Source organism: Dryobates pubescens, chromosome Z (assembly GCF_014839835.1).
Source record: "Dryobates pubescens isolate bDryPub1 chromosome Z, bDryPub1.pri, whole genome shotgun sequence".
Lineage (NCBI taxonomy): Eukaryota > Metazoa > Chordata > Aves > Piciformes > Picidae > Dryobates > Dryobates pubescens.
In genome coordinates this window covers 104,889,973-105,034,151 of record NC_071657.1, presented here as the reverse complement: position 1 = coordinate 105,034,151, position 144,179 = coordinate 104,889,973, and positions in this window count along the sequence as shown.

Below are 144,179 nucleotides of genomic sequence, written 5' to 3'. Positions count from 1 at the left end.
TTCTTATGTCAGTGTGTGTCCTCTCACCTAGCTCTGATTCAGTGTGTTACCAAAAAAGAATAGAAAAAGAGCCAACATACAGCTTTTTAGCATGTTTATCTTTTCACTAAAAAGGTCTCTGTTGATGCTTCTAATATTGTCTGCTCTGTATTTTGGAATATAAGGAAAAATGCCTTCAGAAATAACAGAACTCTTTACATCAGTACAACTGGTTCTTAGAGACCTTTACATGAACTCACAAGACTAAGCTCAGACAGTCAAAGATGGAGGTTTACATCATAACTTCAGCTTCATCATTTCAGAAAAGGTGATGGACATGGTGAAAACTGACAAAAATGTCCATTTGTGATAAAATGATGAAAAACATAACTGATGTTCAGATTATCATGCATTTAATATTATTATCAGGCACTTCACATTATTAGGTACTTCATAGCACCGATGAAAAAGAGTTGCATTTGACATAGAATTTTGTACATAATGATTTAGAATGTCTAAGGTCAAATAGCTGTAAACCAGTTCCTCTCTAGATCTTGACAGATTAGGAGATATCACATAAAGAATCTTCTTCTTAACTCCATAATTTCATAATTAGATGAAGAAGTGAGTTCTAGGCATTTGAAATGCCCTAATTGAAGGTTATGTTAAATCATTTATCCTTATTTACTCAGGAAGAATAATCAGAGATTACCAAATAAGGACTTAATTAGAAGGCATCTTTAAAATACATAATTTGTATTGGGTAAAGTGAAATAGCTAGATAACATTGGGAGGCAGTTGTGTGGAATCTCATGAACGTTACATGTAGTCTATCAAATGAGTGGGTTTAATGGCATTTAGACCATTTCTTCAAACTGTGGTAGGAATTGAGATACAAAGGAGACAAATAAAGTTGTTTCTAGAAATATATATTTTTATTAATGAAGAAATCAGTGAGTTATATTTGGGCAAAAAAGAGTATTTCTGTAATTGCAATTCATTTTACGTTTCAGCACAAAACCCAGAACTAGCCTTTTAATTGTTTGGTTTTTTTTAATGACTGTGGTGTGTCACTGATGCCTTTCCTCATTTATTGAAGTTTCCTGTGATATTTAGGGGTATTGGCCGCATATCCTTAGGAGTATGCAAAAAACCAGGACTGGGACTTGCATGATGTATAAATATGTTTCTACTCTGCTCCTTCTGCATATTTCAGTCTGTTACATCCACCTGGATACTTCCCATCTGCCAAGACATGCTTGATGAGGATCCAGGTGCAGGGTTAGACTAAATGGCCACTCCTCGTGGACCTGCTAATTACTGGTCCCTAAGGTATGAAAATGCCTCAGTTGCAGCAATGTTTTCCATGGCTATCTTCTGAGCACAGGTATGAGAGGAGGTAGAGAGTACAAATATTTCTTCACAGAAAGAGCCTTAGGGAGCTCAGCACCACCTCTGACTTGCAAAATTACAGTAACTTAAGATTTTCACAGGATATGGAGAGTAAGGCCCATTTCCTTCAAACCATCTTTCACACTAAGGTGATTTTAGGTAAGAGTTTTAACATCCACCTCTCAATATACTTGGATATTCTTGTGATGGATTAAAAATAAATGTTAAAAAAAACAAAACTCAGAAATAACTCAGCTTTATTAAAAAAAATTAATTCTTCATCTGACGTAGAGTAATGAAATAGTAAGTCAGCATTAAATCTAATCTTTCATTCCTTAAAATGTTCTTGAGTTTGTATTCAGAGTAAACTTTATAAAGAAGTTCACTTTGGTTTGAATTCATTAATTCAAAGTGAGGTGAAATGAGCTAATTATCTTATTTTTACAAGACAGTAGATGAAATGCAGAAGCTGAGGGAATGTTTGCTTTGGTTTTGTACTCACTCAAGCTCAAAAAGAAAGAGGAGACTGTAAACACATCTGTTGTAAAGCATAGATATATTCCTAAAAAATCCTGCAAATTAAACTCTCTCAGTTTTATAAATTTGTGTATAATTTATAGAATTATTTTGAAAGGTTATTAATAATGTAGCCTGATTAAAAACCTGATCTTTAATGAAAATAGAAGGCAATTCTGAAAGATAGTTTCATGTGAATAAGTAAGTTCAAGCTATTCATATGTAATACTCTAGGGACTTTCTTTGACACATCTTTGCTTGCAAGAATTTTAACCATTTTACCTCTCCCAGAGAAGAATCCAGGAAATTTAGCAAAGAGTATCTGATCTTGTGCAACCTTTTAATGAAGACCGTTCTTCTTGACTGTAGCTTCTTGTTAGGAAAACATTTATTAATTAAATAATTAAATCTCAAGTTGTTAAGAAGTTGCTTTCGCATTTCCAAATCTAGAATAAGGCAAGAATGTCAGACATGTTGACTGAAAAACACACAAACAGATGAGAGGATTATTCTTCCCCTTATTCTTCCACCAGAAACCACTAGGTTTGTATTTAGCAAAATTATTTATCACATTTATCTCTCTGCAGTACTAGCTACTGATTTCTCTGTTTGCTTCTTTGTTTTGGGCATTTCACTGTAAATCAAGAATTATCTCTTTTTAACTTGGAACATCACAGTGGATACTTAGTTAATTTTGACCTATTAAACTTGTACTGTCAATCTAAGTAGAAAGATGTGTTATATTTCATTATGTGCTCTGGTGAATAAATTTTGTCTACTAGAGATCAATTTTAGTAAGTACTGTCTCCTTTTGTTCCGAAGTGCAAGTCCATCATGTGAATTGCCTGTCACCCAGTGATTCTAGAACAGTTTTATTATAATAGTGCCTTTACACTAATTTCAGAACTATTTCAAAACTTCATTATGTAAAACATTAAAAGTAGTTGAGAGTTTTTATTTATGCCCCTTGTACCTTCAGTAGATTTTGACTTTGAGATCAGAATGCCTCTGGCAGCTGTAACTGGAATACTAGAAAGGAATCAATGTCTTTTTCAGCTGTTTCCAGTGCAATGCCATTTGCTTTTGAGAACATATTTGAGAATTGAAGAACATCTGTTGCTGATGCTTCAATTTTTTATTCAACTAGGTGTCTACATTTACTGTATCATTCTTATTCTTCTATCTTTGTCAGTTTCTGCAGTTGGAAACAAGGCATTTGGGTACTTTTCTACCAGGCATAATGGTCTCTGAGTCACTGTCTGCAAATTGACACAGAAAAAAAATGTTTGAAGAGCTTATGATATTTCAGAAACTGTGGTGGATGACTTTGAAGGCTGCTCCTGTCTTTTTTTCCCCCTTTTGTTTCCTTTCTTGTCTCAGCTGTGATAGATTCCTTTCCCTTAAGGCTTTTTGATTTGGGAAGAAAAAGAACAGAATACTCAAAAAGGCATGCAGCAGATTTTAAGGATTTAATTAGTTAATTTGCTGAGAGATATTGATTAGTGATGTGTTTAAACCAGATATGGCCTCCTTATAGTACCTAAGAGAAGACATAGTCTGAGTTTTGATTACAGATTTGCAATCATCAAAAATAAATACATATCAGGCTCCGGCTTATTGGAAAGCATGGCCTTTAAGATAAAAGCTACAGGAAACAGGAAAGTAAATCAACTGAAATGGTAATTTCAGCTTTTTGCAAAACTCATATATGTTTCAAATCTTGTACAACCTGTGGGTAGACCTGCACACTCTATAGGCTTTATCTGAGGAAGAGGTGTTTGGGAAGGACAGGGCTAAATCTGGAGCTTATACTACATCCAGTGGCTGGAATAGGAGGTTGCCTCTCTGGTGTTGCTCAGTGATGGAGTGCTTTCTCATACTGGACAACCACTGGAGGTAAGTTAATGTTTTAAATGCATTCACACAGTGCTACTTGATGTACTGTATTGTGCAGTCAATCAGTTTTGAAGTGAAGTTTTAACCTGTCAGCAAAATCCTCCTTGCTATACTCAAATAAACTTAGTCAACCTTGGATCAAGGTAACTTGGGGAAGGTACATAATTTTTATGCTTCTATCATGTTTTTTCTTGTATTTATCAATTCTGTCTTACTTGGGTTCTACAGGATCTTTCTCCATATGTGAGCATATGGACAGTTCCCTTTATGTCCATAGGACTAAAACATTTACACAAATTAAAATAATTCCTATGGATTTACTTATTTTGCTCTTCTTTTGTGTCTCTTCCTTTGTGTTTGATTCAGCATTTTGCAGCACACAACGTTAAAATGACTTTTGCCTCATAGAATCAGTTATTTAATTACATAAACCCCCTCCACAGATTTCAACTTTGCACCTCAGTAAACATTAGGAGAGAAGCCCAGCTTTTTCTTATCTGTTGTGTACATCTAGACTTCTTCAAACCTCAATAACTTCTGAGAACGGCAGTCATGGTCTTTGGAGAGATGTGGTGACCAAACCACCCATTGCAACAGCATGTTCAACTAACATCAGGAACAAAAATCTTCCCAGGAGCAGCCCACGTTTCTATTTTATAATGATTGACATGCATTTTTACAAAATGCCATCAAAAATGCCTACAAAATTCTTCATGACTCAGGAGATACCAAAGCCCACTTTGAGACATCTGCATAATATCTCTTAAATTCAGGCACATTCTTTCTTCCTGTTCCTTAGTTGACTCTTCAGGCTTCAGGGAACATATTTTATTTTTAGTAATTGAGAATTTGGCTAGCTAGTGATTTGGATAATTGAGATGACTCTGTATATATTTATATTTGCAAGATACTCACAGCAATCTTTCTTCCATGACTACTTCCGTATTTTTGCCATTACTTTAGAGGCATACATCACTCTTATCTGGCAAAATGACAGCTTTGAATCCTTCTGAGGCTTTGTTGAATGAAAGGTTGTTATTCTTGCTAGTCTGTAGAGGTTTTCCACTATTTTCTCAAATGTCCAACCAGTATTTGCCACTGTCATATTTCCTACCTTTGCAATGAACTTTATTCTTCCATGAGTCCAAAGGATAATTGTCTTAAGGGAACAGCGGCATAATGTGCAATATGAGGATTAATGCTCTGTGATTTTAGATCAAATCAGCTTCCTTTTTTTCCCATAATGTTCATGTCACCAAATATCTCTTGTAGTGTTTACCTCTTTGTTTAATAGACTAGCTTTATTGGTGGTACTTCATGAGGAACTAGCCTTTACCTCTTCAAAGGTTGCTTGATTGTTATGCAGTATCTTTCACAGTTGTGCTCTGTAATCTACTGTGATATTTGCCATCTGACAGAAAAATCAAATGTATCTATTTTAAATATGCAGAAGTCCAATATGTCTTCCTTATGGTAGACAATCTTCTGTTCTTATTTTCTCACAAGAAGACATGTTTTAGTACAAAAGAAATCCTGTTTGAGGCTAGAAGAGTAGCTTTTAAATTTTTATTTATTATGCAAAAGCCTTTAATTTGTCATGGGTACCTTTTAAATAGTGCTCAAAACACAAATACACATAAAGATGTTTCTTGCAGTTTATCAGGAAGTAACCAACAATTTAGATCTTGCAGGCTTGTTTATAAGTGCTTCTGAAAACTAAGATGAGAATTCATTCACTAGATGCCCTATGTTTATAATATCAAGCCCCAAACTGAGCCACACTCTTCCTGAAGCAATCACCCTTTCCATCCACTCTTCTGTCCAGGGCATAACACTTCACAAGGTTAACCCTGTGCTAGTCATGTATATGAAGGAAACTTGGTAAGACTTACACGATGTTTCAAATGGCAGAGCTGAAGCACAGGAACTTGCTCTCATTTCTATGACTATTCTAGTGGCCAAACCTACGGCACAGATATGAGGACACAAAGCAGAATTAGGAAAAATATATTTACCTTAATGACACAGATAAGACCAGTGAGTTTAACTTTACTAAACTATTGGAAAAGACTTCTGTAACAGAAGGAAACATTACTGTCCTTACATATCAAGCTTCAAATATATTTTGACTTGCATACACTGATGTTTTTTTCCTACATTTTTGTGAAAGTGGAGAGGAAATGAATGAAGAAGCTATGTCTGTGCATCTCTTGACAATAGTAAAATATCTACGGGATTTAGTGGGATCACCATCTATATTCTATTATTTAATTTAATTTTGCCTTTTTAACACTTTCTAGTACCTTTAATTTGGAAAAAAATGATCATGTGTTCTGTGTGTTCCCAAGGCCTCTTCCAGTCTCATGACATGCAGTGACATTCTCATTCAGTTCTAGATAGTTCTTTTGACTACACAGTTGTCTAGACTTCCAGGGTTCACATGTCAAGCTAAAATCTCATCATTGTTCATCTTAGCTTTGTAGCCTCCCACTTTCTGTATTCCTGTGGTTGAATTCATGTGTCTGATTCTACAGCAACAATGACATTTTACTGATACCTCTGGGAAAGTGCCTTATGTGTGCCTTTGGTAGGAGAAATCATTTAAGAAATAAATGGCTGCAGCTCATAGATTTTTATGAATGTCAGAATTTGTTTGGATTATATGCACAAAGTAAATACAGGCATTTTGTATGTGTACTCTATTCCAAGACATGTAAATTTAATAAGGCAAAAAAATTAGCTTAATTTTACTTATAAACATTTCTGCATCTTTGTATGGTTGAGTGATCAGGAAGGTTCTGTTGAGGCTTATATAGTTATGATGGAGCTTTTTTAAGCTTGCTGTTCTCTCAAAGTGTTGTTTGATACCAGTTTTAGTTTACTTCTTGCATTTAGGATGGATAAATATTACCACTGGCATTAGATAACACTACAGATTCTTACTTGTAACACTAGAAAATAATAATATTAAATACACTTGAATCTAATGTCTACTGCACTAGTCAGACAATTATAGACTTACTGTATGAACTTGTTTGGTTTCTACTTTAGGATATTCAGTTTTCACAAAAATCCAGTGTTATTAACGGTGACTGTTAAAAAAGGCAATTTATGTTGCAAATGAAATAAACACTCCCAATCAAATAAGTGCAACTGAGGCAGCAAAAGGCTTGGTTTTCCTTTAAAAGGTATCATTAGCCTAATATTTTTTGCTGATATAACTTATGGGACATAACCAAGTGCAGTCTTCAAAAAAAAAAAAAAAAAAGAAGAATCTATTACATTTCTGCATATATAAAATATTACTAAAGACTAGAATTATGAGAAGGAAAGGAGTCATAACACCCAATTTCAGACAGCAGGAGTTAACTATCAAGTGTGAAGCAGTCACTCTAGACTTACTTTGTAAGGTAATTAATTTTACTTATCATTAAGGCTTATGATGAGATGACCTTTAGGAAGTGCTTACTTCTTGCCATGGAGTACAAAAAGGAGTCTAGTTTGACTGAATGCCATTTAGTTAGGGCAGATGAATCTTACTCTCTTAGCAGTAGAAGATACCAATGACTTCAAAACTAGTCTTTATTTAAATAAAATTATATAAGCTAAAGAAGAAAAATACTTTAAATGGTGAAAAATCAGATCTTCTGAATGAGAGAAAATGAATGCTTGAAAAGTGTTCTCTCCCTAGACTCTGTGTTCTTACAAGATGGTTTGTTTCCTCCAGAACTGACAATTCATCAGTTTAAGTGCTTCCTGACACATTTGTGGCTCTGTGGGAAAGATTCTTTCCAGCTGTGCTGGGTTGAGGACATGTTCCCTCCGAATTCAGTCTCTCTGCTACTTGCAGGAATCTCACACTCACTACATGAGCTGTGGGCACGCTGCTACATTTCTGCTTGCCTCATCCTCCACTGCAGGTAAGTCTCCAGGCTGAGCATATATAGATGTTTGTTGGAAAACCATAATCCCCTGTCCCTGAATTTGTTGTGGTTTTTTTTTAAAAGTGGTCTAACCTGGCCTGGACTGCAATAGCTACAGGAATTAGTTGGCTTTCCCCTCTGCTGTCCAGCTGCAGCCTTTTACCCCAGGTAACAACCTAGGGACTTAGACACAGCAAATTGTGAAATGTTGTCCTTTAAATTCCTACCACAAAATGGTCTCAAAGAGGTTCACCTACAAGATTTTTAGAGAATTTTCTATCTCCATCTTTCCATTTCAAACTTTACACTGTCCCATGGCACAATTTTGATCATTATGGCTAGCTCAGATAAATTAACTAGGTTTTGTCATCACATCAGAAATTGAGGAGAGAGCTGCACAGACTGAAACTACAACTGTTTGTTACATTTATGTTGCTGGGATGTGTGTTGGAAAGAAAACAGGATGTACTCAGAGTTTTGGGAATTTCAGAACTAAAATGCCCATTGTGAACCATACTTTATAAGGTTTATGTCCTAATCACAACACTTATATTTTTCCTTCTGCAATGCCTCAAACTGCTAAGTACTGAAATGCCTGAGTCCTGCCTTCCTTCCTGGGGGTCATACTGCATTATTTCAGGAGATAAATCATATTCTGAAGTACCTAACTGATCTCTCTCTCCAGTAGCAAGCACAACAGTCAGAAAAGATGAGTTTAATTCCCCAAGTTCTTGTGTCGGTGCCTCAATTCATTAAGCAAGTTTATTAGAGACAAACTATAGGACCTCCTTCTTTTTAAAAGAAATTCTCTGTTTAAAAGGGAAAATAGTGAGCTGTTTCAACTCTTTGACAAAACAACTGCAGGTGTTAGTCCTAAATATCAACTTACATGGTGGATCGATTTTCTCTCCTTACTCTCCCACTGTACAACCCTCCTAAGAACTTGACAGTATGTGGAGTATTCATTTGTGGGCCCTGATTCCAGAAATTCTTGTCAAAGTCAGTATTTTTCACTGGATCTAACACTGACAATTTGTCAACATTGCATCTTGTGTTACCTCTATCAAGCCTCTGCCTGTTTTGGTTTGCTCTTTATGTGTTTGAGATGGAACAGATGTAGCAGATGATTCAGCTTCTCTCTTGGCTGTGCTCTTAATGTATTAGTTTTGTTTTAAATGAGTGTGCAACATTTTAACAACTTCTTTGGGAAGATTATTTAAAATCAGATGTATTTTATGGTTAGGAAGACAGAATAGGTAAAATTTTTGTTTCCACTTTTGTACAGGAACTAATTGTATGCTACTCATGATTTTCCTGATAATGCCAGTTCATATGAAAGTAGGCACATCCCCTGATAATTTTGCTTTACTTTGTTTATCCCTTGAAACTGCAGGGATTATGCAGCAGTAAATTAATTTATCAGAATTTTACATTCATTTAGTTACAGGAGGCATTGGCTTTTCACTGCTTCAAACAAGCAAGGGAACAAGTATGCTGTTTATCACACAAAACATAATCCTGTTTAACACTTGAATGGCCCTTGCATCAGATCCTGTATTTCATCTTTGTGCAGGTATAAGAACCCCACCTTAGCAAGGGAAATTGAGGAACAGCTTATGGAGCTGCTTTTATTTTTCCTTACTATTCTTTTTTTCCCCCTTGTGACAAGCTAGCTTTCTTCTCTTCATTTTATGCTTAAAAAGAAAATTCAAATGTGTCAGCATAATGTCAGACTGTCAGTACAGACTGACAGTGAAGCTCATTTTAGAAGTGTTAAATTCATGACTATAGTGAAAATAACAATTATGTAGAAAGCAGCAATACAACCAGCACTGTAAGCTTGAAGAAATAGCACTGCACACATAAAACAATCAGAGTACTTACACCAGAAAAAAATAAATAAATGAGGTTTTCCAGGTGGCTTGGTGTCTTCTTCAACCGCAGAGACTGATTTTCGTAGACAGAAAGAGGTATTTTACTGTGAAATGTGTTCAAATTTTAATGTAACAATGGTACATTTCACCTGGAGCAAATATGTGAAAATGTCATTCAGGACCACACTTGACAGTTACTTTCCAAGCAGAACATGATGCACTTTTTGTATGTGAACTTTCTGTAAGCTATAAATTACGCTTCCTTTTATTCTTACAATGAGAACTAAATAAACAACTATGTGCAGTAAGAAATCATTTCAAAAGGACAGTAAAATTATCCTTAGTGGAAAATATTTTAACAATGTTTTTTGCTCTCAATTTTCTGATAACATAGACAGATTGGTATTTTTTTTTCTGCAAAAATTCATTGAAAAGAAGAAAAATTATGAGCAGACTGCTTTATACAGCTGTTTATACAGCTCGCATGTGATCACTTACCCAATAGGTTCCAGTCTCTTTTTGGTAGTGCCCTGTGACAGGACAAGGGGCAACAGACACAAACTGGACAAAAGTAAATTTCAGCTCTACATTTGAAAAATCTTTACTGTTAGGGTGACAGAGCACTGGAACCGGCTGCCCAGAGAGGTTGTGGTGTCTCCTTCCCTACAGACTTTCAAAACCCTCCTGGATGCATTCCTGTGTGACCTGCCCTAGGTGATTCCGCTCTGGCAGGGGTATCGAACCCTATCTCCAGAGGTCTCTTCCAACCTTTACCATTCTATGATTCTGTGAACTGTGTCTGGGGTTGCCATTAAGCCTGCAGCCAACCAAATGGAAAAAAAAACCCAAACCCACACACAACAAAACACCAACACTCCAAACCCCAAAACTGGAATCAGGAACCAGAAACAGGAATTCCCTCATGCTACAATCTGAACTACAAACCCCATGACACTTTGCTTCAGTAGCACATTTCATTTTAAAGCTGGCATGGCATTAGTGTGGTATCAAATACTCAATAGCAGATCCAAGGGAATCCATAACAGTAACTAACCAAGCAACCATGCACAGAGTATCTATTGAGCATCTGAGATCAACCATACAGATAGGAAGCCAGCCTTGAATTTTACAGACACTGCTCTTTTGCTGAGATGTGGAAGGAGCTGGTACTAGTTTATACAGTTCACGACACAAAATTTAGGTTTATTCCTTTTACGCTATATTTAAATTCAGTATACATAGATGCTTATTTTTTCAGCCTTATATATTTCACCTCTGTAACTGTGTGTTATAACATTTAGAGTAATGGAAAGGCCTAAATTCTGTTGTGCAATGGCAAGCTGAAGTAATTTTCCCACAGCAGTTTGACTCAATTTAGTTACCGATTAGCTGTAAGATAAGAAAGCTATCTTACACCAGACGCCAGCATTTCTGGATGATTTCCACATTTATAGGAATATATGCTGTTCTCCAAATGTGAAGAGTAAGGAGCCAGTTACTCATCAAGGTCTCATTTCTTGTTACTGCAAATGATCTTTTGCCATGTGATAGTTCTATATCCATCACATAAATCCTGAAAATTTTACAGCAGGTTGCCACTTCTTTGTCATTTTCTTATTTTCCTCACAACTGAAGCACATAATACATCTGGAATATGTTCTAACCATGCATAGGACTATGTGGTAGAAATATTACATGCAGAGTGTTTAACGGTGTAAATTGTTAATCTTTTATTTTGCTAGTTTGACTGAAGGCACTAACCACTAATAAGTATTCAATACTCATAGCAAATATATCCAAACCTCCGATTATTCCATCTGCTTAAAACTACTGTATATAATTGTAGTATCTGGAATTCCACTGCTACCTCTGTTCCATTGACAAGCTGATTTTCTCTTAATCCCTGGAGACTGCATGGTATTAAGAAGACTTTAGTGATGAATAACAACTTTATTAAGCCTACTAACTTAGGAACAGGATTGTGTATCTCCTTAATGGAGGTCTTTATATTAAACAGCCAACCAGATGGAAATTTCTGTATATCAATCCTGTAATTCTAATGAATCCAAAAATCATTGCAAGGATTAGGAATAAAAACCAAACAGAACCATAAAGCAAAACTTGGAAAGTTGCACATGAGTTATGAAGAGGTACAGCAGCAGCAAATGTATACATGGGTGTTAGGAGGATGCTGTCAGCCCTGCTCCATCTGAAGCAGCTCTGTCCTCCTTTGTTCTCCCTGCAGTGTTACTAGCTGCTACTGTCCTGGCATGGCTAAATCCCATTCTCAGACATTCGTATAAGGGCATGAATAATATTCCTCTTTGACAAGTTTGCCTGACAAGAGCAACCACTTTTCTTTGGGGGTCTGGGATAAAATGACCCCACAGCCTTGCCTTGCTGGCTGGTTGGGGTAGTGAGGCCCTGACTTGTGGATCCCTGTCTAAATTTATTAAGATAATTTATCTCTTTCAAAACAAAAGGCAATAATACTTTACTGAGGTTCTGAGGTTATGAGACCATAGCCTTGAATTAAGGGGAAATTTTCAGAGATAGGCCTATCAAAAGGAGATTCCAGATGATGAACATCAACCTTCTAGATGATTTGATATTCCCTGTGCTTTGAAAGTACACAAGCACATATTATTTCTCTACTTCCAGTGTGAATCTTTTTACATTTTCAAAATTATCTGTTTCTGTATTCTAGGGCAGTAGATGGGTCACACAAGCTGAAGAAAAATTTTCTGACATCTGAAGGAACTGTCTGATATTCCTAAGAAGGTAACCCATAGGAACATGACAGCAATTGATTTTAGGTATTTCATTATTTGATGCTATCCATGACACCTCACATCTGCAATTTCCCATTTAAATTTTTAAACAAGTTTAATCTCGGAGAAAGCTTTATTCAAGCTTTATTATGCTTGGAATGATCAATGTGCGCTGCTTTTAGATGATCAGCGTGCACTCTTTTCCCTGAATAATGTAATACAATTTGTTTTCATATATTTCTGCCTCACAGTCTATTCCAATAAGGCATTTTCAGAAACATAAACCAGTATCTCTTACTGTACTTTGCACATGTTCTTTAATAAGATCTGGGCATGTCTCTGTGGGAACTGTCTTTGTTTTGTTTTATTTTATCAGCACATTCTGACTTTTACTCAGCAAGCCTGTTGCAAAATTCTTTAAAGACTGATATCTATAACACTGAAGTCTTGGCAGTTGCCTCACACTTCTGCATATTTTTAAGTGACCAGGCTGCTGGTTCAACAATATCTGCCCTATGAAAGATGTAAATGAAGTGCAATAATACCAGAAGTCATTGCTACTCTGCACTTTTCAGCATCACAGGGTGTGATAATGTTGATGCTTGGAATTCTACCTTCCTAATTTTATCACTGTCAGAACACAAAATATTACTTTGGTTGAAACAGGAGCTTTGATTTTTCAAATTATTAGTTGCCTTTCATGAAACTCATCCTAATTGCTGTTCTTAAAGGTGCTGATCCTTGAGTATTTAAAAAAAATTCTTTAGAATATAAACAGAAATGAAGCATGGTAGTTAAAATCCTCTTCCAGCCCTTTCATACATTCTTCTCTAAAGTGATGTTTTATATTCATAATACATTAAAAATTAAATGCTGAAACTGTATTCAAAAGCATTTTCAAAAGGCTTTCACTTTTCACCTGTAATTGAGTCATCAATATTAGCAACCAGCTATGAAACTAATTTGGCTTATTTTGTTACTCATCCTCACATCTTAATTATTGATTAACACTTTCACCAACAGTAAAAGGTTCCCTTTGAAATGTAATTACTGCATTGTAACACTTCCCTGTGTCTGTCTCCAAAATTATCTGTGTTACCCAGTTCCTTTCTAATTAAAAATATTGGTTTAAATTTGCAGCTGGACAAGTAGGCAAATATGTGAAGCCTAAGATATTCATATATATTAAAGGATTATCTGTAATAGACAAGGTGATCAAACATCATGATGTGGTCTGTTTCTCCAGAAAATGAACTCGGTAGCCAAATGAATGTTTCGTGGCTTTTGCCACCTGCTTACCATCCTCCATCATCTGTATACGCCTTGCAAAGATCATGTTTCTTTTATTAAATCCCAGTGTCACTAGGAAACCATAAAATTAACGTGTCTTTTGTGTATGTGTGTGTGCTAGGAAAACTCAGTACATTATGCTAAATCTATCATATGATGAAAATATATTAATGCATACATGAAGCGTGTTATATATGGTAAAATGTTAATATGTCATACTATTATGATATATCATAGAATGCATCAGTTTGTCTAGAGATCTACTTTTAGTCTTGAAGAAGATTGTCTCCTGTATGTTGAGTTTGAAGAGACATGATACAAAATGTTTGTGTTTTTAACAAGCTTGAGTGGTTATTGTTTAGCAGTTAGAATGCTCTACACAATCCTGTCCACCGCCCAATAAACAAGAGACACAGGCTTTGGTTAGAGCTGAGTCAGTAATGAAGCCCAGAAGATATGTTAGAAAGCACCTAAGACAGTATAGATCAAGAGTAAATCTAGCCTGTGTTATGAACAACATATTCAGTAATGAATGAGGAGGAAGGGTGGTAAGACAGCAACTGGAGAGCACATGTATTGGCAAGGGCTTTTTGTAGCCAGTGATATTAAGGTGTGCTTGTATGGTAATGGTAGAAGAGAAAAAGGTTAAAAAGCAAGTTAGGAAATGAGTAAGTCTGTATGTAAGCACTCAAAGAATGCAGTCACTGAGGCAGGCTGAGATGTCAGGGAATGCACAGCTGTAATGATGGGAAGTGCTGTTGCAAGGGACCTGGTGCTGGACAGGCAAAGTAGTTTGGGTGGGTTTTTGTGGGGTTTTGTTTGTTTATTTGTTTTGGATTTTTACTTCATTTTCCCCCCTACAAAACTGTATTTTAACTGTCTACTTATTTACATTGCTCTTCATTATTCTCCCTTTACAAAAATAATCAATAACCACTGACAGAAATAGTTTTGGGATAATAAATATGTAGGAAGTGTTTGTCTTAATCAGAAAATGTTCTGCTTTCCTCAGAGCAGTTATTATTTTTCACTCTATGCATCTTCTTTTTCTTTCTACCTTAACATCTGCAAATTACTTAATATGTAGACTTCATTTGTTCTTCAGCTCTACTAAAACTAGTCTAATTAGCATCTTCATTTTTAAGGATTGACCAACCATTTCCATTTTATTGCAATGGTATTTCAGTTTTTTGCAAGACAGAGAGGCAGTTGTCGGAAAACTAATTTTAGGTCCAGTTCCTTTTGAGAAGTAAGAAGTCAGCAAAGAATTATGAAACTCAACCAAAGTTCTTAAACTGATGCTTATTGTCCTTTCTTTGTAGTCACTGTCACAAATGTAGTCCTTTTCTCTCTCAGTTTATTTCCTCAAACTTAAGGCATCTTTCTTTTTAAAATTCTGTATGCTTTTTGATCTAAAGACCCCTGAATTTTCTCTCTATTTATAATCCTCTTCAGGATTTTCATGGGGTATTGAATTCTTATTCATAATTTGGCCATCACCATTCTGAATTCTTGTATCTGGCAGAGAGGATCACTAATGATTTCATCAGGTCTCCAGAATGCACACTACTGTTGAGTTCTGCTGATTTCAAAGTTTGCTATTTAAGTTTTGTGCGCAACATCATTTCTGTCACAGATTTTTTCCGTCTTTCTTTTCAGTGAGTGTCACCAGATCTGAGGTGGAAGGCTGTGTTTTATCTGCATGAAGACATTGCAACAGTATTTTTTAAATTTTATTATTTTTCAGGGGAGGGTTGGGGGGAGGCTTTGCTTGGACATTTTTCTTTGTGGTACTGGGTACTATGAGTGTTATAAAATCAGCTTAGTGCTCCAAAGAGTCTCCTGCCTTCACTCGTAGACCAATAATGCAGCTGCTGTATCCTTAAGGCTGCCTCAGTTTATGATTACCAGGCAGATGAGGAACACAGAATTCTTGGCAGTAATGTTATTTGCTCTTCTGGCTGCAGTATTATACAAAGATCCATTCAGAGGGAAGCTAAGAGTTTATGTTTGCCTTTGGAAGTAGATGTGTGGAATTTAAAAGGAGAAGAACGGAAAAAATATTAAGCAAAGCAAATGTAAACATTTTCCAAATACCACTTTCAGGTCCTAAAAATGAAAAATGCCTTTTCTATGAGCTTGTGTTGTCCTTTCCTTCAAAGAGTGGTCTATTTGGCGCTCAGTTTCTTTAAAATATATCATTTTAATTTTGTTATAAAAAATAGTTGCAGTGATAAACATTCAGCAATCAATAGTTATTAATAATATTAGGTGCTTTATAGATATTTGTGATGCAAATTATGAAATTCAAAGTACATGTGTAATCAATCACACACTTGTTGAATTGTTTGTTCTCAGCTATTTTCCATGGCTATTGCTGATAGGAATCTTCTGAAGGATGATTAATATGCTCTAAGAGATCATTCTAAAGCCACAAGATTTGCAGCTGCACACTTGCCAAAAAAAAAAGACTTCTGCTCTGTAGTGCATGTAATCAAGCATCCAGCTGTTGAAAAATGTTATAAAATAATGAAGTATAATTGGAGAAATTTTAAGCAGGATTTCTGCTCTGTCTCATAGCAGCTGATACCAGTAGAAAAGCCTAGTAAACAAAAAGTGGCACTGCTTTTTCTACATGCGAGTTAACAAGAAATTGATATACACATACCCCTAAGAAAAGGGAAAGTCAACACAGTGGCTGAAGTAAATATAAGTGGGAAAATGATCATCAGAACTATTGACTGTGAATAAACCACCAGAAGCACAAGGAAACAATGGAAGAAGTAATTTCCCATGACATTACCTGCTAAGCAATAGGTTACCAATAGCAACCCTTCCAGAGGATAATGGGGCATTTACTTGGATGCATAGTGAGTAATGACAAATGAAGTACAGCTCCAAATTGATTCTTTTAAAAAAACTCTTTATACTTTTTTTAAGAGGCAATAATAGCATAGATTTACATCTCTGCTGGTGTAAATCAGTGTATCTTCAAGGAATCCACCAGTGCAGTGTTCACATTAATGTGGTGAGAATCTAAGCCAAAGGAAGGAAGCTGAAATTCAAAGAGCAAATCCTTAGTCATACATACAGTATAATAAACACCAAATACACATTACCTTATTGTTCCAGAAGTCTTTGTGTGACTAAGAAAGTACCAGCATATGGAGAAGGTAACTGTAAGCCCTTCACTTGAGTGGCATACAAAACAATATATGCTTGGAGTAGGAGAAAGGATGGAAGGATTGACTGTGTCAACGAATATATTTCATGTAATTGCACCACATTAAGTGTTGATAAGATATGTATATATATAAAATTCCTTCTTCCTAAAATGGGTGCACTCCATCTTCAATGTATTTATAATTTTTTGCTACTTCAGTTAGAAAGCTATCCCAGCATTGCACTTTTGCAGATATTGGATGAAAACCTTTCATTTAATTATGTATTTCTTCATGGCTATTATAGTTACATGCATTATACCAATGGGAATGGTTCCCATTGAACTTAGATGATACAAAAATGCTGCCTGAGTCCCTGTAATTTGGTTTGATAATTATTTCTTTTTCTAACAATATTAGAAAGGACTGTGAGATAACTGGTCACATGTAACTAGCAGAAGAACACTCTCAGGCAAAATCTGAAGAGAATGGTGCATATAATAGTTTTTAGATGTATTTTATTACGTCTTGATTTGACACAATTCCAGTATCTTTGTTTATATCCGTATCATCTGTACATCCAGCTATGTTTCAAGAGGACGACTTCACCTTTCTTCTTAAAACAAGGTTAGTAGAATGGAGCAGTGCTGCTGCTTCTGTTAAAGGCAAAATCCAGGGCTGGTATATATCTAGTCTTCCGCATTACTTATAAGCACCGCTTTTGCTTTGCAGTCGGACATATTGCTGACAGAATACTATTACTTTTTTACAATTCTTTAGCGGTTTCTAATTCCTGATGGCCATGTAAGTAAGAATGGGATTTATATAATTACTATAATTTCTTCCTGCTAGCCCTTTCCAGATTTTTCCAAATATCTCAAAAGCAGTTTAGCGGTTTTAGAAATTGTGCTCTGAAGACAAATTTCTAGCAAAAGATTAATTTGCTTCTCTCAAATTTTCCTGACTTTCTTAGCCTACACCTTCTGTGGAAAACAGAGATTCAGTGCATTGAATCATAACAGACAGTTTAACTTCAACTTGTATTTAATAATCTTGTGCTCTTCCACAGGAACTCTTATTCCTGATATTGTAATACTTCTTTGAATCATAGCAAGAATGAATGAATGAATGTGGCACATTTCTGAACCTGAAGTATCCATAACAGTCATGCTCAAACGATCATACTTAAGGCTATGCTTTGCACAGTGTAACTGTTTTAAAGTAAATGTTGCACATTCTGTGTGGCAGAGGCCTTGAAAATAATAAAACATGGCATTTTTGTCATATTTGAAAGGATAACATTAATCTTACTTAACTTTGAAGCACATGTTTTTGTTGTTATAAGCATAATACAAAGCCTTTCTCAGTGAGGATTTGTATTTGTGAGCAGTCACTTGGTACCTAGTCTAGCAAATATACACAAACACAGAATAAAAATCTGAATAGACTGAAAGTTGGTAGCTAAAAACCATTTTCTTAGGGACCTGATTTTATTATCTTATTTGGGTTTTCCTATTAATTTTCTAACATTTGGGGTTTGTTGGTTGGTTGGTTTTGGTGTGTTTGTTTAATTTATATTTGTTTGTTTGTTTTGTTTGCTTTTGGATTGGCTGGTTGTCTTATTTGTTGTGCACATTTTTTTATATTCTATTTTTTTTTGGGAAGGAGTTACTCTGAACTTATTTTGTGTTTTAAAGATACAGTTTACAGGGGCAGAGTGACATCTGTGTGTAGAAATAAGGTATAACTGAGATGTTGCTGGCTTTGATTGTTGCTAATGTTAATTCTTTCACAATAGTAAATTATTCAGTGCAACTAGCATCTTCTGTAGTGAAAACCAAGAGATTTTGTTGATCATGACCCATCTAATGTGAGGTAGAGCCAAGAGTAAGTACCCTTAGAGTGGAATTCCTTTCACCTTACTTTTCCTATATGCTATTCAGACATCTAATCAAAAGTAGCTCTATTGACTCTCTCCAAAATCATTGGAGACAGAGGTACTCATAAAGTAGATTCATCTTATCTAGATCAAAAAGTTACCTTAGAGTAAGATGATTTGTTCTCTAGAGGTGTCTAGCTCACTCTATTTATTGTAGAAATATCAAGATCACTTTTTTCCTAGGCTAGACACATTGCTTTCAGATGTCAACATTTGGAGAAATTAATCCTACCCCTATACCTTATTGCATGTTAGAAATCAAGATTCAGGAATCTGTTTCAGGCAGTCTGGAAACTTGGATAGACATCTTCTGTGTTCAAAGGTTTCAGCACAGTCAGAAGAGTTAAGGACAGCAGGATGGCCCACATGTATGAAGACAGCTGTGGTATGGAGTCAGTATAAATTAATTTGTCTCAAGTGAAACTTTGTGAAAGAAGAGCTATTAGACTTTCTCGAAAACAGGGATTCTTTTTCAAGAACATATAAAAATACATTCTTTCTTTACTTTTCAAATAAAAAAGGAATTTCAATCACTTCAACAGGATTATATTTCTTAAGTGAAAACATGTGCATAACTTACTGGAACTTAAGACCAGGATTAGACCATGAAAGAATACACTCCTGTGAATATTGCAAGCTCATTACAATCTCAGCTTAGTTAAAAAGTCTAATTACATTCTTACCCTCACATGTAGCTGTTATAGGCATATTCTATAGCACTGAAGGTCATTAACATTCCTGGTCTTGTTAGTGCCTTTTTATAATGTCTTATTGGATTTCTGCTCTATTTCTCCATATGTATAAGATATATTTTCTGTTTAGCCACACAAAGTGACAGAATGGTATGGCTTGGAAGCGACCTCTGGAGATCACCTAATACAACCCCCTTGCCAAAGCAGGTTTGCCTTCATCAAGTTGCCCAGGAACATGCCCAGATGCATTTTGAAAGTCTCCAGAGAAAGACACTCCACAAACTCATTGGGCAGCCTGTTCCCATGATCTGTTACTGTCACAATGAAGAACCTTCTCCATAAGTTCAAGTGAAACCTCCTGTGTTCTAGTCTGTGCTCACTGTCCTATCACTGGCCACTGCTGAAAAGAGCCCAGCCCCATCCTCAGGAGTTCCACTCTATAGTGTTTATTTGCATTGATAAAATCCACTCCAATCTTCTCTTTTCCATACTAAAGAGCCCCGGGTCTCTCAGCCTCTTGTTGTAAGTGAGATGCTCCAGTCACATAATCATATTTGTGGCCTTCCACTGAATACTTATAATTTCCTGTTGTGAACTGGGAAGCCCAGAACAGGACACAATACTTCAAGTGCAGCCTCACCAGGGCAGAGTAGAGTGACCTCCCTCAATCTGCTGGCCACACCTTCTTGATGCAGTCCAGAATACCATTAGCTTTCTTGGCCATAGGAACATTGCTGGTTCATGGTGAACTTGTTATCCACCAGGACTCTCAGGTCCTTCTCCACAGAGGTGCTTTCCAGCAGGTCAACCCCCAGCTTGTAATGAGGCATGGAGTTATTTCCCACCAGGTGCTCTGTCATTCAGTGAGTTCTCAATTCACCTTACTGTCCACTCATCTAGCCCATACTTCCTAAGCTTACCTATGATGATGTTATGGGAGACAATTTCAAAAGCTTTGCTGAAATCTAGGAGGACAACATTTACCACTCACCCCTCATCTTTCCAGATGGTCACACCATCACAGAAGGCTATCAGGTTGGTCAAGCATGATTTCCCCTTTGTGAATCCATGCTGACAACTCATGATGATTTTCTTTTCTTCCACACTTGTAGAGATGATGTCCAGAATGAGCCTTTCCATCACCTTTCCAGGGACGGAGATGAGGCTGACTGGTCTGTATTTTTCTGGGTCCTCCTTTTCTGTATCCTGTCACCAGGGTGCTCATCTCATTCATCACGGTATGCACTAACATGTTTTAACTTTGGTATATCCTGAGAAGAAAAATGCCAATGACAAAACACTGCATGAAAAACTAAACTAGAAGTGCTAGTTTTAAAGTACACAATTACATAGTAGTTGTGTTGATGTACCATGCATACGGTAGCTAAGGGAAAGGTCTGAGAAAGGATACTCCTGGTGGTCTCATGCACCTAAATGTTTGCTTTGGTGGTGTAAATTTGCTCTTAGTGTAGTCAGCTCCAAACTGGAAGCCAGGTAAACACAGCTGTCTCTCTGCAGACTTCTTGGCTCAGGATGAGTGTTTTTCTTCTAACTTAAAATTGGTTCATTTTTGTTGCATCTACAGAAAGGCTAATGTGATTTTTTTTTCTTTTATTTTTTATTGTATGCAAAGTGTTACTGGGAAGCTATTACCACCACCTTAAAAAAATACTGTATTGCAGTTATTGCCAACTAGTTTATCACAGTTGGTGACTACACTTCTAACCAAATGTAAGCATCTACATTGAAGACATACATGCCCTAAATCATCTATAGAATGTTCATGCCATTCAAAAATCACAGGGTAACTAGTGCAGATGAACATGTAAGTAATGCAGATATCCAACATTATTTCAGATGAGTTCCACTCTAAGGCATTAAATAAGACCTATCAGATATTATTGCAAAACAAATTCTACTTGATTATGTTATATCTTACAAATGCTGTAAGAGTATTTTTAGCTGTTACTCATCAGCAAGAACACTTCATCATTGAAATCATTCCTAGCTAAATACTGCGAAAGTCACATTGGATTATGGCTTTTTCTGTTCTTTATCATTCTTGCTCACAACAAGTAATAGTGAAGGTCAAGTTTCCTACTAGTGTACTGTAGCTCATTGCTCTTTCTCAGGAATTATTCTGATAATTTATGTGTGTGAGAGATGTAAATTTCTGGTACGTTTAAAATTTGGATACTTGATGTTAAGGAAGGCACTACACAGCCTTAATTTTGCTCTCCTTTCCTTGTGTGGCTACAAGAAAACTAAGTATTTCCCTTGTAGGTCAGGGAGATGATATCATTTTGTCTAAAACACATGTTTCTGGAGTTGAAATTCTTTCTGATTTCAGAATCCTTTGGGGAACTTTTCTGGATCCTCTCTGTTAGCAGCATAGACTTACTGCCAATTTGTCCTAGATGTCTAAAGTGCTAGAACTCAAAAGTCCCATGGAATAGCTTCCCCAGATGAGAAGCTGATGGACAAAATATTGTCTGGGTTCTACACCTGTATGGTATGGCAACAGCAGAGGTGGTCATGCAATGTACACAACACATGCCTGACACCAGCTCTGCTCATCTGTCCTGTTCTCAGATCCATCTCATGCATTCAGCATGATTGGAACGGAATGAATCCTCCCAGCTCTCTGAGCCACTTCTTCCACAGTTTTCTTCCAGAAGCTTTCAAAATTCTGAACTAATAACAGCATGGTATGTCTCCTTGCTTCTAATATGCTTGCATACAAAGATATCTATCACTTATGAAGTCTCTCATTAAGTTTGAAGACCAAAATGCACTGATAATCTGAGAAAAGCTTTCAAGTTACTATTTTCAGTCTTTCCATTCTGGACAATGTTTGGTTTTTGCATTTTTGGTTGGTTTGTTTTAGTTTTGTTGGTTTTTTATTTCTTTTTCCCTGTGGTTTAAACTTTCATTACAATCAAGTGTCACTAGCCCTTACAGCTGAAAAATATCTTTGAAAAGGAAAATTGAGTACTGCTTATACATGTCTGCCTATGTCTATAGAAGATATGGGGCAACAGTATTTACTAGGAATTGTGTCTATTTAGCTGAGATACTGTAAAATGATGAGCACAATACCTTCAGTTTCAAGATTATCATCTGTTATTTGGTCATGTGTGACATGTTAAAAACATGCTTAGTGTACAGATATGCACAAATCAGCTTGAGTGGCATTTTATTTTTTTCCACAAGTGAATAGATCAAGAATCTCATTTTATGTATATAGGACCACCAACTGTTTATTCTGTATGACGTCTCGCTTCAAAGTTAGGTCAGGAGGATTCACTCATTGGGTTAATCCTCACTGGCAAAAAAAGACAATATTCTCCTATACTTTTAAGGACATTTGCATCCAAATACTCATTTACATTTCTCCATGGTTTGTCTTTTGATAAGGAAAAAGCTATGTCAGAGACTGATAACTTTTATTATGATCTTTGGGTCTTGTTTGTGTTTCATTTATTTCTTAGCTTAGTCTCCTAGATATCTCAAACTCTGTGAATTTCCCCAGCGTTTAGTTCCATTATTAAATGTTAAATGTACTGTGAAGCTGAAATTTGGTTCTTTTTAGCTTAAACAGGTGGTAAGTTTACTCCTTGAGGTCACTGTCTTTTCAAAAATAAATATTAAAGGCCTACTTTTCAACTGAGTTTTACACAAATTTGATTTATGATTAAATCATTAAAAGTTGCCATTAAACATATTTTCCCTGTATTTTATCCATCACACTGTGTTTGTTCTTAAATTACTCATATAGCAAAAAGTCAAGTGTGTAGTTAACTTTCAGGCTCAAACTCAACTTTATTTCATTAATCTTATAATTTCCTCTTAGGTAACTTTGTGAGAGAATATGATTTTCAATGGAAATGGTTCACTTCTTTTTCTACAGAGAAAAAAAATCTGAAATTAGTGACACAGAGATATAAAAACCCTACAAGACTATAAAAATAGGACCACTGCAAAATATAAGATAATAGTATTGTGTGAAACGGCGGCTATAAAAAAGCAATACTCCCTGTATTACCCAGGTACACATTCTTACAAAAGCATCCAACACAAACTGCAGGCCAAATAACTTGATTCCATTTGCTCATTTTATAGAAAATGCACCATAAAATATCCCGTATCTGCTGGAAGGCCAGCATTGCAGACCACAGAATCACAGAATCAACCAGGATGGAAAAGACCTCAGAGATCATCAAGCCCCTATCACTTAGCACCACGTGGCATATAATAAACCATGGCTTCAAGTGCCACATCCAGTCTTTTTGAACACCTCCAGGAACAGGGACTCCACCACCTCCCTGGGCAGCACATTACAATGGCAAATTACTCTTTCTGGGAAGAACTTTCTCCTCACCTTGAGCCTAAACTTCCCCGGGCACAGCTTGAGACTATGTCCTCTTGTTCTGGTGCTGGTTGCCTGGGAGAAGAGACCAACCCCCACCTGGCTACAGCCTCCTTTCAGGTAGTTGTAGACAGCAATAAGGTCTCCCTTGAGCCTCCTCTTCTCCAGGCTAAACAATCCCAGCTCCCTCAGCCTCTCATATGGCTTATGTTCGAGACCTCTCATCAACCTCATTGCCCTTCTCTGGACACATTCAAGAGTCTCAATGTCCTTCTTAAATTGAGGAGCCCAGAACTGGACACAGTACTCAAGGTGTGACCTAACCAGTATGGAGTATAGGGGAAGAATTACTTCCCTGCTCCTGCTGGCCATACTATTTCTGAAGCACACCAGGATGCCATTGGCCTTTTTGGCCACCTGGGCACACAGCTGGCTCACGTTCAGCCAGCTGTCAATCAGTGCTCCCAGTTCCTTTTCTGCCTGGCTGCTCTCCAGCCACTCTGACCCCAGCCTGTAGCGTTGCATGGGATTGTTGTGGCCAAAGTGCAGCACCCGGCACTTGGACTTGTTGAATGCCATCCTGTTGGACTCTGCCCATCTGTCCAGGCTGTCAAGGTCCCTCTGCAGAGCCCTTCTACCCTGTAATAGATTGACATCTGCCCCCAACTTGTGATTTTCTCCACATCCAGACCATCAATAAAGACCATGAGTAATCCAGGAAGCTTCTGGAATGATAAATGAAACTGATGAGGAGAATATAGAAGTAATGATTAAAGGAGAAGGACTTAAACATGTCCCTTGTGCAGAAGGTGAGGACTTTATTCAGCCATTGGTTAAAATGATGCTGGACAATCTTCAGGAATGGAATGATGAATCTGTTAAAGTACATCAGTTGGATGCTGTTATTCCTATGCCTCAACTTCCACTCATTGCCCCTTGTCCTGTTAATGGGCATCACCAAGAAGAGCCTGGCTCCAGTCTGTTGGCACTCACCCTTTGCATATTTAGAGACACTAATGAGATCACCTCATAGTCTCCTTTTCTCCAAGCTGGAGACCCAGCTCCCTCAGTCTCTCCTCATAAGGGAGATGATCCACTCCCTTAATCATTTTTGTGGCTCTGTGCTGGACTCTCTCATACAGTTCCCTGTCCTTCTTGAACTGAGGGGCCCAAAACTGGACACAATATTCCAGATGTGGCCTCACCACAGCAGAGTAGAGAGGGAGGAGAACCTCTCTTGACCTACTGACCACACCCCTTCTAATACAATCCAGGATACCACTGGCCACCTTGCCCACAAGAGCATGTTGCTGGCTCATGATCAACCTTCCATCCACTAGGACCCCCATGTCCTTTTCCCCTTCACTGCTCTCCAACAGGTCAGTCCCCAACAATTAGCAAAATTGTTGACAGTGCTTTCTTCCTTCATCCAGGTTGTTCATTAATATGTTGAGTAATACTGGTCCCAGTAATCCTGAGGGACTCCACTAGATACAACCCTCTAGCTAGATTTCATCTGATTGACCACAACTCCCTGACTTCTTTCCAGTTCACAATTCAGCTCACTACCTGTTTATCCAGACCTGATTTTCTAGACCACGTTTCCTCAGTATAGCTGCAAGGATGCTGTGGGAGATGGAATTAAATGCTTTACTGAAATCAGGATAAACCACATCCACTGCTCTACCATCATTTATCCACCTGGTTATGTCTTCATAAAAGGCTATCAGGTTGGACAAACCTGAGCTCCCCTTGGTAAAACCATGTTGACTGCTCATAATGACCCTCTTGTCCTTGATATGCCTTAAGGACAGCACCAAGGACAAGTTGCTCCGTTACCTTTTCAGGGATGGAAGTGAGGCTGACTGGTTTGTAGTTACCTGCGTCCTCCTTACCCTTTTTGAAGACTGGAGTGACATTTGCCTTCCTCCACTTCCCATGCACCTCTCCTGTCCCCTTGTAAATGGTCTCTACCTAGCTACTAAGTGCTATGCTGATGTGTTGTTTTCTCAGAAGGATAAAGTAAGCTTGGAAACTTGTCTCTGTGTGATAGCAGGATTTTGTCTGTCATCACATTTTAATTACTCTGACATGTTTATTAAAAAATTGCTTTTTGTGGTTAAATGTTTCCATTCTTATTCTTCCAGCCTCCTACAGTTATACTTTAATAATGCATTCTTACAATGAATATCCAAGTTATTTTGTCACATATACCATAGAAATGTTTTAAAGAGCATTGCCACATTCATCTCAGTTTGTGAATTTGAGTGTTCATCTAAGTTTGAAAAAAATAGTAGTGTAATGAAGCATCTGGTGTAGGGATAAGCTAATTGTCTTCCTGCCCTTTGCTGTCTATGGAAAGAGATGACTATTTCCTATTTTAGACACTTGAGTGGGATGACATGCTTTCAGGAAGCTCCTAGGACTTTACATAGATTATACAATGATATTAGACCTATATACTAGATACCTAACTTTTAAGTGTTTAAGGAATTGCAGGTCAGTGAGGACAGCGGAAAAACCTATTCTTGAACCTTGTTGAATGTTTTGCTCTTGTTCATGCCGTTTCTCTTTCCCTAGGGGAAGTTTAGGCTTAATCTCAGAAAGTTCTTCACAGGAAGAGTTATTACCAATTGGAATGTGCTGCCCAGGGAGGTGGTGGGGTCACCTCCCTACAGGTGTTTGGGAAAAGAGTGGATGAGGCAGTTCGTGCTATTGTCTAGTTGATTAGTTAGTGTTGGGTGATTGTTTGGACATGATGGTCCTCGAGGTCTCTCCAACTTGGTTGATTCTGTGATTCTGTAATTGGATATTTGTGGTTTCACTTTGCACATGGAGTACATAGCATAAATAATATTACTGGGTTAGAAAGCCACCAACTAAAATTTGAAATGCTAAATCTAGTGCAAAATCTATTATATATGGCCCTGTTTCACTAGTTTTGACAAGTGATTGTTATAATTTGAACTTTCTGTCTGCTGTGCTTGGAAAATAGATTAATTTTTCCTGTAAAGGTTATCATATTCTGCTAAATTCAAGCACTTTAGGGAAATATTTTCTAATCATTATGCTAGCTGCACTAAAAATGGCCTTTGACTATATGTACTGCATGCCTTTGTTTGCATGTTGGAAAATTTGTACTTTATTAGACATGTTACTATTCCCCATTCTTGCCACCAGACTTGCATCTATTAATTATATATTAAAAGCCAATAATCACACAGACTGTTTGAATCTGTGAGGTGGAAAATATATTCCTCCTTTCTTGCCTAAGATAAGAAATCTCAGAATCACAGAAATGATCCCTGATTACCACAGCTTTACTGGTTTGTCCTCCAAAACAGAAAGATCTTGAAAAAATTTAGTCACAAGAGAAATAAGGAGCAGGGAAGTTAGTCAGTTTTGATTTGTGTTTGAAAATTCAGCATTTTTACCTGCAGACTCGTGTGTTCCTATATCCACAAAGTAAGCACCAAGAGCTTGCCATATGCATGTATCCTGATCAAGGTCACAAAATTTATTTTCTCCTTGGCACCACTCTTTCTTACGATGGAAAAAATACTCAGTGGAAGTTTATTAAATTGCCTCTTTCAAAAACCTATCTGACAATAAAGACAAAACTTCCTGTGACATCTGGGCATAGCTTATACTTTGATAACTTAGAATCATAGAATCATAGAATCATAGAATCAGTCAGGGTTGGAAGGGACCACAAGGATCATCTTGTTCCAACCCCCCTGCCATGGGCAGGGACACCCCACACTAGATCAGGCTGGCCAGCGCCTCATCCAGCCTGGTCTTGAACACCTCCAGGGATGGGTCCTCAACCAGCCCTCTGGACAACCCATTCCAGGGCTTCACCACTCTCATGGTGAAGAATTTCTTCCTCACGTCCAGTCTGAATCTCCCCACCTCCAGCTTCATTCCATTCCCCCTAGTCCTATCACTACCTGATCTCTTAAGTCCCTCCACAGCCTTCTTATAGGGAAATTCATTGTTAATTCATATTTTGAATATTTTATTAAAAAAAAAAATCCTCAAAAGTCCTGTTTCCTTCAGATGCATGCAAATTGTCACATCTCCCAAAGCTGATTTTTCAAGTCCAGCAATCAAAGTTGCACGCAGAGATGCATAATATATAACATAGCTAATTTACTTTTTAAAAATTTGATTTCATATATTTTTTTATTCCCAACCATACTAATTTAAGATTGAGAAGAATTATGTGTGGCCAGATTTACAGATTCTTATGAACAGGCATAAAATCTTTGCTTGACAATTCTTTGCTTATGTCAGCTTATTCTCTTATATTGTTTTAGTAACAAAGAGGGAGGAGTAATTGAAGTTTCACAGCAAATTTTACTTACAAGTACTACTGATTTGCTGATTGTAGCCAATGCTGATATGCTGCATTGAAGTTTGGGTTCATTGGAGAGGTGTATTGTAGCAGAAAATTTCTTCTCAATAGTGTCACTCAATGCAGACAGCGCAGAGGTAACACTTTTGCTCTGGACTGCCAGTGAAAAAAATGAATGCATGTGAGTGCATTCAGTACATGTTCACAAGGAACACATAAAGACAAAAATTTGCTGCTGAAGGGAGAAGAGGGGAAAAAGAAAAATAATTTGTATCTTCAGAGGAATTTTCTGGTTAATTAGAGAAGTTTTAACAGGGATCTTTAGCTGGACTTGCCTATCAGTCAGACTTCATAACAGATTAAAATTGTGCCCCCTGAGTGAAATGTCTTCCTAAAAATGAATCTTTTAAAAGAGATGAGAATAGCAAAGTTGAAGTAATCTGGTTAATATATTTTTATGTATTTCTGTATATTAACATTTATTTTTTTTTACTTTTTCTTTTTCAGCAAGTATGCTAGAAGAAAGAAATGGTTTTCAGCCTATTTGTCAGTTCAGGTGCAGTGTATCAATAAAGAAGCAGGAAAAGTGCAGCCAGTACAGAAATGATTTATTGATACTTTAGGCTTGTTAAATCGAGTTAATGCCAATGCAATTAACTTCTGGATCAAATTGGTCCACTGCAAAGCAAAAGCTGATAGAATGGCTTTAAAACAACATCCCAAACAAAATGAGAGCACCAGTGAATGTTCTGTCTATGAGGAAGAACCAGCTAGCTCTGTAAATCTGCACCTCTTCCAGTAAAATAGTTTATTTTGAAGGAAACTATTCAAACACTGGGCCTTTGAGCAGCAGACTGATCAAATAGTTTTAGAGCTGTATAGAGTAAAGGAAGATGGGATAACAAGACAGAACACAGACATTAGTAATAAGACAAAGTTGAAAGAAACACTACTGCAGGATCAGCAAATGGCCAGGGTACAAGAGGTCAGCTTCACTTGCAAAATATTAGATGTTAATTACATTGATTGGATGAAATTCTGCCAGGAAAGTGAATAAATTCTTAATAACTTACTCAATTATATAATGCCATTATAAATTAGCAAAGAAGTTTGTTAACATGTTCAGACTACTTCTTAAAAGTGCAAGTTACATAAATAAACTGAAAGAGGTTAAAATTAACACAAAAAAAAATTGAACTGTGAAAATATGCTATAAAGGCAGATAACAAATGAAACCCTCAAGTTTTAAATAACAGTTCAAATAAATCTGCATGTGTAAAACATCATATCAGATATTGAAAAGCTACTTGTTTTTTGTTTGTTTGCTTCATTTCATCATGATAATGTAACAGAAATCAATTTCAGTCATGTAAGTGGCAGGACACACACTTTTGGTAATTTCCATGTATTGCTTGTCCTTTAATGCCCATGGCCAGTGGTAACTGCCTTGTACACTTGAAGCTGTAGTATCAGTGATGTAAAAGATCTCTATGATACTGCAGAGTTTCCACACTGAAGGGAGAGCACAGGAAAAAGATCATGAATCAACTTCTCCAGTCCCCACAACAGAAGGCACAGTGGAGTCTGGCGGTGCAGGCTACAGGACTGTATTTCCTGTAACAGTAGCACTAAAATATATTAGTTTGTGCTAAACAGTTGGATGACTGTATCCCACAGGTCAGTAATCAGGATGGCCTGAAGTTGTGTAAAGAAATATTTCATGCTTTCAAACCTTTGAACTTCATCTGCTGTGGAGCTTCCCGAGTTACATTGTACAGATTTGGAAGAATTCTTTGGAGGCAGGGAATTATGGATAAAGAAATAGCAAAAGGATATGAAAAACTGTAACATTTTTATAACACCTCACATGTCTTAAAAGGAATGCTAAAATTTCCCCAGAAAGTGGAGATAGAAGAAAGAGAAAAGGGAAAGTCAGATTTTAACAGAAAGTTTTGGAGTAAAAAGAAACAAATTTTGTTGATTGTTTTGGGTTTGTTAGTTCGAATTCTGTAGAGAAACAAAACCATTATTTTGATCTTGTCTGGTAAAATCTCACACATGTGCCAGTGAAAAATATTGTTGACTGAGGAAGATAGAGGTCTGGCAATATGATCAGACTTACTTTCCTTCTGCCTGACTACTACCCTGAGAGAGTTTCAAAATGAGTGTGAATTTTGAAGCACCAGCACAGATTTAGGTAAAATATAAAAATGAGAAAGGAAGGAAAGCAGGACACAGAGTTCACGTTGCTGTTGGTTTCATTGTTTTTGTGTGTGTGTTTTTTTTTTAAGTGCAGCCACACCTTATTACAGTGATTCCTAAGTGAAGTGAATGGGAAAACCCAAAAAGAGCACAGAAAGGGAGGGCTCAGACACTTGTTGACAGGAAAAGGGAGCCCTGACAGAGAGGAATACAGAGGATGGAGGGATATGCTGAATCACTCAAGAGGGAAAAGACAGGGATAAGGTTGAAAGGATTGCCTGAAAGAGAGGGAGAAGAGCAAATGTTGTATAGGAATTAGTGAAGAAAGAAAAAAAAGGAAAACAATTTGATGCTCAAGAGTAGGAAAGTCTGAAACCTGCTACAGTACTTGAGTCATAGCTTCTAATCTCTAAATAATATATTGCAGTAATTTGGAAAATTGGGCCAAAATAATTTACCTCACATTAATAATTTCAAGAAGGTCAAGGTTTTACAACCTGACAGTGAAAAATTCTTCCAGTGTTTCCATTTTCCTTGATGACATCAAATCCTATTCAAAGTACAAAGAAGATAAAGATGTTGATGGCACTTTCAATTATAAGCTTCTTTCTTTAATGCAACAGTACTTCCCAGCTCACCAGATTAATTTCTCTGTGACAGGACCATGAGTCAGGCCGAACTCTGGACTGTATCCTTCTAGAGCTTCTTGTTCCCCCAGGTATCTCAAAATATCAAAAGCCTTTTTAACTCAGAATGCCTGATTTTAAATAAAACCCAGTAGCATATTGTGGTGAGTTGAAATTTCCCCCCAACAAAAAATTGCTAGACCAGCTCAGTTGAAAGCAAATGAAGCTTTATTGACAAGCACAACTACAATCCAGAAATTTGAAATACAATGACTATATACAAAACGTACAATATTTACAATTTATAAACAACACAAGAACTCCCCTGGACAAAACCAGGGGGCTACCAACAGCTTCCCCCTCCCTGCTACCTTCCCCCCTGTACAAGGTAAAAGAGAGAAGAGCAGAGAGTAGCTGCTAGTACTTAACCACAACCACAGTCAAGGTGAGCAAGCCAGCAGAAGCAGCAGGCAGAGCGAAGGAAGCCAAACCAGAGAAGTTAGTTTATACACCTGGCTTTATGTTAGATATCAGACCAATGGGATAATTTAGACAGTATTATTATTTTTCTTTTGCATCCAATGCTGATTTATTTACAGTCTACTACTTTCTGTTCAACATCTGTGGAAAATTTTCTAGACACAGCCTAAAACTACCACACATATGTGTATATTTAATTTGGGAATATCTAAAGCAATGAGAGAAGAACTAATGATAATTCTACAATTTTTTTTTACAGCTCTCTCCATTCTCACTGTGTTGTCTCATAATCTGAGTGTAAACAAACTCAGAGCCTCTGCACCCCCAGGAAAATGCCTCTGCCTGATGTCAGCCCTGCCTGCTCCTGTCCTTTCAGTGCTCAGGTGGTGTTGCAGGCTCCAGCCTGACCTGACTCCCCTATGCCACAAATGTGCTGAGATTGCACTTCAAATTGGCTAAGCATGACGGTGAACATACAGGTTTTAATCTCTATTAATATGTGTGTCAGCAAGTCAGAGTTCGTTCTGCATCCCATTTTCTCATTGCATGCGCTCTGTATGCATAGTAGCAGAACGGACCCTAGGTAGTTAGAGAAAGCTCCATTTGTGTTGAGGATAATGTATGCTTTATTAGTCTAAACACAAGAACACAAAGAGTACAGCTACCATTACAAAACACGGAGTCTGAGGTGCAGGTACTGGCATGTTTTGGCATGCTCTAAAACATTTTCTTTGCCTCTCAGTTTAGACATAACCAATAAATCCTTAATTTTTCTGGGAACAGATATTAACAAGAATAATTTTTACACCCATTAGTAATTCATGCAATTTTGCTGATAACCATGAGGCTGCCTGTGCAAAATTTAATCTATTTAATTTAAAGGATTGCCTAGTACAGTCTCTCTAATATGTCAAGAGATAAAAACCCACACAAACTAAGAAATACACTTCACAGAACTGCTGAGTGCTCTTTTATTTGATGTCCACAAGCCAGCTAAAGACCTATCTTGTCTTTAAGTAATAAGGAAGCATTTAAGTGTCTACATGCTGTATGAATACTAAAAGAAATTTGCATTCCTGGAAGATTAAAGTTTGTATCTTGAGACCCTGTTGTGAAAACTAATTAAATTATGGTAGCTTAACATAAGAAGATAATATTTTCATCATGACAAAATAATCCAACTTAAGTATGTAAATAATTTGTTGTTTGTTGTTGTTTGTAGTTTATTTTTTTCTGTGGTTATTTGAATGCACCTAGTGCAGCAACATATCTCCTTTAGTCCTATATCTATAAATTGTCCATCCATCTCCTCTGCAGTTTTCTACTGATATATATTCAGGTAATTTATCTTTAAGCCTTCTGAAAGGTAGATTTTAAATGAAACAGATAATTCATGCTACTGATTGCTTATTTCTCTTCCTGCTTTCGTGTTAGAGAAATGCTGTGTTAGGGTAAAGCTGCAATGAATATTATTTGAGAAATTATAAGCTAAACTCAGCTCAGTGTAAATGAAAGAAAAATGAAATAAGTCTTGTACTGCAAAAGGAAAACCCCTAGGGAGTCAATTCTAGTTCTTGACCACAACACAACTGTGAGATCAGGGTCTTCACACCTCACTACTCCGAAAACTGATAACTGCTCTTGGAAAAATGTGCTTATTCTCAATGCCTAGTTTAAATGATACACCTTCTGTGACAGATGCCTGGCTTGTAACTTAGGATATACAGCCTCCTGGCAATTAACTTTGCTGCAACATTAGTAGTACACATATAGGATGGAACTATTCTGACACACCAGATCTTGCATGTTCCTGTTGAATAACTACCAACATGTAATCAGCAATGATTAGAAATCCAGGATATTTCTCAATGATTATGCTTCATAAAAGATTAACTATTTGAATAATAAATGTGTGATAAACAGCATTATGTTTGTTCCACCTACTTATTAAACCATTTCCATCATTGTGTAGAATATGGATTGGAACATGTCATTGGCAATTCTCATTCCTATTCTACATGTCCTTCTCAGATTACTAAATGAATAGTTATTAAACCAATAATTTGAAACATGAAATAGTAAAAGTGTGTCAATATGCAACTATTAATGGATCTATTTCCATGATTAAACCTTTAATTGCAAGTTGTTTTGGGGCTGAATCTGTGTTATTTTGTGCATTTGCATTACACCAGAATAATGGGCACCAGCCATTGGCTTTGGTATCAGGTTTTAGTGCAAAATAATAGCAATGAACAATTCTATAATGCTTTTGCTAAACTGCCAGCTGTTAACCATTTTTCAGAACATGAATCCATTGGTTATATAATTTAGAAAGTATCTGTACCTGCTCTTTAATCTAGCACCTCTTGGTGTGCTAGTATCAAGACTATAGGAAGGACACCATGGTTCTTTGAGGAACACCCCGTAACCTTCTGTTATATAATCTAGAAACACGTTCACTTTTTCACGGTTGCATGGCATTGTTGGCTTAGATATTCTGTAACTGATTAATAGATCCAGTTACTTTTCCTTCTTTGTTGTTTCCAAGTGAGAAGCTCCTGGATTATAGAAGAAATTCTCATTATTACTCCCTGCATGAATGACCTTTACTTTCTGCAGTTAAATTTCATCCACATTTCTGTTATTCTAGTCTTTAATGTCATGAAGTCCTTCCATTACAACAATCTGATCTTTCTCATGCTCACAGTGCTGCCAGTTTTGTACCACTAAGTGAAATACTTTCGTATTTTTCTTTTGGAGGCTATTAATAAAACTAAAAAATGGGTTTGACTAGTTTTTCAGTGTCTACTTGGAGTTCCACCTTCTTTTTGAACATTTCTGTATTTATCAATTTTGCTGTTCTTATTCTAGTTGTGGTAGACTCCACACCGACTTTCTGCTGGATCTGTTATAATGGCAGTTGTGTTAGTCCTTACAAGAACCTCCCAGTCAGAGAAAAGTGCCTCTCATATTAAAGCTGTATTCTGAATGATTTCTCCTGTCTGATAACTATGCTGCCTTCTATTCCTTGTAGTGTTTTTGTTTATATTTTGGCAGTTTCTCATAGCTATCTCCGTGATCTCTTATGGGAATAACAGTTTCCCTCTTCTGTCATTTTATCTCTTTTCCCAGGATGTTTCTTCTCATTGCTGCCCAGTGCAGCATAGCTGTTCCTTTACCACCTAGTTAATACTTCTGCCACATCTCTTAGTTGTTCTTTCTTTTATTTTATTGATCTGCCATTCAGCTTCTGTTGTTCTATAAATGCAGGTCATCAGTTCTTTATGCTGCCTTCTCTCTTTCGTTTTTCTTGACATTCCTGTCTGAACTTTGTTCTGTTTTCCAAGTACCTGTCCAGTCTTCCTTTCTTCTCCCATGAGCTCCATTGGGAAAATTTCACAGAAACCCTGGGTCTATCAGTCATTAGTTCAGAGAGAATGCTCTTGTCTGCAGAGGAGTTACTGTAACAGTTCATTGTTACTTGCTGTCTGATTAACAATGTTTGCCCTTCTTACCTTGCCTTTACAGAAAATCATAGGTGGGTTAAAATTGCTTTATACAGTTTGGGGAGTTTGGGGGGGTTGTTGTGTTGGGTTTTGTGTGTGCTTTGGTGGAGGGTTTTTGGTTTTTTTTGGGGTGTGGTGGTTGGTTTTTTTTGCTCATCTGTTGGTCTCACTGGTGCATAATCTCCATGTTACAGTAAGACTTTTTGTTGTTGTTGTTGGATTTGGTTTTGTTTTGTGTGGGAGTTTACAGTCTCAACAAGAGAAGGGACGAAAAGATTGAATTAAACAGAAGAGGTAAGTATATATATATTTTTTAAGAAAACATTTGTTGTTTCTCTTCTGATCTCAATCAAAACATTCCATATACTTGCATTTGCCTCCTATTTACCAGCGGAGGTATCCTAGCAAATACTTGCTGTTGAATGGTTTTTCCATGTGTCAGATGCAATCCTTGACAGAAGATTGGAGAAGACTGCAGTAAAAAGTAAATCATTTGAGACAAGGTGAAGTGTGTGCCTTGTTTCTGTAACGCATTTTACTGTCCTTTTCTCCCAGACCATGAAGTGTAATCCAGCAAATCTAACTGCTGAAAAAAGGCAAAATACTCTCCTCCCTCTAATATACTTCTAATGCCTTGTTCTATGAGAGCTCTTCGTAGTGCTTTAATTTGACAACTACATTTTTTCAGTAAAGAATTTGAAAGTAAGAGACAGAAGTTGAAAAAATGTGGTTTCTCAGTTTAGGCTCATAATAAGATATTAATAAAACAGGCATTAATTCTATGATGCTGTCCAAAAGTGCCTGTGGCTTTGTAATACACATCTTTATAGTTATTTAAATGAAGGAAAAATTGCAAAGAAAGTGTACGCATAAGCACACACTACACATGCTATTCACACTGAAAGCCTGGTTTTCATATGCAATTGGACACAAGGTAATTAGACCATCTAAACTACAATTCTTTGCTATCATATCCAGAAAAGTAAAAGGCTTGTCTTTCTTATTTTGTCACTAGGAATCTATTTCAAATGGATTAGTGACTTCTTTTCAGCTAAATGTGTTAAATTCTTCAAAAGCTCTTTTGGTGTCTGGTAGCTGAATTACACTTCCTGAAAAAATTTGAGTGCAACTACATTGTTAGATAAATATTATGAAGATAAGTACCAAACTCTTTGATTATTTCCTAAGTTTTCTGCTGTATAACACATAACCCAGGAGGGATTTTTATGCTTCTATTACAAAAGCCTAAGTTTCAAATAGCTTTGTGAGTTCAATTCTGTTTCTGCACACTTTGAAGATGTAATACAATCAAGACACTTTGAGATGAATTTTAAGAGTTATGCATGAAAAATAATCACGTACAGTTTGATCACAAATAAAGGGCGTTTTGTGTGTATTTCCTGCAGACTACTTTGAAAGTTTATCTTTTAAGAAGTTCATAAGCTGCAGCAAAGAAGGGTTTTAAGGGTCAGACAGGAGTTCAAAAAACCTTTTTGAATCGTCTATGTAACGTGTTCATTTTAAATTGCTGTAGGCGTGACTCAAAGCCTGACAAAGTTAACGAAAGTGTTTCTCTTCAGTAAATTTGGGCTCACATTCTTAGATCATGAGCCAAAAAGACACCTTCATTTTCTAAGAGAAAGAAGATATATGTTTGAAAAATTTGGATTCTCTTTTTTTTTTCTTTTCCCAAAATAATTAAGATAGTTGAAATAGAATATCTTAGCTGAGTTGGACATCAAAATAATTTATTAGCAGAAAGATTGTAGTTGGATGTATGTGAGTTTGTTATGTATTAACACTTAATTCAAATATCTCTATTAACCATAATATTTTGTAAGATATTACTTGATAATGACATTTCTTAAAATTAAACAAAGATAAGAATCAGGAATCATAGAGTCCAACCCTGACATTGCTGCATTATTTTATGACATAAAGTCATAAAGAAGTACTATAAAGAGTTATTTCCAAGGCTCAAACTGACTATATTTCTTAATTATTTTTTTCCCATAGGTGGCATAAACAAGAGGCACTGTGGTAACAAAATTTCTGCTAAAATTTTGCAAAATTATATAGCATTTACAGTTTTCAAATCACATTGTATAGGGATAATGATGGCTGTTATAGGACCACTGAGAAATATAATGAAATATGATACTCCATGGTTTTCTTCTAAGACATTCTTATTCTATTTACTTTCTATTACGGTATGGTATTTGTTTACTTTTTCTAAGTCTGTAAGTGGTATTATGTTTGGAGTGCTCATGTCACACCAGTGAACTGGGACTGACATACAATAGTGCAGAAACAGTGGCAGTTTTACCATGCTTTGAATAGACAAATGTTGTAACTAGAATTAATGGAAATGTTCAAACAGTTCAAAAGAGTTCGGCAGAAACTGTGGAAAGTTGTTCAACCAACTAGAAGTATTGATGCCTGCAAATGACATCAAAGCTTGAAGGAAGTTAGCCTAGTTGAAAAGTGAGTAGAATAATTTATGCTGCAGAATTTATTCTACAAATTTAGCTAGAGCAGCCTGGATTACTGATTGCAGATACTTTCCCCTGTGAATTGATCTCTTCCTGATGTGAATTGCTCATGAACTGATTTTCAGTTGATTAATTATAAATGTTGTGGGAATGGGAAAAGAACAGCCTCCACACCACTTAACTTTAGGCAACTAACTTAAGTGCCTAAGACAGCAGGCTAATCTTCTAAGTTTCTTATATACTCAGTGGAAAAAAAGACAGACTCTTCCACGGGGAGAATTTAAAGAGAGTTTTCAGGATTCTGCTCTGATTTGCAGTGCTTTAATTTTTCTTTACAGGTTCAAGAATATTCTAACTTGGTTTTGTCACTTGAAATGGATAACTTCCCTTAGCACTATGAATCCATGCTTAAAGAAATTCAAAACAGTCTAGTTTGGTTTGAACTCACTGGGCCAAAAATTTCACTTGAGAACAGTAAACATAATAGGTGCATTTGGCAAGACTGTTTTTACTGCTAGAAGGTAATAAGTAGATATGTCAGAAGGGTACAGCTGGAGCAGAGGCCATGTTCTGAAATCCTGCTAGTAATATAGAATCACAAAATGGTTTTGGTTGGAAGGGACCTTTAAAGGCTACAAAATCACAGAACACTAGGTATTGGAAGTGACCTTCAGAGAACACTGAGTCCAACTGCCCTGCCAAAGAATGATCACCTAGGGCAGGCTCCACAGGAACGCATCCAGGTGGGTTTTGAAAGTCTCCAGAAAAGAAAACTCCACAACATCTCTGAGCAGCCTGTTCCAGTGTTCACTGTAAAGAATTGTCTCCTTGTGTTGAGGTGGAACCTCCTGTGTTCTAGCTTGTACCTGTTGTTCCTTGTTCTATCAGTGGGCACCACCAAAAAGAGACTATCAGATTCATCTAGACACCCAGCCCTCTGATATTTACAGACATTGATAAGATCCCCTCTCAGTCTTCTCTTCTCAAGACTATAGAGCCCCAGGTCTTGCAATCTTTCTGCCTAGGAGAGATGTTCCAGTCCTGAACTCATCCTCATTGATCTCCATTGGACTGTCTTGAGGAGATTCCTGTCACTCTTGAATTGTAGAAGCAAAAAATGGATAGAGTATTCCAGGTGTAGTCTCAACAGGGCAGAGTAGAAGAAGAGGAGAACACCCCTAGACCTGCTGGACATACTTTTCATAATCATAGAATCACAGAATCAATAAGGTTGGAAAAGACCTCAAAGATCATTAAGTCCAACCTGTCACCCAAGACCTCATGAGTACTAAACCATGGCACCAAGTGCCACATCCAATCCCCTCTTGAACACCTCCAGGGATGGTGACTCCACCACCTCCCTGGGCAGCACATTCCAATGGCTAACAACTCTTTCTGTGAAGAACTTTCTCCTTACCTTGAGCCTAAACTTCCCCTGGTGCAGCTTGAGACTGTGTTCTCTTGTTCTGGCGCTGGTTGCCTGGGAGAAGAGACCAACACCATTCTACCTGTCTACAACCTCCCTTCAGGTAGTTGTAGACAGCAATAAGGTCTCCCCTGAGCCTCCTCTTCTCCAGGCTAAACAATCCCAGCTGCCTCAGCCTCTCCTCATAGGGCTTGTGCTCAAGGCCTCTCACCAGCCTTGTTGCCCTTCTCTGGACATGTTCGAGAGTCTCAGTGTCCTTCTTAAATTGAGTGGCCCAGAACTGGACCCAAGGTGTGGCCTAGTCAGTGATGAGTATAGGGGCACAATGACTTCCCTACTCCTGCTGGCCACACTATTCCTGATGCAGGCCAGGATGCCATTGGCCGTCTTGGCCACCTGGGCACACAGCTGGCTCACGTTCAGCCAGCTGTTAGTCAGTACCCCCAGGTCCCTTTCTGCCTCGCAGTTGTCCAGCCACTCTGACCCAAGCCTGTGGGACTGCATGGGGTTGTTGTGGCTGAAGTGCAGCACCCGGCACTTGGACTTGTTAAATGCCATCATGTTGGCCTCTGCCCATCTGTCCAGTCTGTCCAGGTCCCTCTGCAGAGCCCTTCTGCCCTCTAACCAATCAACACCTACCCCTAGCTTAGTGTCATCTGCAAGTTTACTGATGATGGACTCAATGCCCTCATCCAGATCATCAATGAAGATATTAAACAGGATGGAGCCCAGCACTGATCCCTGGGGCACACCACTAGTGACTGGCTGCCAGCTGGGTGTGGCACCATTCACCACCACTCTCTGGGCTCTGCCCTCCAGCCAGTTCCTAACCCAGCACAGAGTGCTGCTGTCCAAGCCACGAGCTGACAGCTTAGCCAGCAGTTTGCTGTGGGGGATGGTGTCAAAGGCCTTGCTGAAGTCCAGGTAGACTACATCATCAGCCTGCCCCACATCCACCAGCTGGGTCACCTGATCATAGGAGATCAGGTTGGTGAAGCAGGACTTGCTCTTCCTAAATCCACATTGGCTGACCCTTGGCCATCCTTCAGGTGAACAGTGATTGCCCCTAGGATGATCTGCTCCATACTTTTCCCTGACACTGAGGTCAGGCTGACTGGCCTGTAGTTTCCAGGTTCCTCCATCCGACCCTTCTTGTGGATGGGCATCACATTGGCCAGTTTCCAGTCATTTGGGACCTCTCCAGCGAGCCAGGACTGGTGGAAAATGATGGAGAGTGGCTTGGCCAGCTCATCTGCCATCTCTCTCAGCACCCTAGGATGGATCCCATCTGGTCCCACGGACTTGTGAGTATCCAAGTGGCTCAGCATGTCCCAAACTAATTCCTCATGGATTTCAGGGGCATTACACATTGCTCCCTGACCCCATTTACCAGTTATCCTGAAGTCCTCCTGCCTTACTGTTGAAAATCGAGGCAAAGAAGGTATTTAGAACCTCAGCCTTTATTTACAATGTTCCCCTCCAGGTCCAATAAGGAGTGGAGGTTCTTCTTGCCCCTCCTTTGAGCATTAATGTGTTTATAAAAATGCTTTTTATTGTCTTTCACAGAAGTGGCCAACTTAAGTTCTAACTGGGTTAATGCACCCAAGGATGCTGTTGGCCCTCTTGGCCACAAGAACACATTGCTGTCCCATGGGTAACTTGCTGTCCACCAGGACTCCAAGGTCTTTCCATGGCTTTCCACCAAGATGACGTCTCCCCTGCAGTGAACAGGGACATCTTCAATGTGATCAGGTTGCCCAGAGCCCTGTCCAATCTGATCTTGAGTGTTCCCAGGGATGGGGCATCTACTATGTCACTGGGCAATCTCTTCTGGTGTTTCACCACCCTCATTGTAAAAAATGTCTTCCTTACCTTGAGTCTAAATCTATTCTCTTTTATTTTAAAACCTTGTTCTGTCAGAAAAGGCTCTGTTAAAAAGATTGTCCATGTCTTTCATACAAGCCCCATTTAAGAATTGAAAGACAGCAAAAAAATCTCCCTGGAACCTTCTCTTTTCCTTCTCTTCTTCCCCCTACCTGACACACCCCAAACAAAGGACTGAGACTTGCTAGGTGATGATGCCCTCAGACATTAGCTGGTGCCTCTGGACCCAGAGGTCCTTTTGTTGCTTGGAGAACTTGGAGAGCCCACTGACTACCTGAGAACATGACCACAGGACAACTTGCAAGGTATAAATGAAGTGCTGCTATAGAGAGAGGGGATTCTGTCCAGACAGAAGCAGATTGGCAGTCAGATCTTCTTGCCTTAGAACAGGATGTTGCCTGAGGAGTTCTTACCATGGTGAGATATTCCTTTTCTGTGTGCACATTTTGCTTTATCTCACCAAATAGTTTAATTAGTTGTGCAACAGTATTTTCCCAGATGGCACACAAATCTGTAGGTTTATTGTGTCAGAAGGAGAGCAGATTAATTACAATAAATCCACAGTTTTCAGGTGGCTGTTGCTGTCTGTTTGTGGGTGCCTCTGTGACAACATGTTAGCATATCAAAGCAAAAGTTTTGACAGTAGTGTTGATAATTAGTCAGCTTTTGTAGAAATATTTGACAAGTTATGCCATGACCGATGGCAAAACCTAATAGCTTGCTGGACACACCAGGGGTAAGTATGTTATCAGGATAGAAAATGTGCTAAAATGACCTCTGATAGCTATACAGACAATGTTCTAGATATGAGTAACTGTGAAGTAATTACTCCTTATTTGGCCACACATACATCTGTCCTTTGGGCAGCTTTCCTTTCTTAGTGTGAAGAATTGAAAAACAGAAAAACAAAGGTAGTGTAGAGCTGCCTTTTGCTTGCTCTGATGCTGTGCCAAAAGGAGTTGGCTAAATACATAGTTCATTGTTTCTGTTACCCATCTAGATCAGCTGATCTCTTACAGTTAATGTTTTCAATATCAATGCTTGCAACTGTGGTTTCAAAATCGGTTTTCAATTAAAAGTTGACTTACTAACTATACATGTGAACAAACAGCAACAGGGTCAGTCTATACAAATAAATCTTTATTTAAGCAAATACTTAGAAAGTCCTGTTTCAGATACTTGTCCAGATCTATAAAGAGCTGTAAAACATAGTTTCTAATAGATTTTAGCCGTTGCAGGAATTTCATGACTAAAGTGAGTTTGAGGGCTAAACATTTAACTGAGTCCTTTTTGATTGGAAGTATCCAAAGAACTTCAATTTAGAGTAGTTAAATAAGTATTTGAGGTAATCTTGGGCACATTAGCTGATTTGTTGGAGAATTTGTGCAGAGGATTAGATACAGAAGGAATAGAGGCAGTAAATGTACAAGAGAAGAAAAGAATGAGGGAAGGCAATGCAACTATGCCATAGGGTTTGAATTAAAATTCAAAACAATCTTAAAGAAAAAATACAGTCAGAAAAATAATTATATTTATTAGAAAGGCAAATTTTCATCTAGGAATAATCTGCTGCATAATTAAAGAAAGAGGAAGAAATTATTCAGAAAAAGGATTATAGTTATAGCAGTTAGCAAGCTGAACATAGGTCAGCAATGCCACTGTGTCAGGGAATATAAATTTGTAGGACATGCAAACAATAGTGTAACTGTGAAACATATGCATATCTTGAAAACAAAAATGTTTTTCATTCCTACCAGTCAGAAATAGGCATTTTCCTTAAGCTCTAAAGGAGCTTCAAGTAAAGACAAATAACTTTGCTGTCCTCCTTCCATTTCCCCATTTCTCTCTCTACTCCTCCTTTTTACTATTTCCTATGCTATTTAGATGGGTTTCCAGGATTCCAGGCAATCAAGCACTTCTTACATTCTGCCTAGCAGTCCTGCAAACCTATTATCTTTCTCACTTGTGATCTTCCAGCCTCATGGGTTGAAGTAGCAAAGTCCCTGAGGAACATGTTTTGGACCTTGCAAATTAGTTTAGATTCATTATAATAAGCCCAGATCTATGAGTTATCAGGAGCTGTGGGGCTTGATTTTACTTTTATTATGAACTGGGAAAGAAATACCTTTACACTTTTAGAGCCGAGTCTCTTAAGTCTGAGTACCATGTTCTATTTGGGATGTGGATTTTGTTCTGAACAACTCATCTGAAACAGATATTTCTCTCCGCTCCTTGAGGGATTTATTGGCAAAACTAGCCTTCTATTAACATTTTCTTAGGAGCCTGCACAGTGAGAATAGATGCTATAAATCTTAGTTGTATAAAAGCCCAAAAGCTGTAAGGTTTTACTGGACAGCAAATAGAAAATTCCAATAAGTTCAGACCTGTTTATTTTACTTGGAGTGAAAGAATATTGAGTGAAGTTTGACTGGAAATGTCCTTGAAGACAACCATTCTGCCCATCTCACACTCACCAGTTATACATCATATACTCATCTTGCACACTTCCTCTCAAATATGTGCAATCATTTTGCATGGACTTTGCAAAGTAACAGAAACAGATAGTACTAATTACTGTGTCAATGGCCTTGGTCTTGGATGTGATTAGTACTACTAATAAGAGAAATGAACAAATGTATTTATATATATTACAATCCATTATTAGCAAGTCTCTGCAATTTAAATTTGCATTACTCACCAGAATTCATGTTTCTCTACAGTCAGATCAAATTAAGATTATACAGAGACCAATTAGCTCTCCTTACCTTTGTTAGTTTTTCCTGAGTGGTCTCACTAGAATGATTACAGAAAGTTGTAGATTTACTTAAGTATGGTTGAATTTTTTATTGATAAAAGCAGAAGATATTTACCCAGACAGAGCTTGACAGTAAGAAGATGAATGGTGCCCATGGACTTGAGATCCCAAAAATATTCTTTGCTTTGTCTGTTTAAATTTTATTTCTAGTGTACATGCTATTTTCTTTCCACATTGGTCATGCATAACTCATTCTGGCTAACCTCATTTGCAACAAATATATATATATATATATTTAACAGTTACTGAGAGTTCACCACAGGTTTTTTTTCTGTTGTTGCAGCTTATTGCACTATGTTCCTAACTAATTTTGGTTCTAGATAAGAGATCAAATGTTACCACAACTACTGGCTTTATTCTAACTTCTAACAAATAAAAATCTGATTACAGTGTTTTCTGGATATAAGTCTGGTTTCTCTCCAGTGTTATATCTTATGAAAGAAGCTATTTTGTCTTAGTGTTGCCAGTTTGCTTTTCTGCATAGCTGCAGTATCATGACAGGGTTAAAAAGCCACCATATCCTGAAAACAATAATGCTGTTTCCAAAGGGAACGCAAAGGGAAAAAAAGGTATATTACATTGTAACTTAAACAATCTTAGACACCTAGGAAGCTTAAAAATCCAATAACTTAAATTGAAACCTGGAAGAAGACAAACTCTCTATACCTTTTCTTACAGGTATAAGAACAGCTACAGAATGCTTACCTACTCTTAGAGCTCTATTAACCTGTAGATTATTTGTAATTTATGCAAATAATAAAATATTGGAAAACTTATTTCATTTAACTATGACAGTAAAAATAAATGAAAATAACTTCATAGTTTTCATAGTTTTCCATCTCCTTTAAAATACTTCCAATGAAATTAGTGAAACCACAACACAGTAATTTATTTAAAAAAATGATAACTTACTCATGTAAGATGTATCTGTCATGCTGTTGTGCTTCTTCACATTAACTTTTCCTCTTTCTTGATAAGTTGCCTCTTATGCAGATACAAGGAAGACCACTGGAGGTGTGTAAGATAACTTGCAATCCCTGTATGAGCTAAGAAAATAAACTTTGGAACCCTGTTGCTGCAAGGACAAGACCTCTTATTTGGATTCTGTAAAATCTGAGTTTAATCTGAAGGTCATCAATCCTTAAGATCATCGTAATCCTTAAGGTGCATAAATCAGTTGAGTTCTCACATCCTAGCTCACTTCAAATTTCAAAGGTTTTATTTATATTAGAATTATCAAATCATAGAACATCCCAGGTTGGAAGGGACCTCAAAGGATCATCTGTCCAACCTATCTTGGGAAAAGGAGCCTAGATGAGATGATCTAGCACCCTGTCCAATTGTATTTTGAAAACCTTCAGGGACGGGAACTTAACCATGTGCCTGAGGACTTTATTCCAGTGACTGACTGTTCTTATTGTTCTTCTATCAAGAGAAAAGTTTTTGATACTTGAAATGACATCTTGAAATGGGAAGAAAAAAATAAACTGTAATAATTTCATTGTGGAGGTGTAGATCTTGGGTGTAGATCTTGGTAGATTTTAGGGTAAATGCTTATGCAAGGGCAGCATGCTGCTTTTGATCTGAACTCCACCTTATTTTCCACTGCTAACAAAGCAGTGGATAAAAAAAGTAATAAGAATAGTAATGAGAATGCCAAGCATGCTATTGGTGGAAAAATCAGTGCATTAAATTCTACCAAAAAAATTTCCAAGGCAGACCTAGGAAATTGAATGTGAACAATTCATGAAGTATGATAAATTTAACAGCAATAAAATGGCTGGTTAGGAAACTTGAAAAATGAGAACCACAAGAAAGCTTCTCAGGAAAGCAATGAAACTGTCCGCTATCAATTTGTTCACCCTTAAAGTCATCAAATCAGAAGCAGGAAATTACAGCTTTGGAAAATCTCCATCAGGAGAGCTAAACATTTGCAAAAAATCAAAGGAAATACTGCCATTGTTATAATTCACAAGCTTCACACATACCAGCTGTCAGGTCATTACTTGCCAAAAAGAGGCTTTGACAGTATGATCGTATATCTACCTGATCTGCCAAAGACATTACCTGAGGAGGAAGAAGAAGGTTTTAGAATGACACCAAGTACAATAGATCAGACATTCAAAATGAGAAATTGAACAGAAAATACTGAGAATATGAAACGGAACTACACTGCAGCTTCATAGGCTTCAATAAAGCATTTGATCGTGTATGACAAGGAATACTATGAACTGTGACGAAGACACTCAACATTAGCAAAGGAATAGTGGCAACTCTTAAAATCCTTTAGTACAGTGCAGGCAGTAAAGTCTTTGAAAGCAACACACTCAGTAAGTAGTTCCATATAACAGCTGGTATAAGAAAGTGATGTCTCCTATTGCCACATCCCTTCAACTCTTTCCTTGAACATGTTATGTCAAAGGACTCTGCAAACTTTGAAGGAGTGCTGTCAGTTAGAGGTAGTAATACAGGTAATCTATCCTTTGAAGATGATGTAGATTTGATAGGAGGAATGGGACTGAGATGTGCAAATACAATGACAAAGTTGGGTAGCACTGCAATGATGTATGGTATGGAGATGAGGACAAAAAAGAAGAAGAAAAAAAAGAGCAGAGTAATGACAATGAGGATTACTGACACTGAACAAGAAATAGACATCAAAAGCAAGAAAGTTGAATGCGGGGACTTATTCAAGTGTCTCAGTACTACTACCATGAAAGGCAGGAAACCTGAAACAGAAATACAAAGAATTGCCCTCACGCTAGCAGTGCTCACTGTCCAAAATACAACCTGGAAAGACAAGAACAACCTTAGTAGATCCAAGAGATAAAAAAAAAAACCCCACCAAAAAAATGGAAACTTCTTAGAAATATTGTGTTCTCAAGAGCATGAACAGTGTGAAATGGGTAAAACTCAAATAGCAGCAATAGAATGAAGAATCCAAGCCTTTGAATTCAGATGCATCTGCAGAATTCAATGGATACCATATACAGCGCACAGAACAGCTCTATTACAGAGAAGCAGGATCTGCAGTAATTGGATCCCATGAGCCTCTACTCACAGCTGTGGAGAAAGAGAAGTTGGAAAGGTTTGACAATGTGACTAAAGCAAAAGGCCTAGCCAACATAATTTTTGCAGGAGAAAAAAAACCAATAAAGAGAAGGAACTCTTTGTGGACAACTTGGTAAAAACACCACCAGAAGCTGGATAGGAAAATCTCTAACAGAACTTTTTGAAGCAGTTAAAACCACCTGAAATGAAAGGAGATTATAGTTGTCACCTCAGTACGACCTAGTCTGGCAGAGAAGAGGAAAGGGATTATCACTGCACAAAAATCTGTTATCAACCCTATCAGTACTGATTTTCTAGGAAGCCATGTGAGTGTTACAGTGTTTTATAAATAGATGTGGGGTTTTATTCTTTATGGCCTTTCTTCTTTCTTGTATTTAGGGCTATTTAGTAATTTCCAGAGCTGCATTCCTCTCTCTATGTGAAAGGAAACAAATAATTGCTCAGTACAATGTTGCCCCCAGGTCCGCTGTGGGCGCATAACCTTAGGAACTGCAGGCTCATGCTCAAACACCTCTGCACAGGATATACATTTATATATACAATGGACTATGCAGATCAACACAGAGACATATAGAGCACTAATGCCAACAGCACAAACACTATAGACAGCAAAGGTCTCATCTTCCTCCCCTTTCTGGCTGAAAAGGATGAAGGTCTGATAGTAGGAATATGTATATGCCCCACAAATGGCCTCATATATCCATTCTGCCCAGTAGCTGTCCCTGAAGTGCAGTCTGCACAGTTGCTGACAGCTAGACATACAAATCCCTGAGCCACAGCCCTGCTCTAGATCCTAGCACAAATGCCCACACACATACACACAAAGAGCCATCTGGAATTCCTCAGTCCCCAGGAACCACACTCTACCCTACTCCACCCCTGTGGCTCACTCTTAGAGACCCACTCACTCTCTGGCTCCCAGATCACCTCATCTACTCACTGGCTCACTTGGCTTATCTTTGCTGGGATTCATAAGGTCCTTTGCACATCTACACTTACTGCAAGAGCTGACAACAGAGACGTGTGTGTGACCCAAAGCCCCACTCCAGTTGCTGACAAAATCAGGGCTCTGCAGCTGCCAGTACCACAAACACACAGACCCTCCAGTGCATGGTCTGGCTGCAGCTGCACCCTCAGACACACACAGAGGCACATAAATGTCTTTCAGCCAGGAAAGCAGTAGAAAGATATTTAACAAGAACACAGGATGGATTGTGCTGATCAGGTACAGGACATGTCCAAACAGGGGTGCTGACCAGCAAACTGTATACATAGAACTACTCCTTCTCCCCACATTATTTTTTATTTTCTTCCCCTAAACATCCCATAGTAATTCTTGTGCAATCCACAGGTGTCCTTCCCCTGCAGCCCATAACATGTTCCATGCCCCTACGCAGTTGCCCTTCTCAGTCTGAAGGATGCTCTGATGTTGATCCACAGTGATGATGGGTTTCATAACAGACAACACAGCTAAGACTGTCCTGGAACAGCCCTGGGAAGGAAGGACCTGGACAGTGTGTCACTTCCTCTGAGACCTTAATTTGCATTTCCAACTACCATTGACCTCCTGTCTAGGTTTGTGGAGATGGGCCTGTGGTGGCTTGATGGCTTCTGTGATGATCCTGGGAGAAACAAGGGCAAGGCATTATTTGGACTGCTCCTTCTGCCTCTGTACTCCTTTGTGGGAATATAGGAGATCTTTTATCACTCAACCTAATAACTACAACTGGCTAACCATCATACTATGTTACCTTTCCTTTTGCTAAGTAAGGTAAGAGATTGTACATGTACCTAGAGATTTCTACCTTTTACTTCAGTTTAATTTTATATTTTGCTGCACAACCAACCTTTATGGATGCATCCCACAGCTGTTTCTCAATTTGTTGGAGACTGTTCTACATGCAGTTTGTGTTTTCTCATGCCTTTTCCTCTGTACTTGTATATCTAGCAGCAGTCTATCACAGCTGTATATATTGCCTCTATACTCCTCTTGTATCACAAGAACTTATATGAGAACCTTACAGTGATGTCAGTGAACAGAATCCAGGAGACAGTAGAATTGTGAATGCACATAACACAGATTGTTAGACAGAAATGTATCACCTCTGATGTTCCCAAGCTCATTCAACTGTGCAACACCATCCTCAGGTGAAGCTAATTTTCACTCTGATTCAGTGTACTGTCATGAAAACATTCAGACAAAGATAGCTGTTGCTTATAAGATCTTTCTTCCCAGCCCACTATGTATATATTCAAGTTAAGATAGGTTTTATAATAATTCCACTACACTAAGGAAAAAAAAAAGGCAGTTTTAATTAGGACACCAGTACAAGGAATATGTTTGAAATTCATACTGAATTTCTCTACCTGCTGTGCTTCATTTGAAATTTGAATGCTTTCATCTTTGTACTATGCTGCACCATTCAAACACAAGTCTTGAGGGAGTCCACCAAATTCCCCTCCTAATATTACTTTAAAATCATTAGTCCCTAAGGGCCTATCTGACATGTAAACTACACAAAATATAGTACGTTGATTTCCCCCCACCCCTTGCTTATTTGGTGAACAACTCTGATTTCTTGTGAACAAAGAGGAAATGAAAATCAACTAATTCTCAACCAAAGGTTATGGTGAGTTACCTAAATATGGAATAGTATTAAGCAGGTAAGAATGAAAGAAATCAGAGTAATGTATTCAATTTCAGCCTTATTCCTTGCTTTGAATCTGCAAAATTGAAGTGAAAATAAGATATGCCATGGACTTTCTGTGGTATTTATATGAAATCATACAGAATAGATCTGCAGTTTTTTTCTTCACAAAAGTTGAATATCTGGTGCATGTGGAGGTTATGTTAAAACTGAAGATTCTGATCCAAGTCAGGTTCTGACCTTGCAATCTTATGTTAATGATGCTTCAGCTTCAACAGAAAGACAATGGCACTATTCTTATCAGTAAATATTACTGCTGCATATAGGTATGGAACATCTTGTGGTATGCCTGCTTGGGCTGGATGAGGAGATAAAATCCTAATTACTGATGAATCCACACAATGTTTTCCTATACCTTTGATTCAAAATCAACCCAACTAAATGGGTCAGAAATCTGAAAGAGTCGATTGTTTAAAAGCAGAAGAAAGAAATCGGTGACAAGTTGTAGTAAAGATGGAAACATAAAGGGTTGAAGATGGATTCCACAGCAGAGCTGTGGGAGACAGGACCAATAATATAGCTGGTGGCAAAACATGAATCTTGGTTCATAAATCAAGCACAACTGTTGAGAAATACAGTCAACATATTTTTCCACCCTTACTGTATAACTGGGGAAAAAAAAAGAAATCTAGATCCTCTTAGAAACATTTTAATTTTATATATCCACTGACATAAAACTCCCTAGTGGAACCAATACATTGCATCCATTTCCAAAACAACAGAACTGGCACACAACCAGCCAAGTGCATAATGAGTATTGCTGTTTCCAAAGATGTGTTTTCATCTGCCTGTGTCTGGTACTGCTCTTTCTTGGGCTTCTGTGGGACTTCTCTGAACTCTGTAAATAGTGTCTACAGACTTTCCCTGAATGCTGTTTATTTCACCCATTTTAAATTTATCTGATGCAGATGCAGAAGCAGCAAAATGTTCATTCATAAATAAATAGTTCCAAGTGAATGATGCAGGAATTGCTTTAAAACAATCAAACTGAATAAAACGTTCTGTGTTTTAACCTCTCTCTCAGTGGTTTATTAAACCAGCACAGATGAGACAAATATTTTCAGTGTAACTAAGCACTGGGAATTTTTGCAGTGGTTCAGCACAAAGGATTTTAGCGCTTTGTGCTGAAATGCCTATGGGAGAAATTGAAATGTTCAGTGACTTGCAAGATCCATTTCTACCTGCATACTTTGTTGTCATAGCATTATTTAGATAGTGCATGAAAAAAAGACATGTAAAAATCTTGCTGTTTAACTGACTATGCAAGCTTTTAATTTAGAATGTTTCTCTATCTTCCTCAAACATGCTCTTTGGTCTTCCATTTATTTATGCTTCTTACTTTTTAAATCAGATCTAAAGTTAGGTAGAAGAAGCTGTGACATGAGCTTGCTAGTAATTTGCAGTTTATAAGAGCCTAGTGTCCCTCAGCTTCTTCTAAACTTGAACTACCTTTAAAAATAATGGTCCTAAACTCCCTTTTCATAAATATCCTATTGGTTTAATGGATTTTTGCTGTCTGGCATAAACTGACAAAGGTTTCTCCCTGTGAATAATGCTTTTTGAGTAGAGCTAATTTTGTATTCCCTTCCTAAAGCCTGACAGATAGACACAGTAGTTCTTAAAGTAAGATTGCATAATTGCAAGTGATGAAATTACTGGGGATTAGTCAGATACTAATCTGAAATAAGAGACTGATCTAGAGTGAGAGACCATTCCATCTTCTCTATCCACTTGAGTTAGAGAAGAAAAGATTAGTTTATCCTATTGACTACATTCATATATTCTATGAAGCATTAACAGTGAAAGCGCTTCTAGTCAGCTGCTGTGGTTTAGATTATTTACTATTCTACCAAAATGTGACAATTTGTAAACTTGTGATTTTATTCAGAGACAAGATTAAAAGGGACCTTTCCATATCAATGACATGTTCATGCCATATTTAACACTGAAAGCTTAAACTTTATGCTCCTAATTTAAAATCTGTTGCTTTGACAGGAGCACACTGGTAATACATTTACCTATTGTGAATATATAACATGAAGTTCAAAGTGGCAAAGGATCCATTTAGCTTGCAGAGTACAACATGTAGGCTGTGACTTTCTTGCTTCTATTATCAATGTTTTATAGAGGTTGAAAGCCTGCAGCATTAAAAAAATTTCAAATTTCTAACACAGATCTGCTTTTTTAATATGTTTGAGAAAACTAACTAAAGTATTTGAAAGTGGTTTTTTTTTTTTTCATAACTTTGCAATGATTTTGGGTAAGTATTAGAGGCAGAAAAGATGCAGACTTGTTTTATATATGGCTTGGATTTGTTCATGGCAGATGGAATTGCACAGAAACTTTTACGAGGTCCTGAATATGTTGCCTCCTGCTGGAGCTCTGCCTGTGGTATACCATCCTCAGAGCTTAACTGTGTAATACAGTCCTAATGGCACTCTGTAAGTGAAAATACACTTTTGGAGTGTTTCAGTGACCTTGATTGCACTAGGCAGGTGGGCTCATTTCAGAAGCACCAAAACAGCAGCTCTATAAAAGGACTGAGGTGGCCATTCCAAGTCTGTGATTTAAGTAATTTTAATTAATCTCTGTTCCAGAGCAGTACTGTTTGCTTGTCTGCCCTGCTTACATATTTTCTGCCTGCAGGTGCCAATATTTTAGCTCAACAAAGGCTAGACACTGATAGCTGAGACTATAATCAAATAAAACAAAAATTAAAATTCCCCACATCAGGTCAAAATAACCACTGATGTAAACAATTTTAATTTCTGCTCCTCTCCTTCTCCAGCCTCCCTGTTCCTCTTTGTTTGTGTCTCTGTGTGTCCCCTGTCCCCAGATATTTAACTAGTGAAACTGTTGGAGAAGATTTAAGTGATAGTCTTCCAGGCATTTCACTCCCAGGCCATCACTGCATTTATTGCATATAAACGATGTTCACGTTGCTCATGCCTGTTCCATATTGTTTAAAACTTATCTCATCATTTCCTCAGCTATCTATTCCCTCCAGTGTGCCTGGAGTTCTGATTAGCAATTTACCACAGAGTTCTGTAACAGTGAATACTCTACTGCTGCTGTTAATTAAATCTGTGTGGGTAACTATTCACTCACAAGAGACAATCATTGCAGCAAGATATTGTCAGGCCTAAGGCTTTGCACTAATAGAATCTGTACATATCCCAAAGGTGATATGTTCTGTATCTGGAGAGGATGCAGTGAGCCAGATCTTCTAACATATCCAGCTGGTGATTCAGTGAATGAATGCCAAGGGGACAAGCTTCAAAAGACAACATTCCTAAGACTGAAAGATAGGCAGAATAAGAGCAAAACAATATGGATATTTTATCATTCTGGATATAAAGTAATCTCATAACCTGAGATTCAGTCCCTGCTTCCTTTAACTTTAATTTGGGACACATGAATGACATGAAGTGCTTTAAGTTGTTAAAATTAATAATTTAGAGGAATGTCATACACAGTGAATGGTATTGTTATATCAGGAGCATAGCTGAGTTGAGGAGATGTGGAAAAAGTGGTTTATAGCACAATACTGAAGAATTTCATAAAGGAGCTTTAAATAAAATACTGTCAATTTGCCATCAGTTAGTTTCAGTGGTGACCCATAAAACATTTCACTGTCAGATAATGACAGCTTTTGCCATATTCAAGATATTTTCTAACGTGTGTCAGGAGGTTATGTGCATCACAGGAAAAATGAAACATTTTAAAGGCTACCATTGTCTTGATTAGCCCCATCACATTAACAAAGGGACAGTTGCCTCCAGCAGGCAATTGCTGTCTCACGAACTCTGAACATGAATTGCTGCAGTACAAGGCATCTGCAATAAGATCCAGTCCATTGTTAGGAGGGAATGTCTTTTGTCATGAATTAGCATTAACTGGGTTACACAGGTGGTTTAGGTACTACACAAAGCATAGCTTCTAATTGTAAGTTAAAAAACTATATTATCTTCCAGTCTACAAAATGAGTGATTAAAATTCATATTTCTTCATACAGAAGTAATTATCTTTACATATGCACATATGAATTTATAATAACTAATGAAATAAGAATTATTGTAGTGGATGAAAAAAATACTTGGTTAGAAGGCAATGGAAATGCATGTCTCAAACTTTGGAAGATGTGATTAAGTTAAACTACAGTTTTACAAGTGTACATGATGCTAGTACACATAATGTTTTATGTGTTCAGAAAACCATTTTTATTTATTTATACAAATCACCTGTGTCAATTGTTAATAGACTGTTTGTATCTTGCATAAAACCTACCTGATACATAGTTGTATACATCTGAAGAAGAGGATGACTAGATTAGCAGATATTATTACAAAATCTGGAGACATGATTTCTAGAATCAGGTGACAGCCTGGATTTGTGGTATCAAATGTCAACCTGGGATGTCCAATCCAAACTGGTCACCTGAGCCACATTAGTAACCACTTGAATAATCAACTCTAGAAGATTCGTCACACCTATTGTGGCCATTTATTTTAGGGTCGTGCTTATGTCTCTTGCTATGTGTCTGTCACTGCAGTGGTCATCAGAGCAATTCATACAGCACAATATTCATGATAAAAAAAGTGTGAGTGGTTGGCATGATTCCTCTTCCAAGCTTGACAGCTTCAGAATTTGCTTCTGTTCAGGAACTGGAAGAGCATCAACAGGTTATGGTTTTGATCACTGGAGGGAAGCAGAGATATTTCACTGGGGTGCTTTGATGCCAGGGGGTACAGCTCAGAGTGCTTCTTTTGCAAATAAAAATTGCCAAGGGGAAGTTGCTTGATATGAAGCAAAAAAAACAAAGAAGAAAAGGGTAGCTTTAATGATTTAGTAATTTAGATTTAGTATCAGGATCTTGTAAAATTGTTGCGGGTGCTAGGACCAGGACTGTGTGGGCTTTCAGGGTTGATAAGGAGTGGAGCTCAGCACTTTCTACCATGTCTATTTTCAATGTACGGACAATTTCAAAAGCACGTTGTGAAGAAACAGTGGTGGACACAGACCCTGCAGGAGATTAGGTCACAGACATTGTTTCTCTCATGTGACTTATGTGGATTCTGCTTCACAGCACACAAAAGCCAGCAAGCATAGCAATGACAGTGTGAAATGCCACTTGAAAAAGCCTGTGGATATATATTTAAGGCTCACTTCATGATACATGTCAAAAATACTCTTTTCTGGCTTATCCTATATTTTTTTTCTATGTCTATTAAATACTGCATTTACACATACTGTATCCAGACACAAAATGAGAGACTAGACAATTTAAAGACAGTCATAAACAAGTAGAAAGTGAATTGGAGGGCTTTTTTATTTTTTCTTATGTAGCAATTAATAACTAAAAAATGAGACCAAGGTTATTTACTTCCATTGTTGTTCTACAAAGTGTTCCTGGCTTTAATACATTGAGAATATATTGAGCTGGTTCAAACGAAAATTTTATCTAGAAAACATTTGTTTTACACTTCTTCTAAGAAGTGCTCTCTGTAAATTTTCACTTGGTAGGATAAACACCCAAATCACTTCTAGTGGAACATGCTGTCTGGGATTATGGGAAACTCAAACCCTGTAATCTTTGTGAGTGCTACTGAGAATGATGCAAGGAGAAATTTCTAAGATGCAACAGAAATTCTAGTGATAAATTACAACTGGAAATGACTCTGAGAATTTTGTTTACACAATGCCTGTGTTTATGCATAAGTGGCAAAGTTAATCTTTCAAGTGTGCTGAATCACATTATTTTCCTTAAAAAGCTTTTAAGTCCTGCCATCTGTAAAACCTTCAAAGGTCACACATTTCCAAGCTGGAGACTGAAACAGGCATCCCAGAGACGTTGTGGAGTCTCCTTCTTTGGAGGCTTTCAAAACCCACCTAGATGCATTCCTATGCAGCCTGCCCTACGTGATCCTGCTTTAGGAGGGGGTTAGAATTCAATGATCTCTGGAGGTCCCTTCCAATCCCTAATATTCTGTGATTCTGTGAAAGTGGACAGAGTAAAAGGAGCTATAGCTTGAGCATAATGATATAAAAAATAGTTCATGAAAACAAAAGCCAAAGATAAAATTCAGCACTTAAGTTCACGAAGATATTTTTTCAAGCCCCCCCCCAAATCTCAGTTGTTTCTCAGGTGCTGTCTGTTGCTTCCAGTGTCTCAACCTGGTTTGTAGGTATATTACAATGTACAAGTGAGAGAAGTTGGTAGTTTTTTCAGTCTATTTGTCATTGAGAAGCAAGTTTTGTTTATTATTTTTCTGTCACTCTAGCTTCCAAAGCAGGGTGACAAACTGAGCAATGAGTGAAGGATGAAAAAGAGCAACAGTATCAATTCACATTTAGCTGAAGCTTAGCCAGTAAGTCACATATATCCAAGTACAACAGCTTGTTATTTTTGCTAACATCCGTTCTTACTGTTCCACCTCAGAAACTCGCAACTCTTAATTTTAAAAGCAATTCAAGGTTTAACAATGGACCATGCTTAATGTGAGTTCAGCATTTCAGTAAGATTGTGAAAAGTAAACAGATGTGCCAAGCTGTCTATTCCATCAACAGCATCAACTGACATAGAGTTCAGTTTTATCATTCCTTAGCAATGCAAACTATTTACTTTAAGCAGGAGAGATTCTTACACATATAGCAGTACAGCCTCTCTGCTTTGTCTGTAAAACATAACTTATAAGAGTTGAGTTTCATTTTTATTATTGCTCAGAATCTGCTTATAGTAATGTGTTTCATTTTAGGAAGAATTAGTTGTCATATTCTTGAAGTCTTTATTCAATTACACCTTATATGAGTACTTCAGGATCAATAGTACATCAATGGGCTTATTTCTGAATCACAGGAATTATCATGCTAGACCACAAGCAGCTTCCTTGTATTCCAACATCCTCTAATCTGCAAGAGGTAAAGGCATAAAAAACCTAGAAGTGGACATGGAATAACGTGGCCTCTGAACAGTTTTTTCCCAGCTTTTTTGCATTCAGAAAATCCAGTACTTTTTCATTTTCTTTTGTTTTCTATTGTTACACTTACTGTGTTCTCTTTAAAAGATGACACTACTAAATGCTATACAAACTTAATTTGCTTGGACACCAGTTGAAAAAGGAACAGTTTTTTTCCTTTCCTATGTCACATCTGATTTGCTTATGTAACTGGTTAGATAGATCCATAGAATGAATTCTCATGCTATAACATCAAAGTACTTCCTATATAATTCCAGGCATTTTCTCGGTGATCTGTCAAGCAATGAGATAAAAGCCTCACTACTAATTTTTTTTTTTTTCTGCTGGTTTTGATTTGAGAACAAGAAAGACTAAGGAATTTCCATGGGATGAGTATAAACTCATTAATGCTTCACTTCCTCTTAGTGTACTCATGCTGAACTTTCAGCAGGCAGCTGAGGTGCCTAATTTAGGACAGTGCCTACCCACAGCTTTTGTGACAGGGAGAGAAAGGGAGAGAGGGGTACCTTCAAAGAGTGGTCCAGATCTCAGATGATCTGAGCTACTCTCCAGAATGATATGTTGTTTTTTTCTTGGTTACCTAGGCAGAAAGTCAAAGTAACAACAGTCATTATCAGCTGGAATAGTGAGGGAGGGTCCAAATAGAATCTACTTAATAACTGCTTCTGCAATATCTTGGTAGTCTTCCACATTCACTGATTCAGCATACATAAATCATAAACGAGAAATGTCAAAGTTACTTTTATCTGATTAAATAGTAATTTAGGGGGACAGATGGGACATGCATATCTCTTCTTACATTGTCCAGTTATCTCTAATTAAGAATTGTTTCAAAATCCATTCAACACACTGACTCAAGTAGGCAGAGAACCAAAAGGAGACAGGAAAAGAGGAATACAAGGAGCTCTAAACCAGAATGAAATGATTTTTGACCTATGATACCTAGCATTCTCCCAAACGAGAAAGTTTCTAAATGAGTCTGAAAAGGAAACATAAAGAAAGGAGACCTACTTATACGAAAAAGAGAGAGTATGTAGCTGGTAGGACATGGAAATAAACAGCAATGCGCAATAAATGTTATAATGCATGAGAGTCTGCTGGAGTCAGTGACTAGGCTGAAAGTCATGTAGCTCAGCTTGATCTTTTTCTGATTGTCCTAGTAAGGTGACAGGAAAAAAAAAAAGTAAATCAGAAAAGTTAACGTAAGCCCTAAATGTCAAAAACCCTCCAGTATTAAAACACCATTATCTGGGAGGCAGAGTGAAGCATGTAAAATTAAGAAATGCCTGAATTCAGTTTGTCAATATAATCTAAAGTGTGTCTCAATGTCCCTCACTCTTATGATAGTTCTTAAATGCACTGTGACAAATGGCCTGATGTAGCCTGCCTATATTAGGCACTTACTGAAATAGCTAAAATTCAAGTGCAGTTATTGAACGTTCTCCTGATATCCTGTCGGTAGGCAGGTAACTTTCACATCTCATTCTGCCACGGCAGGAGCCGAATGATCCCAGGAGTGGGTTGGTTCATCCTGCTGACATCAGAAAAAGAGGAAAGTGGAGGCATCTCGATTAAGTGCCACAGCAAGATAGGATGAATAATGGAAGGGATAGAACTGATTTGGTTCAGAGAGGCATCTGTCAGAATGAATGGTGCAGATTTAATGAGTAACTAATCAATATTTGGTATTCTCACTGGTGGTAAGTGAGTGAGCACATGCCATCTTTGCTGAACACATACAATTTTGCTATCCATTTAGAATAATTAATTTCCTCATTAATATTTCTGTGGGGCTTATTGCTGAAGTACCTGAATTACTCATAAGAATTAATTGGTGCACCTTCTTAACACCCTGAGCAAGATGACACATGAAGGCAAAGACTCTCAGGATATGTAAAGCTCAGCACTGTGATATCTCAGAGTTATCTACTGTGTCCACAGTGAAGTTCATATGGTTGAATTATACCCTCAGGTCAATTTACATTCAATAGAAGACAGAGAGTGTCTTTGGCTGGAACTACTATCTACCAGGACACTGATAGTTAGGAGGCCCAAAATGATCAGCTAGATTGTACAAAGACATCAATGGATATGTCTGAAATTGTCTTGTGTGGCTGCCTCAGGAATTCAAGAAGACTTCTCTGTGAAACAGCTTTTGAGTTTACAAACATAGACCATTCTCTCAGGCAGATATTCAGTGTGTTCCCCTTAAGAACTAGTGCATTCTGCATACAGAGCTGGGGAATAAAAGAATTTACCATACAGGTTATATTTTAATAGATTGCATATGGGAATGCTTGGCAGGGATCTAAGGAATCCTAAATACTTGACTCATGGAACAAGAAGAAGGAATAGTAGAAGGAATATAGACCAAAACAGCAGCATAGCTAGACACAGGGGCTTGTACTTTTTGAATCTCAAAGGATTTGATTTAAGATTGTTGTATCTTGTCTTTGCTGAGTTGGATTCCTTTGCAGGTTCTTCCCTTGAAGCCTTCTGTGCCTGTAGTCATGTCAGGTACCTAAGGAAAACAGGCTGGTTTGTCTTGCATTGCTCCTATATTCTACCTAGGAAGCATTTCAGATACCTTCTACTGCTGGAAAGGTTAAAGTTCAAAGTTGCACTACCTGCTGTTACCTGAAGAGTAAGAGCATACATGTGTGAAGCTACTGTGGGGCATCTGGCATGTTCTGACTGGCTGTTCTGCAGACAGTTACTTGCATGGTTTCATTCCTCAAATGAATAGGCAATCTTCTATGCAAAATTTTTCTTTATTACAAAGTGCATTTTCATTCCTGATTAATATCCTTCTTAAGTGATCTGGATGAGAGGATCAAGTGTACCCTGATGAAGTTTGCTAATGATAAACTGAATGGGGAAGCAGACACTTTGGAAAGGAGAACTGCCCTGCACAAACACCTGGATAGGCTGTAAGACTGGGTTAATGAGAACATTATGAAGTTCAACAAGGGCAACTGTATGGTCAACATAATCCTAAAGTGCAGCACAGGCTACATTCTACCTAGGTGAAAAACAGCTCTGCGGAAAGGGACTTGGGGGTCCTGGTAGACAGCAAGCAGCTGGGTGCTGCAGCAGCAAAGAATAGCAGCAAGATGATGGGTTTCATCAAGGGCATAACCAGCATAGATAAAGAAGTCATTATATCTCTCTACTCAGCACTTGTCAGGCCACATTTAGCATACTGTCTTCAGTTTTGGTCCTTGCTGTGGATAAAAGATGTGGACAGCCTGGAGAGGATCCCGAGAAGGGCCACAAAGATGATCAAAGAGCTGGTAAACCTGCCATATGAAGAAAGGCTGAGAGGACTGAGTGTGTTGATCCTTGAGAAAAGAAGGATTAGGGAAGACCTTACTACCGTATTCCAGTATTTAAAGGGTGACTACAAAGAAGTCGGAGGCTCCCTTTTTGCAAGGAGTCACATGGAAAAGATGAGGGGAAATGTGTCTAGGTTTCTCTTGGGGACATTCCTACTAGACAAAAGAGAACATTTTTTTCACAGTGAGAACAATCATCCATTGCAATAATCTCCCCAGGGAAGTAGTGGAGTCACCACCACTGGACAATTTGAAGATTCAGCTGAACACTGTGCTGAGCCATCTGCCTAGGCCATGCTTTTGCCAAGAAAGCTTGGACTAGATAATTTTGGCCTTCTAATCTAGTATTCCTATGATTCTATGATCTCCATGGGAGGTCAGTTTTAGACTCTGTTCACACAGTACTGTCTCACTCCCATGCACAATTTATCTCTTGCAGTGTTTTCACTTATCTACAAATATTTTCCTACCATATACCAGCTGATAGCAGGAAAGGCCTCCCAGAAAGGCTTCCTGTACTGTCTCTCAGCTTCCATTATTCTCTTGCTTGGTTTCCTCCTATTCAGTATCACATCTGACTTGTGTTTCCTCCTTCAGTTCATCAGTTCTGGAGTTTGCCTGTATATCAAAGACCACCAATATTCTTGTACCACTTTTTTCTTAGTACTTTTGATTTCTAACCTCCTTTTGATGAAAAAAAAAAAAAAAAGAAGGTAAAACAGATATCTAGTCTGTCTATGATAATGACTGTTAGTTCCTAGTACCATCACTGGAAACAATGCCCTTATTATGAGAACTATTAAAATTAAAAGTTTTACTCCTGTGCATATCCAAATCAAGTAACATTCACACTTCAGTGGTGTAACAAAATGTGAAAGAAACAGAGATACAACATTCTCAGTGTATGAACAGGGTTGAACAGGTATGAACAGGGTTGAACAGGTATGAACAGGGTTGCAGAAAGAGGACATAGAAGTTGTGACAAAGAGAACACCAAAGAAATTGCCTTCAGGGTTAAGTAAGTGGGATTATCACCTTAATCTTTTTGAGACAGATATATTGAGTTCAATGTCATGAGCTACACTTTGTAGGTCTTTGGGAAAAAAGAAAATCTGTAAGATTGAGGGTTTGGTTAACATGAAAGGTTGCTTACATCTGACCTATATAGCTATAAATTGCACAGTGATTCATAAAGCACTTCACCTCATCTCCTTAGCTGCAGTTAGTAGACATCCTCTCAAAAGATGGTTATTGAAAACATTGGGACCATGTAGAAGGAACATAAACAGTGCTAATATAAACTGGGAAGAACAGATAGAGTCATGTGAACTGTTATTAACCTGTGTACTCTGATGATAGCTATGAGTAAAGTGCTGTAACCTCTCACTTCCCACCAGTTCAATCAAATAATTTAGACTTGCGTGTGAATCTGGCCAAATAATGGACCATTTGAGCATAAAAAAATGGGCAATGTAGCCACTTACTTTTTCCTGAGACTTTCTCAGGGTGTGAATTTACTCCTGAAAGCAAATGCTTTACAATTTTTAAAGGTGTACCTAGCACTTTGGCCATTATTACAAGTACAAACACTATTAAAAGTCAACAATTTCAATTAGCTGTGATTTCTGTTAAAGAAAAAAAATGTCTAAAAGCAGCGAGTTATTTATAATGTCTAAATTAACTGCTTGACTAATGCAGATAATAAAAATGATTCTGACATTTCTGAATATATATTCCTATATTAAAGTTTCAAGGCATTTTTAAATAGGTTTTTTGGCTATCTACGATTCATGCATATTATACTCTTTATATTAATAGGATTTTAATCACAGGACTCTAGATCACTATTCTGTCTATGAAGAGTTGAACATGGATGTTTTGTTGACTTTTGTCTTTCAATGCATAGTACTAGTCTCTAAGGGCTCAAGAGAAAGTTAATCTCAAAGAGCTAATAATTTCATATGCATAAACTATTAATACTTGTCTAATAGTGTTTCATTCCAGAAAATAGTGTTATGCTAAATTATTGCAGGAATTGCTTAATACTATTTGCCTGGTTTTGCCATTACCCAGTTAACACATTATTTGACAATTATTTAATTATTCAGGAGCCATGTAATTAATGGAATACTATTATGCAAATGATATGTTTAATGAACAATGTCAGTATCCAGTGGATAGATTCTTAATGATTTAGATGGTGTGTCCAACAGTGTTTAACACCAAACAATACAGGAAATGAAAATGCCTAGTTAACTTATATTTGAGGCATTCTGGTTCTGAGTCTTTTTGAGATTGCACTTAAAAATATTTTCACAGCAATTCAAAGCCCAAGGTTTCACCTGAGAAGATCCCAAACCTCTCTTGCATTTTGCGTGATTTAAAGACTTTTGACTGTAAAGGCTCAATCGATAGTTCTCTCAAAAGCTTAATATTTTGACACCTATACAGGTTCATCCTGAAGCCAGAGACAAGACAATCAGCCCATTTGGAGTTAACAGCTCCCAAATGGCTTAAAAAAAGGAAAGCCAGGTTTGTTCACAGGCAGAAAAAGAACTGTACCACAGTGTTCTTAAGGCAGAACTGCATAACTGTCACCTTTTCAAAGAGGAAATTAATGTGGTATGTACAATCCGAAAGGAATGTCAAGTCCAGCTTGGACTGGGGTGCAACTCCTTTCTCATCTAATGTGGGAAACCATTCACAGTTCATGTGTGTGCTACTTGCAGTCACAGCAGCACAAACTCATAGTTTTCAATATTTTATAAAGTATACTCACTGCAATTTCAAAAACAGCAACCACAAACTCAACTGCTTACTAAAAGTCCTGTGATCACCTCTTTTGTTGTATTCCTGTTGAATAACCACATCTACTGGAGCAATTTTCAATATTTTTTTCTTCATAACTATTTTTTGGACTAAAATTTTCTCTATTGTTACATGATTTCTTCTCAAATCAATGTATAGTTCTGAGTTTCTTCCCTCTCCTTACTCTCCTTTTACAGCATTCCTTCCCTTTCCCTCTCCCTGCCTCCTTTCCTATATTACTCATTCCCATCAATGTACTTCTCACTTTCTTCAGTGCTTTATCATCTAACATAATGTAATGCACTCTAATCTAATCTAACATAACCTGTTTTGCTCTCCAAGAATTTCTCTTGCTATTACTACCTACTGTCATCTCTCTTTCATCTCCTTGGATGATATTAGATTATGAATTCTGTCATGCTTTAAATACTGGGAGTGAGAATCTCAGCTGGCATGAACATATCTCAAGCTGCACCAGGGGAGGTTTAGGCTGGAGGTTAGGAAGAAGTTCTACACAGAGAGAGTGATTGCCTATTAGAATGGGCTGCCCAGGGAGGTGGTGGAGTCACCATCATTGGAGGTGTTTAGGAGGAGACTTGATAGGGTGCTTGGTTGCATGGTTTAGTTGATTAGGTGGGTTGGATAATAGGTTGGATGCGATGATCTTGAAGGTCTCTTCCAACCTGGTCTGGTCTAGTCTAGTCTACATAGATGCTGCTCTCCAAAGAGAGTTAACTGATGGCTGTGAGTATGCAAAGACCAAAATGAGTTTTTCTAAAGCATTCACTGGCATGGTGTCAAGAAAATAGCTAAAAAAAGACACATATATCTACATACATTTCCTGGATAATTTTAAGGTAAAATGTGTCCTTTCTAGGTTAAATATGATGGAGCAGATGTGACAGAAAATGCATAAACTACAGTATTCTATATCTTGAAGGAACATCTTAAAATCTATCTTCTTTTTTTTCTTTAGCATACCTATAAATATAAAGAATACTGGAGAACCTTCATTGTTAACAAAAGCCTTCAGGAGATATTTAATGAGATCACCTTTTTCAATTTTTTTTTTTTTTTTCCAATTGCTTCCTAACTTTATTGAGGTTTGGCTTGCTAAGAAATTGTGTCTGAGAATATAAAAAAATAATATTACTATTTCAGTTAAAGCAATAATACAATTATTTTCTCTCAAGCTAGATAATGTGCAGAGCCAGCAGTGCTCCAAAGTGCACCCATTCTGTTACTACTTCTGCACAGAAGGCAGTAAAAGGCAGAACACTAAGCAAGGTCTGATGTAGAAGGTACGTCTGTTTCATCCAAAGACTCTGCAGTACGAATACAGTTAAACTGCTGCAGTATAGAACTGGAGGGTCTGTGAATGATGTGCTCCATCAGGCAGATTTATCGTTTTTCAGGGTGTGCTATTCTGTCCCCAAAAGGTGCTGTGAAGATTCTCAGGAAGTCCAGGTTCTATATACTTCTACAGGAAAATTCTGAAAAATGAACTTGATGTGCTCATGATGGCCTCTTTTTCTAGAACATAAATGGCTGCATTTGGTGTTACTTGTAACTTCTTGGGTACTGAAGAAATAACATCAAGGTGCATCAGTAACCACTGTCTAGATGATGATTGCAGAAAGGCCTAGTAGCTGAGCTCAGAATATTTCCAGCAGTATGGGACAAAGCCTATGGGTTGGTAGCTCACTCCTGGAATGTGGTCTAAACTAATGACATATAGATACATCCCTACTGAAATGATCTTTCATGAGAGTGTCTTTAGGTGATCTTGCTGAAGCACCAAATCATCTTGCTGTTAGCACTGTCTGCAGTGAAGAACTGATTAAAACATGCACCATTTTAAAACTGGTGACCCTTGGTTCCAAGCTGTTTAATCAATTTTCTTACATTGTTTGTGTGCTGATGATGTAGCATGTTGAAAATATGATTCATTAAGGACAGGGAAGAGTGGGAAAGGGTGGGATAGAGTTTCTTATCAGAGAACTTCCCTGGAGGAGGGATTCAAAGCCCTTGACATTTTCATGCCAGGGAATTGCCACAGCTGCAGCCTGAATGGAGAGTTTGTACAATCACAAGTATCAAGTGATTTACACAGGAATGACAGTTGCCTGCAAATGTCTGTACTCAGAAGTAGGGTGGTGATGCACAGCATGAAGGTAATGCTTGGCTCTGAATCCTAGTTTCACAGGCTCGTATTTCTCAGCAGGTGCTTAATGCTGTCAAAGAGACTGCATTTTCCTTATATTTTTCTCTTCCTAATGTCTGGCGTTCATATGCAAATAATTGTGAGTGAAAAATCTTTCAGACTGTTAATGGTAGAGTGCCACAGTTTAAAAAACTCCAGAAAACCTAAAATACCAAGCAGGGGCATATGGGAGCATTCATAGGAATTTGTTCATAGAAGCAAAACAAGGAAGTCAAACTGATTTGTTTTGAGAGAGAATACCCTGAACATCCCTGAAGAGACAATTTTTATGGTGAGTCTGAATTCAATCTAGACAGGTATCCTGTGTTTAAACATAGGTCCTGAGAAGCCTCTGCCAGAGATGCCCTAAGATTTCAGGACTCAGTCTGCTTTTATGGTGGTGGCTTTTGCCAGAAGTGTCTGCTTAGTAAGTAGGAAATTCAGGTTCCAGAGTTGCCCCAATCTCTAGCATAGTGGCCAGATGAATGGGTTACAGGCTGGTTCCTGGATCAGATGGCCTTTTATCATGGTGTCTGGTCAGCATGAAGCTAGGACTGCAGAATTCATGAGATCAAAGGCAAAAATGCAAGTAATTATGTCTGTATCTTAGAATCCAACCTAAAGGGAGAGTAATTAATTCAACAGTACTTAATTAAAAACATAGAGAATTTAGGTACTTTTTCTTGCAATTGGAAGTATGTGTTTGTATGTTTGCAATACAAAAGGTAGACAAAAAGGATGAATTTGCAACATTTAAGTACATTTCTGAATTTCCCCAAAATTTATGGTACAAATAGTTATTACATTATTGAAGCATCTCAGTTCTGTTGCAGTCAGTTTATATAACCATGAATACTCTTTGTGCTGTTCTGTTTGTACTGACATGACAAGATGAGGAGACAGGATCTTTCCGAGTTCTATTTGATTTCCTGTTGCAAAGGTAAATTGATTGCTTTTCATGTCATAATTAACACGGGGGTATTTTCCATACAAGGAACAACCATTCTTCTTTCCTGATAACTTAGAGCTGTGTTCATTTCAAGCTCCACTGCAGCAGAATATAAATGGAAAGGTACCAAGTTTACTGTCACCATGCAGCTAACATCATAATTATTAGTTCAGATAAATACAATAGAATATGCATATTTATCTAAGAGAAGTTTGCAGTACTTCCTTGGCAACTCCTTGGTTTAATTACTTCCCTATAGGCCATACGAAGAAAACTGGAATGTTAAAGTGAAATTTGTACTGTGCATCTCCATGGAGGCAAGTCAAAATACATTCTTTGAAATTACATCCTTGAAATAATTGTGTGTGGGTTTGCAGTGCTGGCTGCTGTTGTAGGACAGCAGTTTCAATGTAAGAAAACTATCAAACAGAAATATCTTAAAGTGATTTGCTAGCTATCATGGATCTGATTTTATTGCTTAGCATAAAAATATGCTACAGCTACTCAAGAGAAGAGTGCACTCTGTTTGTTTCTGTAAAGATCCCTGTAAAATTCTGTATTTTGTAGCCGTTCCTTGTGTGAAGAAACTTGCGAGTTCAGGCTCCTCATGTCCAAAATCAGACACAAATGTTTTCCTGTTCTTAAGAGTTTCTTATTGCTCTGCAGATACGAGTGCTTATGTCTACATTACTATCAGAAGAATGGAAGAGGCTTTTGAGGTATCTGAGTTCAGTTCCCTACTCCTACTGTCTACATATACCCTAAGGAGTGCCTCAGTGCCTGGCTCTTGGTATATGCTCTGGCTGAATGCCAGCACCATGCTGAGAGAAATGTAAATACACACCTCCTGTCAGCTTCTTGATTTCTTCACCCAAGAAGCTGACTGAAAAGGATTTTTAATGTGCTGTGGCTAACATTTTCAGAAGAACTGATACAAAAAAAAAAAAAAAAAAAAGCTGTGTAATTTTTGTCCTGTATATCCTAATAGCCTTTTAGAAGACAGTCAATAAATGAATACTACTGCTATCTGAATTTCTCAGCGAGTCCTGACTCATTCAAGTTCTGCATCCAGAATTACAAGTTTATTCTTTCTGTTTCTTTGCTGTTTGCATCACAGCACCTGCTATTTTTCAAAACACTAATGAAGAATTTGTCCTGATAACCTGAAGGGAAGGGAGCAACATTGGCTCTGCTTCATTTTCAAGGAACTGAGACACAGAGGAGTGAAGAACAATATTTGCTTAAAAGTCTAGATTTTATTTTAGCTTGATTGTTCAGATCATGATTCCAGCCAGTGTCAAGTGCGCCCATGAGTATGCAGCAATTCTGTGCATCTTGAAAAAGAACAGAATTACAGTCTGAACACATTCAAGTTAAGTGTATTTAGAGCACCATAGCTCTACAGGAAAAAAGTCATTGCTAGCTCATGAATTCTGAAATGATTTGCCTTGTGTTAGAGAAGAAATCCAGTAGTTATTAAAGATTGTCTTCTTCAAGGTGGCATTTAACTCATTTAACCCTGAAAACATGTAGGCTGACTATGTAAAGTAAGCAAGCTGACAGAAATGAGATCTCTCAAATTACCAAGAGTAAGAGAGAAAAGATATCTTTATTCAGAACTTGTGGCCTGCTGAAGGATTTTCAGGGAATGTCCTGTTCTGTACAACATGGTCACAGACATTTACTACCTTCAGGAGCTCAGTATATGATAAACACTGCTATTAAAGTTTTAACAGGTCCCTATATGGTATGTATGAACTGAGACTACTGTAAAGGCTCATGACTTGGTTAACCAAAAGCTATTTTTCATGTGAATGGTGAAAATCTGAACTCCATCACTTGATTTCATGTCTCTCTTACTTTATCAAAGAGAATGAGTTTAATGACAAGAAAGTTAATGTAAAAAAAATACAAAAATTTCCTCATCTCAAACTGAGAATACAGTGAAGTAGTTCTTTTAAAGCTTTCCAGCTTATTTTGGTCTAAGACAGGTACTAATTATGAAAAATCTATTTATAAAGATTAAGACAGTGAGAGAAGAAAGATGAAGCTACTGGGAAAACAGAAAAATACAGGAAAATTTGTGAAGTGCAACAATATTGTTATAGCTTTCTCTTTCTGGAGTAAAGTACTTAAGCACATCTTCTTTGACAGAATCTTCTGGGTTTATTGCCATATTTACATTAATATTTCTTATAAAAATGATACAGAAACACTGACTTCAATAATGACACATGCAATTAGTTTCTTGGAAAATAATTTCTGAGGAAACACATTTTTAGCAATCAGCTTTATGCTAAGAAAATCTTCATGGCAAAATGAAAATATTTCAAAGACAGAAACAATAGCTCTTGCCATGCTAACTGCTAGTTTTGCTAGCTGTCTCTGGTTGGCCTCTCCATTATTAAAGAAAACGTTATCTCCTAACTGAGCCTTTGCCTGAATACCATTCAGTTTAAAAACAGGAGCCAAACTCAAAGAAAATATTTACAATGAGTTGGCTTAGCTTCAGTTCTCTACGCTTAGATTTATGCTCATAATATCAGGTGTCTTTATTAGATTTGACCACCACTTATGAATGTAAGAAAACATCACAGCAAATGTGCTGTCTCTTCAGGTACCTAACAGTAAGACAACTTGCAAACTTAGTTTATAAGGCAAGGCCTAGCTAGGTTATGTATATGATGCAACCCATGAATCTAATTATGCTTTCTATAATAACAGGGGGACAATATCTTGTCTGTTTACAGTTTTCCATCCTCACAGTATTTACTATGCAAGCCTCAATTTTATATTTCGGTTTCACATTAAATAGGATATTTTTGTGCCTATATTTGTGTGTCAGGACTTCTCAACACTTCTTGTCAAGAATGACTGTGTCACTTAACCCTCCACTGGAAAGCTATGCTTAAGTCTTTTTCACATAGAGATGCAAGGGACCATCTGTCTAGTGCAAAGGTAATACTTTTTAAAAAGTGGAACTTTGAAATCACTCATCACGTAAAGGATCTTTTAGGTGTTTCCATGTAGTACTTTTTTTCATGATTGTTAAAGCTGTTGCAGAATAGAAACCATCACGACAATAAAATCTGGCCAAGAGTTGGGTCTTTTTCCACACTGCTGCCTGAATGTCACTGAAAGCCATTTACTAAAATAAAGGTTCCTGTGAGGAACTGTATTTACAATGAGAAAAAAGAAAAGGATTGAATACGTGAATTTCTGTGCCTGTCAGCATAGAGCATAAATTTCTAACATTAGTCAAATAAATTATAGTGATAAAGGGGCCTTCTAAACTGTATCAGAGACTGTACTTACAATATCCTTTTTCTAATTATTTATCCAGTTCATGTTTCAAGTGTTCTGTGACTTCCTTTGGAAAGCTGTTCCTGGTTCAAATTTTTATCTTTATTGACTTTGAAGCTTATGTAAGCGTATCCAGGATTTGTCCGATGAATTGCGCCACAGCTGTTCCTTTGTAGAGTTTTAGTTTGCAGGAGATCTTGCCTGCTTGATATTCCAATTCTTCTCTCACTGAAGTGCTGTGAAAAGCCTGCAATTAATGTCAGGAGGGATGGATATCAGGAAAGTTGATAAAATATAACTTCTACAGCATTTTGACTTTGTGGTCTCCAGCTTTTCTGAGCTTGTCACAGGGTCTCACATACACATCAGAAAGATTTTCTCTTCATCATTCCTAAAAGATGCATCCTTGAGCTTTATCATAAATTATGAGTAAAGCTGGAAAAGATAGGATTGCTAAACAAATTATGCCTCCTGATTTACAGAAGTAAACTAACAGCTAAAAGGGAGGTTGTGGTGAACTATGCTGAAGGAAACTACAGGTCTTCTAGTCTGGTGAAATTCCTCAAGGACTTGCCTTAGGTAAAATTTTATTTAATGTTTTTATTAATCTCATATAAAGTCATAAAAATGTACTAATGATAGTTGCATATGACATCACATGCAAAACAATAATTTGGTGAAGTGGATTTAAGGATATCATACAGAAAGAACCTGATATTCTTGAGAACTGGATATCCAGACAGGTGAGAAAACTTATTCAGTACAGGGCAAATCTGAAATTTCCTCTACTTTCAGAAGGTGATTAAATAGAAGCAGCAGGGGAAAAAGAAAGAACTGAGTGTATTAACTGACTACATGAAGTTTTGGAAAATAAGATTATGAAAAAGATTAGTGTTCAATGCTAGTATCACTTGAAACGCTAGATTTTTTTCAGCTAGGTGAAAACTGAAGCCACAATATATGCCTTCTTTCTTCTCCAACTGTGTTGCTTGCAGAGGTAATGACATCTATCCTATTCCCAAGTGCTAATTCCTTTCTCCTTCACACCATGATATGAGTGCCTTCTAACTCATTTTAGTCAAAGTGAGCCAGGTTGTCTTAAAGATTTTAGACTGCAGATCAAAATGAGCTATCCCAGTTTATTTTGCCAGAAATAAAACAATAATCACTTAAGCAGTTTGGCGGGCATATTCTAAGCAAGTGATAAGTTTGTCAGGGTATCATTGACAAAAAGCAGAGCATAAAATGGAATGATAACCTCTGGTTACCAATATAACTTTTAATGGCTATCATAAAAACTGTAAACTCTGCATTGTGTGTGATTAGGGTGGAAGATAAGGTGTATCCATTGCCAAAAAGTACAATGTACCAAAACACAGCTCCCTTTTCAGTTGAGGGCTATTTCTGAGAAACTGTGGAACATAAATAAAATGTTGGGAGACCTGAAGAAAAACACATTTTGTGAGTACCCATAAAAAGAAAGGAAGCCCTAAATTATAGAACTTCTAGGTTAATTTCAATTATTGGAATCATATTTGACCAAATAACCAAATCTATGTCAGAGCACCTAGAATATAACAAGGAGATAAATAAGAGATAGCACTTATTTGTCAAGAATAAATCATGTGAAACCTGTTTAATTTCTTCCCACGACAGAACTGAAGAAACTGTGAACAGGGGAAAAGAAGTAGATGCCATATACTGACTTTCATAGAGCATACGAAATTGTCTCTTGTGACATTCTCATAAACAAACTCCAGAATCATAGCCTGGAAGAAACTACCAGGTGGGTGTTAGACAGCTTTACTCACAGTACCCACAGAATCCTTGGCAATATTTCATTCTCAGAAAAAAAGAAGGAAGGGAGAGGTGGGAATATATGGGGTTCTGTCATGGATGTAGTTCTGTTCAATGTTTTTATTAACAAATTGACCTGTAATTGAATTGAAATGGGGAAAATGCTTATTAAATTTACAGATGTCATGAAACTGAGAGACATCAGAAAGATGGAGGTAAGAATAAAGTTTAAAGTGATCTTGACAAATTGGAGAAATGGCCTAAAAATTGGATGAAATACAAGGTACAGCACTTACGTGGAAATAATCTGCAATATTAAGTAAAGGAACAGCAGGCTCACAAACAGGTTTTAAGAGAGTGGTCTGGGAGTTAGAGGGGAAAACAGGATAAAGGTTTAATACCAATATTTATATGCAGCACTAGAACAAAAATATGTACCTGTTGGAGTGATTATAGTGGAGAATTACTAGGAGTATAGAGAAAAATTATCTAAGATTAAAAAATGGAAGAAATGCATGACTTATTTAAAATGCAGCAAGGACATAGAAAGAAAATTATAACTGACTTCAAGTGGTAATGTTGAAAAGAGGTTATCTACATTGTTTGTGCACAAGAGAGCAGGACAGACTATGTCTTCAGATGTAGCAAGAAAGACAGATACATATAAGGAAAAATGTCTAATGTTCATGGGATTATAACACAAGAATTCTTTGCTCAGGAAGCCTGTGAACTTCCACTCGCATCTTAAGTATAGACCATCTGCCATGAATGACACATAGATGACCTTGCCTTGAGGAGAGTCCTGACATTCTCACTAATTCTACTCACTGAACTTCTATCTAGCCCATATTTCTCACCTTTACTATGAGGCACTAAAGAAAGAAGCTACGAAAGAGTGCTGAAAGCCTTGTTGAAGTCTAGGTTCACAAGATCCACTTATCTCCTCTTGTCTACCACATCAGTCGGTTTGTTTTAGAGGGTTTTCAAGTTGATCAAACATGACCTCACTTTCATGAAGCTATGTTGTTGCAAATCACCTTGTCCTTCATGTGCTGAGGCTTTTTTCCCAGGATTAGGTGGTCCCAGACCTTTTCAGGGATCAGTGTAAGATGTCTTGCCTCTAATTCCCTGGGTTCTCCTTTTTGTCATTCTTGAAGATAGAAGGGACATTTGGTTTCCTCCAGCAATAATTCACATAATCACAGAATGTTAGGGGCTGGAAGGGACCTTGAAAGATCATCTCAACTTATTGAAAACATGCTTTTTGGGCATTTTTTTTTGTCAGGGAAATTTAGGGGAAAACATTGATCTACTAAGAGATACTTAATTACAAATGACTGAACAAATTTTTTTTACCATTTTGATTATTAATATGCAGAGTCATGACCCAATACCCACGACCAAAATATTTAGGTTTTGTTATTTAAATTACTTTATTATATGAACTTACACTAGTTAAACAGTGTACATGTTTGTAACTGAGTTTTCTACCTGGACTTGTGCAAAATGTCTGACATTGTCCTTCGTATCTCTAAACTGGAGAGACAAGGATTTGATGGATGTACCTCGTGGTGGATGAGTTGGCTGGATGAATAGAATAGAATAGAATAGAACAAAATAGAATAGAATAAACCAGGTAGGAAGAGACTTTTGAGATCATCGAGTCCAACCTATCATCCAACACTATCTAATCAACTAAACCATGCAACCAAGCACCCCATCAAGTCTCTTCTTAAACACCTCCAGTGATGGCAACTCCACCACCTCCCCAGGCAGACCATTTCAATGGGAAATCACTCTCTCTATGAAGAATTTCTTCCTAACATCCAGCCTAAACCTCCCCTGGCACAGCTTCAGACTGTGTCCTCTTGATCTGGTGCTGGTTACCTGGGAGAAGAGACCAGCCCCCACCTGTCTGCAACCTCCCTTCAGGTAGATGTAGAAAGCAATAAGGTCCCCCATGAGCCTCCTCTTCTCTAGGCTAAGCAACCCCAGCTCCCTCAGCCTCTCCTCACAGGGCTTGTGCTCTAAACCCCTCACCAGCTTTGTTGCCCTTCTCTGGACATGTTCCAGCAAGTCAACATCTTTCCTAAACTGAGGGCTACAGAACTGGACACAGTATTCAAGGTGTGGACTAACCAGTGCTGAGTACAGGGGGAGAATGTCCTCTCTGCTCCTGCTGGCCACACTATTCCTGATGCAGGCCAGGATGCCATTGGCCTTCTTGGCCACCTGGGCACACTGCTGGCTCATGTTCAGCCTACTATCAACCAGTACCCCCAGGTCCTTTTGTGCCTGGCTGCTTTCCAGCCACCCTGACCCCAGCCTGTAGCACTGCATGGGGTTATTGTGGCCAATTGCCTTATTGCTTTGTAGGGCTTATAATGAAAATCTATATGCAGGTAAGCTTAAATGAATTTGCCATGATTTTATTATAATATATTGTAATATATGGCTCTGTTTTTATTGTAGTGTTGATTCAATGCCTTTCTTGCAGTTACTAAATTAAATTTTGTTGCTTTTACCATACAAGACTAGTTCACAATAAAGCAAATACGGAATCCACTAACTGTATTACCATTGTCTTCAGTTAATTTTATCATAACGTGATCACACAGCACAATCATTCTAACACACACTGAATGAGAAAGTAGATTCTGGTGTAACACATAAATGTGCTAGTAAAAGGATTAAAATAATAATTTAACCCCACCCTAACCATCAAAAGGGCAACCCATGGAGCCTTAGCTCATTCTCATACACCTTGTAGGAAAATGAAGTTTGTAGAATTTGTGGGAGGTTAGGGGAATTAGTAGATAAAAGTCAAGGGAGTTCAGAAAAGGAAGACCCCCATCAACCAGATTTCCCCAGTGGCCATATTCTCCATACATATTGCGAAGCGTGTTTTCCAAATCACTACACATCTGTCACAAATGTACACTTGGTAGAGAAAGTACGAGTTGCATTATCAGTTAAGCTGAACACAGATGAAAGGCAAGTGTAAGCTCATAATTGATATGAAATCTGCTTTTGTTAGATGAAATTTGATTCAGTTCCCTGAAAAGTTAGGTATCTTCTAACATAGTGTTTTATTTCTAATTTTGGATTTATTGAGAACGAAAGCAATATTTTAAAACCTGGAGAAACTAATTTACATCTTACAAGCATAATAATTGTTATATGGAAAATGTTCCGTGTCACAGCATAAATGAAACTATTTAGAATACATTGGCTGATAAATAATTACTCTTCTTTGGCTCATGTATGCAAAATACTTAACCATATTTTCAAAACTTAGAAAAAATGATAACAAGTATTACAAATAGACCAGGGAATCTGCATGCACAAGCTTGTCAAGCCCACTGGAAATAAAATGTGCCCTTTCTAATGCAAAGTACAAATACAAGATTTCATGATTTGTAGAAATAGAACCCCTTCCTCTTTCTGCTGACAAAACTCAGTTTTGGAAACTCTCCTTTCATCTGAAATGAGTAGATTATTCCTTCAGGATGTGCACAGAATTCAGCTAGTTCAGTAAACTGAAATATCCCAGAATTATTGCCCAACAGTTTGATGAGATAGACATGCACACACTGAGCTGTTAATCTCCCCAGCTGCCAGTGAGAAGCCTGTTTAACTGTTACGAGCAGAACTACTTCTTCAGTGGTTTTTTTGTTCAGTACCAATATTTTTTGTTAACTTTAGTATATAGTGGAATTTCCACAGTAACACAAGTGACCACAACTTGTTCAGAAAATAGCTTCAATATTATCTAACATACTGTCACTGTGGTCTCTAGGGGAAAACAAAACAAAACAAAACAACAACCACAAAAAGGTATGGCATTATGTACTTCAACTACAGGGCACGGTCTTTTACACTCTCAGGACCATTACACACAAACACACGAACAGGCTGCTTAATCACTTTGCTTTCTGAGGATTTATCTTCTCAAAAGACTGGCAATTATAATTAAAACCCATTCAAATACTATTTGTAATTACATAATGGTACTACACTCACACCTATGCCCCCAGTAGGCCTAACATAATCTGTTGCAAACAATGTAAAGAAGAAGGAGGCTCTGAAGAGGTCTGGTAGCCACTGTGGGAACCCGAGGTAAAATTAATCTGTTTCTGTTGTCTGTATGGGGAAAACAAAGGTTGCTTTATGCAGGATTCAGGCTGCCTAGACTTCTGCTATGGGTAGATGTTTAGTGGAGAAAAGCAATCTTTTTTCCAGCAGACAGTGATGCCAAAAGTATCCCAAAGGCCTGTGATCAGGGTCCTCTTCATCTTGAGGAAGCATGACTCCCCAGTCACAGCAAAATTACAGCGTATTTTGAGGAGTAGCAGGGAAAAGAGTCCAGGTGTGTCCTGATGGAACAAGCAGGTCGTGAGTGAAGCTAAATCTGCCTGGCATCCAGTCCACAATTTTTGCTTATCCTTTCAATCTCAATTTGAAAGTTTTTGTTATTGTTGTTGCTGTTTGATTCATATATGCAGTTTTTCTATTTGGGACACATATAATACAAATATGAAAACATTTAATTTTAACTCAAAATATGATTTGCTGCTACTCTGGACCAAGAAAACAAACCTCTGCATCACCGAGACTTCACAATGTCTGCTGCTGGATACCTGCCAAAGCTTACTTTTGAAACTGCTTACTTGCAATGAATACCTTTGTATAAAGAGCTAGTAGTGAGATTAAAGTTATGTGAAAGGTCCATTTTCAAATTGTGGTTTCTCTGTGCTTTAAGGACTTCGATTTTGATCCTATATCTTATGCATCTTAGCTTCCAACTGCCTGTTATCTTCTGGACACAACTAGCTGAATATTTTTATATTAGAATTATTTCAGGCCCTATTCTTCTAATGGGCTATATAGTTACAAAAACTGGGGGGAGGGGGAAGATGTTTTCTTTTTATAAGTGAGACTGGGAGAATCCTTTCTATTTTATTCTTGTAATCATTTGTGGAAATAAAAGATTAGTTCTGTAATAAATTTCATCAGCGACTCTGTTCACAAGAATTTCACCTGTAAATAACCTAAGCTGTGAAACTTTACACTCAGAAAATTCATTAGATTCTGAAAAGAAATTGAAAATTTGACAACATCCTAAATCTACACTTTAACTGAAATTGAATTTTAATTTTGCAGTTTAGTAGAACTTGTATCACAAATTAGCCTCAGAAGCTCCAAATATGTCATTGTCTTTTGTGTCATTCTTTAACCTTAAGATATTTGAGACAATGACTTCATTACTTTTCAAATGTTGTATCCTGTCAAAAGCTCTGCTTGCATTCAGGTGGTGTTAATAGATTGTAATAGCACAAGCATCTTCTAATACCATGCATTTACTTCTGCTTCTGCTTAAGAATGAATGCAGTATTAATAGGAAAGTGTTAAAATGGAAAAACATACTGGTTTGAATGTGAAGGCAACAAAGCTCAACACTCTTGCATGATGCATCTGTACTGCATGTATTTCCTAAAGGGGATTAAATATTCACAGCATAGCCTTTAAATGTTGCCCAGATTTTGAAAATTTAAGGAGTGTTAAGCCTCACCTACAGTTCACCTTCTTTTGCTGATTCCTATTACAGTAAATGGCATTTTCACACATCTCAGTAATTTTCAAAGGTCATTTTATTGGCTTGAAATACATGCATTACAGATATACATTATGTAATCCATTTACATTTGTTCTGTAGTTAGTAACAACCCCAGTTACTTACGCTTTACTTAAAATGCATATGTATGGCATGGCAAATGATTAGACCAAGATCTTCAATTAAGCATGCATGAAGTATGGCTAATTGCCAAAGTCTATTAGGATTTTTGAAATAGCTTATTCAGTGGTGACAGTGAGATGAAAAATGGGGCAGTTACAACACCGAGAACAAAAATTATGTAATTCCTTATACATTTTCTTTTCTCTTATACAGAATCAAAATCATTAAATGCTCTGCAATTTCCAGCTACTGATTCACAGTCCTTTCATTAAAAAAATCCACTTTAAGGTATTTGGCTTAATAAATACAAAACTAGGTATTTAAAACAGAAGAATGTTAAGAAAAAGTATGTCAGTCATAGGAATATGAGGATAGTTTTTTTAAAAATAGCACTTTTTCAGTGACAGGAGAAGAGGTAATGGGTGTGCACTTGAATGTTGGAAGCTCTGTCTAAACATGAGAAGGAAGATCTTTACTTTAAGGGTAGTGGAGCACTGGAACAGGCTGTCAAGAGAGGTGGTGGAGTCCCCATCTCTGGAGTCATTCAAAACCTGCCTGGACACTGTCCTGTGCAACCTGCATAGGTAAGCCTGCTCTGGCAGGTAGTTGGACTAGATAATCTCCAGAGGTTCCTTCTAATCCTTATCATCCTGTGATTTTGTGTTAAGTCTCTAATAAAACATCAAGAGTCATGAGAATTAAAAAAACAATAGCTAACAATTGTTGCTGGGGTACTTTTTTGTTTTGAAAACTTTCCCCTGTTAGAAGCCTTGGATTTTTTTTTGTTTGCTTGTTTTTTCTTTTCTTTTTTCAGTGTTTTTTTTTTGCATTCATTGTGTATTTCACTAAAAAACCCCAGCCCCAGATACTTGATGTTATCTATCATTCATTAATGTAGTAAAATGATAGTGGGTAAAAATCTCCATAGCTTACAGTAAATTTAAGGAGATATAGGAGGAACATTAAATACTTATTCTTTCTGTAGAACATTGCAGATTGTCCATTGTGAAAATATTACTTAAGAGACAGATTTTACTTAAAAAGTTAATCTTTTGATTAATGAAAACTCTTAAGCAGAAATTTAATTTTTTTTTTCTTTTAACTTTAGTCAGTTGTTATCTAGAGGTAGGTATAAGCATATGCTCATATGCTCAAGTGTTGTACTGGTATTTTACTTGGTGTTTTTCATACTGCCACGTGTGAGGAATCACACGAGATTTCCAGATGTAGCTGACTAATTTCCAAATTGCAATAGACATCTTTTAATGGAATGTTAAGCTGGAACACTGTTTTCTTTCTTAGAGGATTGCTTGTTGCTGGCATTCTTTATTTGTATTGTACTTTTAGTAGCTTCAAAAGGCATTTGACTCCTTTTACATGTTTCCCTTGAATAAGTTTTATACGCTAGTGGAATAGAAAATGCAAAATAAGCCAGAGATTTCAAATAAATTCTAGCTGGGTTCTGAGCTTTCTTTCCTTCTTTTCATTCTGTTTTAGGGAAAAAGAAAAATAAGGGGGAAAAAAAAGAAAGAAAAAAAATGTTAAGAAAAAGAATGAAGGAAACCTGCACAAATAAAGGCACTTCTTCATGAATAATAGCTTCATACTTTTTAAGTGCCCACTGCAAAAGTTCAGAAACTAGCAATATGACAACTCTAGCTTGGACTCATTCATGTTTAATGAGAGTAACTTCAGAAGGGTCGATGAAGTGTTTGTGTAAACCCCTCAGGCAGCTCATAATTGGCTATGTTAAATGAATCTGAATATATTTTGAACGAGACAATAAATAATGCCTTGAAAAAATCTGTCTGAACTTGTGAAAAATCACAAGGCTATTTCTAGAAGTTTGTGTTCCTGTAGTATGATTACTGTAAAACCTTAGCATAATAATAATGAAAACTCACTTCTATGAACATCAGAATTCATTTAGCTGTGCTGCAAGCTGGGTGGAAGCAAACTGAGTCCTATGCATGTTTTAGGCTGTATGTTGCTTCCTGAACTGTTTGTTTTTTGTTTTTTGGGTTTTTTTTAATTATTATTTAGAAAATAGTAAAATAGTTTCAAAAAGTCACTTTCAGAGAACAATTAATCTGCCTTAGATATTAGGATATACTTCTTCACTGAAAGGGTAATCAAATATTGGAATAGTCTGTCCAGGACAGTGGTGGAGTCACCATCCCTGGAGATGTTTAAGCAATGTGTGGACCTGGCACTTAGGGACATGGTTTAGTGTTGACCCTTCAGTGCTGGGTGGAGGATTGGACCAGATGATCTTTGAGATCTCTTCCAAACTGTTTTCTGTAATTCATATGAAGGCAGGCTGAAAGAGTTGGGTTTGTTCAGTCTGAAGAGAACAGAAGGTTCTGGGGAGACCTTACAGCAGCCTTCCAGTACTTAAACGGGGCCTACAGGATAGATGGAGAGAGAATTTTAAAAGGGTATGTAGTGGTAGGACAAGTGGTAATGGCTTCACACTGGAAGAAGATAGATTAGAAATTAGAAAGAAATTATGGAGGCTCCAATCCTGGAAGTGTGCAAAGACAGGATGGATGGGGCCCTGAGCAACATGCTCTAGTTGGAAGTGTCCCTGATTATGGCAAGGGGTTGGAACTATATTATCTTTACGGTCCCTTTCAATCCAAACCATTCTAAGATTATTTGATTCTTTGATTCTGTGATTTGCTTTCCATATCTCTTAAATCTATGCCTTAGGTTTAAGAGTTAGGTTGTGATTTAGCAAATCAGTACAATTGTCTCACAAATAGAATTTTCCACACACCAGGTAAAATTAAAGTTGATTAGAAATTATTCTCAAAGTCTTCAATACTGTGTTATCGGTGGTATAGCCCTGCTCATGTACTAAATAGTTATTGTTATCCAGCATTTAGGACATAAAAGTAAACTCCTACTTACCCAATTCAATAAATCACTTGAGCTGCTGCACAACAGTTATTCTCTGATTAATGTAACTGCTGGAGCAAGGTAGATATGGATCATTAGGAACTTAATTAATTAAATAGTTATCCAGCTTTTCAGCTTGAATCAAATCTTAAAATGATTTGTGAATAAAAATATTTCAAGATAGATAGTGCATGCTTAGATCATGCTTTGAGTCTGCTGCTGTTTAGGAGTTCTGCCATTGATTTTACAAGGTGTTAATGGATGGTGGAACATCACAATCCTCTTCTGGGAGGCTCCTCTTGACCTCACTGGACTGACAGACCTGGGCTCAGTGACAGGACTTTCACAAGTAATAACCAGCTGTCATTTCTGTTCAGTTTAAGGAGAGATGTCTTAAGTTAATTTATATGTTTGCTTTATATGGTAGCATCCATAACTTCAGGCTGGGCCCAGTAAGGGGTTTATGTGATAAAGGAGCTCTTAAAAAGACACAAGCTAAATTCAGTACAATATTTAAAACAAACAACCAGAAAAATAATCTCAGCTACCTATCAAAGGCTGTATTGCTAAAGTGCTATGTGTTAATTTTGTGTTTACATTAGTCCCATATGCTTCCAATTACCTACCTTCATTTTTTTTCACAGAAGTGTGCCAATCTTAATGGTGCTAAATGGCTCAATATCAATCACTGTGGGGATTCAGAATTGATGAGTTCATTCAACTTTATTATTTGAAAGGGTTTTTTTCAGTCATTTTTTCTCAAATCAGATTGCTACTGCTGCTTTCCTTCTAAATGCACGCTAACGAGGTGCATGCTCACTTTCAGAAGTAACATAGCAATTAAACCACAAGACAGGAAAAAACAGGTCCTGACTTTAAGTTCTGCCTCTGTCTACAGTGATTAAAATCTATCATGCTGACCTTGCTATTTTGCATCATGATGAGACCTCTTTGTTACTCAACCTTTCTTTGAAGTCCTTCTTCATTCAAAGGGTAATCAAAGTTCTGATAGGTCCTGAGAGTCTGTAAGAGTGAGAGATTCTGGCTAAGTGATTAGGACAGCAGAATATCCAAGACAAACTAGTATGCATTCAGACTACTGTTGGATAGACCACATACCAAACTGTGTTTTAGGTCAACCTGTCTAATACTTCTGCTTCCCTTGGTACTGCAGTGTATCTTGGAAAAGTTATAGCAGAAGGAATGGAGAGTATGGTTTAATGGAACACTGGAGGAGTAGTATGGAGAAAGGCAATCTATGCATTGCCTTCACAGATTTACTGACACAACAAATGAAGCACTAAATGCGATATAACCTAGCTTTTAGCAAAGCTTGCAACACAGTTCCACATGCTGTTTTTGTAAACTACTTTGATAAATACATTCTGCATGAAAAGATCATCAGATGAACACACATCTTGGCTCTTACAGGAAATGTCACTTATTTACTTCCCATTCCAAAGACATTTTAGGTGAAAGCCTTTAGGAGAAACCTTTCAGGAGTCTATACCGGGTCTGGATCTATTTGGTATTTCTGTTAACAGACCATGTGGTGGAGTAAAGAACACAATGCATTTTACTGATAAGGGAAATATAGATTTTCAGGGAGAGGGATGAGAATTCAAAATAGTCTTCTTGATAATCTGAAGGAATGACTTAAAGGAAACAAGCTGAGATTCAAGATAAAGAGGTGAAATATAATGTATGGGGGGGAAAAATTAAAAGTTGAGACAAGTTTCCTAAGCATCCATCTTGCAGAAATGGATGTGGATGTTCCAATCTGACCCCAAAAGTTGACACAAATTGAGTTTTCAAGATGTATATGGTTCTAAACTGATAAAGGTTTATTCCAGACTTATGTATATTTTCTGAGAAACATACTTGAAGAAAGATATATATAAGCTGGAAAGAAATCAGAGGATAGCAACAAGTGTGATACAAAATTTGAAAATCAGTTGAAAAACTTGGTTTGTTCTTCCTGAAAAAGAAAGCCTAATGAAAGCTGTTACCTCTTCTGTGTGAACAGGTGTTATAAAATGAATACTGCAAGAGAACAATAACACCTCTTTAGGCTAAATTTTGAGGGAAGTTATAAAGTATGCAACTGAATATGAAAAAAAACCAAACCAAACCAAACAAAACAAAAAGGTGTGGCTGCCAATGGTCCCTGTCCAGGTAGAGGCCAGTGACAAGTGAATCACTACTGGGACCAGTCTTTTTTAACATCTTTGTCAGCAGCATGGACAGTGGCATTGAGTACACCCTCAGCAAGTTCACCAATGTGACCAAGATCTGTGGTGCAGCAGACATGCTGGAGGGAAGGGATCCATCCAGAGGGACCTTGACAGGCTGGAGAGGTGGGCCCCAGAAGGAACACAGGAAAAGATGAATTCTGTTAACCCTACTGAATATTTAGCTTTCTTCAAATACATGCAGAAGAAATTTGGGCTTCAGTAATTTGCTTAGCATAAGTACACTGTTGATGTATACTTTACAGTACTTATTCTTAAGCAGAAGAGGCTGTGTTTAATTGCAGAATAAGTATAAAGTACAGTAATGGTTTTGACTGCAACTTTTGGGCTGGATACTAGCACTATTTTGGCATCAGCAATTTTGGTTAACAGCCTGTAACATTAAATTGCATAACAGCATAACCATGCAAAGCTACTGTAGAACTGATGTATATTTAAATGAATATTTTGTATAGCCAGCAATGAAAGAGATTAATTACAGCATTAAGCAATAATATTTGAAAATAACTGCAAAATGAAAGTATAAATTTAAAAAAAAAATAAAAAGAGTGCTTTAACTAGCATATTGGGAGGGTAATACTTCAAAGCATGGCACATATTAAGGACAGGCTGTCTTCTTAATTGGGCCAAGTAAACAAGATCTGAGCATGGAACTAGACAGCAAGCTGCTGACAGATTTTGCTCTGTGAAAGTGCTTAATTTTAATATTATCCATGGAAGAACATAGTGCACTTGTCAGATTCTGCTGAAGTAAACCTCCACCTTCCTGTAATAATTTCAGAGTGAAGGGAAAGGGTCAAACACAGGCAGTAACAGGCCTGTTGAATAGCCCTATTCTAATCTAACAATTGACAGAGGTCCAGCATTTCAGGAAAATACCACCTATTTCTCTTTATGGTCCTTGCTGCAGGATAAAAAATACTCCTTTTGTGTAGTTTAAACCAAATCAAGATCAAAGTGCTTTATCAATTTCTAAACACAAAATTAAGAAGTGCTCAGTGAATGGCAGATTCAGGATTGGTATGGATTGCAAGTATTAACAAACACACAAGTCTTTTAATGTGCTTTTATCACTAAGTCCAAATGGCTCCAGTACATGTAAATGTACATACACACATGCAGTGCCATGGGGCACTTTGGAGGAGGTAGTGCCTCCTGGCCCAGGCAAAGCCCACAGCACCCATCCACCTGCCTGCACTGTTCCTCTTCATTACAGATTTTTGTAATTTGATGTTGCTTTTCAAACCTTTTCCGTTCTTTCAAATTATGTTGGTAATCTCCTGGTAACTGCTTTATGCATTGACTGCTTATCATTGACTTCCCCTTTAGCTTTATCGATTTGGGCCAAATGCCATCCAGAACATTTTGGGTGTGTTTATACATTAAGAACTGTTGCTGCCCAGGCCATTTTGACAAGAGTGGTCTGTAGGAGTGCCCAACAACACTGCTCTGTGCTTATTGCAGGTAAAAAGCATCACCAAAGCCTGGCTGGGCAGCAATAACTGTATATGGTCCTTTAGCCAGGCACTACATTTTAAAGAGAAATAAGCCTGAGTCATAATGCTAGGGGAGGATAAAATCTAATAAATTTTGTAGGCGATTCCTCTGCTAGCACTGAAACATTCCCCAGGGTACACTGTGCTGTATTTTCTAAGACTTTGTCCAGAACAGCTTTATATGCATCACATAGTGTACCTTCTTGCCCATAGTTTCTTGATTTTTTATATCTGGTTTGTATTCAGGTACAAATACAAAATGAACACAACATCTGTTTTCTGAAAATTCCTGGTAAAGCCTACTATTCTCAAGTGTCTCTTTGACATGAATGCACAACACAGTCCAATAGTAAAACAAATGGTATGAACAATGTTTAATCTAATGTGCAACCCTGGCATAAGATGAAGTAAAATGCCTGCTGGCAATAGACTGTTAGTACAGGGACAGCATCTGAACAAACCTGAACAGAACACCTGTGACAGTTATATATATTTCCCCAGTATGATACATGGAAAAACAATTCTAGTGCTAACATTCAGCATTATCTACCTGGAAGAAGCTGAGGAACAAATACAGAAAATAAAACCAGCAGTTGATAAGTAGAGATAAAAGCACTAAAGAAATTATGCTTCTGTTGCATGTGCAGTTCTTATATCTGTATGTACAATGGGAATAGTTTCCCAGACAGGACCACTCTGTGTGCTCTGGGCCTCCTCCATCCACTGCTTTACCTCTGGACAAACTTTTTACTCCTCATCAACTCCTCCTGCATAATGAAATGTTCTAAACTTGAGTGCTTCAAATCAGAAGAGCCTGCTCCAGCTGAAGATACAATGATCAGCTTTGCGTACAAAAGTGTCAGGGTAAGTTCAGAAAAAGGGGGAAGACCTGAGTGTGTATAATTTTGACATAGTACCTACTGGTCTGTGATGAGATTTGGTGCCCCTTGAGATTTAGGATATATTACAGAGCACAAACTATTACAAATGGAAAGTCCATCTACTTGGTATTTTTACTGCAAAGTAAATGCTTTTCCTATTTTTATTTTTTTTTCATCCATGAGTTGTGATTTCAGTTCCCTTCTCTACTAAAAAATCAGCAGGGAGTCATTGTAAATTCTGATCTGATTCATACATAAATGCTGTTTTTCTGTGTGGAAAAGAATATTCTCTGAGTATTTGCCTCAGGGTTATGTTACTAAGAAGTGAAACAAAATGAAAAGCCAGTGTAATTCTTTGCCTCTTTTTACTTTTTTCCCTTTTCTTATTTTCTTTGCACTTTCTCTAAGGAAAAAGGCTTGAAGGAAACAAATGGTTTGATTTTTAAAACTACTTCTTCTCTAACCTCTTTGACATAGGCCACTTCCTTAAAAACAAACAAACAAACAAAATACAACAACAACCAAAAAACCACCAAAACAAAGACCCCAAACAAAACAAAACAAAAACCCAGAACAGAACAACCAAACCCAAAATCCAGATGACTGATACTCAAATCCCTTCACCAAACACCAGAGGAAGGGTGCAGGTAGTGCTGCTGGAATGTCTTTTTTGACAAAACCAAAATATATTAAAACTTAGAAGTTGAACTGTCCTCTTGGACACATACCATAACCTCTTGGATATTTTGTACTTTTTCAGCATGTGGAATTTCAGGTGACGTGAGTGGAATTAATGAAGTCTCTATGAGAGGGATTTATACTGAAAACTATATATGTAAATTCTCCAGATGCTTTCAAACTCAGAAGTGAAATTCTGTTTTACAACACTAAACTTATTACACAGATTTGTGTCATACTTGGGGGAATAAAATGGGAGTAAAGTCCAGTAAATCTAAACTGCAAACAACATGAAATATTCTGCAATAGGAATGATACTGAAAATAAGATTATAACCTCATTTGGAAACCAGACAAAGAAAATCATCTAACATGACTAATATAATCCTTACTTATCTTTTATTTAAAGATTTGATACTAGTAGGCTTCCATCTGTTTTTCTCTGTTGAGAAAAACAATGCAGTTCTGCAGTCTGAAAGTGTAGGAGCCACTGTGCAGGGTCACACCAGAGGTTTGTCTAGCCCAATAGCTAGTTTGTTGAAGCAGTAACCAGAAAGATCTTATAGAAAGATTAAGGGAAAATGGAAAATACTATAAAGCAATTTTCCCTTTATATCCTATCAGTTTCTGACAATCATCAGGATTAAGAACTTCTAAGCTGTAGGTTAGGCACAAGATTCATTTTTAATAGCTCCTGATAGACTTTTCCCCCATATACCAATCTAATCCCTTTTTCAATTCAGAAAACATTTTGTGACATTCTTTTGTCTGAGCTGACCCTGTTGCCAAATAATTTCACTGGCTATGGCCAGGTTTCTGTGGCATGGGAAATAGTGAATAACCATATGACATTCTTCTTTCTTCCCGTACACAGCGATGTTCTGTCTCAGTTGCCGCTTTTCCAATGGGACGTAGTCAATTCAGTTTTTCCTATGTGAAAATATTATAAAAATATCTGTTCATGGTAATTTACCAGGTTTTCTATAGCCCTTCTAGGACAGGAAGGTTAAAAACATGTGCAGTTTTCTAGGGGTAGAATTAATCTTTCCTAGGAACTAGGCATACTTTGTTTACAAGCTAGGTGTTTAGTTGCAGCTCATCATCTGGACTCTTATCATCATCTGGACTCTTCTTTAACCCATTGAGAAATATTGACATCTCTAAAATGGTACCACTAGGATGTTTTTGGATGAGGTGACTTGCAGTATTTACTTTGAGATTCTATTATTATTATTATTATGTCACAAGTTGAGTAAACTAAATTATATCCTAGTGTACATGTACAATATACTTACATAACTGATTAATTTCTGGTTTGTTTTCTGTGGTTTTATTACTATACTTTTGCCTTGTCTTTTGATGGCTACCAAGTGTTGATCAATTTCCAACAGAATGGAAGGTGTGTTAATTTACATCATTTATTCTTGATAGGATATTGTTTTAGCAGCTGAAAAAAGGAAATGAGTGCAGTGTCAGGTATAATTATATGTCTGTAACTGCAAAATGAAAGCAAGGTTTCACTGTAGGATCCACCAGACAAACTTTATCAAAATCACTGAATGAATTCTCTACTACTTTGAGAATAATAAATAATCCTGATATTACTGTGTACATGTTTGTCTATATTCATTACAATAATTTATTCCTGTATTGAATTTTATATTAGTAGTGATTTGCTTTTGTATCCAGTTTAAACTTGTGCATTCTATAACTATGTAACTCAAAATAATAACAGCAACAAGCAAAGAAGTTGTATTCTCTCTTATATTGTTATGTCAAAATAAATATAAAATCCTTTTCAGGAAAAAGTTTTTTCTTTCCTATTAAAGATATGTTAAAGGATTTTTCATGGGGTGCTGGCCAGCAGGTGTGCAGCAGTAAGTGATTTGTTTACAGAGCAAGTGAGAAGTATCTTAGTTTTAAGGAAAGATTTCTGGAAGCGTGGAAGGACTTACTGTTCTAAACTTTTAAACTTAAACTCTGTGCTTTAGGGACACATTTCTCTTTTCTTTGCATTGATTTAAGGAAAAACATCTGAGGAGTACTGCTTTTCAGTTTTACTCTAAATGGTCTTTGGATAATATAGGACTCCATAAATTCACTCCATTCAATGATCACCTCGTCCTCTGAACTGAAATCGGTGTGTGTTTGCCATTGATTTTTATATGGAATGGATGCTTAGGATAAGAGAAGCACTCTTGCTTCTCACATATAATTTGGTTTTGGGGAGTAGAATCTTGAACAAAAATAATATATGGAATTTATGGATACTTTTGGATTAATTTGAATTATAGTCAAACTTCCAAGGGATTAAATTCTAGGTCTTAGTTCTCAGAAATTATCTTTACAAATTAATGTGATTTTATGGGCAGAAAATATTAGAGATGTACACAGCTGACATAATTTTGTTGTCAATATTGTTCTTTTAAAGGGAAAATACAAGAATGGCATTCAATATTTGTGAAACAAATGAGGGACACAAAGGAAACACAAATTTATTATGATTTTTAACAGAAAAAAATGCTTTTTAAATTTCTTATTTTCAAGTTTCTATATATAGATATTTTTTTTATTAGTCTAACCACAGTGGGCAAAAGGAGATTTTGCTTTTCATAACATTATTTCTGATAAAACTATTTCTGCTGAGTTTTCCATGTTGCAGTTGTAGAGTATTTGAGGTGAAAAAGAAAACACAACCTAAACCATTAAAAAACCTCAAAGGAAGGACTGCATGTCATGAAATGAGAAGACAGTCACTAGTTTGGGAATTTATAATGACTCAGATAAATTTTTCTCTTCTACAGGAGACTGTATTCCAGCATAGTCCTTTCTCAGAGAATATTAGTGTGTTCAACAAATGAAGGAACTAAGAAAACATGAAAAAAGTATGTTATATCTTTAGAGACAGATAAAAACCATTTCTGATCTTTAAGTATGAACTGGAGAAGAACAGATTATTCAGTCCAATCCATAAGACATTTTATGAAGTTAAAAAGCTGAAATATCCTCAAACATGACAGCATTAAGACTAAAAGCCAGGGGGATGTCAGACAGTAGCTTTTCAAAAGAAAAGACACATTGTCTTTTTAGATGAAATTATAATGAATGGAGTTTTAAAGGACTATAAAAAGTTCTGTGCAGGCTTAAGTAATGTGTCTTATGTTCGTATAATTATTGTGAGAAACTGGAATTTCCATAGCAGCTTACTTGGACAAGAGAAAACAAACAAAACAGTGCTGAAGTAAACATGAAAGAATCACTGTAGTCTATTATACTTGTCACTACCTGACAGTCCCAAGGAGGATTTATTCAACAATGACAGTCATTTGAGTTCAAGAAAGTTCTCAAGTACACTTATAGTCTTAAAAACTAGTAAGTCTTGGTCAATACTGAACAATCTCCATGTATTTACTATATAAAAACCAGTGCCACAGAGATGTGCTGCATGGGTGTCTAGATCAGTTAGAAACGTAATCTTCCTCTATCATCAACAAAAAAGTGGAGGAAACACTTCAAGACTTCAGCCTACCCAACCCACTTTAGAAGTTTACTTTAGGACATACAAAATTAATTGCATACTGCTTTATTTGATGTTACTGACTAAAGGGAGCTAACTTAGCTGCAGATATCTGTATGGTAGGTGACCATATTTAGTTAAATGAATGACACTGTGGAGCTTTTGTTCTGCACATTTATTATGCTATTACACAAAGTATTTTATTAGTTCAGGTTCCTTTTTATATTTTATTTCTCAATCTCCCAATAAACTGAAATGCTTATATGCTAATCTCATTTCTAGATGACAGTTTCATATGTTTAAGAATACAAAAGTACATTGCAATTATGCAGTTTAGCAAGGGTATATCCCAGAGAGGTTTTTAAGAGTTTTTCCCAGTAATTGCTGTGTCAGGCGTATACTTTTCATTATCTCCAGCAAATAGGGAGTGTTAAGAGAATGGACACAGGGAGAGACAGAGTGCAACCTATACTTTCCAGATCCCTTGTAAATTGTTAGTATGACTAACTGCTACCACTATTACATATGTTTCATTTAATTCAGGTCTTAATTTACCTATCTTCAGTTTCTTCCTTTTGGAGATTATTTTTTCCCTTTTCACAGTAGAGTCATGTTGCAAAACACTTGATGTACCACAGCTGCAGTTATTATTGATTGTGTCTGCAGATTTCATTGACTTTTAGTTTTGAGGAAATAAGTTCTAACTATAGAGTCATGATAAAAATTAGTTATAGGGAATTAAAAATTCTTATAATGAAAACAGAATTTGGGTTACTTGCACAGAAAGGCAAAATGCTTTAAAACTATTTTAAACTTTGATCATCATAAAATATTTCTCATGATATTAAAAGTGGAGATGATAGAGGATAAGGAAAACATGAATAGTATTTATATTTTTGTCCTGTCAGAAATGCTAATGTTAAAATTTTAATGGTTTTAGATTCAGGAATAGAACACAAATCATTCTTGCAATCAGAATAATTAAGCATTTTAATGCAACTGTGAGAAACATAAGTGGGATAAAATTATTTTCTCACATTTATTTTTTTTTAAACAAATTATTGTGTCATACCACTTATTGAAGCAATATATGGCAGACAATTGAGATATGACTAGGAACTGATAACATGCTCTTCTGTTTACTTAATCAGGAACAAAATACACTTACAAAATATTTCTAAGTGAATTCTGTATCAAATGTTGGAATGTATACACAGATAGGCATCCAACCCCCATTGCTTCCTTGGGAAAAAAACCAAACCAAACCAAACCACCTTTATGATCATAGTTGATTTAAATAGGAACTAAACTCAATACACTTATGTACACAGACACACACAGAGAAAGGACAGGAAGTAGGAATTAGGATTTCATCTGTGGTGGCCTCATCTGGTTGAGAACTGAAGCGCACCAAATGCTAGTAATTTAGGAACTAGGACTAATGTTTGTTTTTCACTTTGAGCATTGCAACAAAGGAAGAATCTGGATTTACAACCTTAAATAAAGATTAAGAAAGTTTCAGGTTTAGTAGAGTTATTAAAATAAAATATGAGTTAATACTGGATGCAGCAGAAGGAATGGCAATGTGGAAAGCATTAAAATAAAGGAAGTGATATGAATTTAAATCATCTCCTTTGCAGTTTTACCAAATGTAAGACTCTCATATACAGAAATGACATTGGCATTGCTTAAACTAAAATACTAGTCTTTAAATGAGCATAAATCAGGCACTGGTGGAAGGATGGCAACTGTTGATCAGCAGAGAGGAAGCTCATTAATTTTCACACCACTGATTTGCCAACCTGTGTCACTTTGCTTGCTTGCAGAGATTTAATAGCAGATGAAGGCAGCAGGGAGCCTCATATTACTAATGCTTCATTATTTAAATCACATTTGTGAACATAATGAAAAGTATTATCTTAAACACTTAAAATGCAGACTACAGGTGTCAGAATCAAAATACTACATTTTTCTTGTTTTTCCCTGTTTTCTTTTTTCCCTCGTGTTTGTATTTGGGTTTAAACTGACTCTACCTCTCTATTGCACCAAAACTTAAGGTTTTTCTCCTCCTCTTTAAATTACAATTTGTAGTTACTTTCCTTGTTTTATATCCTTTTATGCCCATAATGGAATTACACCAGTGTGAAACTGGAGCTAAACAATAGTTATTGAGACCCTGTCTCCTTTACAAGGATGCCATACATGGTCATGTGGTAATCTATAAATAACTATCTGTTACCAGAAAAACATACTTAATAGTGCATTGCACACCATGGCTAGCTAGGTCTTCCATCTCTACCTCTCTTGCTTTTACTGTAGTGCTTTATCATATTTCCTGTTTAAAATTCCCCAGTGCTTTAAGCCTATTTTCATGTACTTCACTTAGATAAATACAGAATCAATTCTTACTGGTTATTAATTAAAATATTGAGGGAAAGCTATGTAGTTTCAGTGCTTACTTGTCTACTTGAATTTTAAACATTTTAGTGCTAATTCTGGTGATATTCAAGGGGAGTTGTTTTATATCTTTTTGCTGACAGAGACAATTTATAATGATTAATGTACATTATTATAGGATAAGACAGATTAGGGTAAGCTTTTATTGTGGTAAGGCCAAAATAGATCGTGTACATTATAAGGGAAGAAGAGAAGTTTTGTAACATTAGTTGGTAAGGTTGAATTTAATTTCATGTCCATTTTAATAAAATTGTGTTTACACTTTTCCATGTGTAGAACACATATTAACTCTAAAGTCAAAGCACTGATAATAAATTGCTACCAGGAAAAGTTGACAGTTTAGATCACTAAATCTGCCAGATAGCAGCAGGCGATAATAATTCTGTTCTCCATATCATCTTGTACAATCCAAAGTGATATAAAATGCTGCAAAGTATAACATATCCCACTTTTATACCCTATATATGAAATTCAAAAATACAGGTGAATTGCCATTCTGGATGTTTTGAAAATTCTCCTTCAGGAACAATCTTACTCTAAATAGAAACATTCTTTATGAAAACAAAAAAGCAAGAGACAGAGAAATTCACTGGGAGTTGTTGAGACTGTTGCACTTCTTTGTCTGAGTGAAATATATGTATCTATCTATCTATCTAAAATAAATAAGTGAATTGTTATGGTTTTAACTATAGGTGGATACCAGAAGCTTGTACTGGATCTGAAAGCAAGGATACATCACTATATATGTTTATAGAGTAAAACATGAAGCCTCAGAGAACCTAATGCCAAAGCTGTCAATATACCATGAACCATTGGTGCATAGGATAATGCATTAGTGTTTTTATCTGCTTCTCCTTAAATAAAAATGATAACAAATAAAAAGATCAATTTAGCAGAATAGGAGGACAAATGCCAAAGCTAAAACATTTTGCTACTTTTCATGAGATCTGCTACTTTTAAAAATATTCATATTTGAAAGACATTAACTAAAAAAAATAATTTTCCTATTTTTATTACAGTTGATAATTTTCTCTCTTTTTCTTCCCCTTCAGAATTCCTTTGGATTAATACAAGATGTGACAGTTTGCTTTTATCATGTGCTCAATTATTAGATCATAATGTATGAAGACTCCTATTTCTCAGTCACAGAGCAGCTCAGTAATTTTTAATTCATACAAACCTGGATGCTGAAGAGGAGCAATTAGCTAGATTGTTGATTCGTATAACTGCTTACCATACTCTTTCCACTGGATAGTTTTCTGTGAAGTAGTAATAATAAAGCTATTTTGGAGAGTACAGGTATTGCATATAGCATTTTTCACTCCCCTGTGGGGCTTTCACCAATGCTGTTGCCTTGGTGTTCTCTATCTTAGCTGTGTAAGTGATCATCTTGTGATAGCTATACTTTCCCTCTTGTACATTTTGTTTAATCTTGCTAGTGAGTTACTCAGTGTATCAAATACATTTGTGATAATCTCTGAGCTGTCTAATTGTACAATATCCCATTGTTGGTGCTCATTGCTGCATTTAGCAATTCTTCTCTGTGGATTTGAACTACACAATTCAGAAATTACATGCATTATTTCTAAATATATCATCCATTTAACTATAATTTTCTGAGTCAATGCAATTATTAGTACTCTCATGAGTGAAAACTAAATGCTCCCCTAATCCTGATAAATTAACAATAAGTATTTGTTTCATAGCCTAACAGCAATGTTCTGTAGGTGGTAATGAGGATTTTTAGGGCAGTTTGAGTATTTCAAGTAGTGCTCCTGTGACCTAGTGAGTGGTAGTCTCACTGCAGGAGATGCCTTAAGCTCTTTCTGCTTTGCTTTCAAGGACAGCTCCCTTTTACAGTACTGATACATTTTCAAGGCCGCAGATACAGTTGTTATAAACTGAGATTCTCAGAGATTAACATATAGAAATTATAAATGAATGTCAAAATTAGATGTGAGCAACTCCTGTCTCCCAAATTTCTGTTCAGTCCATGACAGTGAGTCTCACTATGGTGCACTACACTTCTGAAAAGGGTTCAGTAGCAGATGTCAGGAGTTTGCTGTTAGGAGAGGAGGAAAGAAGTGTGGAAGTGTATGAGATATTTAGGAATTGACTATTAAGCTGGCAGTTGTTTTACGAAGCAATGAAGCAATGGTCGTTGTTATTGCTAGTGGATGTGTGGACTGTTTTCATGATCACTGGATAAACTGCTTTACTAGCATTTGCTGTCAGTGGACATCAAAGAGTTTGGGGCAACTAACATCATCAGGAGAGACAGGTAATGTGCACAGGCTGAGCAGTGTGTTGAGAAAACAATGGGAGAATTCCTATGAATATACTTGTCCTATTTACATTCACATCGTATGCATAAATAATATCTATCCTTGTAGATATTAACAGAAGTGAGATTAAAAGATTTTTCTCAAATAGTCTATATGCATTAAATATTTAGCAAATACTCATTTTATTTAACTAAACATTAAAAAGGAATGCATTTGATAATGAGAAGTTGCTACTCACAGTGAGTAGACAAAGGATCTGCTGACAGAGTTAGCTGTTTATTCATCTGTTCCACAGCTAAGAATATTCCTGAAACTTTAAAATGAGATGGCCTGCAACATTTTAAAAATACTACATGCAGGAATTTAAAGTCTCCATGAATGCAATGGTGGATATTTGCATCATCATAATGATTACCATGACTATAGCAATTATAACACATTTTGAGTTTTAAGGCTTTGGCCTTTTTACAGTTATGCTGGAAGCTTATGACAACCTTGCCTAACATGAGAAAGATTTCAAAGCTGTGTTTAACCTTTCAAGACTCTGTCTGAGCAATTTACTGAAATGTTTAACTTTCAGAGAGTACCCATTAAAAACACTAGTGGGGCAATGTATGCTTGCATTGATTTATCAGATCAAGGCTTAAGCAAAAATTGGGGAGGAAAAGTGGTGGAATATTTCAAACCACAGTCAAAATGTGAGTTAGCTACCTTTTTATACTTTCAAAGTACAAAATCACCACTTTGTCATATCTGATTACTTTTTTTCATTTTAAGAGAACTCAAATATAATTTACTTTGCAGTTGATATCCACATACTCAATTCAGCAGCAGATAATGAAGAGCAGCCAGCAGCATGCTTTGGTGATAGCCTTCAAACTAAAATATTGCTCAAATAGACAGAGAAAGCAGAATAAATCCTCTCAATGTAGAAAGATGAATAGGCAAGTTCACAGTTATTAAGTAGATTAATCCACTTTTTAGCAAAAGTATAATTTATAAAAATTAACTGAATGAAAATAATTTAAAAGGAAAATCAATATATTTCAGGATTACTTGTAAAGCGATTGAATAGATTTCAGCTTCTTCCAACATTAGAAGTTTGATCTATACTGATCTAAATATAGCCAAACTAAACTCACAGTCTTAATTTTCATTTTCATAGAGCCTGAAATATTTTCCTTCCCTTTATTCTTGAATTTAGTCTAGAATAGTTTCTAACATTCCTCCATTTTTATAGAAATTCTTCCTTAATATCTTAACACCGATGATTTAATTTTCTCTCATACATAGCTCAATCTTTCATTTAACCTAAACCTCATTATTTTACCCCTTTACCACTGTATCATTGTACTCATTCCTCTCATATCCATAAAAGACCTTACATAGAAAGGCATGTTAGCCTGTCCTTGTAACCACATTGCTCTCTTTCTCCATCCCTGCAGGGATTCATTGTCTGCAGATGCGTCAAGTACAGCATTTAAAGCGCCACTGCAGTTGGACACTCCATGAGGCCATGAGATTACCTGTCTCATTTCAACACCTTTATTTTCTCTTAAATGTGGTTGTTTGTTTGTTTGTTTGATTCATTCAATATTTGCTTAATCTTACTACTTTCTCTGCACTAAAGCTCATTTGGACAGGAACTGTTTCTAATAACATGCATGCATGTCTAATTCAATATGGCTCTTATCACTGCCAGAACCTCACTATTAATGGACTTTCCAGGCCTGGATAACCCATATAGTAAAGGTGTACCAGGCTACAAAGAAAAACTACATGGAAAAATGAAGTGGTCAGCAATTGTGAGTAACCAGATAGCCCCTGACAGCTGAACCACCTGCTAATGGTGTTTGGCACAACACCACCAGCAAGTCTTGTTTTGGCAAGACTTGAACTCAGCTCTGAATCTACAGGAAAATTACTTAATGGTTTAGCTGACACGTTTATCCATCAGGCTGCCATAAAACAAGTAGCAAGGAGTATTTCCAATAATTAATTGTTCCTGGAACTGCATTCTCTGGATAAGGATGATTTATGGAATGATACTGTTATGAAAGTTGGGCTGCTCTCTATTTGCTGGCTAACACAGAAAGCAGGAATATATAGCCAAGCCCTTTGTACAAGTTTTGGTTTTCTGTCAGTATAAAGACACCTCTTGTTCTAAAATATAGTGAGGGCAAGGAAAGGGACTTTGAATATTCTGGCTTTGGGCATGACAGGAAACACAAGGAGGAGAACATTTTGATGGGGTTTTTTGGCCCTATTTTGAGCTGAGCTTCTGTGCATTTGAACTTAATATTTTTCTTTTCCCTATGGCGTGTGTGGCAGCAACTCTGTATGTGCCCTAGAAAAGAAAGACAAAAAATGGATATACCTGAATAGATATCTCAAGGAAGAAGTCTCAATGCATTGGTAAGGAAATGAATATGAAGATGATAAGATGGGTATTCTCAGACTACTTTGGCTCAGAAATGGGATTCACATTATAACCAGTTGCTGGGCACTAACTTGTATGTAAGAGATTTGCTTAATTCTTCTGTGCTTAAGGCATTATAAAAGCTCCTTGGTAAAACAGATAAAAACAGAATTTGTTATCTGACAAAATTCACTTAACTATTAGCAATATCTTGGCCCTCTCTCTAGGCTGGAAATCTATTGGGACTAACTTACTGAAGCCCTATTATTGAGATATTAATCATATCAGACCTGCAGCCACATCTGTCAACTGCTCAAAATAAGTGTAACATTATTCTTTTTCACAAACAGTGCCTCCAACTTTCCAATTGTCAGATAAGAAATGAAAAGAAAGAAAAAAAAAGAAAGATGTTGCAATCATTTGGAATTCAGTTCTAACATGTTCACTCTTAAACTAGTGCATTTAACACATTGTGAACCGGCTTCACATACACCGATAGTAGGCTGCTGATTGACATCAACTGAGGAGCCCTACAGGACTCACACAAGTAACAACCAAAAATCTGCAGAAAAGTGGAAGCCTTTTGCCTCTTTGCTTTCATTTGTGAGCTGCAATTTAGCAGTTCTTGAAACTCTAACACTTATTATTTTTTATTGGCATTTTTATTTTGTACTTACCTCATAAAGTACAAATAAACTATAAAGAGGAAGACAATTAAACACTTTATAAATAAAATTGTAATGGAAAGAAAATATATAAACATAAGTAAGTTTTCCAGGTAAGAAAAATCAGTCACTTCTGGAAGTTGTTCATATACTGAAAGATTATCGACAGTTTTAGTTGGTTGTTTTGGGTTTTTGTTTGTTTGTTTGTTTGTTTGTTTTTAATTTTCATACAATTTTCTTATTTCCTAGCACAAGATAGTCTCTTTTTTTTCCCTCCAAGATGTTTCAGGAAAAAGAAAAAAAAGCTCTCAGGTCTGCAGATGAGATCAAGTCATAACATTCAGACTTAAATGATGAGTGCTCCTAAAACGCAGGAATATACTAATTCACATACATGAATATTTTATAAATGCAAAAAGATTTTACTCTCTTTGACATCTTTATAACTGTTATTATCTATCCAACAAAATTTCATAGAATGATAGAATCAAATCATAGAATCATAGAATCAGCCAGTTTGGAAAAGACCTCAGAGATCATCAAGTCCAACCTATTACCTAATACCTAGCACCTCCTGACAGCTAAACCATGGCTTCTAGTGCCATGTCCAATCCTTTTTTGAACACCTCCAGGGATGGTGACTCCACCACCTCCCTGGGCAGCACATTCTAATGACCAATTACTCTTTCTGCTAAGAACTTTCTCCTCAACTTGAGCCTAAACTTCCCCTGGCACAGCTTGAGACTATGTCCTCTTGTTCTGGTGCTGGTTTTCTGGGAGAAGAGACCAACCCCCACCTGGCTACAACCTCCTTTCAGGATGCTGCAGAGGGCAATAAGGTCTCCCCTGAGCCTCCTCTTCTGCAGGCTAAACAACCGCACCTCCCTCAGCCTCTCCTCATAGGGCTTGTACTCGAGACCTCTCCCCAGCCTCACTGCCTTTCTCTGGACACTTTCAAGTCTGAGAGAGTATAAGCAAGTCCAGTCAACTGCTTGTTGCATTCAGACAGTTGATAGAGTTTGGATTTGAACATGAGCCAGCTTCTGCTGCTGTAACTGCAAATCATATTTGTCTATGGATCACATGACTTTGTTCTGCAGTGGAGCAACAAGCAGTCATTCTAAATTGGGATATTTGGGCTTGAGCATGAACTTCAAAGTGAGATAATATGACAGCACAAGAAGACATCTGATGACAAAAATTTCTTAAGAGATATACGTTTTGCAGTTCTCTTCAAGTAATCTTGGTGGGAGCGGTAGTGTAAAAACTCAAACTCAAACAGTTCTTGTTTTTCCTCTCAAATACTAGAAAATGTATCCTAAGACAAATATAAATGAAAGATAGAATAGACAAGTTTGATATCACTTTTCAAACAGAAAATTGTGTGTCTTCCGATTGCTGTGACGTGATCATAAAAATAAAAGAGCAAAAAAAGGAATTGCTTATTAATATTTTCGTTTCCCATCTGAAAGTTTCTTACATTTCTATTGTGAATGTGGAATTTTTTCTTGGAATTTTTTTTTTTAAATGCTGTTATTGAGTAACTACACAGACATCTTCAGCATCAATGAGTTCAAAAAATATGTGTAAGAAAAGAGAACTAGAGTAACAAGGAGGAAAATTTGTTTATTCTATATTAAAAGTAGTATATGCTGAGCTTGTATTTTTCATTTCTACAGCTTAATGTATGTAGCATATAAATATATTCTCCTGTCTACAAGCAGATTGGTGTTTTGTTAATGATCTTCAGTGAACACACATGGATGCAGTGTTTCTAGAAGACAACATTTACTCCAGCTTTCCACTGAAATTTGACTGATTGTTATTGTACATGAAAAGAACGAGCCCTGTCATTCTCAGTGTTCCTAGTTTTTATATAAACAACTGCGTATTTTGTTCATGTTTTCAATTTCTATTATACCTCATAATCTGATTGTTAGAAAAAAGCGTGTATTATTTGGAGAACTATGTGCATTTATGCAAGGGAAGATAGTAATATCTGCATTATAGTAAAAGCTTGTTAATTTGCATTAATGATAGAGAGAGCTATGGTGAATCAAAGATTTTTTGCAAATTAACATTGAAGTGAATTAATAATGAAAACCAGAGGGTAGTTAATCCACAAATGTTTTAGTAGCTAATTTTAACAGTTTCAGTTTGGCTATAATTATCTATTATTTTGTTATTCTGTAGTTAATTGCGAGAAAGATATATGATATATACTATGATGTCAAAAATTATTTCTGCCTTAAGAAGTTTACAATTAAGAGGACACCTACAGAAAAAACAAACAAACAAACAAACAAACAACAAAAAAACACCATACTGGAAAACACATAGCTGAGCATTCTTCCTCTCCATCATCCACATCTCTTGATGGCTTGTTTCAACAGTATGAGTGGATCCAGAATAGGACCACAAAGATTATCAGAGGGCTGGAGCACCTCTCCTGTGAAGACAGGCTGAGAGTTGGGGCTCTTCAGCCTGGAGAAGAGAGAGCTCCAGGAAGACCTTATAGCAGCCTTCTAGTACCTGAAGGGGGCCTACAGGAAAGCTAGGAAATTATTTATTTATTCTAAAGGCGACTTATTCTAAAGGTGATAGGACAGGGGGCAATGGTTTTAGATGTAGATTAGACATTAGGCAGAAGTTCAGAAGGGTGGTGGAACAGGCTGCCCAGAGAAGTGGATGCCTCATTCCTGGAAGTGTTTAAGTTCAGGCTGAATGAGTCTTTGAGCAATGTGGTCTAGTGGGAGGTGTCCCAGCCCATGCCAGAGGTTTGGAACTAGATGATGTTTAAGATCCCTTCAAACTCCAGCCATTCTATGGTGATCATGTCCATACGCATACTGTAGAATGCAGTTCTTTTAGCCTGACAGCTACTTCAAATTTTTTATAGTAATTTTTTAAAGGAGAGACTGGAAAAAGCTGAAGGGAGGTTTGAGCAACTCATACAATGCAAAAGTATGTAGAGTACAGATCAGTGAGTTTTTGGTGTATGATGCTATCAAAATTAAACATATCAAAGAAGAACTTCCCCCATTACCTTAAACTGCAGGGAAATTTAGAGGTGGTATCCCATGATGTCTTTTAAGCACAATAATTGTAGAGAGGGGAAAGTGACAGGACTGATTTTGTTGTTATCAGTGCAAATATTATTGCCATAATTCTATAGCAAATTCTTCTTATGCTGCTTCAGCTATATTGGGCAGTGGATATTTAGTCAGGAGCTTGCTGCCCCAGAAATGACAGATACATTTTCTAGTTGTCTGCATGATGTGTCTAAACTAGAGGTGATTGAGGATTTTCTCACTTTTGGTGAAAATTCTGACCCAGATATTGTTCTGTGTCGCGGCAGGTCATGGTAGTACAGACCACACTAGCATACAAATTTAATTGTAAGCAGCCTTACTGTGCTTTCATTTTTCCAGATACTGAGGCTACCACCATTCAGCAAATGCCAGCTCTTTAATTAAACCTTCTTCTGCCTGCATGTGTATTGTCAGAGCATCTCTTGAGGTGCCCCCATAATCTGCAAAATGATCTGTTTATGGTTCATTCCTAGGCCTAGTCTCCTACTCATCTACTTTGCATACACATTAGATAAGACTCAGGCTCCTGAACTAGTTATGTCTTTCTGAGAGAAAAATCATGGAATAATTCAAGGCATAATTCACTTTGGAGTTCTGCTCCCATAGGCAGGATGGACAAGACTACTGGTGACACTCTTTCTGGAGAAACAGAAATTACTTAATTGCATCACAGTTATGAAATATTGGCAACCCTGTGTAAGGAGTTAAGTTTATCTCCCTCTAATTGCCTCAGCATTGTTTACCTTCCCAAAATTCCCACCACTGTCCCAGAGGACCACAAGCTCTGTGTTGACACTTGATCCCAGTGTAAACAGGACTCACATCCTCATGTTTGCTTTCACACTATTGTCTCAAGAGGAATCTCTTCTTATCTACAAGACTACAAACTCCATGATGACGGACAGTGGATGTTGGGACTTGGCTCAGACAAGTCTTTGTGCATCTTCTCATGGACAGGACTCTCAAAAGGTGACTGACACAGCAGTTTCCCAAGGTGTTTTCACACCAGTACCACAAGCTCTGTGACAATAGCAGCTGATAACCAGACAAGGCCACAAGTTCCACTCTCAGGAGTGTTACCATGAGACCAGAGCTGGCACAGGTAAACCACCTGCTGACACCAGCTGACACCAGCCAAATGTGTTCAACTGAATGGGACAGCATGACTACATATGGGACTGGAAAAGGTATAAAACCCCAGAGGCAACAGGGAGAGTTTGAAGCTTCCTCACCAACCAAGCAGTGAGACCTCATCTGGATCCACAGAGGAAATCTCCAACAGCTCAGACTTTGCTACTGGATCACTGGAACATCTGCTAGATCCATGGTGGTAATTACCTTTTTTGCTTTACTACCCTTTGCTTATTTCTTCATCCTTTTCTATATTTCTAACTTTTTCTCCTGCATATGTAAGCCAAATAAATTCAAATGTTTTTTCCAAATCAGCTTCTTGGTTTCATTCAGGGATCCATAAAAGAACCATCCCTTATGCAAAAAGTGGATTGAGATACCCTGTAATTGATGTAGGTGGGTTTGTGCATTGTTTCAGAAAAATATGGGCACATGTGCACCATAAAAGTCCTCAGTGTGCTTCAAGTCTGCATTATCTCAATGCCAGCTTCTATCCCAGCTAAGTTTGTTACATTGGAATGAACTGCAGTGCTCACTGAAATCTAAACTACAGTGCTGTAGATACCTCACTGCCTGGCACCATACTGGTTAGTCATGCAGCTATGGAAATGCACCCCCTCAATCAACTGTTTTGTGAGAAATATAACCCATTTCATTTGGATTTTGGCTTGTCTGTCCGGGTTTAGGAGACAGATGAACTTTTCCTGTGATTTTATAAGCATGTACTCCCACATGTAGAGGTTCTGTTGGCATAACTGGCCTTCATTTGTTTGGATGGTGGTCCCTCTTCATTGACCAGAACTGCCAGTTGGTGAATAAGGTGTCTGTGAGACTGTGCTTCAGCAGGTTCAGTTCTGCCATTCACTACACAGAAATGCTCAGGGCATTTCTGCTGTAATGCAGGAACCAGTTCAAGCAAGTCACACATTAAGGATACCAGGGACAGATTATTTAAAAAAACCCAACACAATGTCACAGCTAAGTAAGCACAATATTCATTTGGTTGAAACAGCATGGATAGGTGGTATATCTGGCTTTGCAGTATGATGGAACATTGTGGAATACGCATGCAAGTCTGCAACAGCTGGGGGGAAAAAAAGCACCTGTGAAGAAACAGTATCTGCACTAATATTGGACTTTTCTGAAAGTGGATCTGTTGAACAGCACAGATCATGGAAATGGTTAGAACACACACATGCACACACAACTGAAAAAGTGAGGGAATAATCAGAAAATGAAAAATACCTGTAATCCAGGAATGGGAATCATATATACAAATGGGTGTTTAGGCTTCAAGTGTACAGATATGAAGGGCAGAGCTTGATGGAATTTCTTCTAAGTGTTTGGTTCAAGGAACAATCTCTCCAGTAAGATGTTAGTTTTACAAAACCTTTCAAGAATCTCAGTCTCCTGTTAAATTAAATAGCAGTCAGAAAATAGAGCAGATGCAGTAAACCATTAAAAATGGAGATTCATTTGATATGGATTATTCTAGCTAAGTTAGTGTGCCACTTAATAAAAATCTTAATATAGGAACACTATAAATATGTCACTCATCATAAAGCTGCTTTAAACAAAGGGAATGTATTGACATAGCAAGATTAGTGTAGCCACTAAAATAACATACACAGTAATTCTGCTCTCTCACCCAAGAGCTGAAGAAAATGAAGTGTTACTAAGATTACAATGGCTGCAATAGCTTTTAATTTATTCATGCTCCAATGAAGTTTGATGCACATACTCCTGCCTGTGCTGCACATTCATATTAGATAACAGGAAGTATTTTAGTAATGGGGATAGATATATATGAATTTAGGACTTCCTCTCTCAATGTTATTTATATTTCAAACCTTCTCAGGTCACAACATGAAGTAATTTTAGTAATTGTTTTTCACTGCCAGCCTACTTGTTTTCTCAGTGCACTTTCATAAGTTTTTGTCTTTAATGTCTTATTTTGATTTCCTTATCCCAACACTTCAGCTCAGTTCTTTTCACCTGAGTTTCTGACATGCAACTGTTTACTTTCTTCAGAATCTCTCACTTCACTCTTCCCTGTGATTTTCTTTATCTATTATCTTTTTTCCTCATTCTCTCCAGTTCTTTTTCATTACCTTCTTTCTCTTCTCTCAGCACTTTATTGCTCTATTCTACATTTCTTTATTAAACCCCTTACCTTTTTCTCTCTTAACTCATCACCTTTTGTTTTCATTGGTTTTTCAGACTGACTTTTCTTTGTTGTGGGTTTTTGGGTTGGGTTTTTTTTGTTTGTCTGTTTGTGGTTTTTTTTCCTCATTATGTTCACTGGTTATTTTTGTTTGTTTGTTTTTAGCTTATTGGCATATTTTCAAGTGCACCACAAAGTACCTGCAGTGTTGTGTCAGTTAAAGAAACTAGTGAAAAGGAGCTAGTCTGATATGGAAACTAGTGAAAAAAACCTTGAATGATTGGCTTAACAGGGACTGCCAGATCTTCTAGATTGTGAATCTCAGACACAGGATGATTCTGTGATATAAAGATCTTATTTCTGTTCCCCTTTTTGATGACTTTTGACTATTTCAGAAGAGAAAACTTAAAGAAAATATGGGGAACTGGAAAACTGAAAAAGAGACTAAATATAAAGGATGTAATAGGAAAGTGCAGTGGTCTAGAGGAATTACTATGGGAATTACTATTGCTTCCTGACTGAGAGCAAGGTCTGGGTGTTACATGTAACAGAGGACTCTAGCTGTGAATATGAGCACAATGGTGTCTGCAAGCTCTGTGACAAAGTGGAGACATTCAATTTTCCACCTTTTTATTCTTAAGCTTCCCATAATACTGCTAAACCTTTTTTTCTTGAATACTTTCCTTCTTGCAGCTCAGTATCTGTTGGCGTTTTGTCAAAAAGGAATTATGGAAACTATTTTGGTAGATAGCAAAGTTCTGTAAAACCTGATGTGCTATTATCCACATTTTGTTATTAATAAACACTTTTGCAAGGTTTGAGCAGACCGTGCATATAGTATCTACCACACAATGCTGACTTCATAGAGTATGGCATTTCAGGAGCTAAGTGTGGCCCAATTAGTCCAGTAACTTGTTTTACAGTAGAGTCACACTGGAAATCACTATTGTAAATCCTCTGAGGGTGAGCAAGGACAAGTAAGCAGACATAATGTATTGCTATTAATCAGTAAACATTGTGATGCTAATATAACATCTCCTCAAGTAGCCTTAGTACAACATATGCTGTGTTAGTAGCAGATGTCACAAATTCTGAGACCTTACATGACATGTGCTGTCTCTAAAATAGAAAAATCACTTCCATGCGGAAAATATCTCCATATCTTAAAATGTTCTCTTCTATTGTTTAGAAAGTTTGACCACTGGTATTACATTTTACAAGGAAGTTAGTCTACAGTTCTTAAGATGTTCCCATTTTTTAAATGCCCTTTCAAATTTATTTATTTTTTCATAATTATGATCTAAACAGACAGACTGACAGGAAGAAGGATATAAGAACTGGATGTGGTAAATGACAACGTATAGAAGCTTATTGGATAAAACTGGTATGGAGACATTCCCTCTTTAAATAGTGCTGCAGATATCTGTACTGGAACACATATGTTCAATGTAAATATTTAGGTTTTGCAGATATGCTTCAAAAGTTTGTAAAAAATTAGGAAAATAGTTGCAATCATGACATGAGCTAGGAAACCTCCCATCCCTTCCACTCTGAATATTAGATAATTTAAAAGCTTAGTATGTTTAGTAAAATGAAGGTGATAAACACATGACCTTGCTCTCATATTTATCTCCTTGAAAACTTTACTTTGAATTACTGTAATACAAAACTGTCAAGAAAAATAATTGCCATGCAAAAAATGTGTCTATTTTTAGCCTGAGCAAAATGTAAGAAAGAGACTGATCACAGTTTATAAATATGCTCATAGCCAGCAAATTTCTGATACCAGATAACTTTACAGACTAGCTCAGGAATGGAAAATATAGATTTGGGTCCAGGTGAAAGAAATCCAGACAAGAAGTTAGTTTTAAAAGTTAAAAAAAATTACCCCTGTTTCTCTCTAAGGCACAAACATCACATCTAGATGACTTTACTGCCTACTCATTCACCTGAAAATAGGTTTGAATATATAAATGGAGGATATCAGTGTGATTCTAATAAAGCCATGGATACTGTGAATAATATAACCTGGAGTGAATAAGCCTCCTTAAACATACTAGTAGAATCATTTGAACTGTGGATGAAAGCAGAGGTTCTATTGCAGCAGACAGAAGAGCTTGCTCAGAGCTTCCTAGACCTGCCCAATGGATCCATTTCCTTTGGGATCTCCAATGCAATATTATGCACTTTGTATGATGGACATACAGACTGAAACACACCACCAGCAGAAAACTGCTTCTGACTACCTGAGATGCTCACTGGAAGAGTGAGCAGAACTTCAGAGTAGTGAATGTTATGCTGAACTGAATTGAGACTTTGGGCTGTCAGCAAACCAGACAATTACTGTTGGGAATTTCATAATCAGCAACACTGTCATTCATATAAAGAGAATATTCCCTTTCTTTGATTTTCTTTTCATATCTTCTTCTTTAGGCAAAAATATAGTTCATGTTTATAGGATAATGAGTGCTATTGTCTTGGCAGAATTCCTGAATATTGCTGGAGAAGAAGATATTTTAAGGAAGGAGACAATGTGTTGATGGGCTAAGCCACAGTTGGATTCACTTGCAAAAACTGGTGTCTTTAATTAAGGAAATGCATATAGGAAAACTGATCCAAGTTCTTCCTGTTACCAATATTATACATATCCTGCTCAAAGTTAGAATGTTTCCATTCAGCAATAACTGTGGAGAAATTTAATCATAATCTCGTAAATAAAAATGAGTTTTTAAGAGGAAAAAAAAAAAAAAGTAAAAATCAGAGTTTTTTTCAAAAGTTTGCTAAGGAGCTCCCCAAGTCACTGCTTTTACTTTTTAACCAGTCTTAGGATGAAAGAACAGTTAGAGAAGATTGAAAAAAAAATATGTCACTATTGATAGGCAAACCCTGAAAGATTCAAATATCAATAGGTCAGCTTCTCTGACACCACTCCTGAATGCAGTCTCCTTTTGTGTTGTGCAGGCTCCCCTTATCGAAACAGCAAAGAGTGGTGCAGCAATAACATTAATATCAATTAACTTTATTCAAGTATAGTTTATTTAAGAATTGAACTTAGAACCTATGCTGATGAAGAAAATTGCACTAGCAAAAGAATCTCCTGAGACACAGGTGGCTTTGTAGCTCTGATTCATGTTTTAAAATGGTATTATAAAAAAAATCAATGTGATGTGTGTTAAATGAAAAAAAAAAAAGAAAGAAAAGACAGGCTAGTCTTATGGCTAATGGAAAATCAAATGAAAATTTTCTTCCTCATAGGTTAATGCAGGTTATTGTTCAGTCTGGAGAAGTGGAGGCTGAGGGGATGCTGAGGGTAGACCTCATTGCTCTCTACAGCTACCTGAAAGGAGGTTGTAATGAGAGGGGGGTCAATCTCTTCTCCCTAGGAAAAGTAGTGACAGAACAAGAGAAAATGGCCTAAAATTGAGCCAGGAGAGGTTTAGATTGGATCTTAGGAAAAAAATGTTTACTGAAAGAGTTGTCAGTCATTGGAATAGACTGCCAAGGGAGGTGGTAGAGTCACTATAGATATGGCACTTTGAGGCATGGTTTAATGGCTAGGTCGCATTAGGTCAACAGTTTGATTCAATGATCTTAGAGGTCTTTTCCAACCAAAATAATTCTGTGATTCTATAATTCCATTTGTCTGACAACTGCCATTCAGTCTGTTCATCAGCATTCCAGAAAAAAAGGAAGAAAAGTATATCAGCCAGGTTTTCCCACTGTAAATTTTAGTCATGGCAACTGTTCTGACAAGCCTTGTACATTTAAACAATGCATATTTTAACATACTAAAATTCAAAGTCTTTGATCTAAGTCCAAGGAGTATACAGCATACTTTGCATGATTTTGTAACTGTTCTGGAAAAGTTAAGATCATTCAAACACTATAGAAAGACAAAATAAGCACATTCTTGCTCTGCACCCATCTCTCCTACCTTATTAAGTCATGTCAAGAATGTAGATTTCAAGTAACAGCAATATCCATTGATAATTGGTGATAACAAGAAGTCTCTTCATAAAGAAAGATAGTAGGAAACAAACACAAGCCTTATGGATCAGAAGGATTTTGTCATTCTCATTAGTCTTGAATTTCCCATCTAATTATGCATGTCCTCTTTGCTGATTTTACTGAAATGTGAGAATTATTTGTGTCTGAAGGGGTCTAGCCTCTATCTAAATAATTCTTTAAAAATCAGCTTCCACAAATCCATCACCTTCAAAGGAAGTGTTAAAATAAGATTAATAAGTTCTGAAATTGTGTTCTTTCCAGTGAGAGAGACAGAAAAAAATAAGGTCCTACCACCTACCATCTCACAGGCAAGAAATCTGCGCCAACAATTCACTCAGCACCTTCTGTGAGGTATTGAACTTCTGACTCTCTGAGACTTCCATAGGCTATTTCACAGAATCCTGAAGAGAAGCCTAGAGGGAAAACATTGTTTGTGATGTACTTAGCTAAAGAGCACCAACTGCATTTTATTAAGTAGTTTCTTTCTGCTTAAGGAATCAGTCAATGTCTTCCCATATAACCCTGTAGAATTAAAATCCAATGAATAGAATATTGCACTCCATCACAAAATATGATATTTATTAAATACACATTATAAAAAAAATAATTGCTGGATACATGCAGAGCTTGCTGTGAATACCTGAAATGCTTTTAGGTAGGATTGGATCCATTTTCTCAATTCTAGCAGAGTTTATTTGTAAAACATATCTTATTACACTGGCATAAGATATGCTGTACTGGCATCTCATCCCAGGATTTTATTGCGATGATTACAGCTTTCAGTAGTCAGGTGAAGAACTCCATAAAAGTGTTCTGAAATTGCATATTTTAAATTCCACCCCTGCCTACAACAATAAACTCAGAAGAACTTAAATTTCAATAAAATAACTGAGTATTTAATTTTCCTCTACTCTGAATCTGCTACCTTATATCTACTCTGTCAGCTATTAAATGTTCAGCCCTGTAAATCCTGCACATGATCATCAGAATGTGCAGAGACACCAAAGCATATATGACTAGAGGATGCTGCTGCCTTTGTTGTGGTAGGTACAACTTCAAGTTAGAATGCACAATCCTACTCTTTGTGTTTACAGTAAAAGGAGGGAGAGATGAAGGAGTAAAATTGGTTTAATTATGTAACTGTAAATATATTTCCAGGCCAGGACAAAGAAGACATTGCATAAACACTGGACCATTTTCTGGTACAACCAGCCACACAGAGAAGGGCTCCTCGTTGTGTTAGGACATAAAATCAATGTCTTGAAAAAGTCAGAAATGCGAACACGAAAGAGCAAGGTGTTGTATCTGCAAAGGTTACATATATCCAGTTCGGTATTTAGGATATCAGACTTGGTAATGAAAAAAAAAAAAAGGGCAAAAATCATTACCACTCAGAAGGGTGTAACAATGTGTGACAAAATAGGCTACTTAGTAAGTTTCTGTTTATGTGCTTAACAAGACAGATTTAGATGGTTCTAAAAAATTGCTCTCTGTAATAATCACTCCAATGAAGTGCTGAGAAAATCATGTTTTATCAATACTTCTGACAATAATTGGCAAAAATGAAGCAAAACTGAGGAACCCTTGTAGATATTTACAGGGCAAGATCTGTTGCACTTCAGAAACACTTTCTAGGGTATTATCTTCACAGGCCTGAACCTGTGAAAGGGGGCACGGTGATCAGCTAACTTGGACTATACTGGGGAAAAAACAAATACCAAAATACAGAATGTTTTTATTTCAAAGGGACCTTTAAAGGTCATCTAATTCAACCCCTCTGCAGTGATCAGCGACATTTTTAACTAAATCAGATTGCTCAAAGCCCTATCCAACTGGTACCTTGTATGTTTCCAGGAACAGAGTCTCTACCACCTTATCTGGGGATCCTTCTTCAGTGTTACACTGCCCTCACCATAAATGATTTCTTCCTTATTTCTAGTCTAAATCTACCCTCTTTTAGTTTAAAACCATTAACCCTTGCCCTGCCACAACAGGCTCTGTTAAAAAGATGGGTACATTAAGAAGAGTGGGGGCAGCAGGTCAAGGGAGGCTCTCCTCCCCCTCTACTCTGCCCTAGTACGACTGCATCTGCTATATCGCGTCTGGTTCAAGAGGAACAGGGTTATACTAGAGAGCATCCAATAGAGGGCTACGAGGATGACTAAGGGACTGGAACATGCGTCTTAAGAGAAAAGGCTGGGAGACCTGGGGCTGTTTAGTCTGGGAAAGAAAAGACTGATAGGGGATCTTATTAATGTTTACAAATATCTGAAGGGTGGGTGTCAAGAAGAGGGCGATAGTCTTCCGTCAATGGTATCCTGTGATAGGATGTGGGGCAACAAATACAAACAGGAACACAGAAAGTTCCACCTCAACATCACAAAAAAAATTCTTTACGTTCAGTGTGCCTGAGCACTGGAAAGGGCTGCCCAGAGAGGTTGTGGAATCTCCTCCTCTAGAGACTTTCAATACCCATCTGGATGCACTCCCGTATGACCTACCCTAGGTGATCCTGCTTTGCTAGGGTGGTTAGACTTGATGATCTTCAGAGGTCTTTTCCAACCCCTACCACTACATCATTCTATGATTGCTCCCATTCTTTCTTATAGACCCCCCCTTTATGTACTGAAAGTCCACAATAAGCTCTCTCTGGAGCCTTCTCTTCTCCAGGCCGAACAACTCCAACGTTCTCAGTCTTTACTCATAGGAAAGATGCTGCATCCCTCTGATCATTTTTCTGGTCATCCCCTGGATTGTATCTAACAAGTCTTTCCTGTGTTGAGGATTTCAGAACTAGACTAGGTGGGAGCAGAATAGAGGGACAAAATCACCTTCCTTGACCTACTTGCCATGATTCTTTTGATCCATCCCATAATACATTTTACTTTCTGGTCTATGAGTGCACATTGCCTGTTCATATCCAGCCTTTCATTAACCAGTATCCTCAAGTCCTTCTCCACAGGGCTGCTGTCAATCACATCAGCCTCCAGCCTGCCTTGATACTGGAAGTTGCCCAGACCTAAGTGTAGGCTTTCACACTTTGCCTTGTTGAACCACATGAGGTTCACACAGACCCATTTTATGAGCTTGTCCAGGTTCCTCTGGATGGCACCTCATCTCTCCAGTGTGTCAGTTCCACCATTCAGCTTGGTGTCACCTGCAAATTTGTTGAGAGTGCACTCCATCCCACTGCCTATCTCATTTACATCTTAAGTGTTATTCAGTGTTAGGATGAAACCATGATTCTTAATAGCAGAGGATCGCATCTGATTAACAGTGACAAGGTGGTTCATCTAGATCCTAGTCTGAGCTGATAGAACAAGGATTAGTCTCAGATTAATGTTATAATCACTGACATCTTGACTATTCAAAAAACAAGTATAGAGATGGTTCTCAGTCTGGTCCTATCAATTCTTTCCTGAACCTGAGAAACCTTTACTGTCAAAATTCCTTCTCTAAGGGAGTTATCAGTTTGTGTGGAAACTTCCTGAGTAGTGTAAGTACATGGCCAATGAGACGGCAAATTATCTCAGTTCCAAATCTACTAGCTATTTCATTCTTTTCCTGCATTAACTCTTATTTTAGCTTTACAAGAAAAATGGGAAAAAATACAACAGCTTCTTTAATATACTGATTTACAGTGGAAAAAAATACATGGTAAGCATGTTTATTGGAATGAGGGAATGCACTATGCACTGTACATGCATTCCTAGAAGGTATCTCTACCAATCTTGTTCACAATAAGAACACTGGATAGCATTTCAAGGAAAATTGATGTGTTTTGTGTGGGAAACAATAACATGAGATGGAGCCATGACTTTATTGAAAGTACTACCAAAATATATCCAACATATAAAATAAAAGGAAACAAAAAACAAAAGAGGGGGGAAAATCAAGAAAAAGAATGTTAAGGGAATAAATTTGCAGGCATACACTGTCTATCATAGTCTGTTGTTAAAGTGGTGTAATCCAGCGGCAAGTCACCAACTGAGATTTCCCCTGAGATAGAATGGCTCCTGTTACTCCACTCAGTCTTAGCAAAAAGTAGATGTGTGTATTGAAAAGCATTGCTACAATATATAAATTTTCATTTGTCTTGGGATCTAGTCACAGATATTTCTGAATCAGAACTAAAATAAATATATATACAAGTGAGATTAAAGCTGCAGTGTGAATTTCTGCACATCATATGATGCTCAGGACATGCATAAGCAATACAGTTGGAGGGGGCAAGGAATAGCTGAAATCCCTAGATCTCCATGAAGTATATTTAGTTTTATGTAAAACATTCCAATATATTTTTATCAAAGTTACTCAAATTTATGTTGTTGCCTGTCCTCCCAGAAGCAAATGTTTCATTAACTTCTATTGTCCAACCGCCTTCTTTCTGTCTACTTTCCTTTGCCCACAATCAATGCCTGTAAACAGAATAGGTTGACAAGGGAAAAAAGACCCAAGACATTCTGATCCAGGTCGTAAGATGAAAAACTGGGAAAAAGAAATAAATGAAACAGGGAGATGTGAAATCAGAAAATCTTGATAAGAAGAAGTAAAGGCCCACTATAACGAGATTTAAAGCAGTGATGGGCAGTACACTGAATGACACTTCAATTTAAATGGAAGGCAGCAGCATTAGGGTTAGATCCTGCTGTGTAGTACAGTGCACCTCTGACACAGCTCTCCTCTGCTGTCTGCCCTACTGTGCTCCTGCCAACCTCAGGGCTCTTTCTCATTACAATTTTGAAACAAAGTTACCCTGGGACAGAATCAGATCAGAGGCAGTGTGGCTTCAATAGAAGCTATAAATAATTTATTACTAGTCTTGAGGTTTAAGGCTCAGGGTTTTTTGTTCATATCTTGACTAGTAGATTTGTCATTAAGGTGATATTCTGCATTTACAATTACCTCTAAATGAATATATTAGAAATAAAAGCTTGCAGAAGAAGCTTCTAATATATGTATTGAGAGACCTATGAAATGTTCACCCAAGCTGAAATTGTCCTTTGCTGAAAAAGACTAGCAAAAGCCCTGTCTCCTTCATGCTTTCTACACCTGGATGATGTCAGCGAGCAGTGAGTGATTTCAGTGAAAGACAGTTATTCCCAGGTGAAAAACACAAAAGATTCTCTTGTATCTTTAATGTGTAAGGTAGATGAGAAGGGTAAAAATACAATGGATGTAATTTTCCCGAAGCTACAAATCTAAGGCTTCCAATGCCTGGCAAAGGTGCATCAGGATAATAACTTTTCTCCTATTGCATAATAACAGATTTAAAATCGGAGAATATGATATACCTTGCTTTTCCTTTAACATTTATGCTTATTTATAGATGTAACCACTGAATGTGAATGATTGTTTGAAAGTCTTCTTTTTTTTTTTTTTTATTAAAGAAAAAAAAAATCATAATATCAAAAGGAAATAAAAGTCCCACAGTGAAAAGCAGAAGACATTCACAAGACATCCATGTTGTAAGACTGGCATGATGATAGTAAGAGCATACAACTTTATGTCCAATACATTTTGCCTAATGCCAATAACAGTATGATATCAAATTAGACAGACAATATCTCTGGTCTAGAGTAATAGTACCTGTATTCCTCCGTTTATTACTGACATTGTTCCTGAAGAGCTGATCACTGATGTTTACACTGACATCTCTGATTTAAAGTTATCTTATTTTTGACTCCTCCAGCACTATGAGAGCAGGTGAGGATTAATGACACTGGACTCCTGGATGACTGAATTCTTCAGATCTCTCGAGTTAGCTGGTTCTCACATGCCAAACCAGACATCTATGTCATGTCTTTTTAGTCTCTTATAAGGTCCCTCACTTTCCCTCCTGCTTTGTACACAAATGATGTACCATATGAGACAAATTTATATGCTGTGTTAAAAACAATGATTGCTTTTGAAACCTAAACTTTTGTGGGAAGATGAAGGTTTGGATGTGAAAAAGGTCCAGTGAGAAAAAGCAAACAAATAGTGAAATTGCATGATGCAAAGTTGGTACAGTTCTCTTCAGGAAGGGATATGATATCTGAAAGGTAGGATCAAAGCTTTAAAGAAATGATGACCCTTAAACCAGCTTTAACAAAAGATGACCCTTACTATAAATGACTTCTATCAGTAACCCAGTCTTGGCAGTCTTTTCACTTCTGCACAGCCTTATTTTGCTCACCACATGCCACGATTTTTGTCTTTGAAATTTAGGAACTTGCAAATGATAGTACGTACTTGTTAGTAGAAAGAACTTCAGCAGCAATAATGTTGGAGTGTGGTTTTTGTCTGTCCTTTATGATCATAAAGTGAACACCTTTTACTGACACTTTCTAACCTGGCACAGTGATAGAGGGAGGTGCAGGGAACAGTATCTCTGTTAGTCTTTTGGCTTTGTTCCATTATCATAACACACAACTTCTTAATATTTAAATATTGTCCATTGTCTCAGATAAGACTTTCCATTTGCTAAACTCAATATTTGCAGTGTTCAGGTTATTTTTGCTATGTGCCTATGGAAACACAAGGTAAGGTATATGCAGATAAAGAAAAGTAAACATTTCAATCCATAATCTTCATTAAATTTGGCAACGTTCACAATATCATTTTTGTCCTGAGGTCTAAACAACCTGTGATCTAAATACTCAGTACAAAACTTCTGCAAAAGTATCTAGATTTGAAAATTACCAGAAAACATTTATTAATAAATCTTTCTTTCTCAAAGGCAATGAATTAAGAGTGTATTTGAAATGATGGATCAGATGATGAACAAAAATCTAAAGTGCACTTTTCCACTGTAGGGTTTCAGTGCCTGTCTTGTGCATATAATGTTTTTAAAAACTAAACTCAAATGGAAGTGTTCATTTTAAGACAGCTTGTGGTATAGCTGAGGAATTGTAATGGTTTGAATCAGGATAAAGCAGGTCAAACTGAACCAGTGGGTTAACCTGTCTATTTTCCCAAGACAGAACTGAGGGAAAAGTAACACACAAAAACTCCTCATTCAGACCCCAAAAAAGTGTGAGATAAGAATAGAGTTTATGGATCAAAATTAGAAAAAAAAAAAAAACTTAGTACAAAATGGATATTTACCTTAGCCTATTTGCAGAAAAAGCACATGGCAAAGCAGCAGCAAGCAGAAGCAAGAAAGCCAGAAGCCCAAGCTCACCCACTCCCCTTTGCCCCACTATCATCCCAGCAGAAAAGACCCACACCACAAAACCTGGAACCCAGAAACAGCAACCAGAACAGGAAGCCTCCCATGTTGCAATCTGAACTGCAAGCCCCATAATACTTTGCTCCAGTCAGCATCTTCATTTTTGAAACTGGCATGGTATGAATAACAACAGCAGGTTCAGCTCAGTCCATGACAGGAATTGTAAATGAATGTATACATTCATCAGAGTTTAGACTACAAGCTTTAGATTTCATTCAGCCTTTTTGCTAAACTTATTTTTATGCTTGGACATTTTCTCAAATGACCACCTGATGGGCAGCCATTTAGATGACCTAACTGTGGCATTTTTAGCACTAAGCTCCAGTTTTAAACAATGATACCCCCTGAATACATTCAAAATTATTTGATCAAGCCAGATGTTCTTCATCACAATTAATTATAATTTGAAATGATAAAAGCTTTCTCAAGCCATGATGATAATGTATTTTTACCATTACTTTATGCATTTTGAATTGAATTTTGAAATTTTAACTGTTTGGTTGAATGTGTTGTTGATAGTGTAAGTGAATTCTCTGAGCTGTAGTCGTCAGCTTACTTAATAGCGTCTTGTGTGATTAACAAATAACAAAAGAAAATGAAAGAATGTAAAGGTAAAAAAAAGAAAATAAAATCGCAATTTCCCAATGAAAAGCATGTCACTGCACAAGCTGTTGTTTGATGTTTTGTTGCTGTTGTTAGTTTGTTTGTTTGTTTTTCCCCCTACAGTTCTCAGGACTTAAAGACCTGTTTGTGCCCTGAATCACAACAAACCCCCAACCTTTTCTGCCCATTTTCAGGAAATAGAATGGTATCAAACAGGCCAAGTTTTTAATGTCTCTCTTTTCATCTCTGTTCCTCCCTGGAAGCAACAAAAAGACTCTGTCTTGAATCCAGTAGCCTTTTGTTAAAATCAACACAAGTCCATTAAATGCGCCAGTTTTAACAGTAAGTCATATCAAAAACAAGAGCTAAAAATACTTTTGCTAGTTTTCATACCTATGTTACACCTCCAGATCTGAGTTTCCATTAGGATCCCCAATATATGTATAAAATAAAATATGTACAGTTTTAAACAAGTATACATAGTGAGGATTATTTGAGCTGTATGAAAAAACCCCCGAAGTATATAGGACTACATAGCACTGCAGAAATGTCTTCTCACTGTTAGGGAATACCTTTTACCCATTGAAACACTAGTCTGGGTTTGTGATACTCTGAAAGTGAAGTGTTCAGGTAAAATAAAGAATACCACGTTTTTTAGGTGGTTGGACGCAATTTTTCAAAGACATTGTCATTCAAAAGACATGAGAAGAATCTTTTATGAAGTATGTAGATATCTACATGTACACTTGCACACAAATATACATACATTTGCAGATTATGTTGTCACACACATAATATCTATGAATTCCAGAAGAAATATTTTGAAATCAGGTAGGCAGCTGCGTTGTTTTTGGTAAGTATTCAAACATATAACAGTGGAACCATAAGGCACCTAACTCCTGATACTTGCAAACACAATGAATTCAACTGTTATAATTTTGCACAAGTGCCATGGGGGTTTTGGAAGCTGTTTTTTCTTGTTATTGTGTTTTAATTAATTCAGCATTTGTAAGCTGATGATTTGAATGCAGATGTTACTACAAGAAACATACAAGAAAATTAGATACAATTCAAATAAATGCAAATGCACCTTCCTATACCTAATACAACCTTCTGTCATTCTCTCACGCACACAAAAAAACCCCCCAACAACAACAAAACAGTGTGGTTAACCATGTGAAAATATTGGTGCATTCTCCTAGGAAGTATGACAGGAACCTTAATTGCATAGAAATTGGATGGGGGGAAAATGCCATTTCCTCAGCATCAGATTTTAACTGCTTCTGAAAGAACTATTGAATGTTGTATATGGTTTTGCATTTGCTCTAAGGATGCTTTTGCCATGGCTTACTTTTCTTTTTTTCTTTTTCTTTTTTTTTTTTTTTAACCGAGGAAAATATTTTTAAAATTTAAACATTAAACCTAGTTTATATTCTTTTTCTCTTTGATTCCTCTGGGCTGCCTTTCATCCTAATAACTATAAGCCACTGCACTGGACAGAGTTTTAGAAAACACAGCTGAAAGGCAATATAAGACGTACAATTATTTCAGGCAATATTTATGCTGACTCTAAGCAGCCCCGCTTCAAGCATTTCCTTGAGGTCTATAGTGCAGACCAAGCTTAGTTCAGAAGATGAGTATGAGTATTTCTAGCAGACTCTTTGTTGTAGTCTTGCACAATATAAGAGCTCCAATCTGCAAATGGGTCCATTGACATACAGTCAGAATTGTATGCAAATACTTGCCATTTGTTTCAGGAACTGTTAGGTAGCAGGACACAGCATACATGCTTTAAGAGCTACTTCTTACCTCAGAAGACCAAGGAATATGAGGGATAATTGGTTAAAGAAAGACAGTTGTTACAGGATTTTTTTTTATATCTTGATGAGTTCTGTGCCTTGTCTATCTAAAGAACTTGAAGATATAAAAGGTAAAATAAATGGAAATGAAGTCACTGGGAGTGTTTGGGTTGGAGTCAGGTGCCCAGAGACAGCAGCTGGCTAATGAGGTCCTGGCCATGGGAAGATCAATGCTGTCTAGAATATGGGAGAGACAGGAAATGAAATGAGACAGGAAGTTAAAGATGAAGAGTTAATGCATGTGGAAAAGCAGAATATCTAGAGAAATTGGATGAGCCAAGGAACTGGGAAAGAAGGGTGAGAAAAAACTAGGGATCAGAACAAGGGGAAGCAAATTTCAGTGAAGAAAAACAAATAAATCTAGGATGTAAGAGAGGATATAGGGACAAATTTGAAATGATTGTCCAAAGAGACTGAATAAACAGCTGATTGAAAGTAAAATTGCAAGAGAAACAGTAAGAGAAGAGGGGAGGGCAGACTGGGACTGGAATGGGAGCCTAAACCAGCAAAAATAATATTTTCTGGGCAAAGGTCCTTGGCTTGTGATGAGAAAGCTGCAAGAGCATACTCGTGCACAGTGAGGTGAGTTGTTAGGCCTTATTTGGGACCAAAATAAAGAGGACCCAAACTAAAAAAATATGCCAGAAAGGGCAAACCTGGCATCAAAATATAATAAATAGCTTGGAGTGATTCTGTTCTCTGCCTGTCAGCTAATATTTGTGAAACCTGCCTGTCAGATGTCCCATAACTGATCAATATAGTACTATATAAAGGATAATAATCTACTTGGAACAGATGTTAAAAATGTGCATGGGTAAGCTAAAATATTCTATATTGCAAGCACACTATGCAGAGGAGAAGGAAATTTGCTTAAATTTCATAAATAAGTAATACATTGCAAAGTTGTTTTTTTCTTGTTAGATAGTAGTTAATTTAAATATCGGTTAAAAAATTATGCATAGTGCAAACTTCAGCATGGAAAAGGAGAAGAATGCCATAATGCATCGCTGTGCAAACTCAAGATCTTTTCTAACATATGATTTTCTTTCTGTGAGTGAATTACACTTTTTTTTTCTCTTTTATAGACAAGGCTTGAGTACAAATGCAGTTACCAGCTTGATCAGAAAATTCATATATATGCCCAAATGTAAGAGTGGGCAAAAAAATGAAAATCTTTGGAAATGTTTTCATGAAGCTCACCTTTGTATTCATGGGGCAGTCACATGCCTTCTTACTATGTGAGTCCACCAATAAATGATTGACCTGTTTCCTCTTGTACCTTTCCATTTCTAGTCTGACTTGTGAGGAGGACAACTGGAATGCTGGATCTTCAAACAGGTGGTCTTTGTGGAAGCTCAGTAGCCCAGAAAGGTAAGTGAAAGTCAAGGCAGATGGAAACTCCAGAGCAAATCATCTTGAAGAAATGGGCAGTATGGCCATTTACCAGCCTGTGAAGAATAGGAAATGTACAAGGACACTGTCCAGGCAGGAAACACAGGCATCCTGGCAATGCAGTAAGCCTGTGAATCTGAGAGCCATATGGCATTGTACGTACCATGGCAGCTTGATGATTTGACTGTCTCTCCCGGATTTGTAATTTCTATTGAAAACTGTGAGCAGCCACTGGGATTTGTTTTGTAATAGTATCACTGAGGGCCTCGTGAATCTTCTGCCCTGAGATCTCTCAAACATGTGGCAGGACCAGAGTGCTTAAGACAATGTAGTTCTTGGTAATATTGCAAAAAGTATATTTCTGTTGGCAAGCTAAACTAGAATTTTGCTAGACAGAAGATAGGATTAGAATGATAGAAATATAGAGTGTGGCAGTTTAGGCTGGGTGCCTCCTGCTGCTGCCACATGGGGTGCACCTCTGGTGTCCCGAGGGTCCAGCCCAGTGGGTGGACACAGGAAGCTGCATGTTTCATACCCATAATGTCCTGCTCCCTATAAATCTGTTTACAAGGTCTCACACTTCCTCTTTCTTCCCTTGTTGATCCCATGGGAGATGCTCCCTATCTGGTAATGGAAGGGGAGTTATCTGGCCTAATGCCAGGAGGCGAAGGGGGAAGGGCAATCTCAGATCTGGCCAGCTGAGATTAGCCTAACAGTGGAAGCGGGGAGGAAAGAGCCCTGCGGGGTTTGGCTGTACCCTCAGGTAGGGAGAAGGGAAATGATGGGATGTTTCTGGGTATACTATAAGGGACGCTCAATGCTTTGGGATCTCTTTTGTCACTGTGCTTGTAGCTTCTGTAAAACACTCACTGCTTTTCCATTTAAACTTTCCATCACTTCTGCAATCCATTTGTCTGGGTCTGTTTTTTCTGCCTCAGTGGGAGGCAAGGGGGGATCTGCCTTCAATCTGCCACTTGCAGAAAGAAGGTAAAGTAATAAAACAATTCAGGAAGAAAGGAAGAATAGGAACCCAGTTTTAACAGGTTGTGTTATGTAGAAATTAACTACATCTCATCAAATATTTTATTTTTCCAGCCTATTCATCTTGGAATGCTTGACAGGGTATAGAGAGCAAAGCTCAAATACAAATATGCCCAACACTAAAATCATAGGAAGTGGCAGTCTGGAAAAGTAGAAATGAAACTGACGAATCAGCACCTCTTTCAAGACTTTCTAATCAACACTATCTAAAGAGTGACCTTCCACTCAGCATAATCAGCAAATCAAACACTTTTTGGATGTATTGTTATAAGAGTCTCTTCCAAATGCATTTCATCTCCTTCCAGTACCTTATAGTGTTCTGACAAGGACTTCACAAGTCAGCTCATTGCAATTCTTTCAACCTGAGCAATCCACTTCGCCCATCTGATAAACAATTTTATGGAACAGGCTGAACCAACACTGAAACTGTGAGCTGGCATTTGTTACTTTGGACAACTTAGCATACAGTCTTTTGCACAATCTTTCTCTAGGAGAATGAACTTTTAAAGTGCATCAGCTGTAACAACTGATATGTGGGCAAGTGACCAAGTAGATGACTCCAGGGAAGTCACAGTTCAGCGGGCATCTTTCATTCTTTCTGCAGACTCATCTAAGTCATCTCCTTCCCTATCACTCTCCCAGTATGTCCCAGCCCCACAGACATTTTATAGACAGGCTGCCCTATCCAGCACTTAGTTTAGGAAAACAAAATATAGCAGAACAAACAAAACCCTATAGTAATTACCAGGGGAAATAAATAGTTCACCTTATATAGCTTTTTGTATGACAGGTTAATTTCTACACCATGGGATTGTGAGTCTGGAAATTCAAAATGGAGGACATACTATGTTTTGAATATTCAGACCAAAAATGACTGAATGATTAATCCTGAACAAACACTCTAACATGATGCAGAACAAACATAGGTAATCCTGCTCTGGCAAGGCGGTTGGACTAGATGATCTTTCGAGGTCCCTTCCGGCACCTAACATTCTGTGATTCTGTGATATTTTGTTTCCCATCTCATCTTTCCAGCTGTGATTTCTGTCTTAGCTGAGGTGGTATATTTCTGAAGCTTTCAGCAATCTGATCCTTCTTGGTCCATGAGCTGCTTCAAAATAATGTTTTCTGATTTAATAACTAGATTTTCCATTTCAGTGGTATGTGTCTGCTTGTGTAGTTGTCCCTTCTGTGCATTCCTTGTCAATGTAATTAAATATTACAAATGTCTATTACAATATATGCTGGATAAGAAAACTCCCAGCAACAGTGCCAGATAAAATCCTCCAGCTCATATCACTGTAACTAATGCACAGACCTTCCAGCAGCCAGCACAAGAGCATGTATTACTGCTTTCATTCACTGTCCTGTATCCAAAAGTTAGGTGGTTTTTGGTTGTTTGTTGTTGTTGTTGTTTTGTAACCTCTGGCCAGATCTGATGCTCTTTCTTCTTGCATGGTTCTAATTTCTCAATAGCAAATCCTACAGGGCCTGTTCCTTTCTGTCTGACATAAGATCAGATGTCCAGAAAAAGTTCTCTGAAAAAAGGTGGTCAACAACTTCTAGAAATGAATAAGGTACAAACAGAGAAATAACCCAGATGGTAGAAAGACTGTGATGTCAGCAAGGTGGGAAAGAGACATGGTTACTTGTGTTGGAGTGCACAGGAATAATTAATCAATATACCACTCAGTACAGATATATGATATCAAAACAACTGTAAAAAGAAGGCAGTGTTTTTAACTAATGATTTTATGTAGCTTTGAAGAATAATATTGCCAAATGGATGGTAAAGGGGAGTGGAGAAGGTGCATGTTGTCCTGTAATAGGCTTTGGATATAATCCTGAAAAAAGACTTAACTGTATTTAATTGTTAAAAGGTCAAAAAACATTAACTCTATAAAATGTTGTATATTTAACTGTTAAAATAACATAAGAAGTGTCCTGAGAAAGGGGATTCCTCATGTAGTGGCAAGCTTTCTAGAGTGTACATCTCAGTACATCTCTCACTCCTCAAAAAGAATGATATACAAACAACAGTAAGTTAGGTAATAATGCTATCCCTCCAATTCTAGTCATTCTGCACTATCATGCCAGGTATGTTTCACTTTCTTCCAGTACACACATGCATGTTAGGAGGTAATTCACACTTTCAAGCTTATGTTTCTTTGTCTGAAGTCTAAGAGTTCATGTGGGCACCCACTTCAGGCTCCCATAATCTTGGATCTTCATTTTTGCTTTTCTTTAAAGCTGTGACTCTAAAAACCTAAACTCAGATCTGAGATGAACAGTGTCAGGTTAGGAAGACTCCTTAGTTTCATTGTGGCTCAATATTTCTGAGGGCAGACCTGTGTTTGGTTTTGTTCTGCTTACAATAGCTTAAATGTTACAGCATCTGGGAGGAGTCTGAGAGTGGGACATCCTGGCCATGTATTTGACATAACACACTTACCTCTAAGTGGTTAACTAAATGGGAAGTGCTTATACTAAGTTTAGCAATTCCCTCTGCATAAGGTAATGTTCATGGAGAAGGTGTGGTTGTGTGCTGGCCCATCTATGAACCTGGAGCATTCTGAAGGTAATGTGTGTATGAGTGAATCTGCCCCAGAGACTGAAGTTTTACAGCCCAGCTAAACTCCTGGTGAGAATTTTATTTACCTCCTGGGGCAAATAGCAATTTAAAATAATTTAAAGCAGCAAATGAAGACAGTTCATTTAAGCAAACCAGCAAGCCTTTTTCATCAGCAACATTTGCATCATGAATCACAGTCTGTGATCACAGTCCACAAGCTAGGAGAGAACAATACCCCATTGTACATTGTTTGCTGCCTCTCTCTTGCCCAGCGTTTTTTCTACAACACTTCATACCTATATTTTGATGAAGGAAAATGCTGGGAACAATAAAACATATCACAGTAAAGTCTTTTTATAAAAACATATTAATATCAAATTTTATTTCTAGCAAAATAAATAACTTGTGTTACAGAAGGAAGGCAAAACATATCTTGACACAGTTTGGAGGATTCAGCAAAGCAGTTTTCAATTTTAACAAAACCCTTCACTATCTAGGACATTAAAACCGTGAATGCTTTTGGTATAGAACATATTTTTAAACCAGAAGAGTTTGTGTGCATGTGCATTTAAATAGCTGTGATGTAATTTTTAACCAGCACTGCTGACACCACGAGGGGTCTATTCTCCCTCTCTCTGTTATTGTCATTTTAAGGCAATTTCCTTCCTTAGGTTTTCTGTAATTTGATTTTTCTCCATTTCATTTCTCCTCCACCCATCCATCTTTTCCTTCTAAGCTTATATCAAGCATCAGTTGGAGACCAGAATGAAAAGACGTGATTATATTAAAATAAATGTGTCTGATTTTCATAATGATGACAGATATGAAGCTTATTTGTCCCTTGGAGGTAATGATTAAATGTCTCTGGTTTTGTATTGAGGAAACCGAGGCTGAAGTTGAACAGTAATGTTGAATTTTTACTCTTTGGTCTGTTTAATGTGACAGTTTAGGCTCATGATCACACAACTTATCAGTGTATGATAAAAATATGTTCTATAATTGCTAATGATTTCTTTATTTTACATTTTAGTTTATAAACATATTAAGATAAAATTAGCAAGAATTTCATTTTTAATGATAAAGTTATATTCTTTCATTTTTATACAAAAAGACAATTTTTCATACAACAAATTCTTCCTATGGTGTATGACAGGTCGCCTTTTGATATTTTGTAATGGTGAATGCATAAAGGCAAAACAAGTCAATTTTTGCAGGTCTTTTAAGAATAAAAAAGCATCTCAGAATGTCTGAAGAGGCTAAAAGCATCACCCAATAGCAGCTAAAGTGCTGGAATAGCGGAAAGTACTAGATAAGCACACTTATGCTATGTCTGTTACAATTCTGTCTTTTCTTGGGGTTTATTTTGTTTGTTTGGTTGGTTTTTTGTTTGTTTGTTTTTCCCCAAGCAGCCCATAGTAGAGATCTCAGAACTGATAAACTCATAGAATCATCATAGAATTATAGAATGGTCTGGTTTGAAGGTCATCTAGTCCAACCCTCTCTGTAGTCAGCAGGGACATCCTCAACTAGATCAGGTTGCCCAGAGCCCTGTTGAGCCTCACTTTGAGTATCTTCAGGAATGGGACCTCAACTGCCTCCCCAGGCAACCTGTTCCAATGTTCCACTACCCTCATGGTAAAGAACTTGCTCCTAACATCTAATCAAATGGGTGTGTTAGTAATTGCTGTGAATGAACATAATTAAGAGATCTAAAAATGACAGATTCTTTATGGCTCTTCACACATGCCATACATCCTGACAGTGTACTTGCTCCTGCAGTACTTCCTCCGATGATTAGCAGAGAAATTTTTTGTCCCAAGAGAAGGTCAAAGAGTCAAATAGTTGGTTGTTGGATTGTTTGTTTGGGTTTTGTTTCGTTTTTTGCTTGTGTTGGGTTTTTTGTATTAGTTAAAACTTCAATCTTGTTTCTGAATTCCCCCCCCCCCCCCCCAGTAATAGCATTTAAACTACTTCAACAGAGCTTGACTAATACCAGATACACCTCATACACTTTTGAGACAGTAATGATATAAGAAATTTTATTAAAACTAGTGCTTTTCCATTTAGTTACCATATTTCTCATAGCTTACAGGGGTGACAATCATGCTGACAACAAAATCAAAGGAAACACAGTTGTTCATTGAACATAAAAAGACAATTCTAGCAATGACTTAAGTGTATTATGTTTGTAATGCAGAGATCACTAAAACTCCTTGGAATATGGACATTTCTTATTTTACTGTATTACATTATTTTTCATCATACCCTTTATGTATTTTGCAGAATGAAAGATGTACTAGGAAGATACCTGGTTCCATTGATGTGAACATTGATACTTACTTAACACAAAAAGAAGGTTTGATAATATCCAATCTGAGACATAATATAAACAAAGTTATAACTCTGGGAGATTGTCTCTTACCCTTGATGTGTCCCAGTACTGAGCAGCCTTGAGATGCATATTCATGGGGGAGTTAGACTCTGACAGTTCAGGTCCTCCTAGTGGTTGCCAACATGCTTCTGCTGTGATATTTGAAAATAAACTGGGGGGAACCCCTAGGTAAGCAGAAAACCTGGACTGATACAAAGTTACCTAAAAATGTTGTCAGATCCAAAAGCAGAAGGGCTGAAATGTAGCATGTGCATCTTAAAGCCACATTAGGTGTGTAACAGGTAACTGGATAAAAGCAGAGCTGGCATTTTTTACCTTTTTCTGCTTTCAATTATATTATGTTGTGTGAGTACATCTACATTTAAAATAAACTGTGGTATGAATTTATCATTTTATCATTTTCAGGTGACTGCTAGCAAAACAACCACATTAAAATCCTTCCCAAGATGTGCTGTTGGCAGGTGCTGCAATACAGCCAGGGGTTGACTCTGAATTCTCATATAAGTCTATATTTATATTCTCAGATAAATCTTACATCTGGATTCTTTTCTTGTAGCCTTTCTTGGAAAAGCATGTGAAGCTCTCTGCAATGAGCCATGGCATGCCTGAAGCTGGAGATTCCTGGCTGTTGAGACTGCTGTTTTGTAGTCATGGTCCATTCTACACCCATCATGGAGTTTCTAGGATCAACAGACATCACTCAGCCATGCTGGCCACTCAGCCTGGTGAGTTTTATATACCTTGATGATGGTCACTAGAAGCATGCACTGTCCACAGTGTGTGAGAAGTATCCTCACAGATGCTTTAAGATCATGGTGCTTCAAGATGGCAATCTTTGCTATGCTATCTGGGTGGTGCCATGCTCCACAGGGTGCTCAAACAGCTATGCAGTATTTGTGGTTGGGGAATGTGGCCTTAAAGTGCTCTCAAGTTGAATCACCAATACAGTGTAAATGCAGCTTCAGGCAACTGGAGTGCAGGAATGTCTCTGGAGGACACTGTTATCTTTATCTATGATTTAGCTACTTAACACACTGCATATTGTTAATGAAGTTGTCAACATTATACAGCACTTGAGTTTGCTGGCTCATCAGGTGACTGTTTTTAAAACTCCAGGGCATGAATTTATATGGTGGTGTTTAGTGTTACATTATGTTTCCTTGTTGCCAATTGCCCTTGTGGCCTGGTCACCGTTTTACATCTATTTACATACTGTTAGAGAAGCTCTGTTCTTATGGTGAATAAAGAACAATACACAGGATATTTAGTGGCACAAAGAATCTTCCTGGGAGGCTGTGAGTCTGTACATTCTATGTGTTTGGCCACTGTGACATAGTCTACAGGATCCACCTCTTCCATTTTTTCAAAGACAATATAGATTAAGGCTCTGTTTTCAAATTAGGTCTATGGAAATAGAAGGGAAAGGAAGGAAGGAAACCTTAAAATCTGCTTCTGACAGCCTGTAATTCAGTAATCACATTCCAGATTCATAGGCAAAGTTAATAGAACTGGAAATTATATTAGACATATCTGTATATTTTTGTCAGTTTCTGTCCATTTTTATTTCAGAAAATGCTTGTTGAGATTGTGATTGTGATGCTCTATCTTTATTACTTGGTGGTCTAACCTTTGAAGTCTATGGAGCTTTCATGGATTAAACAATAAATTTTGCTATAACAACCTCGTTTAATTCCCCTATAAAACTGATGTTTCCTGACACTTGCTCAATGACGTGTACTACAAATACGGTGTTCATAAATTTTAGAATTTAGTCCCATGTGGCCCATACAAATGATAATAAAAGCCTACATAGCAGGAAGGAGTAATAGGAAAAGATTCACTGCATCAGTAGTAACTCAGAGTCTAATTCTGTTCCACAAATAGAAAGCATAATTCAAAAAATGTCTGGAAATGCATCATTTCCCAAAATTACATTTGTAATATGACTGATTGCTAAATTACTTCTTTAGATGTTACTTAAGGACCAGACTGTTACTAAAAGAACATACAGACAAAGGGAATGGTAACGAGGAACAAGACCTCTGTCAGTACATATGTGAGTTATGGTGCTGTGTGTGAAGCAGTAAACAATTACTTAACCTTCTCTTACAGCAACTAAGTAGAGACAGTCATGTCTCCCTCTGCAGACAGTGAATGTAGTCTTGCTGTAAGGATCCATGATTAATGAATGGCACAGACTAGCATGGAGCAAGAACAAAAAAGGAAACCTTTTTTATGCAACCTTTCCATATTACAATTTAATAATTTTAGCAAGCTTTCTATGTTACAGATCCTTGCCATCTTTATTCTACTATTGGACCTAAATAACAGCCTAGAGTTGACTTGCACTGTTTTTCTTGGACTCTGTTGAACAGTAATCTCTGTATAGTTAGGTCTGATTTTTGTATAATCTGTGCTTAGAACAGCAATGTCTTAAAAAAATGGATGTGGAAGGGAGGGAAGCCAATAATGTCTTGCTAATGAGTCACTGAGAGGTGGGGTTTAAAATTACAGACAAATTGAAAAAGGAGTACAGAGACAACTTTGACAGTTGATTAGCCTCTATCTTCATTCTTCAGTTTTGTCAGTTATATGGTTGACAGATATGTTTTTCCAGAAAATATTTAATAATAAATAATTCAGTTTCAATACTAAAAATACCAGCTATGCTGGCTGTTTTGCACATTTGCTAAATGGTCTTCATTTAGTCTTTTTTAAATGTGTAAAAGGTCTTATAATTTAAAAAAAAAAAAGATTATGTACAATATGAAAATGTTAAGAGAAACAAGTTCAAGAAGGCAAATTCAAACAGAATTGAATCTACTTGTATAAATATGTAGCTGCCTGCATAATGTCATTGTACAAAATTATAGTGAAAGTGAGAATCCCAGGGAGCAGTTTATAGATCTGCTAAAACGTGTAAGCTTAAGAATTCAGGAAGTTAAATCAGCTAAAATTAGGCTCACCTCAGAACAAGTTTGCATCAATTTTCTCTGCAATTTATGCTAGGTGCTCAAAAATGGATGGATGAACTGACAGATGCATATGAAAAATCAGAAAATTAGTTTAAATTTCAGGATTTAAATAAATTAAGCATGACAAGCATAGCACATGAATGAATTATTTATTTAGTTCATTTAGTTTATTTTTCATTTTTAAAAAAATAAATGCCAGTAAGTATTAAAAATCTCACTTAAGGCAGAAGACAAGAACATGAATTTGGTATCTACTGTAGTAGAATCAAACACAGAACTGCAAGAAAAAACACACATTCTGCTTGCAGAATTATGGTGTGATTCTGAAAAATGGGGCCATGGTTTAAGAAAGTTTTGTACTGTTGGTCTATTAAACTGACATAGGTAATCTTAACAGTTACTTCACTGTTCACATATGGACAGTCCTTCAATTTGCAGAATACAGTATGTTTAGAAGAATCTAAAGATGAAGTGAGGGAGATTACATGAAGAACTAATGTACTTTGTTTTGTTTTGTTGAAATCAATATGAATTCTTACTGAAGTTTGAAAATATTGAATAAATCTTGCATTATTCTAATACATTTTCTGATGCAATAATGCTGTTTTATTCAGATTGGGTTAAGAGGTCATTATATTATCTAGTTCAAGTTAATATGGATTTCAAAATCTCTCTGTTCATTTAAAAACATGATATTAAACTATACAATTCACAATGCTATGAAAGTATAAAAATTTCTTATGCTTGAACATGTCCAGAGAAGGGTAACTAGGCTGGTGAGAGGTCTCAAGCATAAGCCTTGAGAGGAGAGGCTGAGGGAGCTGGGGTTATTTAGCCGGGAGAACAGGAGGCTCGGGGAGACCTTATTGCTCTCTACAGCTTCCTGAAAGGAGGTTGTAGCCAGGTGGGTGTTGGTCTCCTCTCCCAGGCAACCAGCACCACGACAAGAGGACGCAGTCTCAAGCTGTGCCAGGGGAAGTTTAGGCTCGGGGTGAGGAGAAGGTTCTTCACAGAAATAGTGATTGGCCATTGGAATGTGCTGCCCCTGGAGGTGTTCAAAAAAGGATTGGACGTGGCACTTGGAGCCGTGGTTTAGTTAGTCATAAGGTATTGGGTGATAGGTTGGTCTTGATGATCTCAAAGTTCTTTTCCAACCTTATTGATTCTATGATTCTATGAACTGTGATCTGATACCAACTACTACTATTCACATATTTTTATAAAATATAAATAAAGTTTTAGTAGATGGATTAACTTTGAACAGGATGACTCATTGAAAAAGGCAGAATAATTTATTGCCCTCATTGCTTGATTGTATCAATCTAGGTGGAAGACATTGACTCTGACTTTGTGAAATAGTAAATAAAATGTTTAAATTTTTGTCCTTGGCATTTTCTTTTGGAATTCTTTATATTTCTGGCATGATACATGGTTCTTTAACTATTGTTTTAGTATTACCAGTCATCAACATGTCTTAGTCTCCTGAGCTTTTTGGTTTGAATGATACGATGTGGACCCTTGTGTTAGACTTTGCAGTCTGCACCTGAACAGACAGTGAAACACTCTGGACCAAGAAACAGTCCCAGTTTTAATTCCACTTTTTTCTCCTTTTCATCCTTTTCTCATTTCTTGCTTCTGTTCAATGAGAAAACAAGATTACTAGCTTCCTAACTTTTGAAGATATAATTAAATATGTAAATAATTTTCACTTCTTTGTTGACCTAGTTAAATATTGTGTAAAGGGAAAGACTAACAGCTGTTCTACATATGCTTCATTTTTCTTTTCTTTTTTTTTTTCTTTTTTTCCCCTCCTGATTTGACCCTTACAGGGCTTTTTGTGTATTTTGGAGGTTAATAGACAGATCTGGCTGTTTGCAGACAGTGATCCATGAATATTATAACCGAGACTATAAAATCTTAAAAAAAAGATGCTAGAAATATCTCCAATATGAAAGCAAATCCCAAAAGAAAACAGATGTTGGTTGAATATCTTCAAGTAAATAATTTTAAAAGAATTGGACAATTAGCAGTTCAAACCAGGCACCAAAATCTCTTAACTCATGCAGGCAAAAATTTCACTGCAATAATTCAGCCCAAACCATCCCATGATATAATCTCAAGCACGAATTTGATTGCTTTGCCTGTTCAAAACACTCAAAGGAGCTGGAGAATGGTATATTGTTGTTAACGACAATCTAGTAAAATTCCAGACAGCCCCACACACTGTGATTACCATTAAAATACACCAAGCAAGATATATCTTGGAATCTAGAATGTGTTGGGTAAGCACAGGTTCTGCCTGTTATTTCAGCAGCAAAAGAAAAAAGAAAAATACAGATCATTCAGAATGAAGACTAAAAATATGTGTGTTTCTTGGTCTAAAATAGACTGACAATCAGGCTTCAAGTTCTGTACAGACTTGAGATTAGAACACAGTTTATTAAAGTTCTTATTTATATGTTGTCATCTGTTGGCTCATGTTTCACTGATCTTAAGACTATTTTCCTTTTTGATCTACAAATCTTTGTAAGACTTGATAATGTGACAAGACACTTTTGTAACACTACAAAAGAAATGGCTTGTAGTAAAGAACTCGACAAATGACAAAAAGCAGTAAGGCAAGCTTAGGGGAAAAAACAAAACCAAATCCAAATACATATAGGAAGAAATCTGCAAACAGAAGTTAAACAAACAGTTATCATGAATTCTTAGTGCAAATGTGATTATGTGATTTAGATGGCTTTAAGAACAGGTTTAAGACTTTGTCTAGTGGATGGGTAGTCATTAGATCTTTTGTAGCATCTAGTATTTTCTATAGTATTGATATCATATTGTTACAATTAATTGTTACTCTGGACTTTAAGGCTACAGACTTCAAAAGGCTGAATTGCCTGAGAACTAAGAAAAAAATCTCTTTGATTTGTAAATGAATGTTCATATCTTGAAAGGACTCAAATGCATTTATCCAGGTAATTAAAGAGGGTATTCAGACTGGATTTAGCTCTGCTGACTTAATAATTCAGATTTGTATTTCAAATAACTTTAAATGCAAATATCAACTCTTTGATGGGATATTGCAATTGTTAACTTTTGTCCTGTGTGATGTCATTTACTCAGTAACCTGATTCAGCAAGTGGCTAATGAGGTCAAGTGGCCTGACTAAGAAAATCAAAGGAACCCAATAAAGATAACATTTTTAATTGATGTTAAAAGGAAGAAGGTGGGGGGGGGAAATTACCTTCAACATTTTGCTGGTGAAATTTCCCATCTGACAACTATGGAATTGAAGATATAAGCATAAAAGCACCCTTCTCAGTATATTAATAATAAACTGCTTGCTCCATGCCTTTTCCTTTTGTGGGTTTATGTAGGCATAATACTCTTAATCATGACGATGTCCTTGTACAGCAGAACAGCTTTGCATGGTACTTCACTGTGATAAAAATAGAAAGTGTCTTGCTGCCTTCACAAATAATTTTTCTCTCAAATATAGACTAGAAAGTAAAACCCATCACTTTATCACTTTGCCTCTCTAGGTGGTACTCTGCCATCTTTCTCTTTGCTATGTGTTACTATAAAATAAATATTATTTAGTGTGCTAATAGCAATGGAAATGTTAGGGAACATAAAGTTGTATAGTTAGTATAAAGCATTGATACAAAAGAAGATAATGAAAGTTGCATTATACTAATAATTCAGTCTATTGTGAAAATATTCTACACAATACTCCCAATAATACTTGAATATTAATATGATGCATTCTGTATCTCATTTATTATTATTCTTACTGCATTCCTTTGTATCAAAAATGTGAGCTGCATATTTTTGGCAACATTTGCTGTGGAAGTTTAATCACAAATATTTTTAAGTCCACAGGACAACAATATCACTTTTTGGCTTTTACTTTTCATTCTCCAAGAACTGACATTTTGTAAGTCAGCATGAACATTCTAGGTCAGTGCTGCTGGAGCTGCTGCCTCAAAAATATTATCTTATTCTTGCCATGTTGGTTTTGGTTTTTATTAAAGCTTTTTTTAAAAGTCAGTAAAATTCTACTGAAATAAGATACAGAAGCATTTCACGACATATTTAAGTGTTTGGATCAGATATGAGGATGGCTTGAACTCATGAGGAAAGAAGACCATAAAATGCTTCTGTTTGTATTCATACCTGTGGACACATATCAAGGAATAATTTACTTGTAATCTTCAGTATCTGAGTTAGGAAAAGGAATGTTCTTTCCAAAAGTAAACAAGATGACCATTACAAACTTACTACAGCCATATTGCAAGCAAACAGCAGGAATAATGAGCAAAAAGTGAAGTAAAATATTCCTCAAGGGACTAAATTAGAGCTAAAAGGTCATCATCCACATGTATCATTTTTATGATTTTCCAGGAGTGCTGGTATGGTATGTATCAGAATGTTCAAACAGAACTATATCCATATACACAGTGAAGAAATAGATGGGAATGTCTGTGTCTGTATATTTAGAGCTTTACTGATCCCTAACATCATTCTTCTACAAATTGGCAGGTCTCAAGCAGACCAAATGAAAGCCCTGAGCCACAGGACAGTGATAGGGAGTGAAGTAATTTTAGTTCCTACAGACCTGAACCTGACTTCTTTCGGCAGATCCCTTTGTGATTAAGGTTACAGTTTCAGCAAAACTTGTATCTTCTTAATTCTTTTTGATGGATCCTTAATAGTTTGGGACACAGCAGAAGACAGGTGTCATATTGTCACTATGTTATTGAATGTCTGGGACAGTAACAGGGATTTACCTTACAGAAGATCTTCAGGAGAGACATACAGGTAGACATAAAGGTAACTTGTGCAGAAAAGGTAACATAAAGGTAGACATAAAGGTAACTTGTGCAGAAAAAGAAAGAAGGAAAAAAATAAGACAGTTTTGTAACACTAGTCTTGTTAAAATAACTGCAGAAAGCCTGGAAAAAAAGAGGATTTAGTAGCCTTACTGAGGGAAAATGAGATGCTGAAAATGTTTACAGCTCCCCATGAGCTGTTGTGCAAGAAGGTGCTCCCACTCTCAGACTTCTAAATTCTTTACTGCCACAGTTTAAATTTTGACTGTTCTGAGGAGAGAGAAGTCAACCACTAAACTCAAGGTTGTAAATTAAATTATTTTAAATCAAGGATTTCAACATATAAGTTAATCTTTTATATGCCATATGATCACATGAATCCCCAGAATAAATCATTGAGCATCTGTGCTGTATCCCAAAGATTAATTTCACTATCCATTATGATAAATGTAGTTGTCCTCTAAGGTTGCTACCACCAACACCATCAACTCATTTAAGCTTCATCTTTAAATTTGAGTTATCTGGTTCTTATTGTTTTAAATTGAAATTTCACAATATTTTCACATGTAAGACTACATTGTAAGACTTCTTTCATGCAAAGTTCATTTTCTTCTTTATCCCTCAGTATCAGATGTAAAATACTAGTTGTAAATTCATTGTCTAGGAGCTTCCAAGACGTTACTCTATGAAGTCATTTTACAAAGAAAGTAGGTTTTTTTGGTTGGTTTTGTGTGTGTGTCTTTTGTTCTGTGTTGGTTTTTGTTGTGTTTTTTTCCTCTGGTATTTTCTTCCAGAATTTGTTTCCATTCATAAATGTTCTGATACCTGCTCTTTTGATGAAGATATTTTCCTTATTAAAGTGTTAATGGAGTTCAGGATAACTGCCAAGAATTACCTCTAAATCTCAAGGTCATGTTTCCTGTGTGAAGAACTGAAACAGCTCAAAGACCACAGGACACTACAAGAAATTTTGCTAGTATTCTTGGCATTCTGCTTCTATATTCAGAATTTTTCCAGTGATGAATTATTTTCAGCTATGGCTTTTCATCAACACCACAGAGAGAAAATAAAATATAAAGCTAATGGTTATTGAATATGCCATATAGATCATCTCTTGAAGTATTACTTCCTTAAGGCAAATACTTAGTAAAAAATATCAAAATTCTTGTGACTAGATTTTCCGCTTGTTCATTGATTACTCAGCATCCGGTCCCTGTAAGCTGTGTCTTTATCAGTAATCACCTTTATTTACAGGCTTCAAAAGATACATAAATGGGTAATACAGGCAGAGAAAAATGAAGGTCTAAAATTATGTTTTTGAAGGCTGTTTATCTTAAAGAAGTAAGTTTTAAATAGAATTAATTATTTATAATGTTGTGTGATTTGGTATGCTTCTTGCTATAGCTTTGCTTAGCATGAATAGCTAGATTTGCTGAAGTTTTAGGTTACAAGCTGTGAATTTGCACCTTACTGAACTGTACCTATTTAGTCAAAACAGTTTCTTCAGAACCAGAGAAAATCAAAAGATTAGGAAGTTTCAAGGCTGTTTCAACAGCAGCTGCAACTAGTCAAGGTAACAGCCTGTTAACCAGAGACATAAAGCAATTCAATGAAGAGTCAGGAGGTGGTGGAGGTTCCTAGGCCAGATTCACTATTGGACCAAAGGGCATGTGGAATGCACATGAAGATCACATAGAGGATTCATGCAGTCTGTAAAGGTATAGGTACCCAGGCATTTCTTTGGTTTAGGATCCATCTGTGGAAGAATCCAGCTCAAGCTGGTCCCATTGCAGTACCATGCTATTAAATTATTTAATTTTTATGAGATTCTATGCCTGAAACTCTGCTCAGGAAACTTATGATTTGGCTGTACTTCTTTAGCAAGGCCTTGGACTTGCAAACAAGTTCCAATTTGCAGCATAAAATAGGATATTTGTTTAAAATCTCACTGGCATTGCTGCAACTCACAAATGATGTAGTGTAGGGCATAGCTCTGCACGAGCAGCTCCATATCTACACAGATCTGAGATTACTTTTCAACCTCAACAATAAGCATATAGCATGCAACACAAACATGTAGTGTTCTCTGCTTCTGATTTTTCCTCAGAATGACAAATGATCTCACAATGGCTGGCCTGAAGGAAAAATTATTACCTCACCCTCTGAAATGGTTTATAAGCTGGAGAGAGAGTTTCATTTCTCCCTATCTCACAGATACATGCACACAAACAAAGAAATAAACAACATCAACATTTGTTAATTTAAATTTCTGAACAGAATTTCAGAAAAGCAATAACTATAAAAAGACATGGTGTCTTTGTTCTAGTACTGAATTAACATTTTAAATTCTGCAGAAAGGTATTCTATCTGCCTAATTTAAGCCCTTAAGTGAGCTAGGTTTTCTTGTGAATGCTTGAAAGACATCTAATGATAAATCTATTAATATTTAAGGAACTGAGATAACTTCCTTTGCAGGAGGGCTTTACTAGACACCTACAATTTAAGGTGGATATCTATTTTAGATTGGATCGTATCCTGCCTCTTGGGGTTTTCCTGTTGTTTTCAAACATGAGGTGAGTGGAAATCAGGAAACAATCCTGCAGTAATATTTGTAATTCACCAGTATAAGAGGTTGGTTGTTTACATGACAGAACTCTTTGAATAAAAGAATATCATAGAGAAACAATCTGCTTCAGCTTCTGGGAAAAGTCAACAACTGACTTTTTTTTGACAGGAAGTGGCTGATTTTTTTTTCCCCTCAAGACCGCAGAATAAAAAGTGCTTGTGAACAAGGACATATTGCTAACACAGATATTTAGACAGAGTACTGAGAATAAAAAGCTTCTAGAGCTGTTCTTCTGATATCCTGTCATTCTGCCACCTGAGAATGACAGTCTGATAGTATGCAGCAAGAGGCAAGGAAATTTCACTTTGAAAACATCAGCAGCCCTTGTACATCTGTTAATTAAAGCAATCTGCCAGTGTTCCTCTTAGGCATGCAATGAATCAATGCTAAGCTAACGTGACACATTTTCACTGCTGCTGTAATAGAATTGAAAGTAACACATTTATTTATCAGGTGGCACCCATCTACACTTCCTTGTCTGATGAGGGGGTTTGATTGTCACACTATCATCGTCTGCTCTAGGTATGATATACTGAAGATTTTCAATCTGTTTCAGTGAAGTTATAAAACAGCACATGGACCACATGCCTCTCTTGGAACATTCAAAGGCTATTTGTGCATAGTATTTGACTAAGTGTGTTTTTGCTCTATATTTTCACTGAACTGGAGAGCAACGGTTGCTGGCAATAGATATACAACAGATTCCTTTACTCACAATACAGGATTTCATACAAATTTATGTTTCAGCTTTAAAATAGAGCTTGTTTCTAATATATTTTTTTGATTCTCAACAAGAGATGATTTTAAAAAGTATTACCATTCCCTGACTAATAGCAAGAATCTGGCTTCATGGACCTAAATTAGATGCCTTTGTTCCTTATTGTTAATCTTTCAAGAGTTCTGAACCAAGAGACAGTCAAGAATGGTCTCTTAAAAAACGACAAAGCATTGAATTAAGGAGAATGTTACTAGAAAATATTCATATAGAATATAGTGTAGAAACACAAAGCCTTACGTAAAAGATATACAATAGCAATTGCAAAGACATGCAATAGCAATAAACTGAACAGAGTGACTGAAGATGGAAGATCTAAGATATTGAGAAATTTTATGTCAAGGCCCTTGATGTACCAGCCAGGTCTGCAATCTCTTCCATCACCCAGGGATTTGGCTGCCAAGATCAGCACTGGAATGGAATAGTTGTATAACCTTGAATCAGACTTTTGGGAAAATAAGTAAGATCGTGCATATGAGCTGTAAGAAGTCTTGTGGGGTCTCATCTCACTGGTTTAGGAGTTCTATTTAATTACAGACTGTTACCCTTGCATGAGCTATATTGACCTCTCTTTTTAACCTAATTAGGCTAAAATCTTTCAGCTACACAGAGTAGAAATTTTTGACTGACAATTTTTGTAAGGTATCCTGATCCTCACTGAAAAGTACAGAGACTTATGAGACATTCAGTTCTTGTCTGTGCAGACCTTTTGAAGTTCTAAGTGGAAGAAGAGACTCTGTTCTGTGTCTATACACATTTCTTGACCAAGTCAGTTCATGAAACTCCTAGATGATGAAGCTCCTCGAAAACACTGTATGATTAATGAACAGAAAGGGGCGCCACCAAGCTAATAACACTTTGTAAAGACTGGAGAGGAGAGTGGTGGTACTAGTCTGCCTGTGCAAAACTTTTTTAACATTTCATTGCAATGCATCTTACATAAAACTAAATAAAAAACAAACCAACCAAACAAAAAAAATCCCAAACAAGCATAGATAGCTTGCTGCTCTAGACCTACTGTTTAAAATAAATTGTTTGTCTTTTATGTCTTGTCTGATATCTGTGCCTATTGCAAAGCATAAATATGAATCAGTGTGTTTTTAAACTAGTCAGCATGTCTGGTGGGCTCTGAAACAATCACCCATCACTTCGAACAGATCAGCTCAGTCAGAGGGTCCGAAGTTACTGCTTTTACAGAAAGGCAGACAATGCCTTTTCCTTGAAATGAAGTGATATAAAAATTCATGTGAATAATTATTTTTCAAGATGTAGCCAGAAAACTTAAAAAAATGACACCCTTCAAAAGTAAAACTAATCCTCTTAAGAGATTTTACCATCATTTAATTTCTATTGTTAACAGATGTGCCAGCACACTTTGGTTATTCTTACATCTAGGATGAATACTCTGTAATTACCAGAGATTGTTGTGCATATGTGGTAAAGGATATCAATACTTTGCATAAAAATATAATATGACTTTTACTGGAGGAGGATTTATAAAAATAGCACAAATGATGACATTACAAAGAACAAGATAAGAATTCCCAACACTTCTTTGTAAAAAAAACCCAAAACCAACCAAACAAAAAAACACACATACACAAAACCCCCAAACAAACCAAACTTCCAGATTTCCAGTAAGTGCAAAAACTGGTCTCACTGAAGTCACTTTTAATATGAGTACTTACCAGCTTATCCCTCTGTCATCTATTCAGCTGAACCTGCTGCTGTTATTCATACCATGCTGCAGTCGTGCCAGGTTCAAAAAATGAAAGTGCTGACTGGAGCAAAGTATTATGGGGCTTGAAGTTCAGATTGCAACATGAGAGACTTCCTATTCCAGTTGCTGCTTCTGGGTTCTGGCTTCTTGGATGTGGGCTCTCTTCTGCAGAAAGAGTTGGGGAGCACTGGTTTTGGTTTTCTGTTTTATGCTGCTGGTTTGTTCCTGTTTTTTTTCCCCTGTGTATTCACTGTGCTGCTTCTTAGCAAATAGGCTAAGATAAGGCAATCATGCATTGTATTATTAGATCAATTAGATTATTAGCTAAGGTAATTATGCATTATGCTTATGATAACTTGTGATACTCTTATCTCTTCATCTCAACCCTGAGTTGTGTGTATTATTCTTCCCTTCACTTTTGTGAGCCAGCAGGTTAGCCCTTGCACTAAACCATTACACCTTCTTTAGAACAGAATAGAATAGAATAGAATTAACCAGGTTGGAAAAGACCTTCGAGATCATCAAGTCCAACCTATCACCCAACACCATCTAATCAACTAAGTGCCTCATACAGTCTCTTCCTAAACACCTCCAATGATCGTGACTTGATCACCTCCCTAGGCAGTCCATTCCAATGGCCAATCACTCTTTCTGGGAAGAATTTCTTCCTAACATCCAGCCTAAACCTCTTGTTCTGGTACTGGTTCCCTGGGAGGAGAGCAACCCCCACCTGGCTACAACCTCCCCTCAGGTAGTTATAGAGAGCAATAAGGTCTCCTCTGAGCCTCCTCTTCTCCAGGCTAAGCAACCCTCAGCCTCTCCTCATAGGGCTTGTGCTCTAAACGCCTCACCAGCTTTGTTGCCCTTCTCTGGACATATTCCAGCAACTTTCCTAAACTGGGGGGCCCAGAATTGGACCCAGTACTCAAGGTGTGGCCTAACCAGTGCTGAGAACAGGGGCAGAATGTCCTCACTGCTCCTGCTGGCCATACTATTCCTGATGCAGGCCAGGATGCTGTTTGCCTTCTTGGCCACCTGGGCACACTGGTGGTTCATGTTCAGCCTACTATCAACCAGTACCCCCAGGTCCTTTTCTCTCTGGCTGCTCTCCAGCCACCCTGACCCCAGCATGGGGTTGTTGTGGCCAGTGTGTAGACCCCAGCACTTAGATGTGTTAAATTTCATGCTGTTGGACTCTGCCCATCTGTCCAGCCTGTGAAGGTCCCTCTGCAGAGCTCTCCTATCCTATAACAGATCAACATCTGCCCCCAGCTTGGTGCCATCTGCAAATTTATTGATGATGGACTCAATCCCCTTGTCCAGATCATAAATTAAAATACTGAACAGGATGGGGCCCAACACTGATCCCTGGGGCACACCACTAGTGACTGGCTGCCAGCTGGATGTGGCACCATTCACCACCACTCTCTGGGCTCGACCCTCCAGTCAGTTCCTAACCCACCACAGTGCTTCTGTCCAAGCCACAGGCTGACAGCTTGGCCAGGAGTTTGCTGGGAGGTACAGTGTCAAAGGCCTTGCTGAAGTCCAGGTAGACGACATCCACAGCCTGCCCCACATCCACCAGGCAGGTCACCTGATCATAGAAGGAGATCAGGTTGGTGAGGCAGGACCTGCCCTTCCTAAACCCATGCTGGATGGGCCTGATCCCTTGGCTATCCTGTAAGTGCTGTGTGACTGCAATCAAGATGACCTGTTCTATAATCTTGCCTGGCACTGAGGTCAGGCTGACAGGTCTGTAATTTCCTGGTTCATCCAACCAGCCCTTCTTGTGTATGGGCACCACATTGGCCAGCTTCCAGTCATCTGGGACCTCTCCAGTGATCCAGAACTGTTGAAAAATGGTGGAGAGCGGCTTGGCCAGCTCATCTGCCAGCTCTCTCAGCACCCTAGGATGGATCCCTGACACTGAAGTTAATATACTCTATGATGCTTTGAAAGAGGACATTCAGAAAGTATTTTAAAAAGACAGAAAACTGAAGTCTCATTCTACCTTGAATATCTTCACACACAATCACTAATGAGTTTCCACCATTAAATTAACCTGTGCTTGTTGATATTTTTTTATTTTAATTCAATATTTTACTCTATTTACGTGTTAGTCTATACTAGCCTATTTAGAGCAATGAGAAGGACATAACTTACCTAAAATGAGGAAGAAAGCAAAAGGTTTTGATGTGCAGGTTTTCTTGTTAATACTTACATTTTAAGAGAGATATTTTATTTTAAGAAATTATTTCACAGAGAAACAGATAAGGAAGAGAAGGACTAGAAGGATACCAAAAGAGCAAGCTGTAGACGAGAAAACAAAAGAACAAAATATTCAAATTCACCCCAAGAGCGCAGTGTCAATAACATTTCTCTCCACTTAGGACCCTAGAGTCTATGTAATTTATCTCAGGACCTCTGATATCCATGACTGATACATCTGAATTCCTGGTTTATGCTCAGCATTACATACTTAACTGTATGATATACCTTGACGTATTTCTTGGTCTCATTCATTTGAAAAAATGAATAAGCTAACTAATGAAAATAAGAAAAATAAATAATCCTGCATTTCATTTTATTAATTACTCTACCATGCAAAGTAAAAAATAATCTAATATGCAGTCAAAATCAATAAACACTGTGTTTATGTTTATGAGTTGATCTCCTTATCTTGCACTTTGTCACACAGTTTGGCTCTTTCATTAAGTCCAACACGAGACAATGCCAAAGTACCCCACAGAGTAAAACAGATCAATGACTTAAGTTTCCATACTGGGAGAGATCTGACCACATATACTTTAATTTGGTATCATGCTGGAATTCTTATGTTTGTTGGGTTTTTTGCCTTCTATCTTCAGTCAATTAGTGGCTTGGTTCTGCATTATTTATTCCTCTAGACTGTGTGAACATGTGAAACAGGGCATGTCCCATTCTTACAGCATTAAAAAAGAATGTTCTTTTTGAAAGCCCTTTATAATTACGGAGAGGTACCACAACTATGTATTCTTTTTTTAGCAACAGGCAAAACTTCATGGTATTATTCCAGTAATGCTATGCCTGGCTTTTATCTCATAATTATCGGGTTTGAATTCATGTAATTTGCTTTACAGGATGAAATAATGATTTATATAAATGAGTAATCATCCCAGCAGTTATCTTCTACTCATATTTACATAGATTACATGCCCTAATTTAAACAATTCCCCAATTGCCCTTATTTTTATAGGAATTTGAAGCCCTCCAGCTTCATGTTAAAGATTTTGTATAATTGCATTCCCACCTATGTTTGGGATCTTGCTTCCTATTTTCCCATGAACTTTATATGATTACAAACTTTCTCCTAAGAACTATTTCAGGAGCTTTTCTCCTACAATTTCTTTTTCTTTTTGTTTAAATGACATGGGTTGTACAAAACATCTTTGACATGGTAACCTTGGGCCTTAAAGCTGATCTCTTGTGGAAACCACAGCCCCAAGTAAGCAGGGAAAGCCAAATAGGGTTCATACAAATCAGCATGTAGTTATTATGCATTACATTCTGGGAAGGCAATTGTGTATTGAAACTGTCACCTTATAGATTTAAAATATTTATCCTATAATCCTTAAAAGAGTTAGGGATTTGCACCTTTTCTTTCAAGACCCACTCATACATCTTCAAAGAATACTTCTTTTGGTGCAGTTCAACCTATAATTGGTGTGGGATCTCATCCCCAGATATTGTCCAGTTGATTTTAACAGCTCTGGCATCACAGGCCAGTCAACACACACTTTCATGTGCTTCTGAAGATTTTCTCTGAAAACTTTGAATGGTATAATAATTTCTTTGTAGAGAGAACACTACAGGAAGAAATGAGAAATATTTTGGTATATCTCCTCCTGTCAGCATAACTATGCTTAGCAGTGAAGTACAGGAATTAAGGATAGAGTACTTATCAGCTATTTTAGATATATATATGGAAATAAGCCATGTATCTAACCTATGACTGAAGGAATATAAACATTGTCTGTGTCCAGTTTTACATTCCTCGTGTTCCCAGATGTGTATCAGTAAAGATTTGAGGCTATATGATAAAGTTTCTATTCTTCTGTTATGTTCAGTTCATCTTGTCAAAGATAATGTTAGTAACCTTCCTAAGCACAGATGAACAAAATTCACTTCAGTTTTGCAGTGTTGTAAAAGTATATGCAAGACAGTTATGAAAACATTTCATGGGATTATCCATAGTACATGAATATATACAATATCCATACCTATACATTTACCATTAGTAAAAGAGTGTTTTATAAAAAAAAAGCAAAAGCTTTAGAATTTTGTATTCTGGGAGTATCATGGAGTCTTTAAAAATATTGACTGTTCTCATACAAAATCAATCATGACTTGAACTCTTCCACTGTCTTTCCTTTTCCCTCACCTTTGTAACTAGATTACCCTGAAGAAGCACAATGGATATTTTCATCAGAAAATACCAACTATTCTCTGAAGAGATGAAAACAAGCCTCCTACCTGGCAAAAATGTTTTATTTACTTATATGGAGAGAGTATTATTATATTTTATTAATTAGTTTAGATTACATTAAGATATTCAGTTATGAACAATAACGGACATAATGACATCCCCAGGCCTTTACTGAATGTCTACTAAGTAATTTTCTTTTTGTAAACAAATAAGAAGGGGGGGGGGGGGGGTGGAAAAGAGAGAGAAAAATTTAAACAATTAGAAGAAATCATCTATTATTCCACAAAGTTCACAGGAGCAAAATTTCAGCCCTTTCTGCACTCCTAAAATAAACAAATAAAAGGAAATTGGACACAGGGGAGGAATTTCATTACATTTTCTAATAATGGCATATCTGAGAGCCCATTAAGAGCAATACCCAAATAGTCTCCTCTGTCAAGATCTCATTTTAGATAAAAGACATAAGGATAAGAAAAGAAAAGGATAAAGCTTTTATAAGGATGACATTTTCCTTTTTATTGTTATGAGGTCTTTTCATTAACATGTATTAATACTGTCCGGCAGGGCATTATCCATCAGTGCTTTTACTTAAACAACCTTGCCCACCCCTAAATACATTTGCATGCCCATAGTATAATGACTGGTGATTCTGCAGATATATATACCAATACTTAGTTTTGATTGCATGCAAATCTTTCTGCTTTCAAAATGTCGTGGGAGGCATGGATTGTCTCTTAAATCCAGGTTTGAGAAGTACAGAGTACACCAAGCAGGCTGAGGCAGGTTATCTCTGTACAGATCATTTCTCAACTGCTGCATACTCTGTGAGAGCCCATGTTTGGGTTTCTTCTTCTTATCAAACTGAACAGCTCTGTATAAGTCTCACACAGATCAAGATATTGTGGGTCTGTCACATACCTTTCAGAAGAGATCTTCAAACAGATCTCTGTGAGATCAGGTGCTGCAGAACAACTCAGTGTTACGTTTTCTTGCAGAGCATGGCTACAGTGATAGGAACTGTCAGCTCTTCTCGTTAGTTCAGTGTTTTGCTACTCTAATACACATCTAGCTAGTATTCATTCATTTAATCACTCTCAGTATTAAAGTGGTCTGAGAGATGCTCTTGTCCCTCTAAGTAAGGCTCTATCAGTGTGTCTAAAGATTTATTTGGTATAAGCAAGGTTATCTACCTACAGTTTGGGATCTCATTCAGAACAAAATATACCTGTGTTCCAGTCCGTGGTGATGTTTTATACATTAAACTGCCTTTTCCTGTCATTCTCACAACCATCATTTCTTGTGACAACCTCCTTGTCATATTACATTGTGTTTGTGCACTGTACAATCGTTGACATATGTGTTTGTGCACCATATATACTTTTAAAGTGCTAGGAATTGATTGCAAAACTTCTCATTGCTCAAAAGTTGATGTGAACCAGATGTTTCTAAACTTCACAGCATTAGAGGGTACTACAAGAATAAAATACCTTTATGATTGTTGAGATTCTTGTATTCTCCATTTCAGGGAAAATAATTTGTGCCCAGTCCTGACTTTCCCATATAATTTGTCTGTATCTTATTTATTCTAACAACTGGCTCTCTGCACTTAACATTATTTTCCAACTATCAGGAATTTAAATTATCAACACCAGTTGCTTTAATGAAATGAAAGAATGCTTAATAATATTCCTCCAGGTGATATAATTTATAAGGCAGCAGTCTGTGGGGACAAATTGCTATGTAGATTTTTAGAACCTTGTTCATAGGCAGAAATTGAAATATTTCTCCCAGGAGTCATCATTTATTTCATTCAAGACTGTAAAAAGGTGACAAAGTTGGATCAAACTTCCTGCAGATTTGTTCAGAAACCTCAGGAGAAGCCAAAGAAATAATGGTTTCTATAGCAACTAAATGTGCCAACATTGTGTTTATTAATTAGGCACACAAACAGAAGACATTGCAAGAAACAAAATGCTGATGATGAGTTGGGACCTCACACTGGGAGCAAGCAGCTATTATTTATAATGAAAATTGTGTGTTTATTCTTTCATAGTATGAAACAAGAGCAGTAAAGCAGAAGCAGATAATCAGGTATCTGCTGTACACAGGTAGGATGTTATGTCATGGCTATAGGATTAGATACAGTTACTCTAATATGTGAATGCTCTCCTGCTTTTTTCAAGATGCTTTGTTGTTGTGTTTTGTTTTGATTTTTCTTAATTAAATTCCTTTTGGGTAAATTTCATCATAATAATTAGGTCCATGGACATGACTTCCCTACTACAGTAATCATTGTCCATAGGGCTAGAGCAGGATTTGGTACTGTGGGACTTGTTTTTTACCTCTGTTTTGTTTTTTGTTATTGTTTGTTTTCTAATGAGTATAAACCCTCTGAAGAAGCAATGCTGCTTTGGAATGAACAGTAACTTCCAATACCTGGCCTCAGAGGCCTAGTCACACTCCAGTCTTGTGTCAGTAGTATTAAATCCTTACTGAAATATATCACTTTTGATATTTTCCCTTATCTGTTACTATAATTATATTTCTATAACAGAGCAAGCAATTATTTTTTTCTGGTAACATCAATTCTTTATATACTTGCTCTAAGTATTATTGTAAAATCATTATTCTCTTTTACAAGCCTTTTCTCATCCATCTTCTCCTTTTATTCTCTGTTTTAATATTGTCTCTTAAATTATGAGAACAAGCTTTTAGGGAATGCTAGAGCTGCAGCTGTTATGAAAGAGCAGTATCCTTTTTTCTTTTTTTTCTTTTTCGCTGCTTTTTAACTTTCTAGAAGATCGGGATAAAGAAAATCTTTGGAACTTTAGAGATTATAATGATGGATTTCAGCACAGGCAAACATCATGACTGGAATTAAGTGGACGCTGACATAAGATGTAGTAATTGCAGTGAAGAAGCCCTGACTGGATTATGCCTGTAAGCTGAATGACCTGTCCCTGCTAGTAGCCATTTTCCCAAGGAAGAGAGATGAGGTACAACTGCATGAATTCTAATAGGAGTAGGAGTTATGCCAAAGTGATTTCTGTGCTAAGCTTCAATTCTACCCTCCTGATTTGGAGCTCCTCTGCTTGCCAGCCTGCCAGCAGCAGCACTTGATAGAATTTCTCAGTGCTGAAGACTGTAGAAGGCTGCTCCTGTATCTTATTGCAGTTCTACCTTTGGCAACTGCCTTCTTACCAGCAAGGCTGCCCACAGGAGAACCTTGGGGCTAGCAAGAGAGTGTTTGCAGTGCGTTTGCAGCCAGACATAAGATTATGCTGATAATACTCCAA